Here is a 144,179-nt window from a genome sequence, read left to right as displayed (position 1 = left end):
CCTTTAATCTGATGCGGGCTCCGTTATAGGTGACTTGATGCTTTTTTCTTGCTGCTTTTAAGATTCTCTCTTTGTCTTTTAGCTTTGCCAGTTTAACTATAATGTCAAAGAGGAGCATTTTGGGTTGAATCTGTTTGGGGATCTTTGAGCCTCCTGTATCTTAAAGTCTTTCCCTTTTCCTGGGAAGTTTTCCTTTATTATTTTATTGAATAGGTTTTTTGATTCCTTTTCCTTTCTTCTTGCCTTCTGAAATGCCTGTGATTCAGATGTTTGCATGCTTAAGGTTGTCTGCTCTCTCTCTTAGATTTTCTTCATTTTTAAAAATTCTTTTTTCCTTTTTTTTTGTTCACCTGTATTATTTTGAAAAGACCATCTTTGAGATCAGACATTCTTTCTTTTGCTTGCTTTGTCCTACTGCTTTAGCTGTTGGTTGTATTTTTTATTTCATTAAATGAATCCTTCCAGGAGTTCTGTTACATTTCTTTTTAAGGTATTAATCTCTTTCTAAATTTCCTCCTTTATATCCTGGATATTTTTTCTCATTTCATCGTGTCATCTAACTGAGTCTTCTCATATCTCATTGAGTTTCCTTAACATTGTTGCTCAGAATTCCTTTTCAATCATTTCAAGGGTTTACCTCTCCATGGGGTCTTGTAACTGAAAATCATGGTGCTCCTTGTATGGTGTCATATTTTCCTGTTTTTCATATTTCTAGTATCTCTATGTTGATGCCTGGTCATCAGGTAGAGCAGTTGCTCCCTCTATTATGCTGGAGTGGGCTTTGAAAAGAGAGACTTTCTCTCCTTTTTCCAGACTCCACTGGTGACTGTCCTTGTGTTAATGCAGTCAAAAGGATGGATGGCCACCTGCACAGTGGCTGTTGCTGTGGTGGTGGCTGTGGAGGCACCCATGAGGAAGTGATGTTTGCACCACTTCTGTCAGGCAGCAGAGCTGCCCATGGTTCTGCCTCAGTCCCCAGGCAGGCTCCTACTTTCTGTCAGGGGGTGGGGGAGAATGTGTATGCAGTTGCTGCCTGGGTTCCTGGGTCCCTGGGTGTGTTCCAGCCTTCTATTGGGTGGGGGATGCTGCCCACAGCTCCTGCCTAGGTCCAGAGGCATGCTCCTGCCCTCTATCCCACATTTTAAAACTAACAATAAAGAAAGCAACATGTTTTCTTCAGTTTGAAATTTAAAATAAAAACTGGGCTAGCCCCGTGGCTCACTCGAGAGAGTGTTGTGCTGATAGCACTAAGGCCGTGGGTTCGGATCCTAAATAGGAATGGCCAGTATGCTCACTAGCTGAGTGTGGTGCAGACAACACCGAGCCAAGGGTTATGATCCCCTTACTGGTCAAAAAGAAAAAAAAAGAAATTTAAAATAAAAACTAAAACATCAACCTCTAAAAGCTCTTAAAAAGTTATTTATAGAAAAAAAATCTGCCTAGGTGAATTTTCTTTGATTCATCTTGTTAACCATGCTTGACTTATGGTAACTATAACTACCACCATGTACTTTGGTGTCTGTGTGTTGTCAGAGCAGAATTATATCAGGGCCTGATGCTAAAGCACTCTGTAGTTACTATTATCAAATACAGAATCTTATTTCCACTGTGATAAAGGGCCCCTAGAATTAAAAGACTGGGTTTATAGATGATAGATGAAAAATGTATTTTTCAAACTATGGCCTTTGTGGTAGAACATGACTTGCTTACTATGGAAATATCTTCAGCTGCCTACAAATGTTGCCTAGCAACTCCTGGAAACACAGAGAACCTAATATCATCTCCGAGTTGCTTGTAGGTAAAGGGATTATTAAAAATATCAGTTAGAAAGAAAGGACTATGAAGTTTGTTCTTGGGCATGACAGCAACTAATACTTTCCAGCTTGGTAGTGCCTCTGTGCCCCCTTTCCCACAGAATTTCAAGTGCTTTGCATATGTTTCCCCATGAATTCTCTGGTTTCCAAGTCTCAACAATGCAGCAAAGAGGGTAACTTGAAAAGGTCACACCCTTGCTGTCAGAGAATTCAGCCCCTTCCCCCAGCCCTGGTTTCAAAGCTGCTCTTGGCTTTGGCAAGTGGCAGTCAGCTGGCAGCAGCAGCTTTGATAGCTCCCTGTTGTCACAGCTGTGACTTCCTTCAGATCCAGCAATTTCTGGGTGAACTGGGAGTGATTTGTAGTTGGCTGCTGCCCTGACACACAGCCAAGGCTGGAGGCAGCTTGTTCCTGGAAGAGCACCCTGAACTCCTGCCCTGTGGTCTGATGCCCTTGCTTCTGCCACACATTCCACTGAAGTACTGGAACAAAGCTCAGAAAGCCTCTTGCCTCTCACCAGGCAGTTATGTGTTCATGTTGTGAGCACAGCAAAATGGCTGCTGGCCTTAGGCTTGACTCTTTTAGTCCTTGCTATCTTTTTGTTCATGGGATTAGAAAATTGTTTAATTGAACAAATATATCTTGAGACTTAGTCAGTTTGGGCTACTGTGATGAAATAACATGAATTGGGTGGTTTATAAATAACAGAAACTTATTTCTCACAGATCCAGAGGTTGGGAAGTCCAGGATCAAGGTGCCGGCAGATTTGGTGTCTGGTAAGGGCTTGCTTACTGGTTCATAGATGGTTGTTGTTTGCTATAACCTTACATGGTACTTCTCGCTGTGTAACGGAGACGCAAAAAAGGTTACTCAAAGCAACATGAATGCAATGAGAAGCCCGAAGGGACTGCACCTCAACAACTCCTCTGTTAGAGGGAGAAACTGGGTACAGCCCCAGTTCAAAGTTAGCGTCTGTTTTTATTGTAAAGACAAGGAAGTTTCACAAGAAAAATCAGTTGATTCAATCATTTCAAAAAGACACGAAGACATGGGCAATGTGACAAAAGTTATCTATGACTAAGTATAGCTTAAACAATAGAAACTAGTAACATCATTTAAATTAACAACATGACATTCCAAAGTACAGTTTATGAAAAGCTAAGTTGATCAAACTGTGATCACTATCTAATCCAAAATATAAATTCTCCTTAAACGATTTGAGCAAAAGTTACATTCTTATGATTAAATCTAAGTATAATTGTCTCTAAAGTTTCTACCAAAAACAGCTTGCCCTTAGCAGGCATTTTTTCACATTTTTCCCCACAGCAATTCTTTCAACATCTTTTCACAACAATCAGTATGTTAAACAATCAAAGTACATAATCCCATCCTTAAACAGTGATTAGAATTGATTAGATGGGCCATTTCCCCCTAGCTGTAGATTGCTTTCTCTTAACCATGCATGAATTACCTAAAAACCCTATACCTGTCCCATACATGCATTACCTAAAAACCCTATACTAAAAATCAGATGAGAATCAAGATTTCTAACCCTCTACAAAGGGACAAATGAGCTTCTTTGGGACTCTTTTATAAGGGCATTAATCCCATTCACGAGGTAAGAGCCTCCCAAAAGCTCCATCTGCTAGTACCTCCTGGTACCATCACGTTATAGGTTAGATTTTCAACATATAAATTTTGAGGAGATAAAAACATTCAGACCATAGCAACATTTAAAAAAAATTTTGTATGACAGAAAATATATCTTCCTAAATTAGTTTGAACAAATGAGTTGTATTCAAGCTGAAACTGAGTATAGCTTTGAGTGTGAATATATTTTCCTGGTATATTTTTACTTCAAATATAAATATATTTGTAAAATATATTTTTTCAAATATATTTTTACTTCAAAAGCCCATCTTCACCAGAATTTGAAGTACTCTTATTACTTGTTACATCAATAGCGTTAAGTTAGCACCTTAAATTTCTAGTGTTACAGTCTATGGAAGACTTGGACATTTGTGCCCTCATTTGATCTGTACAACTGCTTGTGAGAAGGGTAGTGTTATTTCCATTTTACAGCAGTAGAAGCTGATGCTCAAAGAGGTAAAATGACTTGTGCAAGGTCATTAGCTATTGAGTGGGAGGGCAGTTCTTGAACTTGGGTTTTCTAGTTTCCAGCCCAGTGTGATTGTTAATAAGCATTTGGGGTGAGGCTCTTCTACAGGAGAAAGTGCAAAAGTCAACAGTGTAAAGATCCCTGAACCTGGTGGACTGAATTGGAATCCCCTGCATGATTTGGGAGAAATCACAAGCTCTGTGGACATAGATTTTCTCATCTGCTATGTTAGGAGTTAAGCCAATTCATCTCTAAGTTTAAAAATTCATTATAAAGAATAAAAGTGTTATGGTTAAATCCAAAAACAAGTCACCACTGCTGTGAAAATGTTAAGAAACAGTGGTGGCACACTGGTGGGTCAGTAAAGAGTTTCTGGTTTCAGAATCAGTCTTCATTTGATTTCTTCTCTTTTGAAGAACTATTTTTTTTTTTCAGTAAAGCCCAAAAGGGAGAAAATATCAGTCCTAGTTTCCTGCTCCTTCAACGTTAATAGATTGCTTAACTGCTTTCCTGCCCTGAATTAATAATTTTAATATTATATTTGCATTTCATCCTTTTACACTGTTAGTAGGAATGCAAACTGGTATAGTCAAAAAATCAGAAATAGAAATACAATATGACCCAGTAATCTCTCTTTGGGTATACACCCAAAGGAAGTGGAATCATCACCTCACGGAAGAATCTGCACTACCATGTTCACTGCAGCATTATTCACAACAGCCAAGATATGGACACGACCCAAGGGTCCATCAACAGATGAATGGATAAAGAAATTGCGGTATATATACACAACATTATTTAGCCTTAAATAAAGGAGATTCTGCCATTTGCAACAACATGGATGAAACTGGATGACATTATGCTAAGTGAAATAAGCCAGATTCAGAAAGAAAAATACTGCATGATCTCACTTATATGTGAAATCTAAAAAAGAAAAGAAAGTCAAATACACAGATACAGAGAATAGAACGGTGGTTGGGGTAGAGGACAAAATGAGAAGAGGTAGGTCAAAGGGTATGAAGTTGCAGTTAGGTAGGATGAATAAGTCTAGAGCTCTAATGTCCAGCATGAGGACTATAGTTACGCTATTGTATTGCAGTGAATTTTTATAGTTTTATGTCACCTCAGCTCTCATTTTTGAATATAAGTTGGACTTCCTCATACTAGAAGCAGGATTTAGTCACCCTTGACACAGATCCCAGTTCTCTGTCTCCTCCCAGTTCCTCAATGAAGTCAGCCCAGATACCTGCCTTACCCGCCACCTCTTGGGGAACCCCTCTCTGTGAGTCAGCTAGATGCACCCTACTTGACTAGCTTCACTTACCTCCACACTCTATATGTACTGTGCAGACTTGCCCCAGTGACCACCTCTCGGTCAAAGCATGACTCCATGCAGCTGGTGCCTGCTTGCTCTAAACCAAATTAGAACTCTGCAAAGCAACCTGAGAAACTGCTTGGATAATGTCCTGAGCCCCAATAAAGGCTTTGGCCTGCAGGTGTCTCCCTTTCTCCCTCTTTCTCTGCTCTCCTCCCTTTCTCTGCTGTCCTCTTCTCTCTGGGATCTGTGAGTCATACATTCCTTCTGTTATTTCATGTGTTTTTCTGTGCTGCCTCCTCTGCGTCTCACCTGACCAACACACTAACTTCTTTCCCGGTCAGGGCTCCTCTAGGAATAAACTGGACGCAGGTCAGACAAGAGCCACAAGGGAGTCTTACAGCATAAACGAGTTTCCTGTGAGAGGGACACCTGGGCATGTGTTGGGCACTTAGGCATTAGCCGTCCACCAGAGTAACAAAGTATCCCGTGAAAGGCACACTGTAAACATTCGCGACCACCTCCCCTGGAGCCCCATCACAGCAGGGCTAGAATCTATAGCCACTCTCTAGAGAGAGGCTTCAAGACCACATTAAAGGAAAGTATATAATTGTATACTGGAAATTTGCTGAGAGTAGACTTTCTAAAGGGCAACTATGTGAGATGATGAATATGTTAATTTGCTTCACTATAGTAACCACTTGGCTATGTATATCAAAACATTATGTGTGTGCTTTCAATATATGCAATAAAATAATGTAAAGAAATGTTCAAAAGAAACTAACAAATTCAGCATGAGAATGAAAATCACAGGCTAGCTGCTCTCACGACCACACATGCTCATGATTTACTCACTGTTCTCAGCCCCACATCTGCCCTCCATCCTGCATTCTGCACTGCTGGGCTTGAAGCCTGCACACTACGCGTCCCAGCTTCCGTGGCCAGCTGGCTTCCGTTTAGATTACACTGATGAGAATCTAAAGTGACTGCTGGAAAATCGGAAGAGGACAGAGAGAGAAGTTTTCTCCTTTTGGCTCCAACAGTGTGGCGGTTGCTGGTTGTTGCTGTGACAGCAAAAGTAGGAATTCCAAATTCTTGAAGGCTGGGCCAAGGCAACATCATTTCTATGGTTCCAACCCTGTCAAGACAGCACCTTTTTGATGGATCCAGAACCAACTGAGATAGTTTCTTCAATAGTATAGGATCAGGTGCTGCTTCTAATCTTTAGGAATCACTCCCTTTTCCTCTTTACTCCTTCAGTACTTCTCCATCTCTTTTTTCCTCCTTTGGCTCTTCCAAAATATGAATAGCCAATTCTCTGTATTATAACCCCTTTATTAAAAAAAATTGCAATATAAATAGTTGTGTGACCTGATTTGCCCAGAGCAGCACAGCAAAGAAGTTTCAGAACCAACCAGATTTGAAACCAGGCAGACTGACTGGCTTTTTAAGCTGTCCATGATGTTATGGGATACATATAGATAGTAAAATAGTTACTACAGTGAAGCAAGTTAATATATCAATTCTCTCACATAGCTACCCATTTTTTCACACCCGTTTGGATGGTTATTACCAAAAGTCAAAAGTTAAGGGAACTCTTATACACTCTTGGTGGGAATGTAGATTGGTACAGCCATTAGGGAAAGCAGTACGGAGGTTCCTAAAGAAATTAAAAATAGAATGACCATGCGATCCAGCAATCCCTGTGTGGGCATATATCCAAAGGAAATAAAATCACTACCCCATAAAGATATCTGTACTCCCTTGCTCATGCAGGGCTTTAACCACAGCGCTTCACTGCCTCCAGGACATGGCTGTGAGGGATCAGGTGTGGCTGACCCTTTAATAAAGAGACCTTCATTTTATGAGTTCATTTGAGCTTGATTTCTTTATAATTACAATGGCTTATGCATAAATTATCTTGTATTTAACCATATACCATCAAGACCTAGGTCATATAATATTCCTTCTTCTCTCTTCCAATACTTCTAGTTAAGGCAAGTTCGTTCCTCGCGTGCACACACATACACACACAGTAGGCTCTCCATATCCGTGAGTTCCAATTTATTAGTGGATTTAACCAACCAAGTACAGGCTTTTTTCCTTGTCATTATTCCCTAAACAATACAGTGTAATAACTATTTACATAACATTTACATTGTATCAGGTATTATAAGTAATCTGGAAATGATTGAAAGTATGCAGGAGGATGTGAGAGGTTATATGCAAACACTATGCCATTTCATTTAGGTACTTGAGCATCCCGGGATCTTGGCATCTGAGAAAGGTCCTTGAACCAATCTCCCATGGATACCAATCTCCCATGGATACCAATCTCCCATGGATACCTATATGTATATATATGTGTGTGTGTGTGTATATACATATATATACACATATGTATATATATGTGTGTATATATATATATAAGTATGTATGTATGTATGGCACTGATATGCAAGATTTTGACATAAACCCATGCATAGATGATGAAGAGATTATGCTTTATTCCTTTCCCAGTCACCTGAACTAGGAGCCATCTATTACCCTGCTCATCAGTTTTGGCTCACTCAAAGATAGACTCTTTATAGTTTCAGGAAATCCTCAGGCGAAATGACTTTTACTAGATTGTTATAGCCCAGAGTTTATAACAAGTTTATAACATGCAGGTGATGGACACCTGCATCATTATCATTTGAGGATCTTTTTATCCTTCAGATTTCTGAGTATTACACATCAACCTAATGAGCCCTAACCTTAGGGAAGGTAGAATCTTGGCCCTGAAATCTGTATTCTTAACATGCTGCCCAGGGGGCTCCTGAGCACACTGAAGCTTGAGGATTACTGAGGGGTATCTTATACCTTTTCAAAAACTTAATTGCATGCACTGGTGCATGCTTCTTTCCTTCTCCTCCACTTCACATCTTCCCTGTTTTTGGCTCTGCAGTGCCTGGAGAGGAAACCTTAAGGGATTTCTCGCCTTTTCTTCATTTATCTCTTGACTTTTGCTACTACCAGTTCTTGCTGCTTCCTCTCTTCCTCTCCTATTAGGAGGAACCACAGTTTTGCAGGCAAGAGTGATTTGCTTCTTGAATATTTGTAAAGTTTACGTGGCAGATATATATCTTTAAAGTTTGTAACTGTCCAATATGGTCGTTGAAGAGGTGCTGTGCATACCTCATGTGCCACTGAATTTCAATTCCACAGAAATCATCAGTCATTCCCCCTTCTGGGCTGAATGTTTGTATCTCTGTCAGCATGAGTCACCAGACCTTGAATGTGAACATTCAATGAAGGTGTTCCCATCAGTGTTGCTGGATGGAGCACAGGTCTGCAGCACTGTCATCCTCCATCAGACAGGCCTCTCAATCTTTCTCTACTCATTTCATGTCATTTTCCTCCCAACTCCCGTAGGCACTACCCCTACCCACCCATTAATAACTCCTTTCTTGCAAGCTTCCTCTAACTCTTCTGGTATCCATGGTAACTGGGCACAGCGCAGTCAGCACATGAGAGCGTTTGGAAAGACTTGACTTTCTGTATCCTTACAAACTCCATGTGGGCTGTTTAAATAGAAAATGACGGAGCCCAAAAGAGAAGTAGGTGTGTTATGGTGTGCAGGGCACTGCTCCTCTGCCACCACTTGGGCTCAATCGTTCATTTTTGATTTTACTTAAGATCCTCATGCCTTGTAGAGTTGAGCTGGCTATTCACAAACACCCGGTGTTAGCCTCTTTCTATCTGTACAACAACACAACAGCCTGTCCTAGGAGCAATTGCAGTTCCTCCAGCCTCTCCTGGTGCATGGGAGCAGCATGGGGAAGGGTACTGAGGTCAACTTTGGTCAAACTGCAAATTCTCTTTCATTTGGAATACCCCAGTGAAGAGTCATTTAGGAGAGAAACATGGTTAATTTAGCTTAATCCAAAGTTATTCCACTACGAAGCATTTATTAACATAAGGTTCTATGGAACACCATCCTGTAGAATTCCCTAGGAAATGCCGCTGCAGAACCAAGGGATTTTGTCATTTAACTGGCTGATTAACCATAATCTTTGCTTGTATTCTTCCCCCTTTGGATCTGCTATTGGGCATTGGAACTTCTGTTAGAGGAAGGATAGAAAAAGAAAAGGTTAAACTGACTTTGCTTAGAAAGGGCTAACATGATTTTTCAATTGCCTTCAAAATCCGGTGTTTATTCCTCATCTCATCCTGACACTGGAGGTCACCTATCATGCTGTACTAACTACTTTGCCAGCCATCACCTCTCCTGCGTCCCTGCACATTCTTTCTGCTTCAGCCACCAGCTGCTTTATGTTCTACCTGCTTTCTCACCTCTGTGACCTTCCTCGTTCTGTTTCCCATGCTTAGAATGCCTTCTCTTCTCATCTATCTTTTTTATGAAGACTTTCCTTGATGACACCTTCTCTTCCTCCAGTGAATTCATTCAACACATCCAATTTTGTGAAGGACTAGGTTGGTTTCTCAAGATATAGTAACATTGAAGACAGACCTGGGTTCTGTTGCCATGGAGACGGGATTCTGAACCCCACCTCGCTTTGCTCATGCTGCCCTAACAGGAAGTGCTTTTACTCATTGCCTCTTTTTATGATTTTAATTTTGATAGAATTTCAGATTTACAGAAAAGTTAAATAGTATAAATGACAAACATATATCCTTCATCTAGAGGCTCCATTTTAGTTTCCTTTATAGTGAGAGTATACAATCTCGGGCCGTACTTTACACCCAGTTGTCATGTTGCTCAAATCTCCACCCTGCAAAAATCCTTCAGTCTTTTTTGACTTTCTGTGACCATGGACTATTACAAAGATTACAGGCCAATTTGGGTTTGTTTGATATTACCCATGACAAGGCACAAAATTTCACAGAAGTGATGCCGTGTTCTTATTTCATTTTGTCTGATGGCAGTTGCTTGTCTGCTTGGCTCATTGCTGGGGGTGTTTACTTTGATCCCTTAGTTAAGACAATGTTGGCCAGGTTTCTCCTCTGTAAACTTACCTTTCTTCCTCTTTGTCATAATAGGTATTTTATGGAGAGACACCTGGAAACTATGTAAAATCTCCTCTTCCCACTTTTATCTACCAGTTTCAGCATCCATTGATGTTTCTTGCCTGAGTTAATTATTACAGTTATGGTTGCCAAATGGTGATTTTCTTACTCCAGTATTTATTAGCTGGCATTCTACAGTATGTAGGATATATGTATGTATTGATATCAGTGTGTACTCAGAGACTTGCGTTTTATACAAATCCATTATAATAATTATTTAATGAGCTATAATCCATTTTAATCATTATCTATTTTGATGCTCAAATTGTCCTGGATTTGGCCAGTGACAACTTCCTAAACCTGATCTGCCAAGAGGCTACAACCACATCTTTTTCCCTGCCCTACTCACCATGTAATCAGCCATTTGTCCAAGATATCTCCTCTGGCCCTGTTTTTTTTTTTTTTTTTTTTTTTTTTAATATAAATGGAGAAATGGCATTTAAAGGTCAAGATCTTTCAGAAGTGGTTTGTAGTTCTAATTGTAGAGATCTTTCACCTCCTTGGTTAAATTAATCCCTAGGTATTTTATTTTATTTTTTGACAATTGTAAATGGGCTTACTTTGTTTATTTCTCTTTCTGTTAGTTCATTATTTGGGTATATAAATGCAACTGATTTGGGGCATTTATTTTGTATCCTGCAATGTTACTGAAGTTATAAACCAGCTCTAGAAGTTTTTTTGATAGAGTCTAGGTTTTTCTATATGTAGGATCATGTCATCTGCAAATAGAGACAGTTTGACTTCATCTTTTCCAATTTGGATGGCATTTATTTCTTTCTCTTGCCTGATTGCTCTGGCTAGTACTTCCAGTACTATGTCAAATAGAAGTGGTGAGAGCTGGGATCCTTGTCTTGTTCCTGTTTTTAAGAGAAAGGCCCAAAAAGATGGAAAGATATTCCATGCTCTTGGATTAGAAGAATTAACATTGTGAAAATGTCTATACTCCCCAAAGTGAACTACAGATTCAATTCAATCCCCATGAATATACCAATGACATTCTTCACAGAAATAGAAAAGGCAATCTTAACTTTCATATGGAACAACAAAAGACCCCAAATGGCCAAAGCAATCCTGAGCAAAAAAATTAAAATAAAAAAATAAAGCCAGAGACATAACTCTACCTGACTTCAAATTATACTACAAAGCTATTGTAACCAAATCAGCATGGTACTGGCATAAAAATAGAAACTCAGACCAGTGGAGCAGAATTGAGAACCCAGAAATCACCCCTCAGGCTTACAGCCATCTGATATTGGACAAAGGCCACAAAAATCTACTTACCTTGGGGAAAAGACTGGCTCTTCAACAAGTGGTGCTGGGAAGATTGGATATCCATATGCAGAAGAATGAAACTAGATATGCACCTCTCACCATATACTAAAATCAACTCAAAATGGATTAAAGACTTAAGTATAAGACTTGAAACTAAAATTACTAAGGGAAAATGTAGGTGAAACACTTCAGGAACTAGGTTTGGGCACAGACTTCATGAACATGAGCCCAAAAGCACAAGCACCAAAAGAAAGAAAAAAAACAAATGGGACTATATCAAACTAAAAAGCTTCTGCACAGCAAAGGAAGCAATCAACAGAGTGAAATGACAACCTACAGAGTGGGAGAAAATTTTTGCTAACTATGCATCTGACAAGGGATTAATATCCATGATATACAAGGAACTCAAGCAATTACACAGTAAAAAAACAACCCAATTAAAAAATGGGCAAAGGAGCTGAATAGACATTTTCAAAGGAAGACATACAAATGGCCAATGGGTACATGAAAAAATGTTCAACATCACTTGTTATCAGGGAAATGCAAATTAAAACTACATTGAGATATCACCTCACCCCAGTTAGACTGGCTGTAATCAAAAAGATGGTGAATAATAAATGCTGGTGAGGGTGTGGAGAGAAGTGAACCCTCCTGCACTGTTGGTGGGACTGTAAATTAGTACAACCACTATGGAAAACAGTATGGAGGTTTCTCAAACAACTACAGATAGATCTTCCATATGATCCAACACTCCCACTTCTGGGTATATACCCAGAGGAATGGAAATCATCATGTGGAAGAGATACCTGCACTCCTATGTTCATCACAGCTCTGTTTACAATAGCCGAGATATGAAACCAGCCTAAATGTCCATTGATGGATGACTGGATAAGGAAACTGTGGTATATATACACCATGGAATACTGCTCTGCCATAAAAAAGAATGAAATTCTCTCATTTGAAACAACATGGATGAACCTGGAGAAACTTATGTTGAGTGAACTAAGCAAAGCACAGATGGATAAATACCGCATGTGCTCACTCATATGTGGGAGCTAAGAGAGAAAGAAGGAAGGAAAGACCACAGTAGTGTGTTGGACTTGCAGGGGGAGAGAACATACCTTGGGCTACAAAGTGTGGTGGGGGGATGGGGGGAGGGAGGATGGGGATAATTGGATGGGGGACATGGGGTACAAATGCAAGTTTTGGTAATGGGTATGCTGCCAGTATGAATCTGGCATTCACATCTTGGGCACAAGGGGCGGCAATCAGCTTTGTATCTCATGAATATTCATAACCAATAAAAATAAAAATAAAAACAAAACAAAAAAATAAATAAAGGTCAAGATCTGTGAAGTGGGTGTGCTTTACTGCTATTGAGATGTTGCTGCCCCAGACTCTCTCAGTGGTCAGAGCAAGGAAATCTACGCAAGTATATATATATATATATATATATATATATACATGCACACCTACCTAATACATATATATCTGCATATATATATGTACACATGTATGTATACACATTTACATCTCTCTGTATTTCTGAATCCATCTTTCTTGAAAATCATGAGTTCATGCTATCTTGAATTTCAGCCCAACACTTGCAGGAGTCATTCCTGCTTCCCCCTTTTCGTATCTGTACTTCCCTTCTCTGATGGTGAAAAGCCTGGCTCCCATTACCTTCTATATATTTACTCATTCACTTGATTCCCCAGTGAGTAGTCAATCTCCTGACCTTACTAGGCTCCACCCTGCTCTGATCCTCTCCTCCTGTGGTCCCTGGCTGTCATCACTGGGCTGCCTTCCCACCAGGGATAAGGGAGGGAAGGCAGCTCATCATGTGTGTGTGTGTGAGCGTGCGCACATGTGTGTGTAAAAAATATGGTGTTTTTTAAAAAAATTTACATCTTGACAAATTATAAAATGCCTCCCCATCTCTTTTTCTTATGCTTCTATATATGAACATATATTGGAAAGTAAACTTGTTACTTTCCTTTAAAATAAACCAAATGAACCAGTAAAGATGATAACTTTATTTGAGCAAACACTTTTCATCAACTTTCTGACCAAAAAAGGTTAATTTACCTTCTTGGCTTAACACCAAAGGGCGCCACTCATGGTCATTTGCACACATGTTTTGTTCCTACCCCAGGTCTCTAAGCACCTGTGGTCAGAGGCTGGCTTCTGTTTGTTCTTGAGTCAATGCAACACCTTGCACCAGCGTCTGGAGTGGAACGTGTGTGTCCAATTTGTTAAACTGATTGTTTTTCTCCTCACAGAACTGACTTGCTATTTTGCAGAATTGATTGAACTTACTCATTATTCTGACATTGCATCCAAGTCGCTCCAGTCTTCACAAACATCTCACTTGCACAGTCTTAGGAAGCTTGTGGGAAAAGCAGAAGTTTATGCACTAGAAAATCCTTTACATGCTGAATAACGTCCTTAAAGGGAAAAAGAAGAAAAAATGGTGTGAATGAAACAAAGGAGGCATTTAGAGATGCTTATTTCATATAATTGTTGGGGATCTAGCATGCACATGAAATACTATGCAGTCAATAGGTTCTGTTTGAAATGGTAATAGTCAATTAATTGGTAAGGGAGATGTGTACAAAACTTTTACATTGAAAATTATAAAATGTAATAAAAGACAATTTGTGAAAATAAGTTTTAAGCCCAATGATGGACTTGATTTAGGTATAATTTGGCTTGAGAATATGCTTTTTTACACTGCTGGCATTGTGCCTGGTGTGTGGCAGTCTTCACCAGGTTTTGAGTACATGTTTATACTATGTGCAAATTACAATGACTTCAATGCCCGGCAACAGGAATTCTTCTTTCCTGGTAGTTCTCATGACTATGTCTGTAAATCATTTGTCATTCTTATTGACACTGCCATCTTCTTAACATGCCTTCAGAACAGGTCTTCCTTGAAGTCTTTCTCCATAACCACTGGTTCTTTTTGCCCCTCTGCTGGCCTAATAAATTAGTTTTTGGACCAATTTAATTTATAGTCTAGTTCAGATAGATTAAAGAAATGATGACTGACATCTGACAGCACATCAGCCAGGGTTAAAAATGCAATTTTCTGTTCATTAAACTCCACAGAAAAGGTCAACCTTTAGTAATTACATAACCGACTAAGCTAGGTTCTCAAAAAGCTTCTGGTAGACTTGCTTATGACTGAGGTGCATGCATTTGAGAAAAGATGACTTTATTTTTCTTTTAAAACACACAAACACACACAGACACACCTAATCAATTTGAAATTTACTTGAAGAGATTCACTTGGAAACAATTTTGGTCTAAACAAGACATGAATCATTCTCTTCTTTTTACTGGTATTAGCAGGACCCCCTAGAATTGAAGATGGAGGCTGATCTGGCCTGTAGAATTATAAAAGATGAATTTATCTCATGGTTTTGATGATTACGGGAGTGCGCAACACATTTCAAATTCTGCTTACAGGAATATGCTTTCACAGAAAGTTGTGTGGTTAAAATATCTCTCCATAATATAACAACTGCTTCCCATTCTTTCTCAATTCAGCCTTCTCTGATTACTATGGAAACTCACATCTTATAATAAACAGTGGTGACCACTACGCTTAGAAGAGGAGAAGTAAGCTGTACGTTTGTCCTCAGTTGTTTCTTCTAGTGGTCCTGACTTCTCTCCTGCAATTCCCTACCTGGATTAGGATGCTAAGAATGATATATATCCACCCCAATGTCCAGCATTCATACGTCAGAGATATGGTGAAAACCAAGATTAAGTTAGTTGTGAAAAGCATGTTCTTTTAGAGTAAAAAAAAAAAAAAGATGTGGATTGAAAGTATTGGTTCTGTTGCTTCCTAGGCAAGTTTCTTCACCTCTCTGGGTCACAGTCTTCTTGTCAATGAATTAAGGGAAACCACACATAGTGGTTGTTAGGATCACATGAGATAATGTCTGCAAAGTGCTTCACACAGTGTCTGGTAGGGAGTAAGCATTCAGAAAAGATAACAGTTATTATAATTACATTACATATTTGTGGAAGAAGAATAATTCCAACTTTTATTATCTACTCATACCCGACTCTTCAAATGAGACTGTAGAATTTCTAAGTCAAAGGATAATAGAGGTTATTATGGGAGAAACAATAAGTTCATACGCAAAAGTAGAGGATGTTAGTGGTATCAACCAACCATCTTAAAAGAAAGGACCAGAAAGGGAGAAGGGTGTAGGCAAACAGTGAGGAGGGTTTAGGATATTCACTGCTTTCCTTTTTCCCTCACTCCAGATGGCTGATAGAGCTCTTTCCTTTCATTTGAATGTCACCTCTTTTGGGCCTGCCTTGGATCTTATATAAGAGATTCTTTAGGATTATCATTTTAAGGCTTAATTGACCCCATTGTTAAAAAGCAAAACAAAAGAAGCTCTACAGAGAGCTTCGGTGTGTTTTGCTGTGTCAACGTTTCCACAATCAGCTTACTCATTTGATTTTAAGTTTCTCTGAGTTTGAGTTCTGGGTTATCAAAGTGATAACAGGATAAAGCAAAACGAAAGTGATGTTCTCAACAAGCTTCTTATTGCCTTTAGGAAAAAATTTTCCTCTGCTGACCTGACTGCCCAAATAAAGGAGAAACCAATAGTAATTTTAATCATTAATAACACACTTGGTTAGAGTATGAAAATTTGGTCAAACTGATACCTAATAATTTAAAAAATGGTCAGAACGTTTCCTTATGGTTTCACAGTTTAAAACTTAAAAAACAAAAACAAAAATACCCTGCTGAGTAGAAATCTCAGATATTGCAGTTCATAATGTTAGAAACAGATAATTGAAGTTATTGAAAGAGGCTATGAATCAACATAGTTTACCCAAGGCCATACTTGTTAATAGGTCTGCTGGGGGCTCAGCAGGAATTTAGAATGTGTCCAATCAGTCTCAGGAGGCCAGACAGTACCTATGTCCAAGTCTCCATGTTTCCATTTCTGCAACCACACATCCAGCAACTCAGAATGTGGTGTGATTTACAGAGATCACACAAAGGTTTAATCAGCCGAAAAGTTAACTGTTGTTCCTTTTCCTGGGTATCCAACATCTCTTGTAATATCTCATTTTCTTGAACCAAAGAAAAAAGTACTTCATGTAGTCAATACTAGTGTACTTATTCACATAGTAGAAGTATATAGCGCTCAGACATAGAATATATGTCCCTAAAATTTTAAGAGGAGGAGGAAAATTAGAGAAATGCACTGCCCCAGAATCCAAGAGGAGAAAGCATTTTGAGAAGGAGATGGTAGTCAAAAATGTCATATAGAACAGACAGGCCTTGGAAAGTAAGGGTCAAGAAAAGGTTACTGCATTTGGTGAGGTCATTGGTGACCCTTGAGAGGTTTCAGAAGAAAAGTAGTTTGGGAAGGCTGATTAAAAAAAAAAAAAAAAAGATGTGGAGAGGTGGTGTCAGCTGGTTATGATGACAATTTTAAGGTGTGTGAGTGGGAGCATAGACATCTTCCACTGTATGTAGAATAGCCTTTAAGGAATTTTGTGAAAAGAAGTCTCCATTGAAGATGGTGGCTGGAAAGAACAGCTGTAGCACCAGAGAAACACAGACTCTAAGCCAGTAGTATCTGAGTACCTTTGAAGACATGGGGACTCAGACCTGTGCAAGAAGATGTTGAAGATTCTGAGAAAGGAATGGATAGATAAAACTACTGGATCTGATATCAGAGGAGAGGGGCTGGGAAGGCCTGGTAGCTAGCCTCAATCCATCCTGTCCTCTAACAGGTTCTTGACTCTGCCACAGGAAAGAATTCAAGAGCAGGTCACAGTACAAAGTGAAAACAGGTTTAATGTAATGGATAAGAGGTATAGGCTTCACAGAGAAAGTGCATCCTAGCTCCAGAGACTGAGCAGGGCCTGCACCCAAATTTAACATGAAAGTGAGAAAAACATACTTACAGATGAAGAGCAGGTTGGCCCCAGAGTGAATAGCAGACTGCTAAAGGAAAGTGTGATACAAAAAGAAAGAAAAACTTGCCTCAGGTGAAGTGCAGGCCTGCTCTAGAGAGAGTGACTAGCAGCAGCCCCACCTTCTACCTGGGATATGACTTTTATAGTTTTGCTATCTAATACATATTCATGTTACCTAATAAATATTTAACTAAGAGGATGGTTCCCAGTTATATAACATAGTCTTACAAATGCTCATTTGGTCTCTTTTAGAGCATATCATTGGTTAAATTCCAACATATTCACTGAAAAACACTTAAAAATATTCAGTGTTCTCCAATGCCTCTAGTGGAAAGTCATTCAAAGAAAGAATAAATTCCCCTCTACTGAGCATGCTCAGCCACTGGTGTTGTATATATTTTTTTTACTGAACATGCTCAGCCCTTGGAGTGATGTAAATCTCCCCCTTGTGGTCTCAATTTCTGCTTTTTGGTGCTGAAAATAGGTGCAATTAGCAACAGTAATTCTCCTCTAGGGGATGTTCTAGAGGAGGGGCCTGAGACCTTCGGAAATGGCTTGAATCTCAGAGGAGTGTCCAGAAACCTGAACCCAGGTAAACTCAGCACCTCCTATCTCAGATCTTCTAGGAGGATAAAATGAATCTTACTTTATACTTTTACTTCCTAAAATTCAAAATAGTGTCAGCATTTATTAGAATGGTGATATAGGCTTCATAAGATGTATCAAGTATTCAGAGGACTCATCCACAACTTTATGTCTGAAAATGAATGCTGACAGTCCTGAGCAGGACCTATCCTCCAAAGCTCTCCCTCCAGAAACACTTTTTAAGCAGAAGCTAAGCGAATAGAAAAAACTTATTAAAGTCCCAGGTTAGATTAGCTTTTGGAGGGTGGAGCTGGTTATGGATAGTCTTCATCAACCTGCCCAAATATATAAATGCTCCTACTGGAATTCAGAATTAAAAGTGGTGCCATATGTAATCCTAGGCTGTCAATGTGGATTATCACTGCTCCTACCATCCCAGTTCTACTCTTTTATTCTAAAGGCCAAATGAGTTCTCAGAGTATTTGTGTTCTATTTGGATTAATTAATTGAAATTTTGGCCTTTTCCTCTAGTTGCCTGTTCCTTTACTCAAAATTGACTTGTTACAAGTCACAGTGAGTTAATTAATATGATTAGCTCCCTCATCTCCATGCTTGTATTTTTAAGAGCTGTGAAGTCAAGGTACTGCTTACACAAATGATTATTTGCAGGCAGTTAATTCTTGAGTTACTGTCTTGGGACATTACCGTATTATTAGCATGTCTTTTATATTTCCTGATTTTTTTAGAACAAAATATCGTATCTTTAAATTCTATTTTAGAACTTTCATTGTCAGGAAATATTAACAAGCTTCCATTCTGTCAACATTTTGAGTTGTACACAATCAAAATATGATTTTTTAAATTCCAACAGAATTGATTTCCTGAATATATATTTATGGGAGTGGTGGTAGTAAGCTTTTCACTCATGAGGTTGTCATCATAATGAATAATCAATGAGTGTTCAACTTGTAACTGTTGAAAATTTTAAGAATAGAAGAGTGTACAACTAGGGGCTGGCTTGATCATAAAAATTAAATCAACTAGAGACAATTGCGACAATGGTAGTGATATCAATAGATTATTTATGGTAAAATGGAGGTTTGTGAATTTAATATCCCAAATTTGGGAAATCCAGTTTCAGTCTTGATGAGGATTTTTGTCCAAAAACGATTTTTTTCAGACACTATGAAAAATACTTTGTATTAGTTGACATTGCTAAATTGTTTATGAAACCAACAAGTTTGGAAATACTGCTAACTTTCATAAAGGAGAAAGGTGTGGGAGTCATCAATTTAGCACTGATATCAACTTTCACAACCACACTGAGAAAGCAATGTAACTATTCTATTCTGGCTTAATTACCCAAAAAGAGATAATGAGCTTATCTCTCTCTCAGGAGTGTTATAAGGAAGACTTGGTTCAAGTGTGAAAAGGGTCTTGATAACAGCAACTGTTAAGTGTTATTATGTGAAGCAATGTAATGATGGTAAAAATCAATGGAATGCATGAATGAAGGAGTTGCCTGGTGACCAAACTACAAACTCAAACCTCAGTCCTGTGTGGTAATTAAAAGTTGTCTCTCTATAGAGTATTTCCAAATAAAGAGGGCAGAGACAATTTTTCCTGAATTGTTGATATTTGGCTTTAAATATAGTCACAAGTTCACAAAAATCCACTTGATGATCACACTAATTTAACTGACCAAGGACTTGTGGTGGGAGAGCTGTCAGGGGGCTGTTTTCCACACCTAGAAGACGTTGCTGGGCAAAATCTATGAAACCCTTGAAATTCATTGTTAGCACATCATAAGGATGTACACATACATATATGCAGGTTCAGCAAATATACCTGTTTATAGCTTTCATAAGAATCTCAAAGAAACCCATAATCAAAACAAGGTTGTGTAAACTGTTCTAGGGTTTTTGATGGTGGCAATAGCTAGTAACACATCAAAGGGCCTGGGTGAAGGTAAAAATCAGTGAAAATGGATTTCTTGAACTTATCCAGCATGGTGACTATAGTTAATGAAGATATATTGTATTCTTGAAAAGTGCAAAGAAAACAAATGTCGTGTTCTCACCACAAACATAATAACTATTTGAGGCAATGCATTTAACTAGCTAGATTTAATCATTCTGCAATGTATATATACTTCAAAACATCATGTTGTGCACAATAAATACATACAATTTTATCTGTCAATTTAAAAATAAATAAATAAAAGAAAAAAATTTGTAAAAATGAACATCAAAAGCAACTTTCAGTGGATAAAAGGTGACAATAGATCAACCTGAGGTCTGAAGAGGAACTTTAATTGCCCTAGGAATTTCAACGTGTGACTTTTTATATACAAGAGAGCCAAGATTTTTATTTGTTTGGGTTTTTTAGCTCTAGTTTTAGAGTCACAACTTCTTTCAAGTGCTGCTTTTTCGTTCCTGCCCTTTTGCTCTCAGAATTGTGGTTCTTTTTTCTCTAGCTTTCCTGAAATCAGAGGCCTTTGTGTGACCTTTGACCCAAGTCACCCGACCTATTAAGGTAGTGATGTATTGTCCTATGATGGATAGACCATTGGGAGGCTACAGTTGCAGAATAATTTTTCTTGGACTCGAAAGGTCTTCAAGGAGAGTAAGTATAGAAGATGGGAATATTGAGGACTAGGCAGAATTCACGCACTCTTACAATGGAAAGACACTGCCTCCTGGAGGCCCATGTTGGGATGGCCACCGAGCAGTGTGAGGAAATGAATAGGCTACATTCCCAGCCTACAGGGAATCTAAGCTTCTCCAGTCATGGCTGAGATTGTGTCTGTAGATACATCGAAGAGAGAACGTATACGTTCTGATTGACTGACATTGAAAAATGAATGCTTTCCCACTATAGTAACTAAGAAATTTTGGGCAGTCGTCTCTATTCACATCTGAGTAAAATATTGATCCATGACTGGCTTCAGGTTGCTCAGTTGGTTATGGGACCCAAGCTGCTGCATCTGACTCTCTTCCACTCCACTGGCTAATTTCCTTTTGGTCATTTTTATTAGGTGACTCAGTGTTATTCACCTGGGCTTTTCTTCTGTTACATGCTCCAACATAGGATGGAATTATTGGATCTGTATGGTCCTTGGCATCTAGTTTTTTTCCTGTATAATCACAATTTAACTGTGGGTTTAATTTACTTAAATCTTATTATTACTTTTTTTTGATCAACCAAAGATTTAAAATGTTAATAACACCAGCATGTGATGATTGTACTTCAGATTATAATTCAAGGGAGACTTAGACTACTAAATAATTATTAACTCTAAGGAGAGGAAAACAGTAATAACAGCAACACATACTTAAATTGAGTTGTACTGTTCTTACGTATGTTTAATCACCACAACAGACCTATGAATTGTATACTGTAGAAGAATAGCATTTAGGTATAACCTAATCTTATTCTAAAAAAGAAAAGCAAATCCCTATATATATATATTTGGGAATGACACCTTTAGTTTAGGCTGTTTGTTTCCTGTTTAGAGTCTTGATTTAAAGCTGCCTGGGTTTGCATCTGTCAGCTGACAGCTGACAACTGTTTCACCTGGTATGTCAGTCAGATCCAGAAAATAACATAATTTGCACATAGTTTATTAAAAACTCAGGCTTTTAAGAAGCAAACTTCCACACCTTGAATAGCATTTATCTAAAGAGTAAAGAGAAAATGACTTGAGAGGCTTGACAAGAGAAGAATGAGTTAATTACAATTAGCTCTGAAATAGGAAACATGTACCTTGTAGTACGTAGCCTTGGCCATGTCTAACAAGGATCATAGGATAAATTATTTCAAAAGTGTGACATGTTCTGTGGCTCCTGAAAGGTTTGTATACACGTGTAGAGAGAGAACGGCATGTGGAGTGAAGAGGTTGGGGGTGTGGCTAGCAAAGGCTCAGACTCACTTATGAGGCTAACAGAATGTCAGGGAACTACCAGTGGAGCAGCTGTCCCTAGAGCAGGCCAACTGTGGGGGAGGGGGCTGGGGTACAATATTTGGATACAGTAACAGACCCCCGATGTTCAACAGCTGTGCTATTGGCCACTATATTAATTAGTCAGAATCTTTTTTTGAGCAGGGTGTCCATTTTATTTTACTACTTTTGAAAGATATGGAGAAATCAGAGAGCGAATTGAGACAAAAATGCAGGATTTATTCATTAATTCATTTGTTCAATCTACTTTTTGCCTCACATTGTGTTTGGCATTGGGGATATAGTGATAAACCCTACGGAGCTTATAGGTGGAGTTCTTGAATTTGCTTGAAACTGAGGTGGATAAACTGTGGGAGGAGATGGTTTGGTTTGGAGTGGAGAGAAGTTTAGGAGCTCGGTTTTGAAGATGCTTAGTTTGAGGTTTCAACTAGATGTCTAAGTGGAGATGTTGAGCAGAGAGCTGGATATATGAATTTAGAGTTTGGGGAAAGCAAAGGCAGAAGACATAAATTTGGGAGTTTGGGTAATCATTAGTGCCATTTACCAAGTATTGCCATTTCCTCTTCTAATATGGTTTCATGTTAGAATTGCACTTTTCTTCTCATAGGGGCCATATGACTTATTCTGTCCAATTAAAATAGGGTGGAAATTACGTGTGTTTGTTCTGGGTGGGAGCTTTGGTAATCAATGCACAATTTGTCACATCCTTTACCTCTGTCACAGTAACTGGCAATGCTCCAAACGGTAGCTGCTCTGTCAACCTGTGTCCCAGAGAAAGGACAATGTGGGGAAGAACCCCCAGGCAAACCATAACCGACCGGTAATGGGAGTGAGAAACTTTTATTAAGCTACTGAGATTTGGGGGTTTTGTGATCACAGCATGACCTCACCTATTCTGACTTGAATGGGAACGTGATAAATAGATAGATGAAGACAGAGATAGATGATAGGAGAGAGAAGTTCCAGGGCTCATAAGCCTGGGACACTACAACGTTAAGAGACTGGGGAATGAAGGAACCAGCCAATGAGAGTGAGAATAAACATTTGAGAAAGTTCAATGTCCTGGAAGTCAAGTGAAGAAAGTGCTTCAAGGAGGAAATACTGTTCAACCATGTCCGGAGTTGCTAAGTCAAGTAAGATGAGGAATGTGTATTTCCATTGTGGAGATCACTGGGCAGCTTGGCAAGAGCAATTCTGATGGAACGGTTAGGCCAAAGCATAATCTTCAGTGGGTTTAAGTGAGAACAGGAAGAGAGAAATAGGACACAGCAAGTATATCCATCTGTTTCAAGGTGTTCAAATGGGGCCATACCAGGACAGGGAATTAGGATCATAAGTGCTTTTAAAAAAAAGATGATAGAAATACTGCATGTCAAGTGCAGATGAGACCATTTATAATGTAGGACGGAGGAGGGATTGTGAGAGTGATATCCTTGAGCAGATGAGATGGAATTGGATCTAGGGTTTAAATGGAGAGGTCAGCCTTGTTAGGAAATTGGTAGTCATGGATTTAAAGTGAGATCAATCAGCAGAGTTACATGTTTTTCTGCAGCCAAATGTGTCTGTGTGGGTGCAGGTGTGGAGTAGATGAAGAGCTGGATTCAACCAGGCTTGAAAGTGATGATTTGATTACCATTGTCAAGTGTATCAGTTGTTCTCCGTGTTTTGGAGAAATCAAATAAGACGAGTGGGTTTTAATAAAAACAAATGAGCAAACAATCATGAGATATTTGAGAGAAGACATTCCTGGCCATTTAGGACCAAAAGAAACAACAAAAACAACAGAACAGGCCTGACGTTTTATTCCAGAAGAAGGTTGGGGAGCTTTCTTTCAGCTGATCTTCAACCGGGGAGTAGATTCTCTCTGCTTAGAAAGGTTTATAGTCCCTTAAGTAAAGAAAAGTAAATAATTAGACTTGCCAATCTAAATATCTGTTGATTCTCATTGTTTTAAAAGTAACTAATAAGTCTTACTTTGTGTATTAGTTACTTTTATCTTCCTCCCTCCTCCAGGATATCTAATCACTTTTTTTCAGTTGCCTTTTTGGAGAGCACTAAGTAAATGAGATAATAAACAAGGGGTTTTTGAGCCCAGTTTGGCTAGTTATTGCCATATGTGTAATATGACATCTGAAGGGGAACTCCATACTGAGTTCAAGCAAGGAAGTGAGAAAATGAAGAATTCATCCAGGAAGTGAATGTCCGTGGCTAAATTACCAGTGTTTATGTATATATAACTTAGAATCAATTTGTTGTAGTAGCTAACAGGCCTTGGCAAGGAATTTTAGGCTAAAAAAAATTGAGTCTATTATAAACTAGAGTGTTGTGATGTTTTGTCCAACTTGGGGTTTCACCTGGACCGCTGAGTGAGCTGCTGTGATGAGGGAAAGAGACGTGACTTAAAATAGGAAACCTGTGCCTATTGGCTATATCAGTAGAAGTCAGCTTCACCACACCTGTTCAGCATGACTGGCTGTTTACGTATGATAATACCAGGCAGAGAGTGCTGGGAGAACTTTACTGAAACCAAGCCAGGCCAGTATTTCAAATGTGTCTTTGAAAAGCACTGATTTTATAATGACAAAGAATATGCTTATGATAGGATGTTAAGTGAAATAATCCAGATAGAAATTTATGTATAGTATGTTCTTAACCATTTTTTAGAAGGCATAGGAAAGCAGGCTAGAAGGAAATGTACATTAACTGTGTCTTTTTGTGATTGATGCCTGGAGCGTTGAGCCTCAAGATGAAATATTGAGGCAAATCTTGCTTTGGCATTTAGGGGTTTGAAAGTGAAAATTATTTCTGGGTTTATTTCCTTTTTGATTGCCTTTTCTGTTGATGTTGTAATTTGTACATATGTATCCTGAAAATAGAAATTTAATGCAGGGTTATTGCCTTTTTTTTTATCATATTAATGCTGGCAGAATATACTTTTAGACATAAATACTATGAATTCTGTTTCAGAAAACTCAGAAATATATGTTTATATATACAACATATATTTATTGAACAACTGCTATGTGTCATACAGTCTATTAGCCACTGGACATATCAGACACAGCATCTAACCTCATGCAGCTTGCAGTAGTTGCATTAGTCTAATGGAGGGTGCATAAGTCTTCTATTGCTGTATGAGAAATTACAATACATTTAGCAGCTTAATGCTGCACACATTTATTACCTCATGGTTTCTGTGGTCAGGATACCGGGCAGGGCTTAGCTGGGTCCTGTGGTCAGGGTCCTCTGCTCATGGCTGCAATGAAGGTGTTGTCAGGCTGCATTCTCATCTAGCAGCTCAACAGGGGAATGGTCTGCTTTCAGGCTCACTTGTCTTGCTGATAGAACTCACTTCCCTGCGGCTGTAGGATTGAGGGCCCTGGTTTCTTGCTGGCTGTTGGCTGGAAGGCATGCTCAGTTCCTAGAGGCCACCCTCAGTGTCTTGCCTTGTGGGCCTCCCAACATGGCCACTTAATTCTTCAGAGCCAGCTGAGGAGAGAGATTCTCTAGAGCGAGTGTGTTAGCAAGAGAGAGTTGTTTATAATGTACCATTACCACAAGAGTGACATTCTATCACCTTTGCATATTCTGTTGGCTGGAAGAAAGCCATAGTTCCTTTATACAGCTAGTCACTGCTATTGGCAAATGGGGCTTATTCTGCTGGGAACACTCTGAGGGGTCTCAAAGAATGCATCTCAGAATTGACTGCTGGGGCTGGCCGGTTATCTTAATCGGTTAGAGTTCAGCCTTGTAACACTGAGGTCAAGGGTTCCGATCCCCACATTGGCCAGCCACCAAAAAAAAAAAAAAAAAAAAAAAAAAGGAATGTTCCCACAAATATGTATAATCAATATGTTTCAATAAAAAACAATAATAAAAAAAGAATTGACAGCAGCCATCATTTAGGATTGGCCAAGTATTGCTCCATGTGGAAAGAACTCTTACTTTAAGGGATGTAGATGTGTCAGAATGACTGAGCACGTTCCCAAAGCGTCTCTCATAGGGCAGCAGAGAAACCTGGTAGTAGCTACCTGGAGCAGCTGAGGTGAGGTATTGCTGGTTATAGATTGCAATGTTGGTGACCACAGTGATGGCTGGAGTAAGAAGGTGGGTGGAGAGTGTGTGAGATGGGGACAAGAAGTATTTGATGCATACAGCTAGTGAGAGGTACAGCTTGGAGGTTAAGTCCATCTGACTCCACTGCTGCCAGCTTCCATGTGACCATCTCCTGCACTTTAACAAATGTGCCTTTTTCGTAAGCCCTGTATTTCTTTGCACTGAAATTCTCCTTTAATTCTCATTGCTATGAGTAAAAATATTTACAGCAGTTCTCAAAATTTAATGTGCATACAAATCACCTGGGGATCTTGTTAAATTGCTGATTCTGATTCAGTACTTTGAGGTGTTGTGTTATAGTCTGCATTTCTAACAAGCTCCCTGGTGATGCCGGCTGCTGATCTGCAGACCATACTTTGAATAGTAAGACAGTAATGTAAAAATATAAAGGGAAAGGCATAACTAGGTTGTATATTTGAATGAACTGAATGAAAGACAGGTGCAGTGATGCACCCACCTTGAAGGTGCTCACTCAGCAGAGCCTTTGTTAAACTTACTTGCTTTCCCTGTGGCCTGAAGGTTTATAAGACCCTCTAAACGTATTCTAAATGGTGATTTGAATAACTCTGTTATATGAAAACTTCTCCCAGAGCAGTTCAAAATGCTTTTTATAATGTTAGCTATCTGGTCATTGCCTCATAGGAAAATATTAATAATATACTAGCCATGTGAAAAATCAAATACATACTCCGCATGGAACATCATTTTCTTGCTCTGCAAGTACATCCTCATTTCAAACTGCATTCCCTAAACCAAAATAACTGTGTTATTAGGGTGCACTGAACCTATTGGAGTTTTGTCTCTACTTCCTAAAGGGAAAAACATTGTTTCAAAGTCCTGCATCATCTGCTAAGAAGTTTCATTCTGGGGACATCGTATTTACCATTGACTGATTCAATTTGATTAGATTTTCATTCACAGTATCTATAATTCCGAAGAAGAAATAAATGAGGTAATCTCAGAGATCCTATCACATATTTATGTAGTTCTCTAAAAGACATGATTAACTTCTGCAATATGGTTTCTGAAGAAGCACTTTGAGAGAAAATATGTAAAAACACACCTCTAAGGTTTTCAGCTAAGTTGAAATTTGATGTAATGTGATACAGCAGATAAGGAACTGACTTGAAACATGGGGACTTAGCAAACCCAAGTTTCTATGATGGTTTAAAAAATTATTTTGATACTTTTTCTTCTCTTAGGCTTATTATTTATGCACTCAGTGTTCAACATCTTCTGAGCATCCACTGTAAGCACTGAAATAGTCCCAGGGACGCAGTAGGGAACAAAAAAGATTTCCTGACCTCATGGATGTTACAGCTGGGGGCAAGGCAGACTTTAAGCAAATAGGTACACAAATGCACATATGAATTACCTGCATGGTAAATGCTATAAAGGAAACTCCCTGTGCAGAGTCTGCGAGGAAGGAGCATGCCCATCACTCTAGAGGAATTAAAGAAGCTGAGTGTGCAGGAGCACGAGGCCAGTGAGGACGGTGTGGGTAGACACGGCACACACAACGTTCAGGTATAGTGCCGGTATAGCCCTTGCCACCACCTTGTGAGGTCAGTACTATTGTCATCCTCATTTTACAGGTCAGAGGCACAGAGCTAAGCAGATTGCCTAGTGCTTCCTGGGTAGTTGGTTTCAGTCCAGGCAGTCCGGTTTCGGGTTCTACCTCACCGTCCCACAGAGAGGTGCGGGGCCCAGCAGATCACACCAGTCAGCAGTGTGGGAGCTCAGAAAGTGATATCCCAAAATGAAGGCCTCAGAAGCAGTCTCAAAAGCAAACTTTTCCTCTGACCTTCTCCTGCTCTCCTGTTTCTCAGCCTCACTCTCCCCTAAGGCAAGCCATAGAAACTAGAATCCCTCTACCCCAAGTCGAGTCATATGTATATACTCCAATCTTCCCTCCTGCCTCTCTGTCTTGGAGTTAGCCACAAAGAAATTCTCTGACCTACTTAGTCTGCATAGGTCATAAGGGCCCCATTCCAGAGAGGGTCTTGCCCCATACCCTGGAAGAATGAATGCGACACAGAGAAGCCCAGAATAATCTCATCAGACAGACCTTGCTGGGTTTCCCCACTCAGTCTATTAACAGTAGATCATACTTTTCTTGTCCAATCACATTTCTACATGGCTGTGTCTGTTTCTAGAACCTAAGCATAAATATGGACAATTTTTCCTCTCTCTTTAGGTCTTCATTCTGAAGGCTCCTGTGCCATGTAAAACTATAATATAATAAAATTTGTTATGTCTTTTCCTCATTTTAATCTGTATTTATCAGATGATTTTTTCAGAGAACCTTCAAGAGGTTGAAGGGGACAACCTCCCTTGGTCCTTACAACAGCTGGATCTTTTGTCCTCTCTCTTAGGATAATAACACACAACTCCAAAGTTTTAATCACTGTGTGAAAGAACAGGAGGTAAATGGACTTAGATAAAAGTAACAGTAAGAGTTCACTATATCATAAAACAACTTGTAGTCTTGGTAAGTAAACTCTTAAAATGCATAGCTATGTTGTCACTGCAAAAGATTTCTCTGTGAGGGGTCTCATGTGGAAGAAAATAACTACAAACTGTATTCACGTCTCAGTATGGGTGATTGAGTTCTTCATTTGTTGACAGTGATATTAACATGCCCTTTCTGCAATTACTTGAGGATGTATAACAGGTACATCTCAACGAGGAGACCTATTTTCTTTGTATTTTGTAAAGCAGGAAAATGATGCAGCAAATGTCCAGATGTCATGGCAGGATTCTAAAAAATGGTATTTTATGTAATCTTTTTTCTGTCATTCAGAGTAGTTTAATTTTGGTATAGATTTATCTTAAGCTTTAAATAATGAACGACTAAAAACTTAAAACTATTAAAATTTTCATTTAATTTCCTATTTATGCCACATACATTTCCCAGTGTAGCAGCGGAGCCCTTGGGGTCTGTTACTGCTCAGAGACAATGCTCAGTGTAGGACAGAGCACAGCAGGTGCAGGCCCCTCCTTATCTCCCTGAGGAATCCAGAAGCCTCCAAGCAGGTGGAGCGTTGGATGGGAAACTCAGAAAAGAACAGATATGAAATTCTTACATTTCATGGCCTAGGCTTTTTAAGCCTTTGTCTTTTGTGACTGGGTTTTAATAAATGGCATGGTTAATAGTGGGCAGAAAAAGATAAGAAAAAGCATGAGTAAATCACAAGCTGGATAATAAGTCTTTGAGAAACTAAAAGTTGGCTGTTTGGAGTTTTGATTGTCATAGGAATGTTAGAAATACTGTCATATGACTTTTTCCCCTTTAAGGAGTGACATAAAGTGAATTTCTCAAAGTCATATATCAAGCTGGTAGCAGAGCAAGAGCTGGAGGCCCACACTACTAATTTTTAGGCAATGACCTTGGCATTGGGGTCAGGCGTGTGTGGGGGGAACACTGTAGTTAAGGTTTCCTCAGACAAAGGCCATAAAATTAGAAACACAATATCCAGTTCTTAAGGAAACACACATACCAAGAGCACACAGAAAATCTAAATCTTAGGGTGCACATGGTTTATGAAGCAAACATAAATCAATAAAAGAAATAATGTTGGATAATGTGTGAGCAATATCCTGCTTTTGATCTTAAAAATAAAAAAACATTTTGACACACAGTAAAGTGACAAACCATGGTCTTTTCTTTTCGACATAACCAGTCTTTTTAAAGACTAAAACACCTTACAAATAGATTCTACATTTGAAAAATATTAGGGTCATTTCATGAATTCATTATGCCTTTGTCTACTCTTGTCTGTCTGATCTCCCCTCTTCCCTACTCTGCAAGTATCAGGAATGACTTTCTACTGGTGCATTCCTGTGGGAAGCCTCTTGGGTCCTGGTAAAGCTGTGACATACCAGGGGACTGTGGTAGAAGAAGTCTGCCCAGGACATAGGGAGCAAGCACATCTGCTTCTAATTGCTGTGAATCTGTAATTTTAAACAGTGTCAGTGAAAAACTACTTCTCCCTGCTGGGGCTGACTGCACCCACCTCATTTTTGCCCTTCACTCCTCCAGGGAACTGTGCAGTCAAACCCAAGGGCAGGAAAGGGGGAAAGGGTAGGAAGCTTCTACTAGATGATATTTGCTTCTTGACTGATCTTCACATTGGCATCTAGAACATCCAAGAAAATAAGATTTTCTGTTGCAAGTTAAATGTTAATAAAAAGAATAAAGTCATAACTAAATAGCTTTCCTTTATACAATAGAAAACCAGGTATAAAATATAATGGAAAACAACCACTTTCACAGTAATAAAAAAACCTTTAAATATCTAGAAATAAATTTTACCCCAGATGTGTAAGATCTATGTAAAGAAAAACTATAAAACTTTACTGAATTACAAAAGAAGACTTGAATAAATGGTGGGACATGCCAATATTCTTGGTTGTAAAGATGTTACTTTCCCCTAAGTGACTCTATCTGTATAATACAAGTCTAATAAAAATCCAATAGAATTTATATGTGTGTGTGTGTGTGTATACATATATATATACATACATATACATATATATACATATATGCATATATATACATATACACTTTACTTTGACCTTGGATATGATACATAACCTCTTTGGACTTTGGTGAGAGAATAAACTGATCAATACTTCTTGAATACATTTTGGAAATACATATGAATAATGGCCTTAGAGTGCTCCTATCTCTTTACTCAGTAATGGCACTTCTAGGATTTTTACTAGATAAATAATTGGGTATGACCATAAAACTTCAAAGTTTTATAAAAAAACCAAAATGGCAAAAACAATGGGGTAGTTGGCTTAAATACATTTTGACATAAACGTAAGGTAGAGTATTATGTAGCTATTAGAGTCTCTATTTTTGAATACTAATCAATAATATAAAATTTAAATAAATGTAAAAAATTACATTAAATATCTCAATTAAAATATACATAAATGCATACATTTATATATAGGCAAAGAACAAATATAGGTGAAGAAACTTTATTGAAATATTCTCAGTATTATCTCAGGACGGCGAAATTGTAAAGTGGGTGTGAGTCCAACTCTCACTTTCTGTGAGATCCTGGGTTAATTGCTGTTGATACTCCAGGCCTTAATTCTCTCATATGAGAAATGAGGAAAATAACAATAAGGTTGTTGTGAGGGTTAAATTAAGTGACATATGCAAAGCATTTGGTGGAGTGGTTAGCATACACCAAGTATTCAATAAATGATATTTATTATCAACAATATTATATTTATATATTTTCTAAAGTACAGACACTGCAGGTTTATTAATTTCATAATCAGAAAAAGGTGATGAGTATTCTACATTAAAAAGAGGAGGTTAAGAAAGTGTACTTCAGAAAGTAAAAACCAAGTGCAAACTATTAGGGAAGTGAGCAGAGAACACAAAATATATATACCCATGAAGTAAATAAATTTGGCCTTTAGTAGTCCAATTTAGAAATGAAATCATGGCTATGACATGGCTAATCATGTGTTAGACTGTTATAAGTATCACGTACATATTATACATATCATTTAGTTCATTATATCACCCTGTGAGGAAGGTGCTATTATTATCACCATTTTACAAATGAGGAAACTGAGGTACAGAAAACGTTGTGCAGCTAGTAAGCAGCAGCGCTAGGCTATGAAGCAGTGTAGGTCAGTCTAGCCACTATGTGGACTACCTTCTCACATGATGAGCTCTACGTGATTCATGGAAAATAAAAGCAAGTGAATTGCTCAGGATAAGCACAGCAATTTTTGATGCTGATATTAGACATGCATTTCTCCCAAATGGCCTCATAAAGATGACATGGCTCAGTTTAATGATGGATATCCCCAATGTATCCTTACAGCAGAAACACTGACAGATTTCACAGGACTGTTTATTATAGTGTCCCTCAGTTCAGTCTATGGCCTTGCATTAAAGAGCAATTCATTAAAAGCCTTTATCTTGGAGAAAAGCCCATGAGTGGAGAGTGGTTGATGGGGAGAGACTGGCATACTGAAAAATCTTTAAAATAACTCTCTTTTGTACTGAAAAATCTTTAAAATAATTTTCAGGAATCGAAGAATGATTAGGGGCTTTGCCAAGAACTTGAAACTCAAACAAGGACTTCTAAAGGGGTAAGAAATCTCATAAAACACAGGGATAAAATCACCCATTAGCTTCTACTAGTCTTCAAACATTTTGATCTAAAAAAAATTAAAAATGTAAGATGTTGACTGGAATAACATAAAAAACTGCACACAGTTGTGACATTGGAAATGACTTTTTTGGTTTGCAATTGGGAAAAGGATATTCATTAATTTGGTGTATTATATTGAATAATTCAATTGTCATATATTGAGTTTAAGACTCTGTCATAGGCTGGACTTGTCAGAAGCAGATGCTGAGATGGAGTTTGGGTGCAAGATGTTTATTCAGGATCAACACTTGTGAAAGGAGTAGGGAGGAAGCAGAATTGTCTGTGCTGGGACAAAACGGCCTGGAATTTGTTCAGTCACTGGGTATAAGCTGCTCTGGGAAAGGTCTGATCTGGAGTGAAGCATCTCTGTCCGGCTGAGGCTGACCCTGAAGGAACTGACACCTGGTGCTGTCTGCTGACTACATTCCCCACAAATGGACAAGTCCTTCCCTCCTTTAAGGGTTCCTTTTAAACCCTTTACAGATATGTTGGGAGTGGGTCCTGTTCAAACTGATTGAAGAATCCTGCTAGTTATAGGTAACTAATAGTAGTGTATGATCAGTTTCTAGAGGGATTAGCAGGTAAGCACTGGAAGAACAATACTTAGGACAGAGATCAGCAAACTATAGCCCATGGGCCAAATCCAGTCAGTGGCCCATTTTTGTATGATCCATGAGCTAAGAATGATTGATCTTTCATTGATGGTTCAAGCTAAGAATGATCCATGAGCTAAGAACTGTGACAGAAATACCAAAAGAAACTCAAAGAATATGTGACAGAGGTGGTATGTGGCCCACAAAGCCTGAAATACTTACTATCTGGCGCTTTACAGGAAAGTTTACTAACCCCTGGCCTGGAATCAAGACCAGCCTTAGTTTCGGATAAATATTCTGGACCCAATTTCTGCAGCTTGAAAAACGAGAACTAGAAATTATTTTTATTGTATTCCTTGGATGGAAGGAATTTGCCTGCCGATCAGCTGTGGTAGGAGATAGGTCTTAAATGGGTAATCAGAGTATAAAGATCTACCCAGAAGAAGCCTCTTGAATTGGATCCCTTCACTTTGGGCTTTCTGTTCTCCTGCTCTGGAGAACGATGGCACATATACCTAGTCAACGATGGCAGTATGGTCTCAGTGTGCCCCCAAAATTCATGTGTTGAAACTTAATTGCCAATATGACAATATTAAGAAGTGAGACATTTAGGAAGCGATTAAGTCATGAGGGTTCTGAGATTATGAGATTAGTGACCTTATAAAAGAGCCAGAGGGAACAAGCTAGCCTCTTTTTGTACCTTTCTTCCTTCTGCCATGTGAGGACACACCATTTGTCCTCCCAGAGGATACAGAAACAAGGCACCATCTTGCAAGCAGAGTACAGGGCCTCACCAGACACTGAACCTGCTGACACCTTGGTCTTGGACTTTAGAACAGTGAGAAATAAATTTCGGTTCTTCATAAATTACCTGGTCTGTGGAATTCTATTATATAAAGCCCAAACAAACTAAGACAGATGGGTAAGTACCATGCAGCCTCTTGCAGAACGGTGATGGAGATGCCTTGGAAGAACTGATTAGGGAGAATGCCCAATCCAAGTTAGGTGCCTCCGAGACTGGTGCTACGAGTAACTGGGATGTCAAGGAATGGTGGCAGTTTAGATGGTACTAGAATAGACAGTCTCAATGGTAATCTAATAGGGTGACCATAAAGAAAAAGGTCATGGGGTGGGAAAACATTGTGCAGTGGTTGATAACTTTACAAACTCAGATACATATATCTGAGTGCTTTGGAATGGCCTATTTTGGCGAAATTTTTGCTTTGTTTCTTTGAGATAGAAGTATTGGAAAATTATGGGCCATTCATACCCAGGTGGGATGTCTAGTTTCTAACATCTTGCTATCTGAGTAGCAGTGAGTAAGTAAATACTTTAAGGCTGATTGGAAATTTCCAATGAAGAAAAAGAATAACAATCCAAGTCATGAGATAAGATGACCTATGACTGATGGTATATTTGCGGACAAGGTCACGAAATCAAGGATTAGTTCATCTACAAAATCAAGGCACAGTCAACAGTGTGTAACAAAGGCATGCTCTCAGGTCTAGTATTTATAAAACACACTTTAAAAATTTTCAGTTGTAACTTTTATTTCTCTTTATGTTGTTTTATTAAAACAACCAAGAGTTTGAGACCATGACTACAACTCAGCTGAGCAAGAACCTCAATTCTGTAAAAATGTTACTCACTTTATGGTAGAACATCACTGATATGGCTTTGATCTCATATCAGTTTCATTGAACTTCAACGTGTTTAAGCAAAAAGAATCCTGCTGAAATCCCTGTTGCTTGACAGCTCCATGAGTGCATGCTACGTGTTGACCATCACTTTAGAAAGAACTACTTAGCTGATCACTTGGTTCAGTGACCCGTGTTGTAATTCTTTTTTCTTTCTCACACCTTATTACCCATTTAAAATACTTTCATTAGACCAGAGAATTGAGCACATTTTGTTCTTGGTTTTTACTTAGCAAGATTGAGTATTTTCTTATTACAGTGTATTTCACATAGAGAAATATGACATAAACCTGGTAAATTTTACTTATAAATTGATATTTTCTGCCAGCTGTATTTCAAGGGCATTCACAAACATACACATTTATATATTGCCTATGTGAAACTGGAGGTGCTAGAAAAGAAGCCAGTATAAGCTTTCAAAATAGGAGAAAAATTACTGCATATTATAGGTCATCTGGCTGCCTGAACAGTTGTTTGGAAAGGGCAGCCTCTGTAAGAAGCAGAGTGTAGAGGTGCATGAAGTTGTCTAGATGTTTCAACTTTAAATCCTCTGCAAGATGAAGGCAAGAGACAAAATAATATATGATGCCTTGAATGTTTCACCAGAAGAATAAACTTCTTCCTGCTCGTTGTACATAAAAAGACGGGAAAGAAAGCTTGTTTTACTGAGCTATGGTCAACTATGGAGGGAGAGAATGATTCCAGTGCTCACAGTCAGTGCAAAGGGCTCTCAAGGTTTCTTGAAACAAAAATCAAGGGAATGGAAGGTTATGAGTTCTAAAACAAACAAAATCCCAGGGGATTAAGGGTTTATTGCTAGCAGAGATGTCTGGCTAAGGATTTTGTTTCTTAAAAAAAATTTGAGTGTGATTTAAAAATACAGTATTTGTGTTGGTTTGGAGAAATTTGTGGCTAATTTTCCTCTTTTACATAAGCAACTCTCAGTTGTCTGTGATAACAGGATCAGGGAAACCATGGGGAACAAATCCAAAGGCAGAGAATTATTAGTCTTTAATATATGCCATTAATCCAGTGTCTTCTGGCACCAACTTGTGACTCCCAGCTGCTGACAACCATTAAATGTATTGTTTCATTTCTTTTTACTTTTGTGTTCGTTCTCTACTAAAGGATATTGGTGAATAATAAAATGGCTAAAAGAATTGGGACAGAGGGCCTGGTTGATTAACCAACTAACTGGGCAAAGAGTCCTCAAAATTTGAGAATTCATTATGCAGTGACTTGTTAATTTTTAAAATACTGTCTTTTTTGTAAGTCATAACCTAAATTCAGATCCTAATCCTGTCTTTATCTTCCAGAGCAAGTTTGTACTTGAACAATACAAATTCAGTCTTAGCCAACGAGAATGCTATTGTCTCAAACCATATAATACATTTCATGAAAGTACAGATTAATTTTAGATTGCCCAGGGAAACAACTAGCACCATTATTATCCGCATTTAGTGCAGAATTCCATATATATTGAGGCGTTTCCTGTGTATAATGTCTACAAAAGAGTTAAAGTTTGAATGCCTGTCAACATGGACCTGCCAGCCCCTGCATGGGTTTTGTATGTGTTGTCATGCATTTAACAATAGTAAGAGAAGGAATGATTATTATGTCTAAATTTTTGTGGCATTTAAATATATTGCTTAATTAAAAAATGATCAAAAAAAGTATCTTGGGAGCATACTGGTTAAAAAATGTTAATTGATAGTAAAGATTAGCATCATTTAGTATTATTTTAAAGTTAGTTCCAGATTCTTTAGAATGACATTTAAGATCATACAATATCTCATCCTCACCTTCCAGATCATGAGTAAATGTCTGCTGCTAACTCCATATGAATTTTATCAACTTTAGTTGAGTCTCTGCTAAAAGGAAGTGACTTCTAGGGCTTCTGGTACTCAGTATATAGAATATGACATCAACTTAATGCTTGTGTGTTCTTGACATTGGTGATTTGAAATTCAAAATGTTGGGTGAAAAGAACTTCCCTGGACTCTGCCCTTCATCTCCTTAACTCAGCAAGGTTGCAGTGCTGTATCTGGGTTCTCCCTCTTTGTGTGGCCTGGTCACTTGAGAAGGAAGCTGGGGCAAGATTAGAGCTAGCTTCATTCACTCTCATGAATCACTGTTCTTTGCTACCTGATGTCTAACATCTAAAAATTACTGTTTTACATATTTTGTCTGGTTCTTTAGTTGTTATGATAGAATGACAAATCAAATCCTTTTTACTTCATCGTGGCTAGAAGCAGGATTCTATCATTGCTTCTTAATGCATTACCTGGAATGATTTTAAAAGAGAAACTTCCCTTCATCAACTCCTTGGTCGTCCTGAATACTGTTTATATAAGAAAGGCTTGATTCTTTCCCTTTATTTACTAGTTTTCAAAATAACATGTTTGTTTCCTAGCACTTGGAGAACCATATTTTTAAAGTGTTATTATGAACTCAAATAATGTTTTTGGTGTATTTTAATATACTGCAGTTGTTATTTTTATGGATGTTCAAATTATTTTATCTTTGGCCAGCGGTAGGCTCTTCAGTTTAGCTCTTGTATCCTTTTGACACAGCTTCAATAGTCTTTAAATATTTCCTTGCTTTCTGTTAGGACAAGATAGATGCTTCTCTTGCACTTTTCCTGTACAAAAAAATTTGGAATGAGGTTCTCTAGGAAACCTGGTTCTTTTTAGTGGAAACTTGTATTTAGAGACTTGATATAGATGTGAAGAGACTTCTGGATTCCTGAAATCATATTTCCATGGGTTTTATCCAATCTAGGAATGCCCGTGTGAGTACAATTTGAAGGTAGACCAAACTGCCATCATTATAGATAATTATTATAAATTTTCAGAAAGTAGCAGCAAATACTATCTATTAGGTTTTGGAAAATGGCTGCACAGATCAGAGGGCATCATTAGGTAATGAAATTGTACAAGTTTGACTGGATAATTCAGAAATGGATAATTTTTTGGACAAACAAAATCAGAAAGTTAGCACTCAGGATAAAAGTGAAATGGAGAGACAACTAGAGTAAAAAATCTGAAGGGGCTGAATGGAGTACAAAAAACCTAGTTTGAGGCAAGGAAATTAAATGAACAGATATCTGATAGAGTGCATTTAGAATGGCGAGTAGAAGGCAGAGCCTGAGTTTCCAAGGACCTGAAGCTCTCAGCAGGCGGGAGACATTAACCACACTTAGGAAGGCTCACTGTATTCATCATGAGACCATAGGAAGTGGAGTCAGGTCAATGAGGGTGATGACTAGTGACATGAAGCTACATTAATCTGATTCATGTTTTTGCATTATAGATCTACAGTTGACACAGAGACAGAGCACTCTTCTTTGATAATCACGGTGTCTTCTTCTTTGAATGGTACTGGAATTTTGTCCCTCTGATTTCTAATTTTATACTATACAGTCAGGTACTCTTATGACAGCACATTCTTTCTTCAGAGAGGACACTACATAATTATTAAGATTAAACTTAGCTAGAATCAGTTTTGTTATATGTCCCCACATTTGTACCCAGGTCACTGTGATTAAGCTTTTGGATACTCTTGAAACTCTTAACCTGAGATTGAGAGCCTCTTGGCTGGTGTTATTGATATAAATGGCATCTCATCATTCTAGTTTGATTCTTTCTAATTTCATTCCCTGATGGTAATTTAAACTTCTGTTTGGAGAGTAACACTTTCTGTCCCATATGTCTCCAATATATATATTTACATGGGTTCCTTAATTAAATATTTATACAATGAATACTGTTTTCAAGCCACTTACTCCTGATTTAACCTAAATAGGATCCATTATTATTGAATGTCAAATACATTTTGTTGATTTTATTTGATTATAGCACTTAGCTCTGTTCATAATATCCAAATTGTGTTTTGGTTGTTCAGGTAGCATCTTTGTCACATAGGTATACTTCACGTGACAATTCCGTTCTCTATAATCTTTTCCTCCATATTGGAAAATCAGTTGGAAAAAGAAAAAACAGACATTTTACATGGCCATTTTGTATTAGTTTTCTTTTTGGCTCTCATATTGTTTAAGATTTAAAGGACTTTCCCATAAATGGAGATTAGTTATAAAATAAGTCCATTAGTTAACATGATTTTCAAATTTTGAACCCAAAGGTTGGGTATCCCATTCTTAGCCCACCTTTTATCATTTTACGTAACTACATTTGCATTATTTGAACATATGGCTTTCTCTCCATTTGATTGTACTTTTCTTTGAGGATGGGACTTATTTTAATTTTAATAATTTATGTACATAGAATGCTTACTCAGTGCCCGTCACTGTGATGAGCATTTATAAAAATTATTTTATTCAATTCTTGCAGCAACTCTATGAGGGTAGGTATTTTTATGACACTTACTTGACATATATGAACATTTAGGGTTAAAACACTAATGTAATTTGCCCAAGCCTACATATCTAGTATCCAAATCTGGGCTGTCTTATATCAAAGTCCATAATGTTATCCACTATGCTAAATGAATGGGACTATTAATGAGAATAATAACACTTACACTTGTATTTAACCATTGGCAGGTTAAGTGTAGATAGATAGATATAGAGAGTGAGAATAAAAGAGAGAGAGAGACATTGTGATTATCATTATGCTTTAAAATTAGTCCTGGAAATTGATTTATTTTGTGGAACTACATATATCTCTGATTTATTAATTTCCTCTTTTATGTTTTTAAAAGTTTCGTTAAAAGGTTCTTGTAGTAGTTAGAAAAGCTCTGGTAGGCACAGATGCTGAAATTATCCACAATCACAGAGAGAGTATATTTAGAAAAATAAATATATTAATATATTTGTAAAAATTGAAATAATGTTTTTTCTCTTAAAATATGGCTATTTTAGAAAATTGTTATATAGTCATACCTTTAAATATTTAATCTATTATCTGTCTATCTTATTGACGCAAATGTACTTTTCACAAACAGAAAAAAGTCTGGAAAGATACACAACAAGCTATTAACAGTGGTTATTGCTGAGTGTTGGCATTAGGGGCTTTTTCATTTTTTTCATTTTTTTTTTTTGCTTATTCTTTTCTAAGTAAATACAATGGATATGCATTGAGATAGTTAAAGGAAGAAAAAAATAATAGAACTTATTTTTTAGTGTAAAGACCCACCAAAATTAAACATGATGGGTCTTTACATTAAACATTTCCTTCCCTCTGGCATAGACATTTAGGGTTAGCCCTGGGGAGGTCATGGTTAAGGCGGGCACTAGAAGGTGAGTGAGGTTCTCACTTATTGTACAAAAGTTAATAGCAGGCCAAAAATCTCAGTAACGAAGATAATAATATTTCAATGCAGTATTTTAAAAAATCAAAATTAATTAAAAAAACCATTATGAGCAAAATATCAAAATGAAATTCAGGAGACGTGAGGGAGGTGAGCTGTGCAGCTGCGGGGTTGGATCCTGTGTTTTTGACTCATATAAATGGCAGTGATTTCTGTAAGTTTTATTTCCCTGGGCCAAGAAAATTGTCAGCACGAAGAACCCTCCAGGAATAATTCTTTGGCTTGACATGGCTCTAGGATGTTAACTGATGCACCAAAAATAAAATTCACCAAGTTTCCTATAGCTCTGCCCTTGGATGATTGAAGGTGTTTCAGAAACTGACTGTGGAGTAACAGGCTTGGCTAGTCATTTCTTAGAATGTATAAAATACTTCCCTCAAACACTTTTAAAATGAGCAACTCACTGTATTAATAATAGCTTTGTGCAAAATAATTTCTTGTGAAAGGAAAGAACAAGAGGAATTTTAAAAATCGAAAAGCGTTTTGAAAGGGATACCTGTGACGGCATTAAATGTTGAAGTGGTCTTTGGGGAGTCAATGTTTAGTGTGTCTCTTCGTGCTTTTAAATGGAGAGGACAAAATAGACCTCAATCTCCGTGTTTCTCAGGTAAACATTTTTAATAGTTTCTGAGTAGCAGCAATTTCTAGTCTTCAGAGAGAAATCAATACAGTGCTCCTTTAGAAGCTTCTTTCTAATGCAAAGAATTTTTTCTAATAAAAGAAATGTTGACTGAAATCACCAACATTTTCATTTAGAAGGAAGGTGGGGAAAAAATCATGATAGAGGTGAAAATTCATGTTTCAAGTACAGTCTTTAAATTAATGTTTTGGGTCAGGACTGTATGAATTTTTTCCCCAGTCATATCAGCATTGAGGGGGTCTGTATTCTTAAACAGGTGTAGTTTGTTTGGGAGTAGTTGTTTTCTTTTCCTTTTCCTTTTCCTTTTCTTCTCTCTCTGCTCCAAAAAGGGTCTTCCAAAATTTCTTCTTTCTCATTCCCTAGTAGAGAATTTGCAAGGTAATCTATTTAATTGTGTCTCTTTTCTGAGCCGAACACATGCCAGAAATAATGGCTGTCTTGAGCTATGTTTACATGACACTAGAATAAGGAAAAAATGAAAAATACTACAATTACTTGCATGCCAAACAACAAAAAAAAATTCTCAATTAGGAAGCTGCTTAAATCCCTTTCTTATAAAAAAATGAAAATCTGGATTTATTTGAATGATAATTTTTCACAACTCACTATTCCCATATAATCTAATCAGCAATGTTGGACTGCCTGTTCAGTAATTTAAAGGTTGTTTCCATTAATTAGTTTTACAACCGGATGGCTTGAGTCTCTCACTGCCATATGAAAACTAGCAGAGATGAATATGTTGTGCTTAATAAAATAAATAACTCTGCTGAGTTTGAAAAATGGAGTCAATTTGTCTTCCTTCTTTCAGTGGCAGATGCAAGCTGACAGCTAAATGAGTGATCAGTCCATTTAAGGGGAAAATGTATATCAATATTGCCAACCACTGCCATTGAACACACATACATAATTTGATAGGCTGACATACTCCTGTAGGCAAGTCATACAAAAGTGACTAAAATATGGTAATCTTGAGCTGTGGTGAAGAACTTTGAGGCCTCGATCATTCATTTATCTAAGTACTAGAGGTGTTTACAAATTACTTCTGGGAAAAGTTTTGTTTGTACCCTAGGGCACTTTCTCACCCATCTTCTGGGTGGGATCATTTCCTTGGCAGGGTCCTCAACTTTCCTCTGGTCAGGTAACTGTCACAGCTGCAGAGAACAGCATTACTTCCAGGTCCTTTCAGCTATTATGAACAGAGCTCTCTCCTGCTCAACTTTCATTTACCCAGCATGTATTTATTGAAAGCTTATTGCCTTGGTCAGCTCAGGCTGCTATAACAAAATACCACAGACTGGGTGGATTAGATAGCAGACGTTTATTTCTCACAGTACTGGAAGCCGGTAAGTCCAAGACTGAGGTGCTCATAGATCAGGTGCCTTGGGAGGGCCCGATTCCTGGTTTGCAGACGTCTGTTTTCTCACTGTGTCCTCACATGGCTGAGAACAAAATCATCTGTTTTGTGTTTTTTCTTGTAAGGGCAGTGATCCCAATCGTGAGGGCTCTACCCTCATGACCTAATCACCTCCCAGAGGCCTCACCTCCTAATGCTATCATCTTGGGAGTTAGGATTTCAACATATGAGTTTTGGGGGACACAAACATTCAGCCCAGTACACCTACATTGGACCAGCATCTGTGCTGGGGACCAGGGCTACACAGGTGAGCAAATAACTGTCGACATCTTATCTGAGAGAAATAAAATTTATGGAGAATTTATGGGAAGACATACATGCTGTGTGTTCTTCCACATTATTAGTGTTTCCAAATCATTTTTTTTTTTTTTTTTTTTTTGGTCACAGACCTCTCTGAGAATCTGATAAATCTTCATAAGCAGTGTTCCCTGAAAAATTTAGACATGCACAAACATAACCAAACTTTGAGTTTAATTTTTTGTACATAATTTTTCTGTGTATGTGGGGGGGGGGGGGGTGGAAGGCTACAGACTCCATGTTGAGAAACCCTGTTCTAGCTGCTCTCATTTGCATCCACTTAAGAACAAACCACCTGGCCCTTAGGACACTTCTTTTTGTCTTTTAGTGGAATTGTTTATAACTGAACTGCTCTACAGTCTTTTGCTAGATATGAGATGTTATGACTTTGATGGACATTGATCGTTCACCCTATAAAACTGATGCCATATTTGTTGTAGGGATGTTTCTGAACACTGCTCATTGTAGTTAAACCATTGTTTTATGAGGAGCAGAGAATAAATTTTTCTTCAGAACTATTTAAGAAAACTTGCTATTTGGAAAACTGGATTGTTTTTAATTACGGACATGGTGAAATTGAGTTTTCCTTTTTGAATTGTTTGCTGAAAGCACGGAGATGAATTTGTGATGTATCTCTAACAATTGATCATTTTGTACTTTGTCTCCTAACTTCATACCTCATTCTTTCAAAGAAACAATTTAAATCAAAGTGCATTGACTTGGAAAGATGTTCATGATATAATGTTAAGTGGTAAAAAAAAAGAGTTAGAGTAATATGTAGACTAGGATATCATTTTTGTGAAATAAACACCCCCCATATATTTTAGTATAAGAATAGAGAGAAATTGTAAATACTGTTTATGAAGGGGAGGGGTTAGAATTAAAGGAGGATATGGGAAGACTATTAAATCTTTTCATTTATTTATTTTTAATATCAATATTATTAGCATAATCATTATTACAAATCATAATTATTCTTTATACCCCTTACCCAATCTCTCCCCAACCCTCCTGTCCCTCCCCACCTCCCACCTCTACTAACCACAGATTTGTTCTCTCCTTCTGGAAGATCAATGTATTATTGTGGGCTTTCCTTCCTTTATTCCTTCCATCCTTCCTTTCCTTCTTTCTTAGCACCCACTTATGAGTGAGGACATGCGGTATTTTTCCTTCTATGTCTGGCTTATTTCAGTTAACATAATTTTTTCCAAGCTTATCCATGTTGCTGCAAATGGTAGAATTTCATTTTTTATTTTTTATGGCTGACTAATATTCCATTGAGTATATATACCACATTTTCCTTATCCATTCTCCCGTCAGTGGGCATTTAGGCTGGTTCCATATTTTGGCCATTGTAAATAGAGCTGCAATGAACATGAGAGTGCAGGTATCCCTTCGATGTGATGATTTCCATTCCTTTGGGTATATACTCAGAAGTGGGATGGCTGGATCATTTGGTAGTTCTATCAGTAGTTGTTTCAGTTTTCCATAATGGCTGTACTATTTTACAGTGTACTTTTCTCCACATACTCACCAGCACTTGCTGTTCTCAGTCTTTTTAATACTGGCCAATCTAACTGGGGTGAGATGATAACCTCAATGTGGTTTTGATTTGCATTTCTCTGTTGATTAGTGATGTTGAGCATTTTTTTCATGTACCTGTTGGCCATTTGTATATCTTCCTTTGAAAAATGAGACTATTAACTCTTTATCACCTTGATATTTAATTTGTGACAACAAGCATGTATTATTTTGGTAATTTAAAGAAAGAGTACCCTTCCCAAACAATCCCCACTCCCCAATTAATTAGAGTTCCCGCCCCTCTAGTAAGGGACTCAAATGTGTAAACTAGCAATTACAGTGTAATGGGATAAGTAGAGAGGCAGAAATACTTGTCGATCGGTGTCCAGAAAAAAATACCCAGGAGAGAGTAATTAACTTAAAGGGATGTTAGAGAGAACGAGCTTTCGAAGAGTGAATAACAGGCTGCTGAGTGGAACAGGAAGCAGTATGACACGTGTGTCTGGAGGACTACGCTGGGATACGTGATACAGGGAGTGGCAAGAGACGAGGCTGGAGGCTGAGTCAGGCTCAGTGTTGTGAATTTGACATGCATGTGCTCTCACACTGTTATCTGCACGTATGTCAGAGGCACGTATGTTTGATGTTTCCTCTCTGAATGCTCAAACCTCTCCACCTGCTCGTTGCCCTGTCAAGAGAACTTCTAACTGCAATGGCTGAGACTATCAGCACACAGGGAGAAGGGGGCTGGGATGTAACAGGAGATAAGGACAGAGATCTTTTTTTCTCTGGACTTCCTGTTTGTGGATGCTCCGTGTAATTTCTGCTCTACCTGGTGTCTGTCAAGTTCCCATAGGCAGGACATCCGTGAGGATTACCTCAGAAGCAGCCAGTTGCAGACTTTCTCTGCCACCTGAAGCCGATAACCGACTCCATCAAGGCCCTCTTGTTTTGCTGTGGATTAAAGACATAGTTACGTCACAAGTGCAGAGTGGCCAATAAATAAGTGGCTGGTGCTGTTTTGAGTAAAAGCTTCTAGTGCTACAGAAACTACACAAATTATTAGTCAAAGAAAGTAACTAAATAACTGGGATTGGGGAAGACACATCTGTCTGTCATTTTCCTAAAAGAGCACTGGACTTTTATTTATTTATTATTATTATTTTGTAATGTTTTGTTTTGTTTTTATTGGTTATGAATATTCATGGAGTACAAAGCTGATTGTCACCACTCATGCCTGAGATGTGGTGGCCAGATCCATACTGGCAGCATGTCCATTACCACAAATTGTGATTATACCCCGTGTCCCCCACCCACTTATCCCCTCAATTATCCCCGATCTCCTTCCCAATCCTCCTTTCCCCACTCCACTTTGTATCCCTAGGTACGTTCTCTCCCTCTGCAAGTCCAGTGCACCACTGTGGTCTTTCTTTCATTTCTTCTTTATCTCTTAGCTCCCACTTCTGAGAGAATACATATGGTATTTATCCCTTTGTCTAAATGTTCTTTTTTTTTTTTTTTTTTTTCTTTGCAGCTGGCCAGTTCAGGGAGCTGAACCCTTGACTTTGGTGAGCTAAGCGGCCAGCTCTTTTCTCTTCTATTTTCTAACCAACCTGCCCCAGAGCATTGGACTTTCTCTTTCTGTCACAGAATTGGATCTCAGAGCCTACATGTTTATAGCAGTGAAGATGTCATGAGGGGTGTCCAGAGATTCTGCTGACCAGCAGTCAACATGACATGCAGCATTGCACTAGTGCCCCTATTCTCACAATAGTTTTGGTTAAATATAGTATGTTATCTTATTTAAGAGACATGGTTGGGATTGTTACTTTTGCTTTCAGGAAATGATGACAAAAGAAAGGCACAGAGTGGGTGTCTGTGTGTGTGAGAGGGGGAGGGGGAAACGGAGGGGGAGGGGGAGGGGAAGAGGGGGGAGAGAGAGAGAGAGAGAGAGAAAGATTGGGATCTAAAAATCCCTCATCCCAGGTCTCTCAACGTTGGCTGCACCTGGACAGAATCACCTAGGCAGCTTGTTAAACTTGTCGAGGCCTGGGTCCCATGTAAGGAAGATTCTGATGTACAGCTGGGGCTGAGAACCATTGTTGGGGTTCATTGAGGAAGCCTGTTCAAAAGCCACCCCAGGAGTATATTGATTTTTTGGAAAAGAGGATTCTTCCTTGATATCCCCCACATCTCTAATTGGTGATAATTCACTTAGAATGGAAAAACACTTAGAAAACATTTTAGGCTATGTATATAATACACTGTGAAGGGAGAGACTAGTATAGCCTGGGAGTGTTATAGGATTTGAACTTAGAAGACATCTAACTAGCTGTGTAAACTTGGACCACTCTGAAGTCAGTTATTTCTTCTATAAAATGAAAATATTAGCACTTAAATTGCAGAGTATGACCATCAGATGGGATGATGTATGTGGAACTGCTTTGTCAGCTGAAAAGCACTCTGCTAGAAGGAGGCAGAGACTGGAGTTACGTTGCCACAAGCCAAGGAACAGCAGGAGCCACCAGGAGCTGGAAGAGGCAAGCGAGGATTCTCACCTAGAGCCTCTGAGTGTCTTTGGAGGGAGTGTAGCCCTGGAATACTTTGATTTGGGACTTCTGGCTTCTAGAACTGTGAAAGAACAAATTCCTGTTGTTTTAAGCTACCCAGATGGTCATTATTTGTTATGACAATCCTAGGAAATGAATACAGATTATAGTAAGAGAGTCTTTAGGAAGGATGGCAGCCAGTGTAGGCTGTCCATCCCCGAAGGGAAGGTTGCCATGGGGTCTGACTCCTTACTTCTCTCAGCTCTATTTTTGAATTTCAAGTTTTCTACCTGATTTCTTTGGGAGCAAGAACTGGATCTCTGTGTTGCTGTTATGGTTGGGGGAGAGCACAGGATGAAGCGGGGTAGTCACAGATGTGTGTGGGGTTCATCTGTGAGTTAGGAGGAATTTAAAGAAACACAGGAATAAGAACTAACCAGTTGTGGTGAAGGTTGGCTCTTGCTTAATTGTAAAACTCAACAAGGCCCATTTGCCACTAGGGGTATCATTTGCACACAAAAAATTAGTATAACAAAGTCCTTAAAAAAGTGTCCTATAATCATGTTTGCACTGTTGATTTGCTTAGTAAATTATTTTGAAGATATGGCACAAATTTCAGTCTCGACTTGGTTAATTTATGGGAGTCTAATTAATTCTAAATGATTGACATTTTGTTGTACACAAATGCAAATTATATATTTGCCTTTATGCTTTCACTCAACTTTATTGTAGGTCATGTAAATAAATTAAAATAAAATACCTTGGGACAAATAATTATATACTTAGGTATGCTAGTATGTGGCTAGCCTAAATAGTTGTTTTTGCTTATCTGAAATTTTTTAGTTCTTCTCTATCTTTTGTGGAAATGTATACATCCAGTTACTAATTAATATTCCCTATAATTTTAAATCTTGAGTTATTCTATTTTAGATATGTTCCACATTGTCAGTGATCACATTCTTTTAAAAAGTAGATACAATCCTAAATAAATAAAAGTAATCAGAACATCCTTAGGAAACTGAAGCCTTCCTTCTTTCTATTTACTGTGGTACTCAGTGGACAGCTGTAAACATTTAGGGGTTATCTCTAAAATTCAAATCATTCTTTGATTTTATTTGGGACATCCGGTCCTTTCAACTGCAGGAAGAAAGAATTCTGAGGCTCTTTGAACTTTTAATGTCTCTTTGTAAGAGGCAAAGTCCAAATGAGTTTATAATTATAATGTCTTTATTATTATTATTTCCTTGAAAACATATTATGACAATTCCTCTTTATCTCCTATAGTAACGTAATCTTTGTCATGTTGTTTTTTATTGCTTTTCTTCTCTTATTTTATTGCCCTGGGTATTCCATTTGCTTTTTTGACACATTACAACTTTTTAGTTTGGTCCTACTGGTACTACTGGCGAATTTAAAGCTGAGCTATGTGAAATTATACTATTGTTCATAGAGTGGGTAATAGGTAGATAATACATAGATAGCTTGATAGACAAAGATGCAGAGGAGTAGAGTTTCTTTTTTGAGGTTTTAAGGTCTTCGGATTTTTTTTTAAACTGATTTAGGTAGGATAGTCTTTCTATTACGAGGGCTGCTCATTAGCCACTTTGTCCACTTTATTGATTCTATTTATTTACTTGGTAAGACAAAGAAGATAAAGTGCAGTACTGCCTCACTGAATGTGCTTTATAAACCTGTGGCTCAGCTGTAGCATGTGGGTCGAGGTTCATTAATCAGTCTGAAAAATATTGATTAAGCCTCAGACTTCTCACTTTTTAAAATCAAGACAAAGCCTAGATATGCTGAGCAGGCCCATTGATGGTGAGAGATTGTGAGACAAATGTCTTGTATCGTTTGAAGTCAAGATCATCAGGGAACCAGAAAGTGTCTAGCAGAGTCAGGACTGGCATTAGGTGCAGGGGAATTAGCAACTTTTATTTCTATAGATCTCTGGAAACAAGATTTTAAGTAGTTGTGAAAGAAAGTTGTGCTCACTTTCTTACAAATGAAAGAGTTCTTGAAAGGTCTTATAAAGCAACGAGACACTTGCGTACTTTCAAGAAAATTTCTCTTTGCAGAGAGGCCTGTAGATTCAGTTGGTCTTAATAAGCAACTCTACAGAGGCAAACTGCAGGAAAAGGGGAGCTCCAGGAGTGACTCTTGCTGGGTACTTGCTTAAGTCTTCTGACTTGAGTGGATGATTGGCAGCTGTCTCTGGTTCTCCTGGATGTTGAGGTTGTGCTAGGTGTCAGTTGGATCAGAGTTAAGAGAATGTTCCAGGTTGCACTGAGGTAGATCACCTTCAAAGGAGCAAGTCAAGGTAGCTTATTGATATTTATATTCCAGACAGCCCAAACACCTTAGGTTGAGTACAAACAGTTGGTATTGCTCATTCTGCTTCTCCAATCTTCAGTGGTTCATACGAATGGTTCTCAAAATATGTTTGCTGGACCAGCAGCATAAGCATAATTTGGAAATTTTATAAAAATGCAAATTCTTGGGCCCTACCTTATATCTGCTGAACCAGAAACTCAAGGGTGGGCCTAGCAATTTGTGTTTTAACAAGCCCTCCAGGTGATTTTGATCCACACTAGAGTTTGAGAACCACGAATTTTTCCGTATTCTTCTTCCTGCCTAATTTACTTTCGAGGCCTGGGTAACTTTTTCCTTTTTCCTAGAAGCCTCCCAGATATATTATACAGAATCTATCAAAATACTTACTGCATAAGAAGAACTGGCTAAACAGTCATTCTATAAATCCTCAAAACTCCTGTAGAGCTTCTGAGAGAAAGTAGAATGTCTTGGTCCTACTCTAAGCACCCCCCCAGAGGTGCTGCTTCTGATGGTCTCTGCTCCCCACTGGAAGCGCTCTAGTGTTTTGTATCATATAAAATTACAGGTGTCTCACAAACAGCTGCAAAACATTGCATCTGTAGAACAGGGAGAACAGGAGGATTGCGTTAGTCACCTTAAGTCAACTACACTGCGGTGTACAAGTACTACGTTTGTGATGATCATTCTTCCCAGATTTTCTAGGATACTATCAATTATAACCATTTTACATCTTTTTCCTTATAAATACCCATGTTTCTCTCTGATCAGATGTTCTAAATTTTGGTTCAGAAAATACAGTGACTATAGCCATAATGAAGCCACTGAAATAAGAGCAGAGGCTCTGCGGAGAATGAAGGATTTTAATAGAATCAAATCCTTAAACTGAAGACAAGACACTCAAACCATTCATATCTTTTAGCTTGGGGGGGGAGGGCAGTAGACCTATAGTTTGGGGGGCTGTGGGATCCTTCCAATTTAATCACAACTATTTAAGATAAAGTGAGGTGTGGTGGGGTGGTGAAAGCATATGGATTGAAATCCCAACTCTACTGGTATTTGCTGTGTAAACTTGGACAAATTATTTAATTTCTCTGAGCCACCTATAAAATGAAAATATTAACATTCTTGTCACCTTTTATGAATCGGCAAATATTCAACCCTTTTGACCCACAAAAATGGAATGTTCACATGATTCAAACTAATAGCTACTTTGTAGAGCTGTTATAAGGATTTAGTGAAGTCAGTACACAGAATGCTTCTTGTACTGTGGATGCCCAATAAATATTAGATGTAGTCTCCTCACAGGAAAATGCCTGACACACAGTGCTCAATGGATGTTTTTGAATGAAATAATTACATAAGGTGATTATCTTCTATATATAAATATAAGGTCAGTCCTTGATATTTTCACTCTAACAGCTATTTCCATACCAAGTAACTTTCTCCATTTTTTCTCTTTTCCATTGATTCTCTCTTTTTTTAATTGGTTATGAATATTCATGGGGTACAAAGCTGATTGTCACCACTTGTGCCCAAGATGTGATGGCCAGATCCATACTGGCAGCATGCCCATTACCACAAATTGCAATTATACCCCATGTCCCACACCCAATTATCCCCTCAATTATCCCCGACCTCCTTCCACATCCCCTTTTCCCCACTCCATTTTGTATCCCTAGGTATGTTCTCTCCCTCTGCAAGTCCAATGTACCACTGCTGTGGTCTTTCTTTCCTTCCTCCTTTCTCTCTTAGCTTGCAGCCCTGTTCACAATAGCCAAGATATGGAACCAACCTAAATGTCCATCGATGGATGATTGGATAAGGAAAATATTGTACATATATGCCATGGAATACTACTCTGCCATAAAACAGAATGGAATTCTCGCATTTGCAACAACGTGGATGAGCTTGGAGAAACTTATGTTGAGTGAACTAAGCAAAGCACAGAGGGATAAATTCCACATGTACTTTCTCCATTTTGATGACTAAATTATTTTTCAGGGTATTCATAGTTTAGGAAGGGTCTGAGGTGGGTTTTTTTTTTGACCCTATATTTACTACTTTTGTAGGCATAAAAATATGAACATTTCATATGTATATTTTCATTATTTGAAGTATTCATAATTTATTTTTGGTGCTTGGCTTGAAATGGATTTTGAATTGCATATAACACTTACTTCTATTATGCTTTGGTTTAAGCAGGGAGAAAAACAACTTAAGGCAGTCAGTCTTTGGTATATTAAAAAGCATTATTCATGTTTTAGTTTAGATTTGCCTGCATATCACAAAGCCTGAGAAATGACTGTAGAATGACTTTAACCCCTCAGTAACAGTTATGCTTCTACTATGGAGCATCTCTGATAGGCAGGGGACTGTCAAATCTGTTTAAGTGACATACATTCCACATTGATTCAAATTTGGTTCCAAAATGCCAACAAAAATAAGAATAGTCAATTTTTGAGGAAGAAGCAAGAAGTAGTCATAACGTTATGTAGAAAACAATGTCAAAATCTATCATTAGTTGCATGTTTAGAAAAGAAAGCAAGAAGAATTGATGGGACACATTGCAGGGTTTTGTTCTCTCAGAAAATAGTCATTGTGGCATTATTACCCTTGAGTGTCAGCACTGAGCAGGGGTGCTGAAAAAGCTTGTTTCCATCTAGAATCTTTATCTTGGAGTCACAGCTGTATTAGATTTACCACAGCTCAGAGACAACATCCAGTTTCGGGTCAAAAGATCGTGTAACTTAAAATTGCCAGCAAAATCCATCTGGAGAGTGTCATGCTCACCATTTGCTCAGCCAGTGGTTCATTAATACTAGTTTTGTTTTCCCATTTCTTTCTTTCTTTTCTCAGCCAACCTAAAAAAGATGGTGTTGCCAAAGGAGGAAGATATATAGAGCCTCATGCCTATCTCTCTTCTGATTCATCTTTCTTCCCCAGAAAGAAGTTACAAAAAAACTCAGTGATTGGGAAGCACAACATTTTAGAATCTCATGCTCATTCTTCTAGAAAATTTTGTTTTACTTCTAACCAGAAGAAATAGAAGGTGCAGGTGTGGTGGAAAGAGCGTAAAGCCAGGTAGCTTCATTGATGCCTATTTATTTCGCCAGCAAAATAAGAGGGTTTGGGTTATATTATGAACATATAAATAAACATTTCATGAAGTCCTTGCTGGCTCCAACTATTCATCTCACAATCTAACTTCACTTTATCTTACAGGAAGGAGAAACATTGCTCTTCCCAAGGAGCTTTCTTGTTGTGAGTGTGAAGATATCACTATTTCTTTTAGCAGCGGAGGCTGCCCTCAGCATAAAGACATTTACGACTTGACTGTAATTAAGAACATGGAGTAGAAAGAACATTGGATTTTGTGTTTCTTTTTTATCTTCAGTACCTGACATAAAGAAATACCTGTTAAATTTTTGCTAAATAAGTTGGGTGAAAAGTCAGAAAATCTATCCAGCTTCTATCCCTGGAACAAACTTGTCCTGTAACCTCAGCAGGTCACCAGAACTCCCTGGAGCTCAGCTATATCACTTCCATGGTGAGGAAGCTGTCCGAGGTGACCACACAGATCTTTTCTAACTGGAAAATTCTGTGAAAGTGGATTCCAAAATAAACTTCTTTCTGAAAGCACTGTTTACACTTTTCATAGATAATCACATTTTGAGCAACATTCATGAAATGGAATACAGTCATGTTTCAGTATGACAGTTTAAAGTGGTTGGTTGCAATAAAAGCACCAATGTGGATTAATCAGATTAGCCAGTTCTCCCCTGGAATCCCGCAGGAAAGAGACATCAGTATGTTAGTTTACTTCCTCTTTTTGAAGAGCAGAGCTGGCGCGGGGTAGGGAGAAAGGAAGGTGGGAGGAAGGAGTAGAACGTGGTGGTGTCTGGCAGTGGGCAGCTAGAGAAGCCAAGAAGGGCGAAGGTAGACCCTGGGCCCAATGTGGGAGGAGAGTCCGAGAAAAGAGCAGTACACTTCTGTAAGAAAATAATCTAAGTGATTCATTTTCAGAAATAATTCAGGCCAAGCCCAAAAGTTGTCTGACTGGTCCAGCCCATTCCTGGGGGGTTGCTGAATAGATAAAGTTGTCCTTGAGATGGTAATGAGTTAATAGCCCTTTATCGTTCTCTTCATTTCCTAATGTTTCTCGTTTCACTGGGTTTTGGGTGGGCCTTTTTCCTGGGCTTGTCCTGAGCCCTCAGACAAAGAAATTTCCTACAAGGGGGTCATAAATTGGGGTACTTTTAGATGTCATCCGGGAAGATTGTGCGTCCCGTAGTACTCTCAGCCAATGAGGAGGTGGGAGAAGGGACTTGTGCACTAGGAAATAAATTGCTTGTTACAGCCCTTTTCCGTGTGCCTGCCTGTCAGACACCTGAACCTTGCAAGGCCGTAATTAAAGTCTTGCTTTGCTGTACCTTGTGTCTCCATGTCCATCCTTTGGCCTTAGACGGGTGAGGGTGTTTCTCACAACTTCCAATGGCTTTGGCCACATCACGATTCGTAAAAGACCTAGTTCTGTGTGCTCCATGGGCACATGGGCTGGTTACTCTGCCTGGTGGGTCTGTGGTTGCTAATTCTCAGCAGTTGTGATCTCATTGTTTACAGTTCCTGGATTTGAATTACAGCTGTTCGGGTGAAGAACCTCTTTGTGCCTCAACATCTTCATCTTTAAATTGGAAATAATAATGGGGATTAAATGACAATACATGTAAAATGCTTAGATAGTGTACAATAAATGTTAGCTATTAATAGCAATAAACATTCCAACGTTAGCTATTCTTTAGTACTACTACCACCACTCATCTCATTCATTAGTAGGTGTATGCCAACTCACTGCTTAAATATGAAAGCAGTGAAGTGTTGAGAAGATATTTCCTACTTTGTGATTATCAAAAACTCCCCCAAACAACTCCCCCACTAAGAATACGACTTTCCTCTCCCATAATTTTAATTCAAGTTATAGCAACTCATTCTCTTGGGCAAAGCATTGCCTTCTTGCTGTGGCCCTCTTTTAAAATGGAAATATTCACTGGGGGCAGCATAGTAAGTCCCTCAGATCTTATTATGAAATACTATCTAGAATCTCTTTTCTGTATGACAAGTGGGAGAGAGAGAGAGACAGAGAGAAAGACAGACAGAGAGGGAGAGAGAAAGAGAGAGAGAGAGAGAGAGAGAGAGAGAACATTTGATCTATAGTGAGAAAACTGTTTGGTCCTTAAAGGGCAAAAAGAAAGAGTAGGGAAACTAAAGGGAAAACAGGAGTCATGAAGGACACGTGTCCTGTATTTCAGTGTTCTGTCCAGCAAAAGGGTTGCAAAGAGTGGACTGTACTTTTCAATTGTGAAAATTTGGTATTATTTCTGGAACACACAGGGATAGCCCGGGGGTTTAGAATTTTTACATTCAAAATGGAATCTTCATCTATAATATCATTATATTTTCAAAATAAATTCTGCGAACCATCTTCCTTTGGATATTTTGGTGATATTTCTAGTGTTCCATCATTTCTTGGGCATATTTAAAAAGATACAATGGGGCTTGCTCAGTATGGATCTCAGAGTGGAATAAGCTATAAAAGATCAAAAGGAGGGGACCAACTTATCACCCAGGGAACTCTGCAGGAAGAGCATATGCTTATAGGAGCCTTCAGTGTTAGAGAACTCTTGAGAATGATTAGTTCTAGTCACAGGAATTATAGAAATGTGGATATCAGAAAGAAAGAGGCTATGCAGAATATCTAAGAAGGTGAGATCAGAATGCAAAGTCTTCATATGATAAATTGAATTAAAATCAGATTAATCAAAGTCAGGGCATTCTGGAGGTACATATAACCAAGAGTGATTTAAAAACTAACCTTTGGGGTAGAGGATGGTTCCCAGTCTCTCTCCTCTTTAGTGTCATATTTACATCCCAGAAGGCACATGTCATTCCTGGCATTGAACCCTTCATGATTCCCTCCCTCTTGTACAACTTTAAGTCTGTTTCTACCATGAGGTTTTTCTACAGACGTCTAAAAATGAGTATTCCTCTTGCTTTTGGTTCTCCTAAATCCCTTCTTATCTGGGCTACTCCATGGACACTCTATATATCTGTATCCATCATTCTTGTGTATGATTTATCTCTCCATCTAGATTACAAAGTCCTAGAGAGCAAGACTTACATTGTCATATTCTATGCAGTGTTCATTTCTGTGATGTGGGCATAAAAGATATTCAAGAAGTATTTGTGGTTAAGTAAATAATCCAGTTTTTATAGGGAAGAAAATCTGAGATTTTAAAATTTGTCTATCTGGAATTACTGATTTGAAAATAAGAAATGTCACTATATTAACCAAGAAATTGCTAGTGATTAACCAAAGTTTAAGTATGTCAGCCAAAAATTTCATTTTAAAGCAAAGTCAATGACAGTATTTGAATCCAATGGTTTATGCATCATGATTATACTTATACTGCTTATTACATTTTCTTTCAACTAAAAAAATTCTGCTGATGTCAAAGTACTGGGATTACAAGTGTAAAAGAATGAGTTCATTCACCAATACACATGGCTATTTATTTTTTAAGGGATCTTTTTATAAGATTTATTTGTAAAAATTTTTGGAATGCTTAGCAAATGCCTTTAGATTTAAAACATAGTGTATGCCTCTTTCTCTTAAAACCTTATTTCCTTTCACAAAATCTAGTGATTTTTCTGATTATCTGGTTATTGTAGGTTAGCATCTAATTTTTCCTTAAGTGTTATTGAATTTGAGGGTTGAGTTTAAACAATTATCCTAAGTGCCAAGTAAGCCATCGCAGCCAGGAGAAAGTCCATCACAGGACCGGAACTGAGATATGTCCAGGGCCTGGGGCACTCTGCATGGACTTTGGCTGCCCATGGAGTCTGCTTGGTAGTGGAAATTCCCTAACCCAGCTGGTCAGGGTAAAGCTGGGCTGCAGAGCTGCCTACTCAAGCTGTGGCTGGAGGCTCTCAATATAGGCCCTATTTGCCTCATTTCTAAGTGAAATTTAATGAAGTACAAGAGTATCTGAGGTCTTTTGCTAGGAGTTTTACCCCATGTGGGTGGGCATTCTGACCTGGAGTCGAGGGGAGAACATGAGGCTCACCCTCTCCCCAGGAGCACAGCTGGGAGAGCACATTCGGCCTTAAACAAGTAATTGCCCCATTGAGTGGGGCAACGTGGACATTTTCTCCTCTGACTGCACTATTTTTCCTTTTCCCCAAAGACCTACAAAATACAAAATTCTTGGGTAGCAAAATTGTAAGAGTAAAAAAGTTTAATGGGGAAGCAACAAAGAATAGAATATATAAATTTGTAGTGTTTTTTTTTTTTTTCCTTCTTCTTGTTTTTCTACTTTGATGGAGATTTTGCACTGGACTATGTAGAATAGATTATGTGGGGGTTGATGTTTTGCAATTTATAAAACTTACGTTATACACCTTTGAAAGTCTTGTCATGATTTCAACAACTTTATTTTCCTGTGATGACATCTCTATTGAATCCAGGTCTAAACTGATTGTGACCTTGGATTAACCACACTACCTCCTCTGCCCCCACACATGTATTTATGCCACCAGTGTCCCTTCCATTGTGACAGCATCTATCTCAACTTTTCAAAACACCTGAATCATGGTAGTGGAAGGAATGTTGTCTCCTACAGTTACTCAGTCAGCGTCTGGTGCTTTCTGTCCTCCCAGAAGTGCAAAGTATTGTCCTTCACGCCCCTCTGCCTTCCCTACCTCAGTGTCTCGGGATAGACACCCATACAGCCTTGAGCATGCTTTGCTTCCACCTCCTTAATATGGCAGAACAATGTTCTTTCTACACTTTTAAAAACTTTTGATTTATATCTGATACTTAGTATTTTTCTATTGGTTGAAATTCAGATAATCTTTAAATAATGTGAGAGAATATAGTTGAAACAGACATATGAGAAGTTTGGAACTGTACCGTAATGTTGAATTTTGTTTTAGATTTCTTATTTACTTAGGTGCCATGTTGATCATTTAAGAAATATAAGAAAAATTGTTACAAATAAGGCAATATGTAGAAAATCACTTCAAATCCTTCAGAACAGTGGGACATCACATAAATCCAAGATGCATTAGTAGTAAGCTGGCAGTCGCCCATGGAGTTTGCTACCCAGGAGTGTTGTTTTTTGTAGGAATTGCCTATTTGATGCATTTAAAAGACCAGATTAATCAAAATCACCATCTAAAATGTGGCACAAATTAGTCTAAAGCATGTACTATTTTAGCAAACATTTATTGAATATCTACTATGTGCTGGGTGCTGGGTATTGTGTTAGGAACTAGGGATATTTAAAGAATAGTTACACATAGACTCTGCTCTCAAGAGTTCACAGTCTAGCCAGGGACATCAGCATTTTAGGGTAACAGAATAGGAATTCTAAGGAGCCTCTTTCTTACTAAGCTCTGGGAATGCTTTATATTGAAAACCCTCTTTACGAAATCAAGATGTTTAACATGGGCAGGGGTGAGCTGGATTAAATAAGAAATCACAGCATTTGGATATTTCTTGCTTTTTGTGCTGGGGCTACAGGGAACTGAAATCCCTAATAATCCATTGAGATTAAACTTGCTCATTTTTATATCAGACTGGAAGGTCAAGGCCATTCCATGTTGCAGGTGAGGTCCTGCAGCCTATAAATGAGTTGAAGTTCAAATTTAAGTGGGTGTCCTGTATTTTATTTGGCAACCCTATTCCTGGGGAACCTGATATGTAGCAGATGCTGGTACAAGCTGTGGAGAAAAATGAAGCAGGGAAAGAGGGTAAGAGCATGGAAAAGATGGAGAGAAGGGTCTGCCATTTAAAACAGGGTGGACCAGGAAGGCCTCACTGAGGCAATGCTTGAGCAAAGGCCTGCAGACTTCATCAGGAAGTGAGCCATGTGGGAAGAGCGTTCCCGGCAGAGGGAACAGCAAGTGCAAAGGATGCTGAAGCAGGAGTGTGTCTGCACCTCTCGGGGACAACAAGGAGGCTAGTAAGGCTGAAGTGGAATGAGTGAAGGGAGATTAGCAGCATTATGAGGTCAGAGAAGTAACAGGAGCCATACAGTATAGAACTTTGTAGGCCATTAGAAAGATCTTGTTCTCAACTCTGAGATGGGAAGCCAGATGAGGGCTTTGGCAAGAGTAGTGATATGATCTGAATTTATATTTTAAAAGTGTCACTTTGGCTGTTGTATTAAGAATAGATGAAGGAGGAAAAGTAGAAAGTGGGAGACTGGTCAAGCTACTGCAGTAATACAGGTAGATGCTGAAGGTGGCTTGGCAAATGGTGGCAGTGAAAGTAGGTGATAAGTGGTTTTATTTCCCATATTTAAAGAGATCTATATCTATGTATCTACGTATCTATGGATCTGTCATCTATGAAGATTTTAATCGTACAATCAGTAGGATTTACTGATAAGATTGGATGTGGGGTGTGAGGAATAAAGGACAACTTGAGGATTTTTATCTTGAAGAAATGGAATGATACAGTTGCATTTACTGAGATGGGAAACTTTTGGAAACATGATTTTGGGGGAAGCGAGAAGTTTGACTTCGGAAGACTATGTCTGAGATCCTGTTAGACATCCAATGGAGATGTTGAGTTGGGAGAAAGGCATATAACTGTGGAGTTCAGGCAAGAAGTCTTGCTGGAGAGGTAAATTTGGGAGACATTGCGTCTGTGGATGATGTGTGAAGCCATGAGCCTGTGTCAGATCACCAACAGAGTTAGTGAAGATAGAAAAAAGAAGTTTAAGAAGTCTAGGGCATCTGATTGTTCAGAAGTTGGGGATATTTGGAAGAAACAACAAAGAAGACGGAAAAGAAGTGTCCATGTTGGGAGAAAGTCAGGAGTGTGGGGTCCTGGGGTCAAGTGAAGGAATATTTCTAAGAGGAGAAAGTAGTCAACTGTGTCAAACTCTTCTGATAGTTCAGGTAAGATGAGAACTGAGAATGGCTGATAGTGTTTAGCACCATGGAGGTCATGAGTGAAAAGGTGGTGAGAACAGTGATTTGGAGTGGGTTCAAGAGAGAATGGACCTCTTCTATCTAAAGTCATTTTCATCCTCTGTGATCTGTAATTTACTCCTGTCATCTCCCTAAGGACCTACTGATGACTTGTGCTCTTCTGAATGAAAGTTTTTGTCTCTTGGGCCGAGCCCGTGGTGCACTCGGGAGAGTGTGGCGCTGGGAGCACGGCGACACTCCCGCCGCGGGTTTGGATCCTATATAGGAATGGCCGGTGCCCTCACTGGCTGAGTGCCGGTCATGAAAAAAGACAAAAAAAAAAAAAAAAAAAAAAGAAAAACAGAAAAAAGAAAGTTTCTGTCTCTAAAAAAATAACAATTTTTGATAACATTTTAATAAGTAATATTAAAGAAACACCACTATTTAGTTTATAAGCCTCTTAGCTATGATTCTGTTTGTTTTTTATTAGCAGTGTGAAAGCTGTGTACTTGCCTGTCATTTTTTTGATGTTATCCCATGTGAGAGCAAACTACTTTAGCCAGATAGTATTCTAGAGCTGCTACAGGACACCTTTCTATATATGAGGACAGAGAGAACATGATTTTACATACGAGGAAATAGTATTAGAGGAGTGTATTATTCTGTTTTTTGTTGCTGGTAACAGAATAGCTGTAACTGGGTAACTTATAAGAAAATATAATTTATTTCTTATAGTTTTGGAGGCTGAGAAGTCCAGAGTACAGGGGGTGCATCTGATGAGGGCCTTCTTGGTGAGAACTCTGCAGAGTCCCTAGGTAACAAAAATTTTCACATGGCAAGAATGGCAAGTTGCTCTCCTTGTAAAGTCACCAGTATTCCTAATAACCCTTTAAACTCTTCAACCATTAATCCATGAGAGGATTAATCCATTCACAAGGGTGTAGACCTCAAGATCCAAACACCTCTTGAGCGCGTTGGTGGTATAGTGGTGAGCATAGCTGCCTTCCAAACACCTCTTAAAGACCCCACCTTTCAAATACCATAGTCGGATTTCCCACCCTCTTAACACTACTATGATGGGGATCAAGCTCCAGTGAGTTTTGGGAGGACATTCACAGCACAGCAAGGAATAAAGCTATTTACAACCCTACATCCTGCCCTTTATAGGTAAATAAAAGTTTATGTCACACATTTTAGTTTTAAATTGTTTTGAAATTAATGGCTTTCTTTATTATTATTTTCTTGATTATTATTATTACAATCTTGATTATTATGATAATTTTTGGAATGTAATATTCCCCTGCATAGTTTTAGGGCATGAAAATCTAAACAAGAGGTTATTTGACAATGGGAAATTAGCTGTGACTAATATTATGTCTCCTCAATCCACTTTTGAGACCATAAAAACTAGTTCTTCACTTCTTTCCTGGTAGGGGAAGTGTTTCTCTCAATCCTAAATCGTTTTGCTGCTGTTGTTGAACTTTCATTTTATTCTCTTCTAGGCATGGGTAGAGGTGACACTAAAGTCCCCCTTTTTTTTGAACAAATGTGAAAAAGGTATGGATAAGCTCCCAACTCAAACATTCTTTGAAGGAGAAAATACATTTTTCCAACTAGAAGATGTATTAAGAGATTAAATAAATTCAAAAAGTGTATTTCTTTTAATAAAAAATTTTGTTTAGTTTCTAAAAAAAGCATATGCATTTGCATTATGTACTACAGAAAAATAGATGGTATAACTGGCTCTCAATGGATATTTCATCATTCTTTGCCAGCTACAAAAATCTCTGTAAATGAGTGACAAGCAGATGGTGTCTCATTATCTCCAATGGAGAGCCTGAATGCAGCTTGTAAGCCTTTCAGTAGTCTGGTTTTGCACCTAAGTGAATAACTTTTGATTTTGACTTTTTTTCTTCTCCTTCTTTTTGCACTAATGTATTAGTAGGCTGTATTAAGTCTTAAAAATCAAATTGATAACTATCTCTATACTTGGAAAAATGCTCACTTTAGCACAATAAGGACATATATTTCATAGTATGGATCTGAAGTCACAATAAATAGCATACAAGTGAGAATTTGAAAAGTAAAGTCAATAATGAATATGCCTATAATAGGCACGATGAAGTCCATTGAGGGTTTAATCATTACTTGATTTTTTACTGCCCACCCCCAACCTGCACACATAGCTCTTAGCACCATGCCTATCTATAAGGAATTTTATTAATTTTGTGGAAAGACTGAAAATAATTGTTTCAGTTAAATTGATTTTACATTTGAACTTTTGGTGCACTGGATGGTTAGTCTCCTAGTTCATCTTTAAACATGCTTATACTTTTATTTGTAATGACCACACAGCTTAACATTTCCAAGAGAATTCTGTTTTGAGGCAATATAGTCTTTTAATAAAAGTCTTAATCACAGGAATTTCTAAGTATAGGTTTTATAATTTTGTAGGCCTTTTTACATAAATAAGTGAGCAAATAATTCCTGACATGTTTCAGTGATAATGGAGGACCCAGAACACTGAAGATTTACAGTGATATCCAGATCAATAGCATTGAGTCTATTCCATGCTGGCTGTATCAACCTGTTTGCACTGCTGTAACAAAATACTACAGACTGAGTGGCTTAAACAATAGAAATTTACTTCTCACAATTTCTGGAGTCTGGGAAGTCCAAGATCAAGGTGCCAGCAGATTTGGTTCCTTGTGAGGGTTCTCTTACAGGCTTGCAGATGCCTACCTTGTCACCATGTGCTCACATGGCCTTTACTTGGTGGATGTGTGTAGAGGGTGGGGGTGGAGGGAAGGAGAAAGGAAAAGAGCTCTCTGGTTCCTTTTCTAATAATACTAATCCTGTTATGGAGGCCCCACCCTTATGACCTTATCTAATTCAAATTACCTCTAAGACCCCTTCTCCAAATATTGTCACAGTGGGGGTTAGGGCTTCAACATATGAACTGGGGGGGGGGGGCACAAACATTTAGTCCATGTCGTGCAGTTTCTTTTCATCACTGCTTCTCTGTAGCCACTATCCCAGCTCCTTTCTGTCAGCTTCTTTTGCCTCTGACATTCTGCTGACTCTAAGGATGAGCCAAGACAAACAAACAAAAAATTTGGTGAGTGAGGAGAATGAAATAAAAGCATAGCGGTGGAGCAAATTAAGTTAGACTACTGTTTGGGAGTATCAAGCAGTCAGAATGTTAATATTTTAACTGCTGAAAGAATTTAAAGTAAAATCCAAAATCATATAAGGTTTAGTCAGACAAAGAATGTCAACCAGTGTACTGAAGCGGATTTGGGTGCTTGCCAAGGAATTTCTTTTTTTTTTTTTTGACCCGTAAGGGGATTGCAATCCTTGGCACGGTGTGGTCGGCACCATGCTGAGCCACTCAGCACACCGGCCAATCTCTATAGAGGATCCGAACCTGCGGCCTTGGCGCTCCCAGAGCCGCACTCTCTCCAGTGAGCCACGGGGCCGGCCCTTGCCAAGGGATTTCTGCAGCAGCCCAGTTAGTGCCTTGGGGGCAAACTCCAGCCCCAGGGATGGATGGTCATGGGTACACAGGGCTCTTTGCTGGGAATATATCAGAGTCATGTGGGGTCTGGAAGCTAGGAAGTGTCTGCCCCTATTCCTAGGGTCGTCTGTCTTTATATGGTTATTCACTAGTTATGATAGCCACCATAGCCCAGAAACTTCTTCCTTTAAATAGTCCAGGCAGATGAATCCTTAGAAGCTTCTTTTTAAACTCCTCGGGCCACTCTGTTTGGGGTGGGAAGACAGCTGATTAGCTTAGGATTTTATCCTGGCTCTGTAGTGATGACATGGACATTGTGATGGTGGACTGTGGTTGTAGGCATACACAGTCTCATCCACTGGGAAAATAGTAAATGTTGCTTTAAAATGATAATAAAGGGCCAAGCCCGTGGCGCACTCGGGAGAGTGCGGCGCCGGGAGCGCGGCGACGCTCCCGCCGCGGGTTCGGATCCTATATAGGACTGGCCGGTGCACTCACTGGCTGAGTAACGGTCACGAAAAAGACCAAAATAAAATAAAATAAAATAAAATAAAATGATAATAAAAGTAGTGCAGTAACTTATCCACTATTTAAAATTCTCAGTATCTTTGTCAATTGTAATAGTCTCTGTAGACAAAATACGCAACCAGAATACCATTTTCTAATGTTATTTGTTTTCTTTCTAAAATATCATCATTTATGCAGATTATAGCACTGGGGAATGGCCAATAATAGGACAAGGATCAAAGAATTAAGTTAGCCGGTCCTACCCTTGGGATTTTTCCATCTAGTTCTCAGATTTTTTTTCTATTTTATCACTTTGCTTCTGGAATTTAAAGCCTGCAGTGGTGGCTAGAAAAACCAACTGATGATTTAGCTACTGTGCTATTATTCACACTAATAATTACCTCTTTTAATGAGAGTTTTTTTAGGTCAGGAATTACATATTATTCACCAGTGTATCTTAAGCACTTATTTTAATGAATGGAATAATTATGTGTGAACTGGATTTTTCTAAAAATAGAAGAAAGATTAGTATTAAGAAGAAAAGCTAGAGTATACGACCCTGAGACATGAAAAAACCCATCCTTTCAAAATTGAGATCAGCGACATGCCATGTTCAAATCAAAGATTCAATGAGAAGGTTATTTTTCCCTCTCATTTTCCTTCAGTTTTCTGTATGGGGTGATTCTAATAATAGTAACAGATATCATGTTTTATGCTTAATAAATAGAGCTTAAGAACTGTAATATGCACTTTAAATTACACTAAAGGTAATAATAAAAGCAATAGTTAATATTTATTGAAGATTTGCTACATGTCAGGCACTGTTCTAAGTGCTTTATATGGTATAATTACCTAAGCCATATTAGCCCCATACTGTAGATGAGAAAACTAAAGTAGAGAGTGGAGGAAATGAGCCTGATATCACTCAGTTAATAGGTATGGAGTCAGATATTAAGCTTAAGTGTTGGCTCTTAACTCCTTTACAGTGCTGTCTCCTTTGTGCGATACTATGTCCAAGGCTGCTACTGGCATTTTTGGTGCCTTTGTGCAAATTTGAAAAAGAGGATCACCTTCTTCAATTGAAAAGAATAGTTAAGAATCACATATTACAAATATAAGGCCATTATGTAGGAATTATGCAAATTGAACTGTTAAACATGAAATAATAAACATGTACTAAATCAGAGTTCTCCAGGGAAACAGAACTTATCACATATATATATCTCCATCCAACAGTATCATATTCCCTTACTATGGTCATCAGTCCATATAAATAGTTATTTTTCAAAGTTGCAGTAATAAACAGAACTTATTGCATATACACCCAATATATTGAATATATATAAAAAAATAGGGTGTTAATAGATCTGCAACATAACCAGCGCCACTTTAGACAAGCCCAAGTACAAAATGGCGCCACCCACCTCCTCCCCTCCCCATCCCCTTCCCTTTACAGAAGCCTCCTGACTTAAACAGAAACTCCTTTTGCTTCCACAAGGATGCAGTTCTCCACCCCGATCCACATTAGCATAATGATCCTCCTTGATGGTATCAGCCAGCCCTTGGTGCACAATATAAGCTCTACCACCCCCACACCTGGTGCTGTCCCCTTTTCAGGGCAGCCCTAGGCCCTGTGCTGTTCTGAGCACAGCCCAGCAGATTTCTTTCTTTAATAAAACTTGAACAGTACCTGGCATCTCACTTTCTTTCAGGTGTGTGTGGGGGGGGTGGGGTGGGGGGTGTGTGGATGTGTGTGCGTGTGTGTTTGCGTGTGTGTTTGCGTGTGTAATAATGAATTGGCTCATGTGATTATAAAGACCAATGAGTCCCAATATCTGCATTGTGAGTAGGCAAGCTGGAGACCCAGGAGAGCTGATGTAGTTCCAGTCCGAAGGCTTGTGGGCTCAAGACCTGGGAAGAATCAATGATTCAGTTTGAGCCTGAAGTCAGGAAAAAACCGATGTTCCAGTTAGAAAGTAGTCAAGCAGGAAGAATTCTCTCTCATTAGGGGAAGGGCCAAACTTTTTGTGCTATTGAGGCTTTTAACTGATTGGATAAGTTTCACTCACATTGGGGAGGGCAATCTGCTTTACTTATTCTACCTACTTAAATGTTAATCTCATCCAAAACAATCCTAACAGGAATACCCAGGATATTGTTTTACTGAATATCTGGGCACCTTGTGGCCCAGTCAAGTTGACATGTAAAGTTATTTATCATAAGATGCTTTGAGTTTTTAATCAAATTTGGGAAAAATGGCCACTGATAAATATAAATTTGTTTCAAAACATGCATCTTGCTTTTATGGAAATTAAATTACTTATGACAGACTGAATGCTTACTTTCTTCAGTATCTCCTTTTCTATAGAAATGGTTCCTAGATTTGACAGTTTCTTTTATGAAATTTTAAGCCTTCAGGTGTTAGTAAATTGTAATTTCAAGAAGATGCTTTCTCCTCTGGTGATCAATAGTGACAAAGTTAAATACATCTAAGAGAGATAAAAGTATTCTCAGATGTATCTGTTGAATTAAGGCCAAGAGTATGTTGTAATATTTTAATGGGAGATATAACTAATTTTTAGAAGGGACTAAAAGTTATTGATATTGCAGTAATATATTCTTTGCCATGGTCATCAGCCAATATATATTGCTCAGTTTAAATTACATATGTTATCTAGAAGAGTACTTCTCAAACTGTAGTGTGCATTAGAGTAAACTAGGGATCTTGTTAAAATGCATATTCTAATTCAGTAGGTCCCTTGGGACTGAGATTAAGCATATCTGATAATCTCCTAGGTGATAGTGATGTTGCCAGTTCATAGACTGCACTTTAAAAAATTTTTTCCAGCTTTATTGAGGCATAATTGACAAATAAAAATGGAATATATCTAAGGTATACAATGTGATGTTTTGATATGCCTATATATTATAAAATAATTACTATAATCAAGCTAATTAACATATCCATCACCTCATATAATTCCCTCTTCATAGTGAGAATACTTAAGATTTATTCTATTAACAAATTTCAAATATACAATACATTATTATTACCTACATGCACAATGGTATACATTAGGTTTCTAGAACTTACTTGTCTCATAAAAGTTTGTACACTTTGACCAACATCTCCCCATCTTCTCCACCCCTCAATTCCTGGTAACCACCCTTCTACTTTTTGTTTAAATGAGTTTGACTTTTTTAGATTCCACATGTAAGTGTGGTCATGCAGTATTTGTCTTTCTGTATCTAACTTATTTTGCTTAGCATGATGTCCTCCAGGTTCATTAATATTGTTGCAAATGACAAGATTTTTTTTTTGTAAAGTTGAATATAATTCATTGTGTATATATATCACATTTTCTTTATCCATTCATCCATCAACAGACACTTAGGTTGTTTCTATATCTTGGCTATTGAGAATAATGGTGCAATGAACATGGGAATGCAGGTGTCTCTTTGACATACTGATTTCCTTTCCTTTGGATGTATACCCAGAAGTAGGATTGGTAGTTTTATTTTTAAGTTTTTTAGAAACCTCCATACTATTTTCCATAATGGTTGTACCAATTTCCATTCCCACCAACAACATACAAATGTTCCCTTTTCTACACATCCTTGCCAACACTTGTCTGTTTACTTTTGGTAAATAGCAATTCTAACAGGTGTGAGGTGACATCTCATTGTGGTTTTGATTTGCATTTACCTGATGATTGGTGATGTTGAACACCTTTTCATATACCTGTTGGCCATTTGTATATCTTCTTTGGAAGAATGTCTATTCAGGTCTTTTGCCCATATTTTAATCGGGCTATTTTACTTTTTTAAAAATATTGAATTGTATGAGTTCTTTATATATTTTGGGTATTAACCCCTTATCAGATATATGGTTCGCAAATATTTTCTCTTATTCTGTAGATTACCTTTTCATTTTATTGACTGTTATGTTGGCTGTGCAGAAACTTTTTAGTGTGATATAGCCTCACTTGTATATTTTTGTTTTTGTTGCCTATCATGGACTACACTTTGAATAGCAAATATCTAGACCACTGGAAAGGTCATGACTTTTTTATTATTATCATAAGCCTTTATTTTAAAGAAAATATTGTATCTAATATGGGAAAAATATTGACTTTGAAATTTTGTTTTGGATCATAGCCAGACTAATAGATTTATAGGTGAATTAAATCTTCTTCCTCTTCTTCATGGTAATTAAGTATTGGAAAAGTTGATATCAGAGTCAAGAAACTTCAATTGGTTCAACATTAATAATATAATTTTAATAAGCAGCATTGCTTCATGTTTCTTCAAAGAATTTTTTATTTAATTTGATTCAAGGGCACTATTGATTGAATTTTGGTTTCCTTCACACTTTATATATAGCATTAAATAATATCTATGTAGCAGTAGGCTGCAATATTTTAATGTCAGTTAACGTTTGTACTGCCAGAATTTCTGTAACAAAAACAATCAATTGCCATATTGAGTGGATGATTACATAATAATCTCTAATTTATGTCCAGGTAATACTTACTTTGTGTATTATTAAAGGGAAATAAATATTTGTAGTTACATAGTAATTTATGTCATCATGAAAGTATTTATAGATCTAAATGAAGAACTCAGCAATACTATTCTGATACTTTAAACAAACAGCGAGTGACATAAACTGCATTCTACAGTGTCAGATTTAACCTGTGCGTTAACACCAATAAAGGACTTTTTTGCTCACATTTTCAATATACTTATCTATCAGTACAGTAGTCAGAAATGTAATTCCTCATGTAAAAACACAGGTTATTTTAGATGTTTGATCAACAAGACCTTTGATTTTCAAATTTGTTCATCCTTTGTCAGAGAATAGTTCTAATATACTGATTTTTACAACAAGATATAGTGTTGCTATCTTCTAGAAAATTGTCTTAATAAATACACAAATTGCCCATTTTTGGAGTCAATAAAGTTACAAGAGAAATTTGACAGTAGTTCAAAATAGTAAATGTGTCCACGATGTGTATGTTGCCTCTTGAATGTGGAGTCCTTGTGTAGTATGTGAATGAGTAACACTATGTGGCTGCCCTGGCTGCCTCCCTTAGCACGTTTCAGCCCGGGGCTGTTTTCTCACAGTGGCCCATATTGTGATTGCAGTTGTACTCGTTTAATCTCTCCTAGCATCTTCACTTTCCAGATTAATTCCAAAAAGTCAGCTGTAGAGAGCCATGACACTTGAAGTTTAATGCAGTTAAAGGTAAGATCCATTCAGGTTTCTATATGAATGACTTTTGGAGGGAAAGCTGATGTTTATAGGTCTTCCATCCACCGAGTCTGTTGGTCATCTCTTGAGCAAGAAGAAGACTGATCCATGAGGGTCTTTGCACGGTGGTCTTTGCATTAAAGAGCTGACTTGTAGGTAGCAGACAGGGGCCTGTGTCTCAGGCTCCACAGATTTATCCAGTCACAAGAGCAGATTCTACCATCACAGTGCTCGAAACAAAGGAAGTCAGACATTTGGGCCACATTCGGCCTTCATTTCTATGTTACCTTGCCTAGAAATGCAAGCGTATGATATGTATGTCATATTTGGAAGGGACCTGTGGAATAACCTAGCCCAGTCTCTTCTGCAATGCGGGAATCACCTTTCCAGCTTCGCTGATCTATCTGAGGGTTTCCGGTGATGAGATGCTCAGTAGCTCATTTCACTGCAGCCCATTTCAAGAGCCCAGGTCAAATAACTAGAAATATTCTTCATATATTAGGTCCTCTTAATTATCAGTTAATTATTAGTTTCTTTATAACTTCATTATTCCGTTATTCAAATTATTTTTTTTCTGAAACGGTACACACTTTGATCTTCTTTAGGCATATTTATCAAAGCTCACTTTAAAGTCTATATATATCTATAAATAAATTCATAGAGGCAGAATATAGAATTACAGAATTTTAGAATCCAAAGAAATTATGTAATAATTTATATTTGATTTTATTCATATAGCCCTTCCCCTACAGGTGCTGGATATTGTATTCCCCTTGCTTCTTTTAAATATCTCAAGAATCTCTTCTAGCATATGAGATAAGAGCTGAATTGCTATCAAAAATACCACTGAAAATAAATTTTCTATGGTATATAACTGATTGCATAGAAATGTTCAAGGTCACTTAGTCTAATTAGCAGTAAAGTTAATCAATATTCACTGAATGCAGTCGATGCCCACGGAAAAAATTAAGCTAATTGTCTTTAGGGAATTCATGCTGCAGATTTCTTTTCCAATTTGCCAGGCCCTGTATGAAGCTGCCTTTTCTCCTGCCTTTCTAGTTCATTTTATGTTTTCGTGTGAGATCAATAAAGATCTAGTCAGAATTTAAACTGGAAGATTCTTATGGGAATTCTGACTCTATCCTTCCTTCTTCCCTTTTAACCAGGCTCTCCCCATACCCCTTTTTTTCTTCATTAAAGATTTGGGCCTGGTTTGAATAAATCATCATTGTGGTTCTACCAGCATGCTAATGAGAGCAAAGTGAGGGCTTGAAGAACCTCATGCTTCTTCTTTTTCTTTGATACCTCCTGATCACTTCATCTATCTGTGCCTATATATTACAGCAAGTACTTTGGGAAGAAAAATCAACAAATGTTAAGTGAATAATCAAGCATCCTTGCAGGGGTATGATCAAGTCTAAGAGAAAGTCCTTACCTTCTAGTAATTTATAATCCAGGTGGGGAAGGAATGAAAAAACAGGTGATGGAGTTTGGATGTGTTGTCCGTCCAAAACTCATGTGGAAATTTGATCTCCAATGTGGCAGTGTTGGAAACTGATTGAGTCATGGGGGCGGATCCCTCATGAATGGATTAATGCTCTCCCTGGGGGAGTAGGGGTAGTGAGTGAGTTTTCGCTCTATTAGAGAGCTGATTGTTTAAAGGACCCCGGCACCTCCTCTCTCTCTGTCTCTCTCTTGCTTCCTGTCACCATGTGATCTGCTTGTACCCGCTGGCTGCTTGACGCTTTTCTGCCATGAGTAGAAGCAGCCTGAGGCCTGTGCCAGATGCAGTTGTCCCAGAATTGTAAGCCAAATAAATCTCTTTCCTTTATAAATTACCCAGTCTCAGGTATTTCTGTTATAGCAACACAAAATGGACTAATACAGAAAATTAGTACCAAGGAGTGGGGTGTTGCTATACAGATACTTGAAAACATGGATGCAGCTTTGGAGCTGGGTAATGGGCAAAAGTTGGAGGAGTTTGGAGGACTTAGAAGAAGAGAAAAAGATGAGGGAAAGTTTGGAAGATTTTAGAGACTGGCTGAACGGCTGTGACCAGAATGTTGATAGAAACGTGGACAGTAAAGACCATGTATATGGATGATGAGGTCTCGGATAGAAATGAGGAACTTATCAGGAATTGAGGCAAAGATCACCCTTGCTACGCCATAGCAGGTATTTGGCTGCATTGTGTCCATGCCCTTGGACTTTGTGGAAGGTAGGACTTAAGAGTTGTGAACCAGAGTATCTGGCAGAAGAAATTTCCAAGTGGCAAAGCATTAAGGACACTGCATGGTTATTTCTAACAGCCTAAGCTGAGTTATGGCAGAAAAGGCATGATGTAAAGCCAGAATTTAAAAAGGCAACAGAGCATAAAGATTTGGAAAATTTGCAGCATGGCCATATGGTAGAAAAGAAGAGAGCATGCAATGGTGCAGCCCAGTGACCATTAGCTAAGAAGATTAATACAAAGGAAAGGGATTATCAAGAGAAGGAGGAAAAGGCCCCAAAGGCATTGTAGAAGCCTCTGGGGCCAACCCTTCTGTTTCAGGCCTAAAGGCCTAGCGAGACAAAATTGTCTTGGGGAAGAGGCCCAAGGCATCCTCCATGGGTTTGCTGCCCAGGGCCATCTCGAGAAGCTGCTTCCAGCACCAGCACCCCAGGTGCTTTGGTTGCTTACAGCTGTGGCTAAATTGGCCCCAGATGTGGCTGGACCCGCAGCTTTGGAAAATATAAGCCAGAAGTCTTGGTGCTGTCCAGGTGGTGTTAGGTCTGCAGGCTCACAGAATGTTAGAGCTGGGAAGGCTTGGGAGTCTCCACCCAGATTTCAAAGTGTGTATGGAAAAGTCTGGGCGCCCAGAAAGATGCAGTTGTCCCAGAATCGTAAGCCAGATAAACCTCTTTCCTTTATAAATTACCCAGTCACAGGTATTTCTGTTATAGCAACACAAAATGGACTAATACAACAGTCATGTGTAAAAAACTATTCAGGCTCAATATATTTTCTTAAAAAGGCACAAAAAAAGTGGGGGGATGGTTTACACCCAAAAAAGTTTTATGTGCATTACAACAATATATTAAAATAATATCAGTTTTAAATATTGTGTTTCATTAACTCCACCCATTATACACATGTTCTTATAATATCTTCTCCTTTTTTTTTAACCTCCAAACTACATATTTCGGTTGTACATAATGGGTCTTTTTTTCCCTCTGGCTATTTTTAAGATTTTATCGATGGTGTTTAGCCATTTGGTTATGACATGCTTTGGCATTGTTTTCTTGGCATTATGTCTTCTGATTGGTGCTCATTAAGCTGGGATCTGTGGATTTATATGTATATTTGGGGCCATTGTTTACTCAAAATTATTTTGTGTTTGTTGACCCTGTTATACTTCAGTTATGTGTGTTAGAATGCCTGATATTGTTCCCCAGATCACTGATGCTCTGTTTGGTTTTTGTTTCTTTCTTTTTTAGCCTGTTTTCCTCTGTTTTCTTTATTTTGTATAGTTTCTATGGCCATGTCTTTAAATTACTGATCTTTTCTTTTACAGTATCTGTTAGGACATTGATTTCATCTAATGTATTTTATATTTCAGATATTATGTTTTTTCATCTCTAAAAATTTGATTTGGGTCTTTTTAAAAAATATATTCCATTTATTTTCTCAGAACTTTTACATTTTTCTTTCCCTTGAAACATTTTTATTACACTTGCCTTTTGTTTTATCATCTCTGTTTCTGAGCCTCTTTCTATTGATTGATATTTTCTCCTGGTGTAAGTCATAGTTTTCTGCTTTTTGCCTACATGGCAATTTTTGATTGGATGCTAGACTTTGTGAATTGTACATTGCTGGTACTGGATTTTGTTTTAATACTATTGAATTTTGTTTTGGCATGCAGTAGCTACTTTGTACCAATTAGAATGCTTCAAGGCTTGCTTTTAATTTTGTTAGGTCTTTAATCTATGGCTAATGTAGTTCCACCATTCAGGCAATATGCTCTTGAAGATTTTACTCAATACCTCATCTATGGTAAGATATTTTCACTCTGGCTGGTGAGATCGCAAACTATTCTCAGCTCCGTGTGCTCAGGAAATTGTTCTGACTACTCCTTCCCAAGGGCTTTCCTTTACTGTGTAGTTTCCTCAGCCACACACACAGAAGGATGCCTCTGTGGATTTCCAAAGCTCTCTTTGTGTAGCTCCCTTCTCTCCTGTACTCTGTCCTACAAACTCTAGCTGTTTTGGTATTTCTGCACTCTCATCTCTGTCTCCTCAACTCAGCAAGACTGCTCAGCTCTGTTGGGAGTCTTTCTTTCCCCTACCATGTTCTTGCCCTCACTACAGCATGGAAACTGCCTCCCAGGACATAAGCCTATATACAAAAGTTGGGCTCATCTTGCTTGTTTTCCTTCTTTGATGGATCATAGTCCTGTCTTGCTTTTTGTCCAATGTTTGAAAATTGTCATTTCATATATTTTGCCTGATTTTCCAGTTGCTTATGGTAAAATGATAAATCTAGTCTGTGGTACTCCATCTTGACTAGCAAAATCTCTACTGTTGTTTTTAGAAATATATAATTTCTGGTAAATTATATATATGTATATCTGATCTGGTACATTTTACCTTTCACTTGAAGCATTTTATCCAACTATATTAAATATTATTACTGATATCTAGCATCTTACATGATTTCTATTTTGTTCTGTATTCCGTTTTTCCTCCTTTTTGGATCTTATTTTTAAGTGCCAATTATTTTATTATTAAATCTGAAATAAAATAAAATTAACATGAATGCAAAGTACATCAATTAACATAAGTTTAAATAGCACCAAACAAGATATTAATATTTTTGAAAGAAAAAGTAAAAAAGAAAAATTTTTTCACTTTATATGAAATTATTTATCTTTTAAGTATATGTTGCATGAATTGTCACTAACTTCTTAGCTTTAAAACAATGATTTTAATTCCACTTAAGTATGCTATTAAGCATAAAATATTATTTAAAAAATTACAAATGCACTCAGATTTTAAAACTTAAGAATTAACAAATAGTCAGAAGTGATTACTAAAATCTTTCCATATTTAACAAACCAAAAAATCTAGGATATAAAATCTGTCTAAAAATGTTAACCAAACACTAATTTCTTAAGTAAAACTTCGCTTCTAAGATAGTATGAAAAGAATAAAAAGAATTTTAAATATATAGAAATTTTCATGCAAAAATGAATTTTGTCCATTTACTTTTAAAAACAAACAAGTTAAAATCCCTTGCATTCTTTTTTTTAACTTTATTCTTAATTGGCAAATGATAATTGTATATATATGTATAGGGTACATTGTGATGAATTTCTGTATGTATACATTGTGGAATGATCAAATCAAGCTAATGAACATATTTATCACCTCACATACTTATATTTTGTGTTGAAAACATTTAATATCTACTTTTAGTAATTTTAAAATATATAATAATTATCATTAACTATGATCATCATGTTACTGAATTAGTCTCTTGGGTCTCAAAGTCATGGAAATGAACAATGCACCCAGCCATAAAGCAAGTGATGCTTTATTAAAAGAGGAGATAGACTTATGCATAAGGGAGGTAGCTTCGGGGAAGCTAGTGCCCTCAGGGGAGCTGTTCAGTGTCCTTTATAGGGCAAGGGGGAAAGTGGGCAAGACAGCATCTTCATTCTGCACCTCTGGAGGTGGTCCATTCTATTCTACCCGGTTGTGTCATGGGTGCATGCTCAGTTAGGGCTTTGGTCCTTATGCCTGCTCAGTAGATCCAAGATGGTGGTGTTGCTCATTATCACCACCCCAAGAGGGTCATTGTAGTGGTCACCTTGAAGCTTTGTGCACATGCAGCCTAGCTGCCTGGAGGAAGCTGGGGAAGACTTTTTGTCTGTTTGTTTTTTAAAGGCAAGTAGTTCCTCAACTGCTTTGATGATTTTCATATTTTTACAGTGATTGCAGGGAAGGTCAGTTCCAGGAGCATCTGGCGTGTAACTCTTAAAGGGCCTTAAGGTTAATCTGTAACTTAACTTTTACAATTATGGGAAAAGAAAGAATGGGTAGATTATAATAATAAGTTTTAAACAAAGCTAACAGTTATATTTTAACAAGCCTTGGGGAAGGGATTTTGCAACTCGGTAAATATCTGTTCCCCTCTTATCTCAGTTTATTTTATCTGGGTGTTTACACACAACCAGTCACTTTCAGTTACTTTTGTCAGGGCCATGGGGTAATCATGCACCTGGGGAGAGGGGGTGTCTCATGACTGAGGAGTGGAAAAGTAACAAAATGTCCTCTGTGGGGAAAATGGAGTCAGTTTTGTTCACAGGCCTAGTCCTATCCTGTCTCAATCATGCTGTACGTGACGTCAAAAATTATTTCTCCTGTCTAACAGAAATTTTGTACCCTTTGACCAACATTTCTCCATTTCCTCCTTCCCCCCAGCCTCCAGTAACCACCATTCTACTTTTAACTTCTATGAGTTAGACTTTTTCAGATTCCACATATGAATGTATATGAGACCATGGAATATTTGTCTTTCTGTGCCTGTCTTATTTTACTTGGCATAATGTCCTCTATGTTTGTCCATGTTGTTGCAAATGACAGAATTTCCTTATTTTAAAGGATAAATAGTATTTCATTGTGTGTATATATTTACCACATTTTCTTTACCCACTCATCTGTTGTTGGACATTTAGGCTGATTTCATATCTTAGCTTTTGTGAATAATGCTTCAACGAACATGGGAGGCAAATATTTCTTTTATGTACTAATTTCAGTTTTTTTGGATATACACCCAGTAGTGAGATTGCTGGATCATATGATAATTCTATTTTTAGTTTTTTGAGGAAACTCTATACTATTTTCCATAATGGCTGGATTAAGTTTTTATGTCCATTATTTTATTATAAAATTTTATATAAAATAAACATAAATGCAAAGCAACTAAAATAAGTTTAAATAGTGCTGAACGAGATATTAATACTTTCAAAAGAAAAAGTAAAAAAGAAAATCCTTTTCATCTTATGTGAAATTATTTGTCTTTTAGACCAAAAGCATATGAGGGTTCCCTTTTCTCCACATCCCTGCCAACAACTTCTTCATTTCTCTTAGATACTAGCCACTCTAACAGGTGTAAGGTGATATCTTGTGGTTTTGATTTGCACTTACCTAGTGATTGTGATGTTGAACACACTTTTTTAATATACCTGTTGGCCATTTGTATGCTGTCTTGGAAAAATGTCTATTCAGAGCCTTTGCCCATATTTTAATCAGGTTATTTATTTTTCTGCTATTGAGTTGTTCAAGTTCCTTATATATTTTGGATATTAACACCTTATTAGATGTATGGACTTAAAATATTTCCTCCCAATTCAAGGGTTTTTTCCTCACTCTGTTGATTGTTTCCTTTGCTAAGCAGAAGTTTTTTTAGTGTGATATAATCCTATTTGTCTATTTTTTACTTTTGTTGCCTCTGCTTTTGGGGTCATATCCAAAACATCATTGCCCAGACCAATGTCATGGAGATTTCCTCCTGTGTTTTCTTCTGGTAGTTTCACAGTTTCAGGTATTATGTTTAAGTCTTTAATCAACTTTTAATTTGAGTTGATTTTTATATATACTGTGAGGCAAGGGTCCAATTTGATTCTTCTGCATGTGGATAGCCATTTTTTCCAATGACATTTGCTTAAAAAGATTACCTTTTCCTCATTGAATGTTCTTGGCATCATTGTCAAAAATCAGTTGACTGTAAATGCGTGGGTTTATTTCTGAGCTCTCTATCCTGTTTCATCGGTAGTTGTGTCTGTTTTTATGCTAGTACCATGCTGCTTTGATTACTATAGCTTTGTAGTGTATTTTGAAATCAGAGAGTGTGATGCCTCTAGCTTTGCTCTTTTTGTTCAAGACTGTTTTGGTGATTCAGGGTCTTTTGAGATTTCATGTGAGTTTTTGGATTGTTTTTTCAATTTGTGTGAAAAATGTCATTCAAATTTTCATAGGGATTGCATTGGATGTGTAGATTGCTTTATGTAATGCTGTATTTGTCCCCTTCAAAACTTACACTAAAATTTAATTGCCATAGTAACCGTATCAAGAGGTGGGACCTTTAAGTGGTAATTAGTCCATAAGGGCTTGGCCTTCATGAATGAATTAATGCTGTTATCATGGAAGTGGGTTTGTTATCTTGGGAGTGGTTCATTTTAAAATGGTGAGTTTGAAGGCCTCCTCTCTCTCCCATCCTCTCTTTGCCCTTTCTCCATGTGATGCCTTCTGCCATGTTATGACATAGCACGAAGGCCCTTGGCAGATGCCTGAAAATTGATATTGGCCTTCCCAGTCTCCAGAACTGTGAGAAGTAAATTTCTGTTCATTATAAATTACTCAGTCTGTGGTGTTTTTTATAGCAGTACAAATCAGACTAAGATAAGCAGTGTGGACATTTTGAAAATATTAATTCTTCCAATCCATAAACACAGAGTATCTTTACACTTATTTGTGTGTTCATCAATTTTTTTCATCAATGTTTGTAGTTTACAGTATACAAATCCTTCACCTCCTTGGTTAAATTTACTTCTAACTATTCTTTTTTTAATGTTATTATAAATAGGAGTGTTTTCTTAATCTCTTTTTGCATATTTTGTTGTTAGTGTATAGAAATGCTACTGATTTTTGTATGTTTATTTTATATCCTGCAGTTTTATTAGTTCTAATTTTTTGGCAGGGGTAGAGTCTTTAGGGTTTTCTATGCATATGATCATGTCATCTGCAAACAAGGAAAATTTAACTTCTTCATTTCCAATTTGTATTCCTTTTCTTTCTTTCTATGGCTTAATTGCTCTGTCTAGGACTTTAATACTCCATAGAAGTGGCGAGAGTGGGCATTCTTGTCTTGTTCCTGACTTTAGAGAAAAAGATTTCAACTTTTCACCATTGAGTATAATGTGAGCTGCGGGTTCATCATATGTTACCTTTCTTATGTTGAGGTATCTCCTTTCTATACCTAATTTGTTGAGAGTTTCTGTCATAAAAAATGTTGAACTTTGTCAAATACATTTTCTGCATCTACCTCAGATTCTTTTTAACGTGACTACTTATAAGGACTTTTAACAACTTCAAGGGCAAAAAGCAAAAGAAAAATACTTCTTTCCATGTTAAAATTACAAAAAATAGTTTTGGAATTTACAGAAATTTATGTTCCAAAGCTTCTAGAGAAGAGTCATTAATACTAATACATTTTTTAATTGGAATGTAAATAGTTATATCTGGGGATCACTGTTAACTGTTAAAAGAGAGTTTATATTTTTTTGGAAATTCCCAACAGAACTCAGGCTTTAATTTCTACAAATAAGCTGTTAAGACCTTTGTTCTGAAGAAAAACTTATCACTGCTAGGCTAGTGAACTCACTTTCCTTGATTATTTAAAGGGATTTTTTTTTTTTTTTTGACTGGTAAGGGGATTGCATTGGCGTGGCATGGTCTGCACCACGCTCAGCCACTGAGCACACTGGCCATCCCTATATAGGACCTGAACCCGCGGCCTTGGCACTCCCAGTGCCGCACTCTCCCGAGTGAGCCACAGGGCTGGCCCTAAAGGGATATTTTATAGTTACTCAGTGAAGAACGATTTTATCTGTGTCACATTTTCTAAACATATATAGATGTCAGGCAAAGGAGTAAATACCTGTTTATATCTGAATTTTTCAAGCTAGTGAAATAGAGTTTTATTTAGATAACTTGTCAAAGCTAATAGCTAACGTATACATTGATTTTTCCAAAATCGTGTCTAAATTTCACACATCTGTCACTTCATAAAAAGGACTTCACTTTGACTACCATGAGCTAAAACTATAACCAAACCTAACAAGGAGAATATTGTTTTGGAAATATTTTTTCTGAGAAATTAGCTACATTAAAAATAATTGTGTATATTTTTATATTTCTTGTCAAAGATCTTCCACTGTATTTCAATTGATAATCTGGAAAATGAAAAGAATAAGTATTTTATCATTTCTCAGTCACCTTTAGTTTCTTTTACTTTGTTTTCGGAACAAGAGGCAGTGAAATTTTAAAGGCCAACTCACATACAGTGCAAATAGAGCTGAAATTGCAGAATATTGACCTACACAAAACACAGACAACAGATTTCAAGGAGATTTCGATGACAGAAGCAAGTAGCCTGTAGTCAACATAAATTGATGGTGAAAGATTAATTGGGATCTTTGATCCTGATCATCAAGAAAAACCTAGAATAAATACTGCAGAATAGAAAGCATCTGAGGCAGCTTTTTGGAGTTCATTGTTTTGTAATATCACAAGCCTGTTCGAAGATGCTCAAATCAGAGCCTAAAGTACAGGTGTCGATAAAAGCAATCTGTTTCTACAAAGATCACATCTATGAAGTCTATGGATTTCAGTGTACAGTCTTCTGCAACCTTAATAACCAATATACTTGATTTTATTTGCTGGTTATCTTTAACTTCCTTAATACTTCTATGAATGTAACAAAGCATTTGGTGAAGAATCCTGCCACCAGACTTTATATTACCTCTTCATGTCAGTCTTTGCCATTAAATCTTTAATTTCTTCAGGAATAACCTAGTTTGCTTCTATTACTAGCTTTTATTTTTATCTTCCATTCCTGATGGATTAAAAAAAGGAGAATCATTGCAAGGGTCTCCTAAAAAGTCTCCATATTTATTTCTTTTTCAGGATATGAGAAATGACTATCTCGAGTGGTGATATGCTTATTGTAGTAAATCTGTTGAAATAATTCACAAATAACTGGGACATTCCCATTATCCTCATAGTACCTATGAGTTTCAGAGAGCCAAACAGGGATTCTTTGAGTGCCTGCTTTTTCCAGCAAATTGGTTTGATATCAATTATGACAGCTGGAGACCTTGGTGGCCCCAGATCCTCAATAGAGAACGTGTGGCAAGTATCCTCAAGTCCTGAGGACTCACAACTTCCAGCCTTCTTGATTTCTGATTTTTTTTAATCATTAATTTTTTCCTTTGTCTTTTAGTTGGAAGTGTTAAATTCTTCCCTTATTCTTTTAGTATTTATGCTAGAAACTACAAAATGCATCAACTCATCAAAATCTATTATTAATGGATAATTTTACTCTCCTCCAGGGTAATGCAAGGACTTTAGAATACTTGGCTCCATTTACATTTTTCCCAACCTACACATTGTTTTTTGTGCAATGTTTTTTGAAATTTATTCACATGTTTGCAACTTGCTTTGTTCTTTATTCTTTTTGTATTTTTTGACTTGATTTTCCCCAGTTATCATTTTCCTTTTCTCTGAAAAACATCATTTACAAATTTCTTTGCTTTCAGGTCTCTTAATGATGAACACTTTCCATTTTTCGTGTATCTAAAAATGTCTTCATCTTGCCTTTATTTTAGTTGGTTATGAATTATTGGTATTTCTAAATCTGAAGATTGATATTTTTCATCAGTTTTGGAAAATTCTAAGCCAAAATCTCTACAAACATTGCCTGGGTCCATTCTCTCTCTCTTCTCCTTCTAGATTTCACACTTATAATTTCTCATGGAATTCTGTCTTTTACATCTTTTCCCACTGTCTAGTCGCTGGTATACTGCATTCTGGAGAGTTTCTTCCGACCTATTTTCAGTTCACTATCTCTTCAACGACCCAGTATCTTGTTAAATTTTCTCATTGAATTCTTAATTTAGTTTACAAATTTTTCAGTTCTATGATTTCAATTTGTTTCTTTTTCAGATCTGATGTCATTTTATATAATTGTCAATTCCGTACTGAAATTTTATAGCCTACTTTTCTTCTGCTTGAAAATGGTAAGCATAGTTTGACTGTGTCTGACAATGCCTGTGGCTATTTTGGTTATTTTTATTACTCCTGGTCCTTGCTCATGGTATCTTTTCTCTTCATGTTTTGGTGTGTGCTGTACATTGTGTTTGAAAAAGTATTTGTTAGAGTAATTTCAGGCTTCGAATGATATTATTTTCCTCTAAAGAGGCTTACTAGCAATTTAGGTTGTCCTTACTCCGAGCTCACATCCTGAGATTTCATGGGCTACTGAGAAGTTTTTAAAAAGTGAGGCTTTTAAAAGTGTCCCAGACTGGACAAGGATTCTCCTGAACAATAGCAGGTAATTATGCTTATCTGTTAAGAAGTACCTTTTTTGAGTCTAGGGTATTATCCTTGAACCAGTGCAGGGCTTCCCAACGATGCTCTACTTGTGAGCTAACTCAAGAGTGGAAAGACCTTTACAGCTATTCTGAGTCAGCTGGCATGAGAAGGGAGGAAAGAACATCAGGCTGAGTCAAAGTTTGGCTTAGCCACGTTCTATATCATCTGTAAAATGGGATTAATAATATTAGTTCTGACTAAGTAAAAGATTGTGAACAATAAATAGGACTATGTATGTAAACCTAGTATGTAAAAATAAAATATTAATATTCTTACACACACTTGAGAATTTCTGGGATCCCACTTTGAGAAGGACAAGGAAAATGCCTTTTTGTCCTCTCTTCCACTGACATGTTATTGGGTATATTAGCCAGCTCAGGTTGCCATAACAAAATACCATAAACCGGGTGGTTTAAAAAACAAATCTCATAGTTCTGGGGGCCAGAAGTCCAAGATCAAGTTTCCAGCCAGTTCAGTTTCTGCCAAGGGCTCTCTTCCTGTCCTGCAAATGGCTGCCTTCTTGGTACATCCTCACATGGCCTTTCCTCAGCGTGTGTACATGAAAAAAGAGAGAGAGCAAGCTCTCTGGTGTATCTTCTTGTAAGGACACTAATTTTTATCAGATCAAGGCCCCAATCTTACTTAGCATTCATTACTTTCTTACTCCAATGACAGCCACATTGAGAGTTAGGGCTCCAATATATGAATTTTGGTGGGTTAAGGGTACACAAACATTTAGTCCATAACATTAGGGAAGATTATACTGGTCCAGCACCTACAGAGTCCTCAACTGTGGACTCACAAATAATGGTGCTTTAAATGAGGCATCAAAAGAGAAAAAGGACTATAAGATTTGTACTAAAGATTTGCTTTCCAGAACTTCCTTAGTAGATTTTTCATGAATTCTTTCATTCTTAGTATGTACTTGAAAAGAGAACAAATTTTGAGATGCCAGTACTGAATATTTTCATACAACTTTGTCTTTTTTTTTTTTTGTGACCGGTAAGGGGATCACAACCCTTGGTGTGGTGTCGCCTGCACCACGCTCAGCCAGTGAGCGCACCGGCCATTCCTATATAGGATCCGAACCCGCGGCAGCAGCGCTGCTGTGCTCCCAATCGCTGCTCTCTCCCGAGTGCGCCACGGGGCCGGCCCTTCATACAACTTTGGATGTTGTCAAAACCTTTTCAGAAATATTGGATTCAGGACATCTGCACTAGAGTCATAACACTTAATGTGTTTATTGATCTCCCAATGCAAATTTCTTAAAATAATATTAATTAGTTACTTTATGTTTATGGAACCTATGCTCTAAGGACAGAGAGGGAAATGATGCAATTTTAATTTTAATCAAAACAGAGCAGTAACTATTTCAGCCATGTGAAACACTGGAGAAAAATTATTCTTTAAAACTAAGAGGGTAAATGAGGAAACGCTGTAAACAACACATTTCGTAAACAGTGCATTTTTCCCAGTTAGCACCATTTGGCATTTACGACTATACTTTGTGTACTGTAGGATCCTTGGGCAGGGTAGGCACTGTGATGCAGTGACAGTGGACACTGATCCTGTCCTAGGGTGAGAGAACAGCAATCGACGAGTTCATCCTCGGTGGGGGAGTGTCCCTGCAGGCAGGAGAAGACAGTGATTCCAGAAGCACAATTATTCATAAATCAGGAGGTGCTCACTTTGGAGAAGTCTACAGAAAGGCATTGGGGTCCGTGGGCCTGGCTTAAATTTGGAGTGGGCCCTTCTTTTGGGGAGAAGAGTAGTCTCGGATGAGCTTGTCTCCTAGCTTGTCTCCTAGCCTAGAAACTGGGCAAAGACAACAACGTGGAAGCCCAGTGACCCAGACCTGGGGCACAAGGTCAGGCTAGCCATTGGAGTGACTTGCTTCTGAGATTGGGAAGGCTGGAGCTTTAAATTCCTCCAGGAGAGGTACAGCACAATGTTAGGAATCTAGGCTTATTTAAAGGCAATTCTCTTGCTGCTCTCTGGCTAATTTCTAGTCTTCTGTTCATGTTAGGGGCTAGAAAGACTGATGAATGAATAGCCACTCTGTCATGTGAACCTCACATGATAAAGCCGTATTTTCTTGGAGAGACTTTCAACAACCTTTAAATAACTTTACAGTTTTTTTATAATTTTAGGTGAAAACTCTGAAGGGTAACAATTTACTCAGGTTCACAAAACATTTCTAGGGGCAGAGTAAGAATTAGAAGTCAAATCCATTTTCCCTAATGGAAGATATTAGAAAATGATTATAAAGAGACAATTTTTGCTGCGTGATGCATTATTCATTCTCCTGAGCATCCTTCTCTTTGTTTCTGAAACAGAATGTTAAATGGGATACTGTCTTGGTTTTGGCTGAAGCCTCAAAGGCTGAGAACAAAACAGTATTTGCCAAGCATATCCCTATTCCAAAGTGAGATGCTAGGCATGCCAAGGACATGGTCATCCAGTGTGTGAAAACACTGAGATAGAAGATGAGTTGCTGGGGTTCTGAGATATTCCACTCCCCTTCCCCATCATGAAGGAGCCGAGTGTTTTCTCTTCAGCTGAAGCCTGTGTGAAGCAGAGCTTGACACAGAAAATTGGGGGACCCAATGGATGGGTGTCTTCCTCAGGCCCAAGGGCTCTAAAGGTGAGAAGCCACTGGGCTGTGTTGGGGAAAACTGCACTTCTACCAGTGGCAGGGACGATGGTGTTTCCTCCGAGGGCCAAGCAGAAGAGAGAAAGCCTTCAAAGGGGTTGCAGATGGTGGTGGTGGTGGAGGTGGGCTAATGGTAAGATCCCAACCATCTGTGTGGGGTGTTCCCCCAGTTTGTCATGACTGAGGGTGATGTTGGAAGAGGCCAGCTATATGACAGGCTTCCCTTCTGTTCTGGGACATACAACCAAAGATTTCCAGTGGGAGTTTGAATCTCTGGGAATCTCACAGAAGTATCTTGTGAGTGTAAACACCCACCAAGCCCTGCCCACCAACAATAGCCCTACTGCCGTTGCCCCAAGGGGTCAGAAAACATGGAGGGGGAGGGGAGGAGCAGAGGAGCAAGGTGGGAGTTGAAGCAGCTGCCAGCAGCCTCATTTGCCTCCCTCACCCCAGACATCCTGGACTGGAGCAGGCTTGCCCTGGGAGAAGAATTTACTTTGAAGATGTGTGGGGTTTGATTATTACACTGCGTCATGCATTTCCATTACCGAAAGAGCAACTTCTTTTGGCTAAAAGCAACCTGAAGACTTTGCAGTATTGAGAGTAGCCAGAAAAAAATTATGGAATCTTTTTGAAAGTCTATCCTTGGACAGAGGCAGAAGTAGCCCAAACAGTGAGTTTAAGGAGTGCACGTGTGTGTGTGAATGGAGTGTGCAAAAGGCAGTAGTGTTTTTGTTTGTCTGTACCCCATGAGAAGATGCTTAATCAAGTAAATAGTTATATTTCTGTAGCACCCTGGAAAAATTCCATCTAATACTTATCAAGCTATCTGGTACTTAAAGATAAACAGCAAGTTATTCTCTTACCTTGAGCCCCTGTTCAGTACCTTGCTCTCTGACATGTAATACAATATTTGCCACAGAACAGGTGTGCAATAAATACTTGTTGGATGAGCAGCTACTTGGAGGTAGCATTGCTTAGTCTTTAATATCTTAGATTCTGGATTTAGATAAACCTGGGTTCATATCCTAGTTCTACTACTTGCTAGCTCTGTGATTTTAGACAATTTTTAAAAGTTTCTCTGTGCCTAAGAGTCCTGTCTTTAATATAGATATAATAGTAGTGCTACCTTACTGAGTTCTTGTTACATTATCACGAATTAATGTATCAAGATAGGAGCACATGGCTTGACTCATTTAGTGCTCAATTTGTAGTAGTTATAACTTGTCATATTTGTAAACTGTTCTACATTTTATCCCTCTATCTTAAAGAGCTTACACTCCACATAAATACTGTTGACTTGAGTTGTATTTTAGTAAAAAGAAGCGTGCTACTTGTAAAAGCAAATTAAAGTCCTTCCTTCCTTCCTTCCTTCCTTCCTTCCTTCCTTCCTTCCTTCCTTCCTTCCTTCCTTCCTTCCTTCCTTCCTTCCTTCCTTCCTTCCTTCCTTCCTACCTACCTACCTACGTACCTACCTACCTATCTACCTACCTACATGTTTCAACCATGTTACCTTGGGTGAGGTATGGTCAGGTCAGAGCAGATTAAGAGAGAGAAAGCGATTTAAGTTTTGTTTTATTAACGGTTCCCTGGGGAAAGCACAGCACACCACACAGGGGCACTCAGGGAAGCACAGGGGTCAGTCACAGGCAGGAGGAGAGAGAGCAACTCTGGGTAAAAGCTGTTACTGTGGCCTCTGAAGAAATGAAAGAGTGAGGCAGGGTAATTGGGTTTAGAATTAGCTAGTCTGAATAATTTCAGCAGGCTTTGGGGCCTAGGGCCTGGCCGGGGTTGTCCGGTACCTGGCCTTGGAGTGATAGGGTTGGTGAGGAAGTGGCTGGGGTGTAGATTTAAGTATCTGTTCAAGAAGGGAAACTGACTGGTCTGTAGCAGGGGCCTCCAAACTGGATCACGACAGAACTGAAAAAACTATATTACACTACGTAGAGTCAAATGTTGGTGGGAACTGAGGCTGAGGTATTTACTAGGTAAAAGAATCTGTCATGTGCACGTTGTAAGTACTGACTGCAGCAAATGTGCTCTGCTAGGTCAAGGCTTGAGTAGTCTTAATGCCATTGTCCTCAATACTATTTTAATGTGTGAAAATTTCCACCTGGGGGAGAGCAAAAAAGCTCATTTTTACTTAAAGTGCTTAGGAGAACACATTTGGGAAATGTTTCAGAATACCTTATGAATGAATCCTGAAGTGCCTAGGAGTTGTAAATATGCTTATTTATAAATGTTTATTGAGCAAAACATTGTTTTTGGGTGAGCCACAGACTGGCTCATAAATATGGAGCTCTCAGTTTCTCAAGTCAGAGTCTTTCCACTGCCCTGTTAGAATATAAGTCACCAGAGCATTGAGGAAACAGGGAGAGACTATTCTATGCTGTTTTGCTTTTGTTTGCTTCTTTGTTTTGTTTTCTGGGAAAAGGGGAGACAAAAGGAGGTGTAGATGAGGAGTAAAAAATTCAGTACAAGTGTGTAGATTTGTAGTGTTTACTGATTGCAGTAGGAAAGTTAAGTCCTCTTGATTATTATTTAAAAATAGAGCTCTGAATGTCTCTCCCACATTTCTATAATGAATAAAAGCCCACGTTAGCATTCCAAAGAAAATCCTGGCTCCTAGATTTCTATAGTGAAGAATTGTTTCAATAGACCTTACTTTGCTTATTAATACTATTTGCAATTTTGATAAATTTTCATATCACTGGCACGAAATTATTTTTAGTTCGACTGTCCACAGCTGGGAAAAACCTAGGTTCTATTTTGAATATACATATTATATATACATCTAGTTATATAGCCAATGCAAAGATATGGTCTATGGTTTTTCACACAAACTGTGGTAGAAAGGAAATTTAAATATCACGAGAACTATCTTATATGCTTCCTGTTACCAGACAGATATATCAAGCTTATTCATAGTAAAAAATGTATTTCATTTCATAGCTTAAGGTCACTAAGTAAATACTGTTACAGTATGTAAGTAATTCAGATAAGATTTATGTATTTACAAATACGCTTACATACCAAATGAAAATTTAGAATGAGGCTGGCCAGTTAGCTCCGTTGATTAGAGCGTGGTGCTGGTATTACCAAGGTCCAGGATTTGATCCCTGTACCGGCCATCCACCAAAACAAACAAACAAACAAAAACTTAGAATAAGCTGCAGGAATAGCTGTAATAACATACAAGTATGCTTATCTGCATTATATTTTAATTCTATTTTTCCACAAACTTTTTGAAATACCCTTGAATAGTATGTGTTCACAGACATTTTATTCATAAGGTTTGAAACACTCAAATAATCATGGAGTATAAGATGACTGATGAAAGTCCTTTTCTACTTGTTACTAACAGTGGACCTCTGGGGTTCAATTTCCTCATCTGAAAAAAAAAGTGCAGAAATATTAGATAATTGCTAAGGTGTCTTTTACTACAAATTACCATAATTTATTTTCTTAAAATTATTCACATTTAGGAAAAAGCAAGTAAAATGTGAATTTTATCATATAACAGAAAATCATGAACTTTGCCTTAGAGTGATCTTTTTTCAAATAGCTTAATTGAAGTATAATTGATATGCAATAAACTGTACATATTTAAAGCGTGTAATTGGAAAAGTTTTGACTTTTGTATACATCTATGAAATCATCACCCAAATTAGGATAATGAACCCAGCCATTCCTTTAAAGTTTCTCCATGCCCTTTGTATAATCCTTCCTCCTCTCCTTGTCCTTCTCCTGCCTCATGCCAAGGCAGCCATTGATCTGCTTTCTGTTGCTATACTTTAGTTAGTATTTTATAGAATTTTATGTAAATGCAATCATACAGTATATACACTTTAGGGGAGGGGGTCTGGCTGCTGTCACTCAGCATAATTATTTTGAGATACACCTCTGTTGCGTGTATCAGTAGTTGAATCATTTATGCTGCTGAATATTATTCCACTGTAAGAATATACCACAGATAATCCATTCAACTGGATAGGCATTTGCTTGTTTCCAGTTTTTAACTACTACAAATAAAACTGCTATAAATATTCCTTTGAAAGTCTTTGTATGTATATAACCTTTCTCTTGGGTAAATACTTTGAAGGGAACTGGTAGATGTCTGGATCATATAGCTGCTGTCTGTTTAGCTTTTATTTAATTAATTGATTATTACATGTTTTTATTTTCTTTTGACTTATGGCTCTTTCTCCCCTAAATATTCTACAATCAGTTGCATTTCTTTTATGCAAAAACAAACTAAACAAAACACCTACTTCAAAATTTACCTGTGTCCTATCATCGATGCATATCTCAGAACCTGAAAGCCCCCACTTGATTCTCACTCATTGTCAGTCCTATAAACTACTCAGATGACTTAATACCTTCCCAAGTAGCTTTCTTGACCACATACTTTGATCACCAAGATTCTTTCATGTGGATCTGTAGAAAATGTCTTTTCTTACCCCCTACCTTTAACTTTTAAGAAACCATAAAAAATTTTCTCAAAGTGCTAGTGCCATTTTACATTCCCACCAGTAGTGTGAGAGTTTCAGTTCTTCCACATCCTCACCAGCAACTGGTATGTCCAGTCTTTTAATTTTAGCTGTTCTGGAAGATGTGAAGTAGTATCTCATTGTAGTTTTAATTATTTGCATTTTCTTAATGACATATGAGGTTGAGCATCTTTTCATGTGCTTATTTGACCTCTGTATATCTTCTTTGTTGAAGTGTCTGTTTAATTGGGTTTTTGTTTTCTTACTGAGTTTTGAGTTCTTTATGTGTTGAAGATATTCTTACTTTTAAGATTTGTTGGATGGGACCAGCATTACCAAGCAAGGGCTCACTGCTCAATGTACATAGAAGCAAATACTATGGCACTGGTTTTAAAGAAAAGGAAGGCTTTATTATGAGGTCAACCAGCAAGGAGACAAGAGGTGAGGCTCAAATCTGTCTCCCCAACTGAAAAGCAAGGCAAAGTTTTAAACAGTTGGGAGTCAAGGAGCAGAGTCACAAAATGCAGAGTTGACAAATTCAGGTTGGTCAAACTTGGGGAATTTCTGGTCTCTCTCCCTTTTGGGTCCATCCTGCAACCATTTAGGGCAACCTTCACTTCCGGTTGTGGTCCACGTTTTCTAGTCCCTTTCTTTTGGTTCCACTTGTAGGAGACTTTTTGTTCTATTACCAGGACAAAGGTCCTCAGGAGGTCATGAGGCAGACATGGAGGCAGTGATAGATGTGCTCTGTAAAACAGCTTACTCGGAAAAATTGGAACAAAGAAATGTACCAATACATAAAGGTTTAGGCCAGTTTCACCAGGGCAATGCTCACTCTAGGGCTAATTATCCCCCAGTACTGTGATAAGACCTTTCTGTGTTTTCTACCCAAAGCCCTGTGAATCATGAGATTGCTCAGTCTGGCTGGTGGGAACAGGCAATATTCTTGGATCTATGTGAAAACCAGGCACCCTTACTTTTAATTCTTTGGAGTGGTTCTTTCCCTGCCCTTGGGTAATTTTGTTTGTTTTCTTCTTTTATTTTTTTATTTTTTGAATTTATTTTATTTATTGAATCAAAATCGATTATACATATGTTTGGGGTTGAAAATTGAGGTATGTTGATTAAGTCAATATTACTAGCATATATATTGTTACAAATCATAATTATTCTTTATGCCCCTTGTCCAATCTCTCCCCTTCCCCCATTCCCTTCCCCTCCCCCCTCTAATTGCCCTAGATTTCTTCTCTCCTTCTGAAAGAATAATGGTTACTCTATTAATTCGTTGCCTAGATGATCTGTCCAATGCTGAGAGAGGTGATCAGGTCCCCCAATATTATCATAGAGCAGATACTTCTTCCATCACTCTGAAATGGGTTTTGTGGAGAGAGACATCCTCTTCTTTTCTTTGTCTCTGCTGGTGACTCTTCTTATGTGAATGCACTCCAGTGGTTGGCAGACCATCTGCGTAGTAGTTGTGGCGTGTAGCCGCTTTTGCGGCAGCCATGGTTATTGTGGTGGCTGTGGTGGGCCACCCATGTGGAGGTGCTGTTTTTGGTATGCTCCTTGGCACTGGCGGTATGCCTGGTTGTGGGGTGTGTTTGGTCCCCTTCTCCATGCCTCTGGTCCCTGGGCAGGCCCCAAGGCACTGGCACTCTGTGCCTGGTTGTGTGAGGGGTGTCTGGTCCTCTTCTCCATGCTTCAGGTCACAGGGGAAGGCCCAAGGAGCTGGCTTGGTGTGCCTGGTTGTGGGAGAGGGGTCTGGCCCCCTTCTCCATACCCTGGGTCCCTGGGTGGGCTCCAAGGCGCTGGCATGGTGTGCCTGGTTGTGGGAGGGTGGTCTGGTCCCCTTCTCCATGCCTCAGGTCCCCATGCGGGCCTCAAGGTGTGGGCATGGTGTGCCTGGTTGTGGGAGGAGGGTCCGGTTCCTGGCTCCATGCCTCAGGTCATTGAGCGGGACCCAACCCACTGGCTTGTTGTGCCTGGTTGTGGGAGAGAGGTCCAGTCCCCCACTTCATACCCTGGGTCCCTGGGTGGGCCCCAAGGCACTAGCTCAGCATGCCTGGTTGTGGGAGAGAGGTCCAGTCGCCCACTCCATACCCTAGGTCCCTGGGTGGGCCCCAAGGCACTAGCTCAGCATGCCTGGTTGTGGGAGAGAGGTCCAGTCGCCCACTCCATACCCTAGGTCTCTGGGTGGGCCCCAAGGCACTAGCTCAGCATGCCTGGTTGTGGGAGAGAGGTCCAGTCGCCCACTCCATACCCTAGGTCTCTGGGTGGGCCCCAAGGCACTAGCTCAGCATGCTTGGTTGTGGGAGAGAGGTCCGGTCCCCTTCTCCATGCCTTGGGTCCCAGGCGGGTCTTGAAGTGCTGGCATGGTGTGCTTGGTTGTGGGAAAGAGATCTGGTCTGCTTCTCTATGCCCCGGGTCCCTGGGTGGGCTCCAAGGTGCTGGCATGTTGTGCCTGGTTGTGGGAGAGAGGTCCAATCCCCCACTCTATACCCCGGGTCCCTGGGTGGGCCCCAAGGCACTAGCTCAGCACGCCTGGTTGTGGGAGAGAGGTCTGGTCCCCTTCTCCATACCTTGGGTCCCTGGGCAGGCCTTGAAGTGCTGGCATGTTGTACCTGGTTGTGGGAGAGAAGTCCGTTCCCCTTCTCCTTGCCTTGGGTCCCCAGGAAGGCCCCAAGGTACTGGCTTGGTGTGCCTGGAAGTGGGAATGGGGTTCAGTCCCCAGATCCAAGCCTCCGGTTCCCAGGCAGGCCCCAAGGTGCCGGTGGTATGCCTGGGCCAGAACTAATTTTTTATCCTTTGCTTCTAACATGGGGGAACTTCCTGTGGGAACCAGTATGTGAGCTGTGTGGTTGTTTAAACTTCTGCTTTGCTGCTGTTTCCCTAGGGAAGGCTTTTTGTGCAGCTCAGGGTTTAATGGTTGACCTTATAGGTACTTTTGGCTCTCCAGAGACCCAGTGGATCTGTGTTCTGTAGAAACTCTGATCTGGGCCTGAGTTTTTTCATCAAACTGGACCCCATGCAATTCTGCATTTCTGACCATTCTCCTGTGACTGGTCCTGTTCTGATTGGGGGGCAGGTCAGCTGTCCTTGCTGTGTCCCAGTGTTTTCCTGGTGTTCCCATCTTGCCCACCACCCATGCTCCAAATGCTTCCCATGGGATGGGCCCTGTGCTGGTCCCTTGTGATGACTCACCGGCCTCTGAATGGCTCCCTTTTTTCAGCTGTTCTGGCTCCTCGCTCCTGCGTGGGTCCATGGGAACCCTATTAGTGGTCTTGCTGTCCTGGGGGCCACTAAGGCCCTCTTCTCTCCTGCTGTCTCCAAGTAACTCCATCTGAAGGGCACAGCTGCGGCTTCTGCCGGCTCCTTCTCCATGTGTTCATCAGCTCGAGCCTTAAAGCAGCCGTGGCCCAAAATGCTCAGAGCAGCTTTTTCTTTCTCTCATAGTGGTTTCTCCCACCTTCATGAACTCCGTAGGTCTCTCCTCCTCTTCCTCTGAGCTCCAGCAGCTCCAGCTTGGCTGATGTTACATTTTTATAGTTGTAAATTTGGTTGATTTGTGGGAGAGAGTGATGCTGCGAATGGTCTATTCCACCATCTTGACCAGAACTCCCTTGGGTAATTTTTTCAAGAACATATGTTTATCAGTAATCAGCTGAAAACATGAGGAGAACATTCCTTTCTCCTCTCTGGTGTGCTGTCCTGAGCATTCTAGCTGACTTGGTCTCCTCAACTCAGGGAGTCTGCTGGGCACTTCCTGGTTTTTCCTGCACTGCAGCATGGCTTAGAAATTCAAGATAATAAGATGAGGTGAGTTTTGGTGTACTTATTTGCTTCCTGTCACTCAAGGGTCACTGTTCTTTTGTTATGTGATACCCAGCATCTTGAAAATGGGTTTTTTTTATTACTTCAGGAAAGAGAGTAAATAAATCTGGTGCGTTTTATTCCAGTTTTGACCAGAACTGGAGTGATTTTTAATTGTTTTTCCTTCAAGTTTGCATAAAGTGGTAATGTGAGCCACTAGCTATTTGGGGCTGAATTTTCTCACTCACAATCTCACTATTATTAACATTTTGGTGTACATTCTTCTAATTCTCTCTTTCTTTCTCTCTGTCTTTTTCTTAAACAGTTTTTTCGAGGTATAATTCACATACCATAAAACTCATGCAATTAAAGTATATAATTCATGTGTGTAACCATTACTATAGTGAATTTTAAAATATTTTTTATTACCAAAAAGAGAAACTCTGTATCCTTTAGTTATCACTCCCCCTACTGTACCCCCCTTCCCACTCCAGCTCTAAGCAACCACTAATCCACTAACCACTAATGTGTAAGAGGTGTATGGTATGAATTTAACTTCATATTAGCTTATAAGACTGTTCTTCTAGAAGTTTTCTCACATCTTCTCTTTCGTCTTCCCCTCCTCCGCATTATCTCTAAAGAATCTCTTGCTAACCCACCACCTCATTCATGCTTCTCATAGAACAATTATCTTTGTTTTGATCATATCAATTTTCTTCTTAGAATCCATGGTGACTATCAATCACTTAATTCAATCAATTAGAACTTTACTCTGACGTCAAACATTTCTTCAATTGTCTTCTGGGCTCTCTTTCCCATTTTCATCCCCCACCCTAAGCCCACATACTGTATGCCACTGCCAAATTTGTTTTTATATCCTACTACCTACTCATCTGTAATTTCTACCTAATAGCAGAAATTATATAGTAGAAATAAACAAAACTATATTTCTTTACTTCAGCAAAGCAGAATTCACTGCCTTATATAATTCATTAGTGTTTACTTGCAGATGATCATACATATACACTGTTTTGTAATATTTATTACTTATCCCCTTCCATAGAAAAGTGTATTTTCTCCATCTAAACTCCTGCTCAAAATACATTTCAGACAGAAAGTTTGTCCTTTTTAATACTACTCCAATCATTCCAGTAACTTTTTATGACTATATCTATCGAGTTGTAATTGATTGTACAAGAGATGCCTTATTTAAGAAAGTACAATATACGAGCACGTATAACATACATAAATGCTTGCCTTTGTAAATTTGATTCCCTGCTGGATTTGTTTAAATGTTAGCTTATATTTTCTGTGAGCTATAAAAGTTTAAACTAGGAAATATTGTTTCCTAGGATGTGAAGTCTCTATCTACTTATAAGTCAATGATTATAAATAAATAAAATTAATTGCTTCAAAGACATACGGAAGAATATAAACCTTGGTGTAATTTAAAATATACAAAAAATAGTTTTTTAATCTTTTGGTATTATATCTTCTTTATAAAGCTATACTTGGATATTCAGATTTGCCAGACACTTACTGTGGGGATACATTTAAAAAATCCTTCAGTAAATTTAGTCCATTCAGGGATAATCTATTCAAGGATAATAGATTAAAATTATTGTATCATTAGGGGATTTTTTGGCCTGAATTCACCAAGTGTGTGCATTAATGTAGTACAGAAAACATTAAGAACAGAGAAGATATGCTTCAACCTATGGGAGTCACTGAAGACTTCTAGTAGATGACAGTTACTACTGAGGAGGAGAGAGAGAAATTAGCAAAACAGTGAGATGAGAGAAGTGAGCATTCCAAAAACAGTAAGCAGGGTATGTGCAGAGACCTGAAAGTGGCAAATGTGAGAAATTGCTAGTGTTCGGTACTGCTGGAGCAAAAGATGCACGTGGGATCATGGAGGGGATATGGCCAGAAAGCTAGGCTATGGCCTGGTCATGAAGAGCTTCATAAGCTACAAGAAGTCTGGCCTTTATTCTACAGGCAAGGAGAACTTGCTTTCAGTGTAGTTCTTATAGGGATATTATGGGAAAAAAAAAAATTCCAAATCCTGCCTCTTATGTATGCAACATTTTTTTTAAAAAGGAAAAAAAAAAAAAAAGCCCCAACCTCCTTTTATGAGAAGAGTGTCACCAGATCAGGTTCATAACTGACAATTTTTTGAGTTCCTTAAATTTTGTTCCTTTGGAAAGTACTTTTATCTTGTTTTCAAAGATCCAAAGTGTAGAATTGTTTACTTGTTTCTAGCAGCTATTTTCCCCTTCACAGATTGTCCCTGTCTTTGAATGTGCCTTTGGAAATGGTGTTTTCCAATTTGATTCTCAGGAGAAAGGCCCCGAGCATGAAAACATGCATTTTCTTCTTACAGGAAAGTGAGCTTTCCTCTTTCCTAATGCACACAGGCAGTTTCAGGATGTATCAACACTGAGCCATTTACAGTTAAAAGTTTTTTTGATCTTTGGCAAGCCCTAGAGGGAAGAGGAGATTAATGTCGCATGTCATTACCAGCATCAGATTGGAGGAAGTATTTGTAACTATGATGAATGTTTTAGTCTCAAATTTAAGAGAAACTTGGACCTTTGGCTACATCTGTGTAGTGTGACAGGGACTCAGAAACCAGGAGGGACCTGGAGGAGGGACGGGAAAGCACACTGTTTTCTGGTGCAATGAGATGCCAGGAGTGTGTGTTCACCAATTTTTAATATCCATGAAATTTTTAAAAGTTACTTTGCATAATTGTATAATTATTTTCTAATTGTGTGTGTGTGTGTGTGTGTGTGTGTGTGTGTGTGTGCGCGCGCGCGCGCGCGCGTGCACAAAGTCAAGGAGACTAATAATGAAGTTGTGAAGAAATAGCTCCAACTGTTGGGGAATGGGGAGCAGAAACTTAAGCTCCTGCATCTTCATGGTTGGTGGTGAGCTCTTAGTAGGATATGAAAGTTGCACTACACATCAAATCTGCCGACATTCGTTTCCTTGGGAAGTCTGGGTAGCTAACACTCCTAGCCCACACTATGGCTAGAAGAGAAAGAAGGGGCTAGAGAGAGGAGGAGAGCTTAATAGTTTGAAGGGTGATTTTGTGCTTTAAACAGTTATAGAATAGAGTAGGCACTGGTGATGACTAATTGAATCAATTAGCTTTTTCAGGAGAGGAAATGACACTTTGTAAAGGGGTTTTTTGACTTTCGGTTTTTTCCTTTTGATTGTTTCTTTTAATTTTTACATAAAGGTCTTTTCAAAATAGCAGCTTAATGTATCCTAAAGAAGACAAGGAAAAGAAATTTTGTTTGAATTGAAATCTGGGCCAGAATTTAAGAAGGGGAAGAATGGTGTAATCTTGGGGTACTAACATGGAAAATGATAATGGAAACCACGGTGAGAAAGTTCTGAAGAGGTGGTGAAGTTTCAGAAGCAAGTCAAGATCTGGGAGTAAAGATTCACCCAGATATTCTCCTCCCGAGCTCTTCTCTGCTCAGAACTTGAAGGGATATATATTAATATGGGAGGCTATTTCCCTGGAAAAGCCTCTTAGACCTCAAGTAACTTGCAAGAGACTGTTTTGACAAGTTCATGAAAATGGTGCCAGGAAAAGGAAATTACTTGCTTTAATAACTCTGCCATTATTGGTGTTCAGTGTTTTGCATTCTGTTTGATGATTTGCATACAGATGGGCCATATGGACTCAGAACTATGTTCCTTTGTGTTTCTTCCCATTTCTACCACTTCAAGAAAATGAGTCAGATATGCAGATCAAGTGGTCCTAAAAGAGCCAGTGATTTTAGTTAGTTTTGAGAGAGAAGTTAACCTAAATACAGCATTGGGATTAGAGCTGGAAAGATATTGTTCTGCTTAAATGTTTTTTTATCGAGGCCTAGCAGAGCATTGATATTGCCATAGGATTTTCGAGCCGAAGAAGTTAGAAATCGTATCATCCAGGTGGAGCTGACTTCCAGTGCTGACTGTGAGTCAGTGTTTCTCACTATGTAGTGCCTTCTTTCTTGACAAAATGTAAAACACAGTGGCTACAAGGTTAGCTTAGGGAACTTTAAAAGTAGATGCCCAAGGCAAGATAAACAATTTAGAAAATTCTAGTTCTTCTGTGGATGCTGCAATCAATTTATGTGTTACCACGTGAATGCAGAAATTGTTGCACTGAACATCTCCAAACCTCTCATTATAGACCTGAGGACCCTTGAATCTTTGAAGGCTTTTAGGAACACATCTTGATATTTTCAAACATATATATCTATAGATCTAGAACCATACCAATATTACTGGAGGATTAAAAATTGTCATTTTCTTTTTAAGATTCTGAGATTTTTGTTTACCATTCCTTCTGTCTGCAATGTTCTCTGTTTATTTTCCTCATCTTTTCTTCCTTGAAGACCGAGCTCAAATCCCAATTCCTCTACAAAGTGCGTCGATCCCCTCAGCTGCCTTTATACTACTATTCGATTTTTATATTACTATTCGATTGCTTTGGCAAGTAATGTCACTATATGGTAACTTTGTACACTATGGTTATTCATTGTTATGTAATTTTTAACTTTTTGATTCTTTATTTTAGGATCTAGATTGCAAGCTTTTAGAGTGTAGAAACCATGACTTCTCTAACTTTGCATTTAATAGAATGCATCTCACAGTGCTTAGCACATGTGACATGTTTAGTAAATGATTACAATTTGGATTTTATGTTGCCCGGAGTATTTTAGAACTGTGGAGCTTAGAAATCATAGTCCAGATGGATCTGGACTTCCACCAGTCTGTGAACTTTGAATCATTGCTTTTCCCACTATATTGTGCTTTCTCTTTTTATAAAAACACTTTTACAAAAGCTCAGCAAATGGCCACTTACAATAAGACGTTTATTTTAAAAATGCAGTTCATTATTTTTTAACTGGACGTCTTTTATTTCTTAGTTTGAAAGTAAGTCTATATTACATCTGTAAAATCAGATATCTACAGTATGAATTTACCTTACGTTTTAAATAAACCTCTGGCATTATAAAAACTGAATTAATTACTGTTTGGGGTGACAGTTTCCAAGCTCAATATTTAAAGACATCTTAAATCTGTGTGCAAATATGACAGTATTGATAATCATTTTAAAATTCTGCTGATAATAAAATATCAACTTGTATTTAAATCAGAAAGAAGGTAAATATATTTTTACTGAGGAGACTCTGAAAAATAAGTTGCTTAGAGATTAAAATAGTAGAACACTTTGTTCTATACCCACTAGATAAAATAATAAGTTCTACAATTACTACAAAGGTAGTAGGGCTTAGGATCATGTGAAACTTTACTGAGATGATGGGTCCTGAACTTTTATGGGATTTGTCCTCCAACCTCTGATTCACATATGTTTCATTAAGGCATGTATACTTGTTACTTCATCAGTGTAATGAACTAGTATACTCTTCTATTGCTGCTGTAACAAATCACTACAAACTTAGTGTCGTTTTTATTGTAGTTAAATATATATAACATAAAATTTGCCATTCTAACCATTTTTAAACATACAATTCTGTGGAATTAATTACATTCACAATGTTGTGTGATCATCACCTCTGTCTATTTCAAAAACTTCTTCATCATCCCAAAAAACTGTACCCATGACACAATAATTTCCCGTTATTCCTTCCTCCCAGTTTCTGGTCACTTCTAATCTATTTCTGTCTCTAATTTTTTTTGTTTGTTTGTTTAATTAATTTTTTTTCTTAACTCACCCATGATAATTGTATATATTTATGGAGTACAATGTGATATTTGGGTACATTTATATACAGTGTGGAATGATCATATTGATAATGAACAAGTTCCATGGGATTCTCCTCAGGGGAATCCCTGACCCTTGTGGGTCTGAGTGCTTGCCCTTATGAGATTGCCAATCACACCTGCCAGACAGAACTTATAGGAAAGTCTTTTTATTTCAGAAGACATTGGCCAGGAGACTGAGGTTAAAGACCTAACTGCCCCCTGCCCCCCATTGACTGAAGGCTGGGATTTATATAGGTAAATGTATGGGGGAGACAGGATGTCTTTAAGTGTGATAGACAGCTGCTTCCTGCTTTGAGAGATGTATTTGGTGAGGCAGGATGTCTGCTTTCCATGCAATCTTAATCATTAAGGGTTAGCTATAAAGGGAAAACAAAGTTAGTTCTATAGTGTATACACGAGTGTGGGGTTTTTTTCTACATTTACAATATCAGGGCAATTAGCATATCCATCACTTCAGACTGTTGTCACATCTATGTTGGGAACACCCAGTATCCTCTCTACTCACTGCTTGAAGTTATACAATAATTTATGGTTGACTGTGGTTTCCCTACTGTGCTATAGAACACTAGATCTTATTCTTCCTATCTAGCTACAGTTTTGTATCCACTGACCACCCTCTCCCTAGCTCTCACCTCCCTCCCTTACTTGTCTCTGGTAACCATGATCCTGCTCTCTATTTCTATGGGATCAACTTTTTTTTAGCTTCCACATATGAGTGGGGACATGTGGTATTTCTCTTTCCGTGCCTGGCTTATTTCACTTAATTTTTCCCAAGCTCATCCACGTTGCTGCAAATGGCAGAAACTTATTCTTTTTATGGCTGAGTAGTAGTGAGTTGTGTATATATACCATATTTTCTTTATCCAAATTATCTGTTAATGGATATTTAGGTTGGTTCCATATCTTGGCTCGTATGAATAGAGCCATGATAAACATGGTAGTGCAGGTATCCCTTCAACATGTTGATTTCCTTACCCTTGGATATATACTCAGTAGTGGGATTGCTAGGTCATATGGTAGTTCTATTTGTAGTTTTTTGAGAAACTTCCATACTGTTTTCCATAACGGCTGTAGTAATTTACATTCCCACCAACAGTATATGAGAGATCCCCTTATTCCATATCCTCACTGACATTTGTTATTTTCTGTCTTTTTGATAATAGCTATTCTAACTGGGATGAGATGGTAACTCATCGTGGTTTTAATTTGCATTTTTCTGACAATTAGTGATGTGAGTATTTTTTTTTCATATACCTCTTGGCCATTTGCATGTCTTCTTTTGAGAAATGTCTATTCAGCTCATTGGCCCATTTTTAAAATCAGATTATTATTACTATTTTACTATAGAGTTGTTTGAGTTCCTTGTATATTCTGGATATTAATTCCTTGTCAGAAGCATAGTTTGCAAATATTTTCTCTCATTCTGTAGATTGTCTTTTTGTTCTGTTGATTGTTTCCTTTGCTGTGCAAAGGATTTTTAGTTTGACCTAATCCCATTTGTTTATTTTTTTCTTTTGTGGCTTGTGTTTTTGGGGTCTTATTCATAAAATCTTTGCCCAGTCTTATACACTGAAGCATCTCTCTTGTGTTTTCTTCTAGTAATTTTATAATTTTAGGTCTTACAGTTTAGTCTTTAATCCATTTTGTGTTGTTTTTACATATGGTGAGAAACAGGGGTCTAGTTTTATTCTTCTGCATATGGATCTCCTATTTTCCCAGCACCATTTATTGAAGAGACTGTCCTTTCCCCAATGTATGTTCTTGGCTCCTTTGTCAAAAATCAGTTGGTTGGAGGTAAATGAATTTGTTTCTGGATTCTCTATTCTATACCATCAGTCTATGTATTTATTTTTGTGCCAGTATTATGCTGTTTTGATGACTATAGCTTTGTAGTACATTTTGAGGTCAGGGAGTGTGATACCTCCCACTTTGTTCTTTTTGCTCAGGATTGACTTGGCTATTTGGGGTCTTTTGTTCCATATGAATTAATTTAGTTTTTATTCTCATGAAGTATGTCATTGTTAGTTTGATGAGGATTGCATTGAATCTGTAGATTGCTTTGGGTAGTATGCTCATTTTGACAAAATTGATTCTTCCAACTATGAACATTGGATGTCTTTCATTTTTTGATGTCTTCTTTAATCTCTTTAATCAATGTTTTATAATTTTCCTTGTATGCATCTTTCATATTCTTGGTTAAACTCATTCCTAGGTATTTTATTTTACTTTTTAATTTCTATTGTAAATGGTATTTCTTTCTTGATTTATTTTTCTGCTATTTCATATTTGTTGTATAAAAATGATTTTTGTATGTTGATTTTGTGTATGAACATACAAATTTGTTTATCAGGTCTAGGAGTCTTTTTGTGGAACCTTTACGTTTCTCTCTATATGAAATCATGTCATCTGCAGACAGGGACAATTTAACTTCCTCCTTTCCAATTTGGATGTCCTTTATTTCTTTCTCTTGCCTAATTTCTCTGGCTAGAACTTCCAGTATTAGGTTGAATAAAAGCAGTGAATGTGAGCATTCTTGTCTTGTTCCATGTCAGTATGATGTTAGCTGTGGGTTTGTCATCTATAGCCTTTACTGTGTAAAGATACTTTCCTTCTTTACCAAATTTGTTGAGAGTTTTTTTTATCATGAAGTGATGTTGAATTTTATCAAATGCTCTTTCTGCATCTATCAAGGTGATCATATGTTTTTTTCCTTTCATTCTGTGGATGTGATGTATCTTTTTTATTGATTTGTGTATGTTGAACCATCCTTGCATCCCTAAGATAAATCCCACTTGATCATGGCATATAATCTTTTTGATGTGCTGTTGGATTCAGTTTGCTAGTACTTTATTGAGAATTTTTGCATCTGTGTTGATCAAGGGTATTGGCCTGTACTTTTCTTTTTTTGTTGTGTCCTTGCCTGATATTTTTAGTTTTTTTTTTTTTAATTAGAGTAATGCTGGCCTCATAGAAGAGTTTGGAAGAATTCTGTCCACTTCAATTTTTTGTAATATTTTGAGAAGTATTGGTATTAGTTCTTCTTTAAAAGTTTGGTAGAATTTAGCAGTAAAACCATCCAGTCCTGGGCTTTTCCAAACTTAGTGTTTTAAAACATCACAAACCTATTTTCTTAGTTTTAGAGGTCAGAAGTCCTAAAATCAAGCTGTGTTCCTTCTGGAGGCTTTAAGGAAAACCTACTTCCATGCTTTTTTCCAGCTTCTCTCAGCTACCTGCATTCTTTAGCTCTTGGTCCCTTCCTCCATCTTTAAAACTAAAAAGATAACATCTTCAAACCTCCTTCTCACCCTTATTTTCAACCTCTCTCACTGACTTCTGATTGCATTATCACATTTCATTCCCTCTCTCTCTGACCCTGTTATAAGGACTCTTGTGATTACATTGAGCCCACCTGGTTAATTCATCTTTTCATCTCAATTTGATCACATCTGCAGTTTTTGATGTGTAAAATAACATATTTACAGGTTTGGGGTATTAGGATGTAGTATCTTTGTGGGACCACTATTCTGACTACCACAACCAGCATGATGCTGCCTGAAATGTCAAGATGACCAGACCCCTGTAGACCATATTATGGCTGTGAACAGAGAGAGTTGATGTAGTTCTAAGGTGTACCAATAGTTCTTACAAGTAAAAACAAACTTTTTTTTTTCTATGATCATTACAAATTTGTATGGAGGGATAAGTATTTGTTATGTCAATAGCTGTATACTGGATACCAGTCTGTGTAATTTGCTCCAGTATAAATACTATTTTTGGAAGAACTGCAATGGAGTTAACACTTGATTAAGTTTATGATAATCCATGCTAATTCCCCAAGATTAATTCACTGTCTGCCACAGCCAAACAGACTAATTAAATTAGGATGACCCCTTCCTGTAGTATGCACAGATTTAACTCTAGTTATGGGTCTAGCTACAGTTAGGGATTGTGGGGATAATGGACAACCTCTTTGAGGGATAAGCATTGAGGATTTGGGGCATCCTTCCTGGGCAATTGATCTAGGTGAGGTTATTATAGTTTTTAAACAAGGGAAAGAAACTCTCCCAAGACAAAGAACAGCAAGCTTCTTTCACTGGCAAAGAGATTCAGAGTGACTTTGATACCAGATGGCTTAACTAGGTTCTCCTTACTTGGGACCAATTTAAGTCCATGGTCCAGTGAGTTCACTCTATGAGAACAAAAGGAAAGAGATAGATGAATATACAGATAATAGGGCTTTATTGTGCAGAGAGAATATGTGCCAACATGTGCACATAGGCAGCCTTGGAAAGAAAGTGAGAACTGTTACTTGTGTTCCCAAGGGGAGGGTTTGTATACTGTCCTGAGATGGTGGCGTCTCTCTGTCCTAACTAAGGGGTGGAATATTCCTCTGTGGAGGAGGATCTTAGGTAATTAAGGCCTAATGAGGTACTGTCAGCTTCTGGTCATGAGCAGGAATTAATTCCCTTAACCTCGTCCTTGTCCATTATAGGTGAAATGTCATAATGGTGGTTGTTCTGGAATTTCTGGTTATGCACAGGAGTTACTTCTCTTAACCTTGTCTCCTCATTACAGGTGAAATGTAATGGTGCTCGTCTGCACCTTTGTTCCTCCTTGTATGCAGGTGTGACAGTGTAGCATCCTGATTGGTTGTGTGGTTTAGCTGTTTTCAGTTCATTATGAGTCCATTAACTGCCAGATAAGGAGGTGGTTGTGGCAATCCAGCCCGAATATTTATTTATATATTAATATTATTATTTTTATACATTCTAAAATGTTGTTGCAGAGCAATTGAGGGGAAGGGGGAGAAGGGAAGGGGAAGGGAAATAGGGTGGGAGAGGGAGGAAGGATGGGGGTGTGGTCAAGGCCCCAGGAACCCCCTCATTCTGGCAGGGGAGACCAGGGGGCTCCCAGTGGTGGCTCAGTTGTTGGGCTGATGTCAGGGGTCATGGCTGAAGCCTTTTCGCCTCCCACTGCCCCAGCTTGGGAGCCTGGGGTGTTTCTGGTGGCAGCTCGGTGGTTGTCTCTGGGCTAGTTGTAGATGTCCGGGGGTCATGGCTGAGGTCTTTGGCCACCCATTGCCCCAACTCGGGAGCCCAGGGTGCTTCCTGCAGTGGCTCAGCCTGAATATTTGTGAGTAGCTTCCCTGGAGTGTGTCCTTGTACTGTTTCTGCCTCTATTCTCCCCGACAGAGTTTTGTTCCCCAAAATGGTTTTGGGGTGCTGAAGGGTGTAGGTCCTGTCAGTCTTCTGTAGCTACTTCCTGCTAAGTCAGGGCAGTTGTCCCTGCCTGTCCCCGGGAGTGCAACTCTCTACTTAGACTGTCAAGTGGCCCCAGGGAAAGCTTAGGTGTGGAGGCACAAGGGTTCATATCCTTGAAGGACCATGATGGCTTTTGGATGACAGTCAATCAGTTAGAACTTGAAGCAGGAGAACTAATGCCGTCCTCAGAGACTGAGTCTGAACTGCTCCATTCTGGTGCAGAGTCACACCAAGACTCTGTTTGGTCCCTGTCCATCCTTGTTGTCACCTCAAGGTCCTGCTGGACGGGTGGATTCAGTATAGCTTTATTGATGTCTTCCTTGGCTTCTCAGGGTCTGCAAGTCTGCAGCCTCAGGCTGGCTGGAAAACAACTCCAAATTCGTGTGAATAATGTCATCTTGCCATAGGAAAGAGGGAACTGAGAGAAATGAATGCTAAGAAGACAGAGAGAGAAAAACAAAACAAAAACTGTATTCTTTTTAAAAATTCCTACAGCCCACGTGGTTTTGGGTCCTAACATCACTTTGGTTCTCGTCACACTACCAATTTCCTCTTGTCAATACTTAGAGTTAACAAGCTATGCATTAATTGTACACCAGCAATCTCAAGAACTCACAACAATCCTTTTTCTTAGGAACAAGATGTCTCATCCAAGTTTTGAGCTTCGCCCCCCACCCCCCGCCAAGGCTGTGATTACTTTTGGAGAACTGCTTGTGTAGAGAAGACATCATTCTCCCCTTTTTGATCAACATGTCTCTCCAGAAAGCATCGATGATCGATTTTCTGATTGACAAGGTCCTACTTTTCTCCATACTGGTCCCTCAGTGCTGAGAAGGCTCTTTCCCAGGTACATTGATCCCTCAGAGCTGGGAAAGCTTATTCCCAGGAAGTTATGTTTCATGTCGGGGCTGGGGCGGGGGAGGGAAAGATGAACCAGCAGTTAAGCCAAATTAGAGCAACATGAAGTGGGATCAGGAACTTAAAAGAGACGTGCTATTTTATAACCAGTGTTTCCAACTATATCCTGTTATAAAGAGACAGCAAATTCCCATTGATCCTATGCAAAGAACTATATTGCCATAAAAATCGTAAATATACTCATAAAAAATTTTCAAATTTTGGAGGACTCAAATAGGGAAAAAACAAATGCTTCCATCTCTGTTCATAAATTATGTTTTACCAAATTGCTATAAGTTATAGATAGCTTAAGAAAGAGTTTCCTTAAATCTGGAAAACAAGACATTTACGTAAAGAACCAAAAATGAAAGTAACAAAATGTCATCTTTATTCATGGAATTAATTTTTTTTTTTTTGCTTTGCTTGATCTTGATTAGCAGTTTCACAAACCCATCAGATTTCTTTTTAGAGTTCTGAAAAAGATTTATTCTGTCCATTGATTTTATAGTTATTTGAAACCTGTGTTTAAGAGTTCTTTTCATTTTTACTAACTGTGGACAAGAGTTAAAATGACCATAACAAGAAAATTTGGTTATTTCTGTGGGATACAACCATTTCAAATTAAAATTATGACTGATAGCATTTATACCCAGACACACCAGTTTTCTAGGAACCTTATACAATTTTGAAGTACATATTAACAACATCTCAGTAAAACACAAAGAAGGTCAAACATTATTTCTTGTTTTGACAATGCTTCCCATGTAGTTTAATCCATCAAATAAGCAGGTTGGTTTTAATACCTCTCTTTTATACATATCCTTTGAGAAGTTCCAGGGCCCTTGGAACCTTTAAAGTTAGTTCAAGTCAAAAGACTGAATTTCCAATATTTGGTTTTGGGAAGTTTATCAAATGACAAAGGTTTGAAACACTTAATTACATAGGATCACAAACCACTGTGAAATAAAACCAAAGTGACAAAAGATTTCAAAGGTACAGAACACAAGAACTTGTCATGATTAAACACGGAATATGTTTCCTATGCTGGTTACCTAAAAGATTTAAAAAAAAAAATCTTTCACAATTTTCTAGTAAGTGCAGCTTAGTGCTTCAAGAAAACCTGGTTGGTTCAATACAGTACAGCAAACTCTTGCCTTGCATCAGAGTACTTTTGATGTAATGTCCAATTTCTAGAAAAACATATACATAAGTTGTACTTAATTTTAGCCAATTTTTCTAATTTCTTTTATTAATTTACACTTTGCAAATCATTATTATGACTTACTCAAATTTTCTGTTTTTGTCCTATACTTCCTACTTCCTAAATAGTCAGTCATTTCACTCTAGGACAAAAATTCACTACACAAGATGTTTTCTCACACAAAAGTTTTTTTTTTTTTAATTTTTTTTTTTAGCCTTCTTAACCATAACCACATCTTCACATTCATAGCTTTCTTTTTTTTTTTTTTTTTTTTTTTTTGATAAAAAAAAATTGGTATTTTATTATCCGTTTAATATGCATTTCTTTGAAAAGTGGTCAAGTTTTATATGCAGGTTTATTAAGTTTGTATTTATTCTCGTGAGAGTTTAAATTTTATATCTTTAACTATCTTTTTTTAAATTTTTTTTATTTTATTTTATTTTTTTTTTATTTATTTTTTTTTTGCTATTTATAAATTTTATTTTGTCGATATACATTGTAGCTGATTAATGCTCCCCATCACCAAAACCTCCCTCCCTTCTCCCTCCCCCCTCCCCCCCAACAATGTCCTTTCTGTTTGCTTGTTGTATCAACTTCAAATAATTGTTGTTGTTATATCTTCTTCCCCCCCCCCCCGGTTTGTGTGTGTGTGTGTGTATGTGTGTGTGTGTGAATTTATATATTAATTTTTAGCTCCCTCCAATAAGTGAGAACATGTGGTATTTCTCTTTCTGTGCCTGACTTGTTTCACTTAATATAATTCTCTCAAGGTCCATCCATGTTGTTGCAAATGGCAGTATTTCATTCGTTTTTATAGCTGAGTAGTATTCCATTGTGTAGATGTACCACATTTTCCGTATCCACTCATCCGATGATGGGCATTTGGGCTGGTTCCAACTCTTGGCTATTGTAAAGAGTGCTGCGATGAACATTGAGGAACAGGTATACCTTCGACTTGATGATTTCCATTCCTCTGGGTATATTCCCAACAGTGGGATGGCTGGGTCGTATGGTAGATCTATTTGCAATTGTTTAAGGAACCTCCATACCATTTTCCATAGAGGCTGCACCATTTTGCAGTCCCACCAACAATGTATGAGAGTTCCTTTTTCTCCGCAGCCTCGCCAGCATTTATCGTTCATAGTCTTTTGGATTTTAGCCATCCTAACTGGGGTTAGATGGTATCTCAATGTGGTTTTGATTTGCATTTCCCGGATGCTGAGTGATGTTGAGCATTTTTTCATATGTCTGTTGGCCATTTGGATATCTTCCTTAGAGAAATGCCTACTTAGCTCTTTTGCCCATTTTTTAATTGGGTTGCTTGTTTTCTTCTTGTAAAGTTGTTTGAGTTCCTTATATATTCTGGATATTAATCCTTTGTCAGATGTATATTTTGCAAATATTTTCTCCCACTCTGTTGGTTGTCTTTTAACTCTTTTAATTGTTTCTTTTGCTGTGCAGAAGCTTTTTAGTTTGATATAATCCCATTTGTTTATTTTTCCTTTGGTTGCCCGTGCTTTTGGGGTCGTATTCATGAAGTCTGTGCCCAGTCCTATTTCCTGAAGTGTTTCCCCTATGTTTTCTTTAAGAAGTTTTATTGTCTCAGGGTGTATATTTAAATCCTTAATCCATTTTGAGTTGATTTTAGTATACGGTGAGAGGTATGGATCTAGTTTCATTCTCCTGCATATGGATATCCAGTTATCCCAGCACCATTTGCTGAAGAGGCAGTCCCTTCCCCAGTGAATAGGCTTGGTGCCTTTGTCAAAGATCAGATGGCAGTAAGTGTGGGGGTTGATTTCTGGATTCTCTATTCTATTCCATTGGTCAGTGTGTCTGTTTTTATGCCAGTACCATACTGTTTTGGTTATTATAGCTTTGTAGTATAGCTTAAAGTCAGGTAGTGTTATGCCTCCAGCTTTATTTTTTTTGCTGAGCATTGCTTTGGCTATTCGTGGTCTTTTATTGTTCCATATAAATGTCTGAATAGTTTTTTCCATTTCTGAGAAAAATGTCTTTGGAATTTTGATGGGGATTGCATTGAATTTGTATATCACTTTGGGTAGTATGGACATTTTCACTATGTTGATTCTTCCAATCCAAGAGCATGGAATATCTTTCCATCTTCTTGTATCCTCTCTAATTTCTCTCAGCAGTGGTTTGTAGTTCTCATTATAGAGATTTTTCACCTCCTTGGTTAACTCAATTCCTAAGTATTTTATTTTTTTGGTGGCTATTGTAAATGGGCAGGCTTTCTTGATTTCTCCTTCTGCATGTTCACTATTGGAGAAAATAAATGCTACTGATTTTTGTGTGTTGATTTTGTATCCTGCTACTGTGCTAAAATCATTTATCAATTCCAACAGTTTTTTTGTAGAGGTTTTAGGCTGTTCGATATATAGGATCATGTCATCTGCAAACAGGGACAGTTTGACTTCATCTTTTCCAATCTGGATGCCCTTTATTTCCTTCTCTTCTCTGATTGCTCTGGCTAGTACTTCCAACACTATGTTGAATAGGAGTGGTGAGAGTGGGCATCCTTGTCTAGTGCCTGTTCTTAAAGGAAAAGCTTTCAGCTTTTCCCCATTCAGGATGATATTGGCAGTGGGTTTGGCATATATGGCTTTAATTATGTTGAGATACTTTCCCTCTATACCTAACTTATAGAGGGTCTTTGTCATGAATGAGTGCTGAACTTTATCAAATGCTTTTTCAGCGTCTATAGAGATGATCATATGGTCCTTGTGTTTGAGTTTATTAATATGGTGTATCACATTTATTGATTTGCGTATGTTGAACCAACCTTGCATCCCTGGGATGAATCCCACTTGATCGTGATGAATAATTTTTCGTATGTGTTGCTGTATTCTGTTTGCTAGTATTTTAGTGAGGATTTTTGCATCTATATTCATCAAGGACATCGGCCTGTAGTTTTCTTTTTTGGTTATATCTTTACCTGGTTTTGGTATCAGGATGATGTTTGCTTCATAGAATGAGTTTGGGAGATTTGCGTCCGTTTCAATCTTTTGGAATAGTTTGTAAAGAATCGGTGTCAATTCCTGTTTGAATGTTTGGTAAAATTCTGCTGTGAATCCATCTGGTCCTGGGCTTTTCTTTGTTGGGAGCCTTCTGATAACAGCTTCAATCTCCTTTATTGTTATTGGTCTGTTCAAATTTTCTACGTCTTCACGGTTCAGTTTTGGGAGCTTGTGTGTGTCCAGAAATTTATCCATCTCCTCCAGATTTTCAAATTTGTTGGCGTATAGTTGTTTATAGTAGTCTCGAATGATTCCTTGTATTTCAGATGAATCAGTTGTAATATTGCCTTTTTCATTTCTAATTTTTGTTATTTGAGTCTTCTCTCTTCTTTTTTTTGTTAGCCAAGCTAATGGTTTGTCAATTTTATTTATCTTTTCAAAAAACCAACTTTTTGATTCGTTGATCTTTTGAATTGTTTTTTGGTTTTCAATTTCATTCAGTTCTGCTCTGATCTTAATGATTTCTTTCCGTCTGCTAACTTTAGGATTGGATTGTTCTTGTTTTTCTAGTTCTTTAAGGTGAAGTGTTAGGTTGTTCACTTGCCATCTTTCCATTCTTCTGAAGTGAGCATTTAATGCAATAAATTTTCCCCTCAATACTGCTTTTGCAGTATCCCACAGGTTTTGGTATGATGTATCATTGTTTTCATTAGTTTCAATAAACTTTTTGATTTCCTGCTTGATTTCTTCTTGGACCCATATGTCATTAAGTAGAATGCTGTTTAATTTCCATGTGTTTGTATAGTTTCCAGAGGTTCGTTTGTTATTAATTTCTAGTTTTAATCCATTGTGGTCTGAGAAGATACATGGGATAATTCCAATTTTTTTGAATTTATTGAGACTTGATTTGTGACCTAATATGTGATCTATCATGGAGAATGATCCATGTGCTGATGAGAAGAATGAATATTCTGAGGTTGTTGGGTCGAATGTTCTGTAGATATCTGCCAATTCCAATTGGTCTAGAGTCTTGTTTAGATCTTGTGTTTCTCTACTGATTCTTTGCCTAGATGATCTGTCTAATATTGACAGTGGAGTGTTCAGGTCCCCTGCTATTATGGTATTAGTGTCTATTTCCTTCTTTAGGTCTAATAGAGTTTGTTTTATAAATCTGGCTGCTCCAACATTGGGTGCGTACATATTTATGATTGTTATGTCTTCTTGATGGATCAGTCCTTTTATCATTAAGTAGTGTCCCTCATTGTCTCTTTTTATGGTTTTTAGTTTAAAGTCTATTTTGTCAGATATAAGAATAGCCACTCCAGCTCGTTTTTCTTTTCTATTTGCATGGTAAATCTTTTTCCATCCTTTCACTCTTAGTCTGTGTGAATCTTTATGGGTGAGGTGGGTCTCTTGTAGGCAGCATATAGTTGGGTCCTGCTTTTTGATCCAGTCAGCCAGTCTGTGTCTTTTAATTGGGGAATTTAAGCCTTTAACATTAAGAGTTGTTATTGAAAGGTGTTGATTTATTCCTAGCATTTTATTGGTTGTTTGGTTGTCTTAGGTGTCTTTTGTTCCTTGCTTTCTGATTTACTGTTTGGTTTCTTTGTTTGTTGGTTCCTTAGGTTGTAGATAGTGTTTTTGTTAGCTTGTTTTCTCTTCATGAATGCCATTTTTATTGTACTAGCGGGTTTTGATTTTTCTTGGGTTTTTATGGCAGTGGTAGTTATTTTTCAGGAACCAAACCCAGTACTCCCTTGAGGATTTCTTGTAAGGGTGGTCTTGTGGTAGTGAACTCCCGCAGTTTTTGTTTGTCTGAGAAATATACTATTTGCCCCTCATTTCGGAAGGATAGCCTTGCAGGGTAGAGTATTCTTGGCTGGCAATCTTTGTCTTTTAGTATTTTGAAAATATCATCCCATTCCTTTCTAGCTTTTAGGGTTTGTGATGAAAAGTCTGATGTTAACCTGATTGGGGCTCCCTTATAGGTGATTTGACGCTTCTCTCTTGCAGCTTTTAAGATTCTCTCTTTGTCTCTGAGTTTTGCCAATTTGACTATGACATGTCTTGGAGAAGGCCTTTTTGGGTTGAATACGTTTGGAGATCGTTGAGCTTCCTGGATCTGAAGATCAGTGATTTTTCCTATACCTGGGAAGTTTTCTGCCACTATTTTGTTGAATATGTTTTCAATGGAATCTCCATTTTCCTCCCCTTCTGGAATACCCATGACTCGGATATTTGAGCGCTTGAGGTTGTCTGATATCTCTCTCAGATTTTCTTCCATGTCCTTGATTCTTTTTTCTTTCTTTTTGTCTGCTTGTGTTATTTCAAACAGCCCATCTTCAAGTTCAGAGGTTCTCTCTTCAACTTCGACAAGCCTGCTGGTTAAACTCTCCGTTGTGTTTTTTATTTCGCTGAATAACTTCTTCAGTTCAGCAAGTTCTGCTACATTTTTTTTCAGGAAATTGATTTCCTTGTATATTTCCTCTTTCAGATCCTGTATACTTTTCCTCATTTCATCATGATGTCTAGCTGAGTTTTCTTGTATCTCATTCAGTTTCCTTAGAATTATCACTCGAAATTCCTTGTCAGTTATTTCAAGGGCTTCTTGTTCTATAGGATCTAGAGTATGAGATTTATTAACTTTTGGTGGTGTACTTTCTTGATTTTTTGTATTTCTGGTGTCTTTTTTTTGGTGTTTATTCATTGTGGCAGGGGGTTTCACAGTCCACCGGTTTAAGACTAATGACTAACTAGGATGTTGCTGTGGTTGACAATTTGGTATGGCTCCCGCCGTGACTGCTCAGTTGGCCTCTAGTGTCTTGTGTGTGTGGTTGCCTCGGGTCTTGGGCTTCTCCGGGGAGCCACCTTTCTGGTCAGCTTGTACTCTGCTGGGCTGGTGGATCACGTACCACGGGGTGTGTGATCTCTGTTGAGCTTTCACTTTCTGTACAGGACTTCTCCCCGTTCCGTGTGCTCTGGCCCAGGCTGTTAGATCGTGCAGTGGCGACCCCACCGGGTGTGTGGTTCCTGTCGAGTCTCCGCCTCCCTGGCCGCACGTCTCCCCCCTCTGTGCACACTGTGCTGGGCTGGGGCGTGTCTTCTGCACCCCTCGTCTATCAGCTGGGCCTTCAAGACCCTGCTCAGCACCGCCTCGCCCAGGAAGTCTACCAGGTTTCTGCTAGGCACAGACGACCGGTCTCTCTGGGTGCCTTTGTAGCACTGTGTAGATCTTTCTCGGGTCTTGTTCACCTTTGTATCCCCCCGGTATAAACCGAGTCTAGTGCCCGCCTGCAGCCTGCTCTCCGGCAGGTTCAAGCGGACCTGGGAACTCTCCTACCACACTATTCCCAACCAGAAATTCGTTAGGCTTTTTTCCAAACTGGTGGTCGCAGAGATGGTATCTGCCTCCCAGTAACAGGAAGTTTACCGGGGCGGAGTCCAGGGTGTGGTGGAGTGACAGTCGGCCCGCCCGTACTTCCTAGCCCTCCCAAGACTGGTCGGGACGCCCCACACCCCCAGCCCTGCCAGAGAACCGGGGAGGGAGTGGGAGAGGAGGTCGGCCCGCAGGGTCCGGAAAGCCCCGCGCCAGGCCAAGCAAATGGGCTCAGTGATGGCCGAGCAGGGCGGAGCTGCCCGCACCTGGGAAAATGGAGGCAGCACCGTGGCAGTGAGTGGCCTGGTGGTGCAGGCGGAAGCCGCGTGGGCATCCACCCCCCCGAACAGAGCTGTGCCAGGGATCACTCACAGTGCTGTGCCAGGTCGGGCGCTCGCTCTGTCTCTGGTTTGTTGCCTTCCGTGTTCTCGGCGCTGCCGCCTCGGGCTGTTCAGTCGCGGCGCCGCTCGGGCGCTCCCAGGAATCTTCTTTAATGCCGGCCTGAAACCTCGAATCCTGAATAGGGCAGCTGGCCGCCTTCTTCAGCGTGGCCCCGGTCTCCGGGATCCTGGCTGCATCCACAGCAGCCCTGGCGCCGTGTTCCCTGTTTCAAGACTCGCTTTTGCAGCTAAGAATCAGTTCTTTTCCTGCTCCACACTTCAAAGCTGTTGCCTGTAAATGAGGCAGCCTCTCCTGCCGGGGGCAAAGTGGCGTTGAGCCCCCACGACCGGCCAGCAGCAGCAGTCCTCCCTTAAGAGATGGCCAGAGGAAGGTCCACAAATTTCCCGGCTGCCTGAGGCCCAGTGGCCACCTTTTCCACCTCAGCTACTCCGCGCCAGCCGCCGCAGCCGCCGCCATCTTGAAAACTATCTTTTTTTTTAAAATTCCATAGCTTTCTTCATATCTTCTCTTCTACATACTTGTTTCTTTTTTAAATCAATACTAAATTGGTCTCATTTGCCTAAGAATTGCATACAGAATGATCTTTTTGTTTTTGGCTGAGTTCACAACTTTAACCTTAAAAATCCTGTAGCAGAAATAAATATAATTCTGTTTGAATAGTAAACTCAGGCAAAGATATGTGCTAATAACTTTGAAAGCATTTCTCATGGCGGTCTGATTTTAAAACTTTTACCCCTCCTCTCCTTTTTTTTTTTTTTTTTTTTCTTCCTATCAGGCTTCTGCTTTAACATTTGCAGAACTCTGTGCACAGACAGACACATTTCGTCCAGGAGGTAGCCAATTGTAACCTTGTGGATCAGTTTGTTTTGTTTCTCAAGCTTGCCTAGAGAAACTCAGGGAGAGAGGGCCAAAAAATTTTTTTTGGTCATGAGGTTTTTAGTGACCAAAAGGCACAAACTTAACTCCTCAAACCCAAGCCTGTGGAGCTTTCCTAAACATACAAAATGCTGGCTTTTTTCATCCCTAGGTTGTTTTTCATACCCAAATAGTACTTTTTAACAACAAACAGCATAGAAAGTGTCACAGAAAAGATACCTGAAAGGGGGTACAACCGAAAAAGTGAGGAAGTCTGCAAAGCACATGAAATCCAGTGCACTAGGAGTTAAAGCATACAGCAAGCTAACAGAAAGGAAAGGCCGTCCTTCATATCTACAGACTTTGGCTGCTGTGTTACTCTTTTTCAAACCATTAGGCTGTGTCTGAGTACCATGGCGGGCTATAAATTGTACTGTTTCAATCACTGTAGGAAATATTCCACCTTTCATCTTTAGCTCAGAATGTTACGTTTCTCAGTGAGTCTTGTGGGTCTATTTAGGAGGGGGGGTCATCAAGAATGTAAGTTTTAGGGGGAGGAGAAGGCTTCACTTGGAATCCCACATAGCAAATCAGACAATTTCCTTTTAGTTTTGGATCCTGATATAAAGCCATAAAGGCCTGGACATATGCGACCTAACTCCACTTATGGGCACTGCGACGTAAGAGATCCAATTGTAAGATGGCGTTGTGATTTGCAGAGCCATTTTGTGGCCATTGTTCTCCATCATCTAACTTACATTGGGCCAAGCCACACTGTAGAAAAATATGAGGTTTTTTTTCTTTTTATACCATCTAGTTTAAAGTAGCTCCGGTTCTTTAATATGCATCCCAAAGGTGACTACTCAGGGATAGAAAGAGTATTTCCCATTTTGTCCCCTACCTGCTGGGGAAGGGGGTGAAAGAGAGAAGAAGAAAAGAAAGAGGTATGCACCTGGGAGCAGGCGTCCCTCCCCCTCTGTCCTCTCCGCCTTGGTAAATAGGTGGACGTCCCCTCCTATTTATGAATAAGGGCTCCCCAGAAGTTAGCCCTTCCAGTTGATCCCCTTTGGCCTTGGATGTCTCCAAGAAGTCTTGAACTTCACCCTGTCATCCCTACAGTACCAGTAGGGGTATCACCTTTAACAAACTTCTGTTTCTTATGGTAGGGCATTGACGGAGTTTGGATGTGTTGTCCCCTCGAAAACTCATATGGAAATTTGATCTCCAGTGTGGCAGTGTTGGAAACTGATTGAGTCATGGGGGTGGATCCCTCATGAATGGATTAATGCTCTCCCTGGGGGCGGGGAGAGTAATGAGTGAGTTCTTGCTCTATTAGTTCCCACAAGAGCTGGTTGTTTAAAAGACCTTGGAGCCTCCTCTTTCTCTCTTGCTTCCTCTCGCCAAGTGATCTGCTTGTACTCACTGGCTCCCTGCCACTTTTCACCATGAGTAGAAGCAGCCTGAGGCCCATGCCAGATGCAACTGTCCCAGAATCGTAAGCCAAATAAACCTCTTTTCCTTATAAATTACCCAGTCTCAGGTATTTCTGTTATAGCAACACAAAACGGACTAATACAGGCACGGAACTTGATGCAGGTCCCTATCACCTGGCATCTGCATAGAAGGAAAAATGAGCTAATTGCTAGTTGGCCCTCCATAGCAAAGACGTTAGGAGAAACTTGAAAGTGAGGGCCTCAAGTGGCAGAGGGTCCCTGGGGAAATGGTGTGTCCCGGTCCAGGACCACCAATGGAGGTAGTCATCAATGTGGCAGTGCTGGAGGGAGTTAAGTGCATAAGGTGGTAGGCAACATTTGGGAACCTCAGGATCTAGTAAATGGGGAGTCCATTTGTCAAAGCAGATCACATAAGGTTTAGCCTGAGGCTGAGACACTCCCACTGAAAAATATGTACGATCTCCTGGCCAAAACCTCATGTATTTCATAGTTCCAAAGGTCTGTCACAAAAGTTGAAGTCATGAGGCAGCAATCCTTCTCAGTGGGAGGTTCAGGAACTGCCCCATCCCGCCACCCCTAGGTCCCAGGCCTAGCATGAGGAAGGGGAAGGAGGAGGATGTCCAAGAGGCCCCCCCCAATTCCCTGGGAGTCCAGGCCTAGCAGGCGGAGCATGGCCTCAGCCATGGCAGGGCCTCCATGGATCAGCAGGGGCCAGGGGCACAGGTCGTGCGGGGCCAGTACTTGGGACTCCTCTCAAGGAGGAGTCAGGCAGGGCCGTGCTGAACACTTGGCCTGCACGCAGACTGCCCTGTAGCTCCTGCAGCTCAGCTGGCGAGTGAGAGGAAGGGAGGGGAAAATATTCCTTGCAGCTGTAGAATGCAGCAGGTGTGGTGTCCTGCAGCAGCCGTGGCAGGCTCCAAGGTGGTGGAGAGAGCTGGGAGCAAGTCCTGGAACAACCTGGGTGGCAAAGGAACAGGACTAGAGCTCATCCCCGACCTGGGGCATGATCCTGATGTAGTGGGAAGGGGATACTCACCGGATGGCGGGTCTCCAACTTATCTCATCTCCTGGCTGGCATGCCAAAACTGATACCGGACAGCTTAACTAGGTTCTTGATCAAACCAAATAAGGAGAACCTTACTTGGGACCAGTTTAAGTCCACAGTCCAGTGAGCTCACTCAACAAGAACAAAAGGAAAGAGGACAGATGAACATACAAACAATAGGACTTTATGGTGCAGAAAGAGTATGTGCCAATGTATACAAGTAGGTAGTGTTGGAAAGAAAATGAGAACTGTCCCGTGTGTTCCCAAGGGGAGGGTTTATATATTGTTCTGGGATGGGGGTGTTTCTCTGTCCTTACTAACGGGAGGAATATTCCTTTGTGGAGGAGGATCTAAGGTAGTTAAGGCCTAAGGAGGTACTGTCAGTTTCTGGTCATGCACAGGAATTACTTCCCTTAAACTTGTCCTTGTCCATTACAGGTGTAATGGTGCTCGTCTGCACCTTTGTTCCTCCTTGTATGCAGGTGTGACAGTGTACCATGCTGGCTGGTCATGTGGTTTAGCTGTTGCCAGTGCCTTATGAGTCCAACTATCAGTCAAAGAGGTGGTAGTGCTGGTCCAGCCTGAATATTTAGGAGTAGCTCCCGTGGGCTTGTCCTTATACTATTCCAGCCTCAACTCGGCCTTCCAAAATTCTGCTTCATCCCAGTCCAACTAGATGTCCCTATTCCTCCCCCAAGCCCCAGCCAACATGATAAATTTCAAGAGAGACTTTGAGTGACTGTGAACCCTGCAAATCACAAAATTATACTTAGTATTTCTTTACAGCAGTATTGGTCTTGTGGCTAAAAGGAATGAGATTCTTCTAGGGCTACCATGGAAGCTTTTTAGTTCTCTGACATGACTTGAAATGAGTATAGAGACCCAAGATTCTCATTTTTCTTAAGCAAGTCAGTGCACTCAGAAGAATTTATCCCACAGCATTGTCCTTGCAATTCTCTATTGCTGCAATGGTGAAAGGCAGCAGCAACTTGGACCACCAGGGAACTCCATCACAATCATCCAGAGGTGATAATTTGATTAACTGCAATGCCACTGCATGTCATGAACTATTCAAATCCTACTTCCTTTTGGCTAGGAACTCAGTACTACATTCAAGTCTAAAGACACAATCCACACTGAACCCAAGACCAGCAGCCTCTGCATCTCTTGGGAACTCATTAGAGGGGAGAAATCAAGCCCTGCCCCAGACATACTGAATCAGAATCTCTGGGAGTGGGGCCCGGGGATCTGGAATTCACAAGTCCTCTAGGGGATTCTGAGGCATGATAAAGTTTGAGGAGCAGGAACCACCCCTAGGGCTGAGTGAGCAAAGGGAAGAGGCAGGAATTATTAAAACTTAGAAACTGAGAGGATGAGACCTTGCAGAGCTGAAATTGAGACCTCTGAGGAGGTTTGGCTTGGGATTCAGACTCTGGATGGTTCTGGTATCTCTGGGGAAAGGGAGATAATGAGGCTGGTTCTACAAGTGTTGGCAGAATTGAAAACTGGTTCCACCACTGCTACAGGAAGTCGCTCCTCCTGCTGGGCTGAAGAAGCCAGGCTGGGGTGATGCTCACGGGAACTGCAAGCCAACAAGTCTCTCTCCTCCTCTTCTAGACTTGAATTGTCTCTCTAGTGCCCTAAATTAGAAGAGCCTAATGTGCACCTGACCTGCAATGCAGAAATGTGGTTTGCAGAGTCTCAGCCCAGCACCACAAAACAGATTATAGAAAGGTGGGTTTGAAACTGAGAGACAATAGCTTAATAACTGGCACAGTTAATTGATGATGCTTCCTATCTAGTTTATTTACACGAAGAAATATAAGAAGGTTTCACATACTAATAGAAAATCAATTTCAAAAAGGTAATTTTCTACTAGTATTTTTTCAACCAATGAATTAGTATAACAGGTGAATCAATCATTGTTTTTTGAGACTACATGTTAGGCCCTACGCTGTGGACCCTGCCCTCACAGAGAATATATTTTACTGGAGAGGCATTTTAGTCAAGTGTATCATGATATTGCACCTTAAACTCATGTCATCTATACCATTCGTATGTGTGAACTGCGATTTCTATAAAACATTATATAGTTAAATAAAATGCAAAAATAACTTGGAAGCAGGAGCTGATAAAATACTGTAACTGCTATCTTGATTTCTATTGCTTGTGACAATCAAAAGGATATCATTGTTCTTATTGATTTTTATAAGTGAATGGCATACATTTATACAGGTGAGTAATTCAGTAGTAAAATATTAAGAATACAGCAGGTGGTTGGCCTGTAGAGCACATCTAGCTATGTGATTTCTCTGGTAATTGCCTGATACACATACCATTTAAATTCTTGTACAAAATCTTTAGTGAAGAACCAAAACCAGACTTGAAAATAAAGAGTTCAGTGCTCACAATTTCTTCATAAAGGAGTGGGGGAAATAATAACATTGTTTTATTTTTCTGGCTGATTCCCCAGTGAGGAAACCAGGATTGCTGAGGCTTCATTGGGTCCAGGAGGTTATTTCTTAGTCCAGGAGGTTATTTCTAAGTGTCTTCCCAAGGTTTGGCTTGAATTTACAATATGTGTTTGTTTGAAGCACCCAAAGACAGATGTATATGAATGTTTATCTGTCATCTGGTAATCAAGGGGGAAATGAGCTATAGATTTTCTGATTTCTTTGCCAGAGGCAGTAACTTTACACTAGCAACATCAACACAGATGCAAGGAACCATTCCATCTAAACCTCTTCAAAAGTTCGTGGATATTTTCCCTTGAGATGACTAGTTCTGGTGCTTGGTTTAGGTTTAAAATAATTTTTTTAAAAAATATTTATCTCAATACAGAGGACTTTCTTCAATAATAAAGCCATCGTGGGTAATAAAAAATGATCCTTAACCTTCAGCTGTGATAAACTATAGTGTTATTATCTTAAAATGATAAAGCACTGTGATGTTCAAAGCACATTTTCATGTATTATCTCTTTTGATTACTAAAACAGTTCTATACAGTAGAAAGGGCAGCCGTTATCACCATCATTTCACAGATGAGGAAAACGAGTCTCCAACAGGTTAAGTGACCGCCTAAGGACATAAGCTGATATGGTAGATTTAAAACTGGGACTCAGAGCTAACTTTTTGAATACAATTTATGATTCATAAGCATTTTGTAATATATTTCTAATAAAAAATAAGAAAAACTGAGTATGTTCTTTCCTCAAAATAGGATAGAATCAAGAAAAGAACATTGACCCAGATACCTGGATCCAATCCTAGTTTTGTCACTGGCTGACTTTGGACAAACTGTTGTTCTTTTAGGGCCTCAGTTTGACCACTTAGTCAAAGAGAGCATTCAACTAAATTATCTTAAATTTCTCTTTTAGATCTAAAATTATATAAAATATTTGCTGTTCAACTCTCTAAGTTCTAGATTTTCCTGAGGGATTAATTTCCCTCCACCATCCCCTCTCTGCTTATACCTACGACCTCCATACGCACCTCACTAACTGAGGAGATAATTTTATACATGTGAATTGTGCAAGTCTCAGAAACCCATCTACCAAACCAAACATAGCTCCCCCATGAGCTTGCCACTGGGCTCCTTCTTATCTAATTTCACCTGAGTTTTCCCAAAATAGAGCCTCATTTTAGGGTTCAAGAGAAAGTTGTCAGATATTATGTATTACTTTACTAGAGCTGCCATAACAAAATACCACAGGCTGAGTGACTTAAACAACAGAAATTTATCTTCTAGGACATTGTTGGGGGGGAGGGGTGGAGGGAGGAGGGAGGGAGGTTTTGGTGATGGGGAGCAATAATCAGCCACAATGTATATCGACAAAATAAAATTAAAAAAATAAAATAAAATAAAATAAAAAAAAAAGAAAAGAAATTTATCTTCTCACAGGTCTGGAGGCTCGAAGTCCAAGATCTAGGTGTTGGCAGGTTTAGTTTCTCCTGAAGCCTCCCTCTTTGGCTTGCAGGTGGTTGTTTTCTCACTGTGTCCTAACATGGTCTGGACATTTTTTGTATCCTAATCTCCTGTTCTTAAAAGGATATCAGTTATATTGGATTAAGACCCTCTCATATGACTGTATTTTACCTTAATTACCTCTTTAAAGGCCTTTCTCCAAATACAGTCACATTCTGGAGGTACTGGGGCTTATGATTTCAACATATAAATTTGTGGGGGTCGGTTCACAACTTAGCCTATAACATACTGATTTGAGAAAACCTCCCTTAAAACATTCTCTAGGAATGAAGGAAGAAAGCCATTGAACAGGCCACCAAAGTGGGAAGTGGATATAATTGGGGATAAGGTATGAAATATGGAATGATGAGTTCCTGATGAAGTGGATTAGGACTCAGAAGACGCATTTAGCTGAAAGTGGGCGTTGCCTAGTATTGTCCTTATAGAGGTGATGACTTAGATAAAAAGAAATGAATTTGTCTTATAGATGTATCTCAAGAATAATTATTACCTTGTGTCAATGCTTTGGAGGATCCCTTTTGGTAAAATGTGGCAATATTTTCTCTTTATTCCTGTAATTCACTGTTTTCCCTCATCTAAAAGACATGTGCTTTAACCATGCTTTAGTTCAGGACCGCAACAACATTTTAGCTGAAGATTTCCGACTGGCATAGAGACAATCTAAAAACTACTAAGATATTTGGCTGCTTTTTGCAGTTCCTGAGGTTATTGGATTATTGCTGTGTAGTTTTTCCTATGTTCAGGCTGAATAAAAGATTTAGTTGACTCAAGTAGGTTTGTGCAAGTTTTCAGTTTCTCATCCAAAACGCAGACATGACAGACGTGTCATGACTCAAAAAATGTCTAGATTTGGCTGTCCAATCAGGTAACTGTTAACTACATGTGGCAATTTTTTTTAAATTTAAAATTGAAGTAATTAAAATGAAATAAGATAAGAATCTAGTTCCTCAGCATTTCAAGTGCTCAGTAGTCATGTGTGGCTGACGTAAGAGACAGTGCAGATTTAAAGCATTTCCATTATCATGGAAAGCCTATTAGACAGCACAGATCTAGACTGCTTTTCAGGTAGATGCTTATTGCTAAAACTCCATCTCATTTCAAGGAGCCAAAACTTTTACTGTAAAATATGTTGTTTCTGTGTCAGTTCACAATGAATCATTCAGTTGTAAGTAACAAAAAGCCAACTACAGTGCCTTAAAGAAAGAAGGGTTTATTATTTCTGTCATAGGTTCAGCTGTTCAAAGTGTCAGCTGTTCAAAGTGTCAGCCTTTGTGATTTTCTTGGCTTTTCCCTCAGGGTTGAAAGATGGCTGCTTTGGCTCTAGCCATTACATCCATAGTTAATGTAAGAAGGAGGAAAAGGAAATGTGTGGCAATTGTATCAGGAAAGCAAAAGCTTTTCCAGAAATATGTTTGCCAACCTTGTCATATATCTTGGCCACAGGGTTTCCTGTGCCCACTCATGGAAGATTGCTAGGAATAGTGGGTTGGAAATCACAGGTGGAGCCACCAACCAACCAGCAGTGTCTGCCACAGATTCCTAATAGGATTTATGAAAAATATTTCCTGACATCACAGGGTTGTTAGCAAGAAGCAAGAGATTATATCCCATCATCACTATAAAGAGGAGAAGCATTTAAGGTCTCTTCCCCCCCCCCTTTTAACAATGTACATTCCTAATATTAACAAACTAAGAAGGAGTGGTTACTTTTTAAAAATTTTTTTATTGAATCATAATTGATTATACATATTTTTGTTGTTCAATGCTGACATATGTTGATCAAATCAATATTACTAGCACACATATTGTTACAAATTGTACTTATTCTTTATGCTCCTTATCCAATCTCTCCCCACCCCTTTTTTTCCCCCTCCCCCTGACATCTAGTGATGTCAGACTTACCATAGTGTGTTCTTTTATTTCCCTGGAGTTAAAATAGCAAAGAAGGATTAAAGACTTATTTTTTCCTGTAAATTTCTTTTATCCAGTTGACTTGTAGATCTGGACATAATTTACAATAGATTCGACCTCTGCTCAGTGAGCTTCAGAGAGGAAGCACAAGAGGAAGGGAAGTGATCGAATGTGCACAATGATGGCAGCTGGCTCTTCTGCCTCCCGAGCAAATTTAGGAAAGAAAGATGGCTGTCAGAAGAAACTAACTGGGCCCCAGAAGAAGCCATTCAGGAGAGAGTGGAAGGGGCTGATGAAGATTTACAAAAGAATAAAACCTTCCCTAATATTAATGGGGACAGCCTTGGGGCCACACAACTATCTTCAGGTAAGTAGAGAAGAGAGAAAAGTGCATGGTTAGAGCAATCATTTTGAACTGCTACTGGGTTTTTTCTTTGAACATAGTGGCCAAATGGGGCTGCAATTAGCTTAATTATACCTACATTAAAAGGGGTAGCACAAGGGAATACATATACCAGAGGAAAAATCTACTGTAAATAGTTATCCTGATGGAGAGGAATCTGAGAATCCTAGGTTTCCCCTGTGAAATTAAATGGCTTACAAATTATGCAAGCTCTTGCAATGTAGCAAGGATTTTGAAGGTGGACAGAGGAGTTCTGTCTTCTTTGTTGCTATTATTTAAACGGAAGTCTTTTGCGGCACCCTGCTTCTCTGATGAGACTCATTACTTGAAACCCCTGGTACATGTAGACAGCAAGAGGGAATTGACAGAAGGGTAATTAGGATGACTGAATGAGATGAGATTAAGAGGGGTGATGGGTAACTTTGCCTACACAGTGAGGAAGAAAATGGCAAGCATTTTGTCCCATATTTGGAAGGCAATAAACAGCAAGGGCCAAAGGGAATTATTTGCTGTGTTACTTGAGGCATAATGAAGCATAACAAGGTAAGATGAAACTAGGAGAATTGAATGAGTATTTGAAATGTCTCCTGCCAGGAGCAAGTACAGGTTAGCCTTCTTAGAACAGGCCTCATTTAGCACAATGGACTTTTTCTGTGATTAAATGCCATTACACTGTAGAATCCTTTCTTCCAGAGAGGCAATGTGAGCACTTTACTGGAGATTTAGGATTAATTTAGGCTGCCGCTAGCAATAGTGCTGCAAAAAGAAATTCTCTATTGTTCTGCATACTCGGCAGTTTGAAACTGCATGCTTTTTTTCTCTTTTTAACAAACACTGTTTGGGTTTGGGTACCCGCAAAACAGGAGCTAGAAACAAGGATTTGGGTACATATAATTTATTTGGGAAGTGACCCCAGGAAGTAGGAAGAAGAGAGAGAAGTGATTGAAATAGGGACAAGGAAAAGCTAACAAAGACTGCATTATAAAAGTTCTTTACTCCGTAGGCAATGGGGCTCAACTCCCAGAATGCCTCCCAGAATTCTCTTTTAAGTATGGGAGGAGGCTGGAGTATTTATCCACTGGTTCTGCTGCCATTGCTTGAGGGTTGTCCTTAGATATTAACTTCCAGCGCTTTCAGGGGCTGATTTCCACAGATTCGGCAAAAACCTCTAAGCTGAAAAGCAAAGCTTTCATAGTTGTATGAACAGAACTGTCATCCAGCATAGTTGTGGCCAAAATCAGAGGTGACCCAAGGAGTTGGGACTCAAGGCTCCAGCAACATCTGTCACAAACCCAATAAGTAAGGAGGACAAAGCACTTTATATGACAACTTTGACTCTGCAATGTCAGAGATGGTGGTTTTCTTCAAAGCCTACGTTTTTCCGTCCTTGCAGCATCTGCATACTTTTTCTTACTAAGTCTTCTTCGGACTTCATTAACTGCCAGACCATTTTTCCAGTTTTATGCAGAAGTTATAAAACTTGGTGCTGTCATTAACTTTTTCAAACTTGTTTCATCCAGTGCATTACCAAACAAGCAGCTGCTCCATGATTTTCTGTGCAACTGTGTACCAGTACAGTGATTTGCACTCAGTATATATTCAGTAAATATAGGTTACTTTGTTTTTCATTTCTACTCATTTTTAATTGAAAAGGCAATATATGCACATGATAAAAATTCATGCAGTGCAAAAGTTTATACAATGAAAAGTCACCCTTTCTCTTCCTCTTGAATTCTAATACAGCCATAGTTAATATTTATTTATTGTTCCAGAATTTGTCTGTGGATATATAAGCATACTTTTGTATCCATTAAAAATGCAAATGGGATCATGTGTACATGACCTGTACCTTATTTTTCAATGAACAAATATGTCAAATATTGTTCAATAACGGCAAACACATTTCTACCTCATTCATTTTATTTTATTTTTCCCCCTGCTTTAATGAGTTATAATTGACAAATAAAAATTGTATATATTAGGGTGTACAACATGATGTTTTGATATATGAATACATTGTAGAGTGATTACCGTAATCAATCAAGCTAACTGACATATCCATTACCTCATGTAGTTAGCATTTTGTGTGTGTGTGTGTGTTGAAAACACTTAAAATCTACTTTCTTAGCAAATTTTAAGTATACAATACAGTATTATTAACTATAGTCACCATGCTGTATATTAGCTCTCCAAAATTTATTCATCTGATAACTGAAAGTTTCTACCCTTTGACCAAAATATTCCCATTTCCCTCACCCCCCAGACCCTGGCAACCACCTTTTCCACTGTCTTGTTTGTATGAGTTCAACTTCTGTAGATTGCATGTATATGTGGAATCATGCAGTCTTTCTGTGTCTAGTTTACTTCACTTAGCACGATGTCCTCCAGGTTCATCCATGTTGCTGTGAACGGAGGAATTTCCTTCTTTTTAAAGGATGAATAATTTTCCATTGTGTTAAATATACATATATAACTTAGACACTTAGATTGATTTCATATTTTGACTATTGTGAATAATGCTGCAATGAACAATGAACATGGGAGTGCAGGTATCTCTTTGAGATACCAATTTTAATTCCTTTGGATATATACTCAGAAAGGGATTTATGGATTAAATGGTAGTTCTATTTTTAGTTTTTTAAATATCTTATTAATTTTAATACCTCTCTGGTTATTCCATAGTTACAGATGTATTATTTATTACTCTGATTTTCTTCCTTCCAAAGTATTTCTAGAATTGTAAAAATGACAACATGATAATTAATTTGCCCATTTTGTCAGTCAGGATCGTCTTGGTTATACTATGGTGTACTCATTTTCTATTGTGATAAATTACCACAAAGTAAGCAGCTTAAAACAAGAAAATGTATCTTTCAGTTTCTGTGTGTGAGACTTCTGGGGACAGGTTTACTGGGTCCTCTGCTCACGTTCTCACCAAGCTGAAAATCAAGGTGCCAGCATGGCTGCCATCTCATCTGAGGCTCCGGGATCTCTTGTAAGCTCTTTGGTTGTTGGCAGATGTGGTTACCTTGCAGCTGTATGACCGAGGTCCCTGTTTGCTTGCTAGTTGTCACTGAGGACCACTCTCAGCTCCTAGAAGCTTCCCTTCTCTATAGGTAATTAATAACATTTTTTTGCTTCTTCTAGGCCTGCAGAAGTGTCTGCTTCCCCTCCTTGTCTTTTTTCAGGGCTCACTTGACTAGGTCAAGGCCACCTAGGATAATCCGTCTTTTGATGAACTCAAAGTCAAGTGATTAGGGATTTAATCACATCTGCAACACTTCTTTCGCCATCTCATGGGAGTGCTATTCCACCATATTCTCAGGTCTTGTCTATGCTTAAGGGGAGTGGATCATAGGGCCTATTTAATAATTCTGCCTATCACATGTAGTGACAAGTACCTCCAAAATATCAGCATTTTAAAACAATAAAGGCTTATTTTCACTCAAGCTGTAAGTTCATCATGGGTTCAGAGAGGGGCTTTGCTCATTGTTATCGCACAGAGACCTATGCAGATGAAACACCTGCCTTTTGAACATGGCTGATGGCCAGGCTAGTGGGAAAAAAGAGATCCGCAGGGTCTTGCTGTGACACATAAATGCTTTACTCCCAATTCGTTGGCCAGAATTACCCCACCCAACCACTCTACTCCCAGTAAGTGCTATATTGTCATGTGCCTAAGAAACTGAAATATCTGGCAAACCACTTTCATCTATTTATATGTTTAGGTTGCTGCAGGTGGGCTAACGTGGTACTCACCAGCTTTCTCAGGAGGATCCCTCAAGTACTCACAGTTGAAAGCACTTGTGCTCCCTTTCAAGACCTCTCATGATTAATTGACTGGTGGTAGACTTCCTAGAGTATCTATAAGGAAGGTAAAATATTTTGATTCTGTGTTCAGAGAATGATCTGTTTTTATAGGGGAAAGTTTTATGTTTGAGAAAGTTGTCAGGCTTTTTGACAGCTATTGGTTTCTTAGCCACAGGGCTGACTATGTAAATTTCTGTTGTGCAATAATTGACCTTGACAGCATCCAAATCCCCAGAGAGGGAATAGGTGATCCAGAGAGAAAAGAAAGTAGCAAGTAGGAGATATGATAAGCTGGCAGCAGAAATAAGTCAGAAATGAAAGGGGCTGGGTAGAGGTTATCTCCTCTAAATTACTTTATATGGTTTTTTTTTAACTTCCTTTCCAGAGCAGAATTTAGAAAGACCCATGAAGTCCAACATTCTGTACACTATGCAATAATATTCTTTTCAAACAGACATACGGTCTCTGTGTGAACATATCTAAAAACAGGAACCTCACTACCCCCCGAGACAATGCATTTCTTTTAAGTAAAACTTTCAGTTACATAGGAATTGTATAAGGAATCCCTGAGTACTCATTTAACTTAAGCAAGTATTGATGAGTTGGTATTCTTATTTTATTATCTCCCATCTATACTTTCTTTGCTGTACTACTTTAAAGCAAATCCTACACATCAACTTATTTAACTCATATATAGTCCAGTTTGTGTATCTAATACATAAAGACTTCTTTTGCCCATTACTTATCATCCACTTAATTCTTAGATAACTCTTGCTGATGAGAAATTTCTTCCTTGAATCTTGTGGTGAAAGTTGGCTTCCTGTATATCTGGCTCATTGATTTCTGGTTTGTCTTTGCAAAAAGGCATAGTAACCTCTTTATCTTTCATAAAATATCTTGAAATCAACAAATACTTAAATTCTGTTTGTATGACTTATGATAGCTACCTTTCTTCCGTGCCCATTCCAAAACATTTTGAGATCACACCTAATGTATTTTATTTAACCATCAGGCCTCTGATGAGATTTCTTTCTGTCTTAGCCAGGCTTCTCTAAACACTATCCAAATGTTCAAGGTCTGTCTTAAAATGAGACATCAGAACACAATTCAGTCCTCTGGAGATGGTCTGACCACTGAAAAGTGCAGTGTTGTTTTCCTTGGTCTGGATACACACACAGAGTAAGTTTTTTAATAGGAAACAGAGCTTGTTGGCTCACATTGAGCTTTAGTCAACTGAAACAGCTCAGTATTTTTTATCAAAATTGTTACAAAAGCACTTCTCTTTGTATCTATGAAATTGATTTTGCTGAATCTAAATGCAGGCTTAACATTTTTATGCCTGTTGAATTTTATCTTATAAGTTTTTTCTTGTCTTGGTTGTGCTATCTAACAAATTAGCCAGTTCTCTTAGTTTTATGCCATATGTAACTTTAACAAGCCTGACTTCTAGATCTACATGTAATTGGTAAAGAGGCAGGACAGCCAAATGGAAATGAGCCTGGGCTCTGGAGTCAGGCAGCAGGGGAAACTCCTGGCTCTGTATCCACCAGCTGTGTATCTCAGGTGGGTGCCTCTACCTTTCTCACCCTCGATTTCTCATCTTTACAATGGGGAATATGTTAGTAGCTACTTTGTAGGGCTTTTATGCAGAATAAATCAATTAGCATGGGAAGTGCTTAAAATTCCTAGCACTAGTCCAGAGTAAGTACATGTTAGTTATTATTAATCAATAAGCATGTTGAAAAGAGAAGGGTCAAGAGCAGAACCCTGGAGGTCATGAACCAACTTTATTTGAGAAGAGTCATTCAAACAGCCAAGAATCCACCCAATATTTTATTATCCAAACCAAATATTTTCTGTCTTAGCCAGGCTTCTCTTGTTGATATCAAGATACATTATTTTTGGTTCCAGTCAAGAAGGCAGAGTAGTCAGTTCCTGGTGTCACTCTCTCCCACAGAGTGACCAGTTTGCAGCTTTTGAGGTGCAGTGACAGAGGACCTGAAATCTGTGCTGGAGCAGACAGGAGCCACCCACCACAGGACCCCAGTTCAGGTTGCTCCCTATTCCGTAGAGAGAATTTAGAGCTTCTGGGACCACATGCCTGGAGCCTGCCAGCTGGAGAAGGCACGCGGGGCTGGGACTTCTGGTTAAGGCTATTTTCTGCTGTCCAGAAGCAGCAGTCTCTTCAGGATCCAAGCCAGACATCAGGGTGAAACGAGTGGACTGTGAAATCCTCGGCCACAATGACCAAACACCAAAGGAAAGAAACCAGAAATATGAAAAATCAAGAAAGTACATTGCCACCAAAGGAAATTAAGAACTTTCAAGCACTAGATCCTATAGAACAGGAAGTCATTGAAATGACAGAAAAGGAATTTAGAGTAACTATTCTAAGGAAATTAAATGAGATACAAGAAAACTCAGTGAAACAATACAATGAAATGAGAAAAAATATACAGGATCTGAAAGAAGAAATGTACAAAGAAATCAATGCTTTGAAAAAGAATGTAGCTGAGCTTGTGGAGCTGAAGGATTCATTCAATGAAATAAAAAAACACAATAGAGAGTTTAACCAGCAGACTTGAACAAGCAGAAGAAAGAATTTTTGACCTCAAAGACAGGCTGTTTGAATTATCACAGGCAGACCAGAAAAAAGAAAAAAATATTGAAGAAAATTTAAGAGAGACAACTGATAACCTTCAGTGCTCAAATATCTGAATCATGGGTATTCCAGAAGGGGAGGAAAAAGGAAATGGCATTGAAAACATTCAATGAGATAATAGCAGAAACTTCCCAGATTTAGGGAAAGTCAGAGATCCCCAGATTCAGGAAGCCCAAAGATCACCAAACACATTCAACCCAAAAAGGTTCTCTCTAAGACATGTGATAATCAAACTGACAAAATTCAAAGACAAAGAGAGAATCTTAAAAGCTGCAAGAGAGAAGTGGCAAGTCACCTATAAGGGACCCACAATCAGAATAACTTCAGACTTTTCATCATAAACTCTAAAAGCCAGAAAAGAATGGTATGATATATTCAAAACACTAAAGGACAAAAATTGCCAGCCAAGAATACTTTACCCAGCAAGGCTATCCTTCTGAAATGAAGGACGAATAGTATATTTCTCAGACAAAAAAAAACTGCGAGAGTTTATTACCACACAACCAGCCCTACAAAAAATTCTCAAGGTAGTACTGAGTTTGATGCCACAAAAAACAACGATCACTGCCATGAATACACAAGAAAGAACAATACCTAACAGCAAAACAAAAATGCTAACAAAAGAGAAAAAGAATAGTTTATCTATCACCCCAAGAAACCAACAACAAATACAGAAGACAAACAAATTTTGTAAGAAAGGAACAAAAGATAATTAAGACAGCTAAACAAAAATCAATATAATGCTAGGAGTAAATCAACACCTTTCAATAATAACTCTGAATGTGAAGGGCCTAAATTCCCCATTCAAAAGACACTGACTGACTGACTGTATTAAAAAGATGGACCCAACAATATGCTGTCTTCAAGAGACTCACTTGACCTGTAAAGACACACATAGACTAAGAGTGAAAGGATGGAAGAAGATATATTATGCAAGTAGAAATGAAAAACAAGCTGAAGTAGCTATTCTTATATCAGATAACACAGACTTTTTTTTTTGTCTTTTCCATGACCGGCGCTCAGCCAGTGAGTGCACCGGCCATTCCTATATAGGATCCGAACCCGCAGCGGGAGCGTCGCTGCACTCCCAGCGCCGCACTCTCCCGAGTGTGCCACGGGCTCGGCCCTAAAACAGACTTTAAAGCAAAAACCATTAAAAGAGATAAAGATGGCCAATATATAATGATAAAAGGATCTATCCATCAAGAAGACATAACTATCATAAATATATATGCACCTAATGTTGGAGCAGCCAGATTTACAAAGCAAGCACTATTAGAACTAAAGAAAGAAATAGACACTAACACCATAATAGTGGGGGACCTGAACACCCCACTCTCATCATAGGACAGATCATCTAAGCAAAAAATCAACAGAGAAACACAAGATCTAAACAATACTTTAGACCAATTGGATTTGGCAGATATCTACAGAACATTCCACCGAACAACCTCAGAATATTCGTTTTTCTCATCAGCATATGGAACATTCTCCAGGAGAGACCACATGTTAGGTCACAAAGCAAGTCTTAAGAAACTCAGAAAAATTGGAATTTTTCCATGTATTTTTTCTGATCACAATGAATTAAAATTAGAAATCAATAATAAATGAAACTCTGAAAACTATAGAAACTCATGGAAATTAAACATTTTACTTAATGACATGTGAGTCCAAGAAGAAATTAAATGGGAAATAAAAAAATTTCTTGAAACTAATGAAAATAATGACACATCATACCAAAACCTGTGGGATACTGCAAAAGCAGTGTTAAGGGGGAAATTTATTGCACTAAATGCTTACTTCAGAAGAATGGAAAGATAGCAAAAAAACAACCTAACACTTCACCTTAAAGATCTAGAAAAACAAGAACAATCCAAACCTGAAGTTAGTAGATGGAAAGAAATAATTAAGATCAGAGCAGAACTAAATGAAATAGAAACATGAAAAACAATACAAAAAATCAATGAAACAAAAAGTTGGTTCTTTGAAAAGATTAATAAAATCAACAAACCTTTAGCAAGACTATGAAGAGAGAAGACCCAAATAACAAGAATTAGAAATGAAAAGGTGATATTACAACTGACATCTCAGAAATACAAGGAATCATTAGAGACTACTATAAACATCTATATGTCAACAAATTTGAAAATCTGGAGGAAATGGATAAATTTCTGGATGCATACAAATTACCAAAACTGAGCCAAGAAGATATAGAATATCTGAACAGACCAATAACAATAAAAGAGATTGAAGCTGTTATCAGAAGGCTCCCAAGAAAGAAAAGGCCATCACTGGATGGGTTCACTGCAGAGTTCTACCAAATCTTCAAAGAGGAACAGATACCAATTCTCAACAAACTGTTTCAAAAGATTGAAACAGAGGCCATTCTCCCAAACTCATTCTATGAGGCAAATATCACTCTGATACCCAAACCAGACAATAATGCATCAAAAATGTAAAACTACAGGCCAATATCCTTGATGAATATAGATGCAAAAATTTTCAGTAAAATACTAGCTAACAGAATACAGCAACACATACACAAAATTATACACCATGATCAAGTGGGATTCATCCCAGGGATGCAAGGTTGGTTCAGCATATGCAAATCAATAAATGTGGTACACCATGTTAATACAAACAAAGACAAAACCCACATGATCATCTCTATCAGTGTTGAAAAAGCATTTGGCAAAATTCAATATCCTTTGATAAAGACTCTCTACAAGTTAGGCATAGATGGAAAGTATCTCAACATAATTAAAGCCATATAAGATAAGCCCACTGCCAATATCATCCTGAATGGGGAAAAGCTGAAAGCTTTTCCCTTTAAAACAGGAACTAGACAAGGATGACTACTCTCACCACTCCTATTCAGCACAGTGTTGGAAGTAGTAGCCAGAGCATTCAGAGAAGAGAAGGAAATAAAGGGCATCCAGATCAGAAAGGATGAAGTCAAGCTGTCCCTTTTTGCAGATGTTATGATCCTATATATTGAGCAGCCTAAAGCTTCTATAAAAAAACCTCCTGGAGTTGATAAATGATTTCAGCAAAGTTGCAGGATACAAAATCACACAAAAATCAGTAGCATTTCTATACTCCACCAGTGAACATGCAGAAAAAGAAATCAAGAAAGCTAGCCCATTTAAAACAGCCACCAAAAAAATAAAATATTTAGGAATAAAGCTGACCACGGATGTGAATAATCTCTGTGAAGAGAACTGCAAACCACTGTTGAGAGAAATTAAAGAAGATGTTAAGATATCCCATGCTGTTGGACTCTAAGAATTAACATTGTGAAAATGTCCATATTACCCAAAGTGATTTACAGATTCAATGTAATCCCCATCAAAATTCCAATGACATTTTTCTCTGAGATGGAAAAAGCTATCCAGTCATTTATATGGAACAACAAAAGACCATGCATAGCCAAAGCAATCCTGAGCAAAAAAAATAAAGCTGGAGGCATAACACTACCTGACTTTAGACAATATTACAAAGCTATAATAACCAAAACAGCATGGTACTGGCATAAAAATAGACATACAGACCAATAGAATAGAATAGAGAACCCAGAAATCAATCCACACACCTACAGCCATCTGATCTTTGACAAAGGCAGCAAAGCTACATACTGGGGAAGAGACTGCCTTTTCTTCATGTGATGCTGGGAAAACTGGATAATCATATGTAGGAGAATGAAACTAGACTTGTATCTCTCACCATATACCAAAATCAACTCAAAATGGATTAAAGAATTAAATATACATCTTGATACAATAAAACTCCTTAAAGAAAACATAGGGAAAACACTCCAGGAAGTACGAGTGGGTACAGAATACATGAATAGGACCCAAAAAACAAACACAGGCAACTAAAGGTAAAATAAACAAATGGGATTATATTGAACTAAAAAGCTTCTGCACAGCAAAAGAAACAATCAACAGAGTAAAGAAACAACCAACAGAATGGGAGAAAATATTTGCAAAATATACATCTGACAAAAGATTAATATCCAGAATATACAAGGAACTCAAACAACTTCACAACAAAAAAACAAATAACCCAATTTAAAAAATGGGCAAAGGAGCTGAAAAGGCATTTCTTTTTTTTTTTTTTAATTTAAATTTTAATTTATTTTTTAATTTATTTTTTATTTTTTATTTTATTTTATTTTTTTTTAATTTTATTTTGTCGATATACATTGTGGCTGATTATTGCTCCCCATCACCAAAACCTCCCTCCCTTCTCCCTCCCCCCTTCCCCCCAACAATGTCCTTTCTGTTTGCTTGTCGTATCAACTTCAAATAATTGTGGTTGTTATATCTTCTTCCCCTCCCCCGGTTTTTATTTTCTGTGTGTGTGTGTGTGTGTGTGTGTGTGTGTGTGTGTGTGTGTGTGAATTTATATATTAATTTTTAGCTCCCACCAATAAGTGAGAACATGTAGTATTTCTCTTTCTGTGCCAGAGTTGTTTCACTTAATATAATTCTCTCAAGGTCCATCCATGTTGTTGCAAATGGCAGTATTTCATTCGTTTTTACAGCTGAGTAGTATTCCATTGTGTAGATGTACCACATTTTCCGTATCCACTCATCTGATGATGGACATTTGGGCTGGTTCCAACTCTTGGCTATTGTAAAGAGTGCTGCGATAAACATTGGGGAACAGGTATACCTTCGACTTGATGATTTCCATTCCTCTGGGTATATGCCCAACAGTGGGATAGCTGGGTCGTATGGTAGATCTATCTGCAATTGTTTGAGGAACCTCCATACCATTTTCCATAGAGGCTGCACCATTTTGCAGTCCCACCAACAATGTATGAGAGTTCCTTTTTCTCCGCAGCCTCGCCAGCATTTATCATTCATAGTCTTTTGGATTTTAGCCATCCTAACTGGGGTTAGATGGTATCTCAATGTGGTTTTGATTTGCATTTCCCGGATGCTGAGTGATGTTGAGCATTTTTTCATATGTCTGTTGGCCATTTGTATATCTTTCTTAGAGAAATGCCTACTTAGCTCTTTTGCCCATTTTTTAATTGGGTTGCTTGTTTTCTTCTTGTAAAGTTGTTTGAGTTCCTTATATATTCTGGATATTAATCCTTTGTCAGATGTATATTTTGCAAATATTTTCTCCCACTCTGTTGGTTGTCTTTTAACTCTGTTAATTGTTTCTTTTGCTGTGCAGAAGCTTTTTAGTTTGATATAAGCCCATTTGTTTACTTTTCCTTTGGTTGCCCGTTCTTTTGGGGTCATATTCATGAAGTCTGTGCCCAGTCCTATTTCCTGAAGTGTTTCTCCTATGTTTTCTTTAAGAAGTTTTATTGTTTCAGGGTGTATATTTAAATCCTTAATCCATTTTGAGTTGATTTTAGTATACGGTGAGAGGTATGGATCTAGTTTCATTCTCCTGCATGTGGATATCCAGTTATCCCAGCACCATTTGCTGAAGAGGCAGTCCCTTCACCAGTGAATAGGCTTGGTGCCTTTGTCAAAGATCAGATGGAAGTAAGTGTGTGGGTTGATTTCTGGATTCTCTATTCTATTCCATTGGTCAGTGTGTCTGTTTTTATGGCAGTACCATACTGTTTTGGTTATTATAGCTTTGTAGTATAGCTTAAAGTCAGGTAGTGTTATGCCTCCAGCTTTATTTTTTTTGCTCAGCATTGCTTTGGCTATTCGTGGTCTTTTATTGTTCCATATAAATGTCTGGATAGTTTTTTCCATTTCTGAGAAAAATGTCTTTGGAATTTTGATGGGGATTGCATTGAATTTGTATATCACTTTGGGTAGTATGGACATTTTCACTATGTTGATTCTTCCAATCCAAGAGCATGGAATATCTTTCCATCTTCTTGTATCCTCTCTAATTTCTCTCAGCAGTGGTTTGTAGTTCTCATTATAGAGATTTTTCACCTCCTTGGTTAACTCAATTCCTAAGTATTTTATTTTTTTGGTGGCTATTGTAAATGGGCAGGCTTTCTTGATTTCTCTTTCTGCATGTTCACTATTGGAGAATAGAAATGCTACTGATTTTTGTGTGTTGATTTTGTATCCTGCTACTGTGCTGAAATCATTTATCAATTCCAACAGTTTTTTTGTAGAGGTTTTAGGCTGTTCGATATATAGGATCATGTCATCTGCAAACAGGGACAGTTTGACTTCATCTTTTCCAATCTGGATGCCCTTTATTTCCTTCTCTTCTCTGATTGCTCTGGCTAGTACTTCCAACACTATGTTGAATAGGAGTGGTGAGAGTGGGCATCCTTGTCTAGTTCCTGTTCTTAAAGGAAAAGCTTTCAGCTTTTCCTCATTTAGGATGATATTGGCAGTGGGTTTGGCATATATGGCTTTATTTATGTTGAGATACTTTCCCTCTATACCTAACTTATAGAGGGTCTTTGTCATGAATGAGTGCTGAACTTTATCAAATGCTTTTTCAGCATCTATAGAGATGATCATATGGTCCTTGTGTTTGAGTTTATTAATATGGTGTATCACATTTATTGATTTGCGTATGTTGAACCAACCTTGCATCCCTGGGATGAATCCCACTTGATCGTGATGAATAATTTTTCGTATGTGTTGCTGTATTCTGTTTGCTAGTATTTTAGTGAGGATTTTTGCATCTATATTCATCAAGGATATCGGCCTGTAGTTTTCTTTTTTGGTTATATCTTTACCTGGTTTTGGAATCCATCTGGTCCTGGGCTTTTCTTTGTTGGGAGCCTTCTGATAACAGCTTCAATCTCCTTTATTGTTATTGGTCTGTTCAAATTTTCTACGTCTTCACGGTTCAGTTTTGGGAGCTTGTGTGTGTCCAGAAATTTATCCATTTCCTCCAGATTTTCAAATTTGTTGGCGTATGGTTGTTTATAGTAGTCGCGAAATATTCCTTGTATTTCAGATGAATCAGTTGTAATATCGCCTTTTTCATTTCTAATTTTTGTTATTTGAGTCTTCTCTCTTCTTTTTTTTGTTAGCCATGCTAATGGTTTGTCAATTTTATTTATCTTCTCAAAAAACCAACTTTTTGATTCGTTGATCTTTTGAATTGTTTTTTGGTTTTCAATTTCATTCAGTTCTGCTCTGATCTTAATGATTTCTTTCCGTCTGCTAACTTTAGGTTTGGATTGTTCTTGTTTTTCTAGTTCTTTAAGGTGAAGTGTTAGTTTGTTCACTTGCCATCTTTTTATTCTTCTGAAGTGAGCGTTTAATGCAATAAATTTTCCCCTCAATACTGCTTTTGCAGTATCCCACAGGTTTTGGTATGATGTATCATTGTTTTCATTAGTTTCAATAAATTTTTTGATTTCCTGCTTGATTTCTTCTTGGACCCATATGTCATTAAGTAGAATGCTGTTTAATTTCCATGTGTTTGTATAGTTTCCAGATGTTCGTTTGTTATTAATTTCTAGTTTTAATCCATTGTGGTCTGAGAAGATACATGGGATAATTGCAATTTTTTTGAATTTATTGAGACTTGATTTGTGACCTAATATGTGATCTATCCTGGAGAATGATCCATGTGCTGATGAGAAAAATGAATATTCTGAGGTTGTTGGGTGGAATGTTCTTTAGATATCTGCCAATTCCAATTGGTCTAGAGTCTTGTTTAGAGCTTGTGTTTCTCTACTGATTCTTTGCCTAGATGATCTGTCTAATATTGACAGTGGGGTGTTCAGGTCCCCTGCTATTATGGTATTAGTGTCTATTTCCTTCTTTAGGTCTAATAGAGTTTGTTTTATAAATCTGGCTGCTCCAACATTGGGTGCATACATATTTATGATTGTTATGTCTTCTTGATGGATCAGTCCTTTTATCATTAAGTAGTGTCCCTCATTGTCTCTTTTTATGGTTTTTAGTTTAAAGTCTATTTTGTCAGATATAAGAATAGCTACTCCAGCTCGTTTTACTTTTCTGTTTGCATGGTAAATCTTTTTCCATCCTTTCACTCTTAGTCTGTGTGAATCTTTATGGGTGAGGTGGGTCTCTTGTAGGCAGCATATAGTTGGGTCCTGCTTTTTGATCCAGTCAGCCAGTCTGTGTCTTTTAATTGGGGAATTTAAGCCTTTTACATTAAGAGTTGTTATTGAAAGGTGTTGATTTATTCCTAGCATTTTATTGGTTGTTTGGTTTTCTTAGGTGTCTTTTGTTCCTTGCTTTCTGATTTACTGTTTGTTTTCTGTGTTTGTTGGTTCCTTAGGTTGTAGATAGTGTTTTTGTTAGCTTGTTTTCTCTTCATGAATGCCATTTTTATTATACTAGCGGGTTTAGATTTTTCTTGGGTTTTTATGGCAGTGGTAGTTATTTTTCAGGAACCAAACCCAGTACTCCCTTGAGGATTTCTTGTAAGGGTGGTCGTGTGGTAGTGAACTCCCGCAGTTTTTGTTTGTCTGTGAAATATACTATTTGCCCCTCATTTCGGAAGGATAGCCTTGCAGGGTAGAGTATTCTTGGCTGGCAATCTTTGTCTTTTAGTATTTTGAAAATATCATCCCATTCCTTTCTAGCTTTTAGGGTTTGTGATGAAAAGTCTGATGTTAACCTGATTGGGGCTCCCTTATAGGTGATTTGACGCTTCTCTCTTGCAGCTTTTAAGATTCTCTCTTTGTCTCTGAGTTTTGCCAATTTGACTATGACATGTCTTGGAGAAGGTCTTTTTGGGTTGAATACATTTGGAGATCGTTGAGCTTCCTGGATCTGAAGATCTGTGATTTTTCCTATACCTGGGAAGTTTTCTGCCACTATTTTGTTGAATATGTTTTCAATGGAATCTCCATTTTCCTCCCCTTCTGGAATACCCATGACTCGGATATTTGAGCGCTTGAGGTTGTCTGATATCTCTCTCAGATTTTCTTCAATGTCCTTGATTCTTTTTTCTTTCTTTTTGTATGCTTGTGTTATTTCAAACAGCCCATCTTCAAGTTCAGAGGTTCTCTCTTCAACTTCGACAAGCCTGCTGGTTAAACTCTCCGTTGTGTTTTTTATTTCGCTGAATAACTTCTTCAGTTCAGCAAGTTCTGCTACATTTTTTTTCAGGACATTGATTTCCTTGTACATTTCCTCTTTCAGATCCTGTATACTTTTCCTCATTTCATCATGATGTCTAGCTGAGTTTTCTTGTATCTCATTCAGTTTCCTTCGAATTATCACTCGAAATTCCTTGTCAGTCATTTCAAGGGCTTCTTGTTCTATAGGATCTAGAGTTTGAGATTTATTAACTTTTGGTGGTGTACTTTCTTGATTTTTTGTATTTCTGGTGTTTTTTTTTTGGTGTTTATTCATTGTGGCAGGGGGTTTCACAGTCCACCGGTTTGAGACTAATGACTAACTAGGATGTTGCTGTGGTTGCCAATTTCGTATTGCTCCCTCCGTGACTACTCAGTTGGCCTCTAGTGCCTTGTGTGTGTGGTTGCCTCAGGTCTTGGGCTTCTCTGGGGAGCCACCTTTCTGGTCAGCTTGGACTCTGCTGGGCTGGTGGATCACATACCACAGGGTGTGTGATCTCTGTTGAGCTTTCACTTCCTGTGCAGGACATCTCCCCGTTCCGTGTGCTCTGGCCCAGGCTGTTAGATCGTGCAGTGGCGACCCCACCGGGTGTGTGGTTTCTGTCGAGTCTCCGCCTCCCTGGCCTCACGTCTCCCCACTCTGTTAGCACTGTGCTGTGCTAGGGCGTGTCTTCTGCACCCCTTGTCTATCAGCTGGGCCTTCAAGCCCCTGCTCGGCACTGCCTCGCCCAGGAAGTCTACCAGGTTTCTGCTAGGTACAGACGACCGGTCTCTCTGGGTGTCTTTGTAGCACTATGTAGATCTTTCTCGGGTCTTGTTCACCTTTGTATCCCCCCAGTATAAACCGAGTCTGGCGCCCGCCTGCAGTCTGCTCTCCGGCAGGTTCAAGCGGACCTGGGAACTCTCCTACCACACTATTCCCAACCAGAAATTCGTTAGGCTTTTTTCCGAACTGGTGGCTGCAGAGATGGTATCTGCCTCCCAGTAAAAGGAAGTTTACCGGGGGCCGGAGTCCAGGGTGTGGTGGAGTTATAGTCGGCCCGCCCGTACTTCCTTGCCCTCCCGACACTGGCCGGGGACACCCCACGCCACCAACCTGCCAGAAAACCGCGGAGGGAGTGGGAGGGGAGGCCGGCCCGCAGGCTCCGGGAAGCCCCGCGCTGGGCCAAGCAAGGGAGAAGGCTCAGTGATGGCCGAGCCGGGCGGAGCTGCTCGCACCTGGGAAAATGGAGGCAGCACCGGGGCGGTGAGTGGCCTGGTGGTGCAGGTGGGAGCCGGGTGGGCATCCGCCCCCCCCCGAACAGAACTGGGCCAAGGGTCACTCACAGGGTTGTGCCAGGTCGGGCGCTCACTCTCTGTCTCTGGTTTGTTGCCTTCCCCGTTCGCGGCCGCTACCGCCTCGGGCTGTTCAGTCGCGGCGCGGCTCGGGCGCTCCCAGGAGTCTTCTTTAATGCCGGCCTGAAACCTCGAATCCTGAATAGGGCAGCTGGCTGCCTTCAGCGCGGCCCTGGCCTCCGGGATCCTGTCTGCATCCACAGCTGCCCTGGCGCCGTTTTCCCTGTTTCGAGACTCACTTTTGCAGCTAAGAAACAGTTCTTTTCCTGCTCCACACTTCAAAGCTGTTGACTGTAAGTGAGGCAGCCTCTCCTGCTGGGGGCAAAGTGGCGGTCACCCCCCACGACCGGCCAGCAGCAGCGGTCCTTCCTTAAGAAATGGCGAGAGGAATGTCCACAAGTTTCCCGGCTGCCTGAGGCCCAGTGGCCGCCTTTTCCACCTCAGCTACTCCGTGTCAGAGTCGTAACCAGCCCAAATGTCCATCATCTGATGAGTAGATAAGGAAACTGTGGTCTATCTACACAATGGAATACTACTCTGCTATAAAAAAGAACGAAATACTACCATTTGCGACAACATGGATGGACTTAGAGAAGATTATATTAACTGAAACAAGTCAGGCACAGAAAGAGAAATACCACATGTTCTCACTTATTTGTGGGAGCTAAAAATTAATAAATAACCACACAAACAAATAAGGGGTGGGGGGAAAAGGACAGAATAACCACAAAAATTCCTTGAACTATTTAAGTCAAGTGCACAGATACAATTTGGGGGAGGGGAGGGGAGGGGGTGGAGAGGAATTGGTAAAGGGGCATGAAAATCATGTACAATGTATTTAAGTAAAATTAAATTTAATTTAATTTAAAAAAGGATAGATAGAAACCTAAAAAAAAGATACATTATTTTTTCAGCCTTTTAATTAATTAAGTTGATTAATTAGAGCCTGAAAACTAATTAAACCAATTAAATTAATTAATTGATTCATAGTTAACTAATACAGTAGCCATATCAAGAATAGTCAGTTTAGTATGCCTCATTCTTAGTGAACCCACAAGTACTCATAAGGTTCTTTCCTCAGAGCTTCGAAACCTAGTGGATATGTTCTAGAATTTTACTAGAAGTTTTCGTCAAACTTGCTGCTTCTTATCAATGCCCTTTTCCTTTTGAAAATCAGATTGTAACAATCATATTGAGTGTGAAATAAACACAAATATCTCTTCAACCACTGCCTGAGGCCCGAGCAGCAGCATGTGGGGTGTGGAGTAGAGGAGAGGGTGTTTGCTGTAGAAGTTTACACAGAAATGTCTTGAAATCAGCTGATGAAAATTAGTTGGTAAAACAGTTGCTTAGACAAATTTGTCTAAGCTAAAATTGGTGAGTTTCTTCAAAAAATCACCCCAAACTAAGGAAGTGATATCCCAGCACAGATGGTTTAAAAAAGAGCAGCATAAGACACCCGGAAGAAAATCTGTAAAGCATGTTCAGTAAAATGTAAAATCCAGATTAACCCAGAGAAGTCAGATTGTAAAGGGTTATTTGCTCCTTTTTGAAGGAAGAATTGTACATTTATGCCAAAACTCCAAATGCTTTGCAGTTTGCAATAAAATTAGGTGTCTGTTGTCTGTTACCACATAATATCAACAAAGCTGGATGGTTTTTTCCAAACACGGAGGACAACCAGACAATAACCACTGTAAACATTGCAACTGTTTGACTTAAAAGAGAGGCCAGTGTGCCAGAATTCACTTTTGGGAGAAATGGAGGGTGGTGTGTATGGGGGCTACGAGAAGTTTGTAACTGACAAGTAGGAGAGGCATTATTTTTTCTTTTTTATAGACAAATTTAATAAAGTCCAGCTAGAGGGATGTTTAGCTGCCAGTTAAGAAAGACACTGTATCTACTAAAAGCTACTGACCAAGAGAACAAATGGTGAGCCCTACATTGATTATGCTACTGTTTCTGGACATTTTCCTCATTGATGAGGTTTAAAATGTAAAGCTGGACTTTAATTGTACATACGGTCTCAATGAGAAAATCACATTGGAAACAATAACAGATCAAATAAATCATTATTAAGGATGTAACAGCTGGAATTCAGACAATTTAAAAAAATGTTATAACATTTCAATCAGTTTCGGTGAAGGCTCACAGAATATCAATTTCACTAAATCTCTTTTCTTTCAAATATCTGTAGATCCTGAAGAGCTTCTACTTTACTATGACTATCAGGAAGCCAAAAAGGAAGACAGTGACACTGAATGACCCCTTACAGTGGCAACTCTTTGTAGCATGTCCAGGATGAAGTAGCAACGCGGGTCTATTCATTTGTACCCTGGACACAGAATCACAAATGTGATAACCAAATAATTTATTACAAAATTGAAAAATATTTCAACCCTATGTTAATTATTACAATTATAGGAAATTAATGAAATGCTAACATTAATTTTTAATTATTTCTGTTAAACTTTCTTTGAAAGTGGTTATTCTTTTTAATCATGGCAGTTAATACAGCTAGTGTATATATAATGAGATGCATAAAATTCTTCAATTTTTTAGTAAAATTTTTAATTAGCTTTTATAGCATCTTAAATTTAAGGAGCTCTCCAGTTACTGACATATAGCTATTTCAGTTGTGAACTCTCCTTGATGCTTAAGACAACCCTCTGATACAGAGTGAGCAAACCAATAAGCAGTACTATGTAGTTGAAGGACAACTCCTATCTTCCAATACATTTCTCATTTCTTATGATTTCAGAAATTACCACCACACATTCTATATCTTGTGTAAGTCGATTCATTGGAACCCAGGGACTTGAGCTTCATTATTATCCCTCAAATGTAATAGGTGGAAAGAGCGCTAGGCCAGGAGCCAGGAGACCAGAGTTCGATCCAAATATTGCCATTGACTTCCTTGTGACTTTGAGCAAAATACTAAACCCTGTTGATTCCTTACCTGTAAACCAAACATATTGAATTGTATGATTTTTTTTGAGGCTCCTTCCAATATCAAAATCCTATCTTAGTTTTTGGTTTTTCCCTTAACTGTATTTATTCTCTCCTTTCCAGTTTGACAATCATACTTTGTGATGATATGAAAGGGAGCAAAATAGTTGAATATTCTTATTTCATAACTATCATCAGTTAATGTTATACCATCTGCTCTAAGATTTAGACCAACCTCTACTTATTTTTTTTTCTCTTTTCTCTAAGCCTAGCTTTAAAAAACAAACCAACAAAAAAAGGGGGGGGGGGTGGCTGTATGATTTTTTGCTGAGCCTTGCTCATAGGATTTACGAGTTCTGATAAAATACGGCTTGAATCCCAGCTCTGCCTTATGGAAGCTGTGTAAAGTCTGTAAGTCTACCAAATTCTCTAAAATTCAGCTTCCTCATTTATTAAACTGTGATAATATCAGTGTCTACTTCATGTGATTATTGTGGGGATTACATGAAAAATAGCATGAAAAATGCTTTGCTGCTATCATCGTCATCATTGTCGTCATCATCTTCATTGTCAGTATTACTTTAAACTTTATTTTTGAAATACTGTTACTGGGTTTTCATTACTTTCTATTAAAAAACAATAACTATGTCCCCTCATACATGTAGATAATTTCACAGTTTACAAGGTATTTTTGATTGTTGATAATACTGAGTTGAGAAGGATTTGTATCTCCACATTACAGATCAGAGAGTCTCAGAGAGGTTTAGTAACTTGTCCAAAGAACTTACTACACAGAAGGCTCCTGCCTGCTTGTCTGCTTTCCTCACCCCGTCGTGCCTAGCCTGGGAAGGGAGGCAGGACAGTGATAAACAGCGTCGGGTGGCTTTGCAACGAGTTGTCTGTGATGAACATCAGCACTGGAAAACTTGATGTTGACTTGAGAGAACACTGGTATTTTATTATAGAGCGTACTACATTTCTTGCAATAGAAACCTATAAGGTGTTTTTCTCCCCTTCTAAACACTGGCTCAGCAGTAGGGGTTTTGTCTCAAAATTTATTTCCAATTTTAAATAACAGAAATATGATACTTAATAAAAACACAGTGTCCAGTGTCGGATTCTAGGGGGTTCGGAAGAGTTGGGGGTGGTTGGGAGGTAGCGAGTGGTCACAGGACGTAGAAAAGGCCTTTAATCGCACCCGGTGCATTTGCTGGGGAAGGACACAGATGGTATAAAAAGTCACACTCTGCTTCATCTGTTACACTTCCCGCCTGTTTGTCTTCCTGCAGTCAACAGGAAAATAGTTGCTCTTGTCCTCTAGGGCACTTTTCCATGAGAAAGTTTCCACCAATTTGAAGAAAAATAGAAAAAGGACAACGCAGTTTTTCGTTTAGCTAATTTTACGCTTCGATCTAAGAGAAATCCTTAAGCTTCCTGTTTTTTTATTTTAAAAGGTCCTTTTCTGAAATGATGGCAATAGTAGATGGCAGCTGACTTTCTTTAATTCGCTAAGGAGACCAAATAAAAAGTTGATAAATGTGCATTGGCTTCCAACCTTCTTTTACAGATTGTGTTGGTTCGTGCAATCCAGAAGCCTGGTACCGTGGAGACGTCCACAGTTGAGAGGCAGCCGAGGCCGGGATTCTCCGTGCGGGGCGGGAGGCGCCGGGCACCGCTGAGCAGGAGCCCTGGGCCCTCCGAGCTCCCGGCTGCTGCGCCTGCCTTGAAGCCGCATCCGTCCGAGTGAGTGGCCTGCGGTTTGGTTGAGTTTCTCCCCAGAGACTGTGCAGTCTAAGTAGGTTGGGTAACGCTTCCATTTTTTCTCTACCCCAAAATAAACCAGACTGGCAGGATTCAAGAGACATAAAATTAGTTATTATTGGCTGATTCAGCAATAAAGCCAAGAAGCAAAATCTGCTAAGGGGAAAATATTCTAAGAGTGGGAATGAGAGAGCATAAAGCGAGCCTTAACTAGCTGAGGAAGATCCTCTCTGTCTGCAGCTGATAAACTGCTTTTGTAACTGGATGAAATGTCGTCCCCAGTCAGGAATCCACTGCCGCAGACACTTCCAGACCGACAGCAACGTGGGTGAGCAGATAGCATTCAGTCGGGACTTGTGCACGCACCCTTAGGGCAGGATTTTGCAAATATAGGCATCAGCCATTAGGGAATAATTCAGTGATAATTTATCCTTAAGGTCACAATTACCACTTGCATTACATATTCATTTCAGACTTAAAAACAAAAATCGAGTGAGCTGAAATTGTCTGAAAAGAATTTTCTGGGTCCATTTCTTCCATTTCCTTATATGACTGCTGCTTTGGCAGCCTAAACCTCTAATCACACCAGTTCTACTCCAAAGTTCTACAGAGTGAAGAACTGGATGTTTTCTTTGTATTAACATCTTGAAATAATTTTTAGATTCTGGAATTGATTTGGGGGACTGTGTCCTAATTTTTTCTGCTGTGCTTGGGCCCTGTTTCATTAATGTGGGTGGAACTTAGACCTGCTTTCCCCCTTAATAACTGGAACTGAGATGGATGAGTTGAAGGATAGGTTTCAGGCATCCCAAAGGAAGTGACTTGACGTTTAGTCTATCTCACTCCATTCCAAATGGTAGGCACATACCCTCCCACCCCATCACCTAATAATAAAGCCAGGCAGTACATCAAGGCCTCAGACAAAAGGCCCATTAGGCATGTCTGTGATTAAAGTTGCTTAGCTAGAAGTCATTGAGAATTTTCAGTCCAGGATCAGTAGTGAATCAGATCCAATTTGCATAAACTACGAGGCACTTCATTAAGGCTAATCATTTCCCTCTATCCTTTGGTAATAAATCATCCTTCCATGGGGTTCATTTAGAATGAGCTTGAGAATTTGCCTTCAGAATACTTCAACACTGTTAAGATCACTTTAGCTATGCTCTTTGGCCTCATTTGCTAAGGTAGTAGCTGTTGGCAGCCCCACCTTAGAAAAAGTTTCCTAGAAATCTAAACTGTGATTAGGATCTACGTGCTGATGGCCAAGACCTGTAAGATAATGAAGTGTGCATCTTTTAAAGCACTAGTAGAGCAAGTCATACGTGTTTAAACTGTTAAAGTAGTCAGGCTACATAGAGCATTGTGTTGAGCCAACTGATCATTAAATAATTTTACATACCCTTCTTGGGAATGAGTGTATTTAAACCCAGGAAAATCGACTGGGTTTAAGCTTCTAGAGTTCTCACGTGGATCATTCATTCTTTGCAATCACTTGAGAGTGTGATGAGATGCTGCTTGTTTGCCCCAAAGGATTATTCTTTCTTATTTCCTCTCATTTGCACGCTCTGCCCTGGTGCCTGGAACATTCTGCCCACCCTCCCTATAGTCCCTTTGCTTGTGCCTGTTGAAACATTTATCACACTGCAATGTAACTTCCTTTTCACTTGTTTGTCTCTTTCATTCCTTGAACATAGGGATTCCATGCCTAACACATAGCAGATAATAAATATACATTGAATAAAACATTGTGAGTTATGAGACGGTGGCTATAATGGGCTACACAACTTATTAAAAGGAGGATGTTGACCTCTATATATTAGTGTATAAAGATGTCCATGTATTTTGTAATATAGCTACTGGAAAAAAAAGCAAGATGAGAACTTTTTTATGTTTTTAACTGTATTTCCTTTTT

At 38.6% G+C, this 144,179-nt stretch overlaps 1 pseudogene; it reads right to left on the bottom strand.

The window, feature by feature from the left end:
- Positions 1-78,048: 78,048 nt before the first annotated feature.
- Positions 78,049-142,241, bottom strand: LOC134372738 (general transcription factor IIH subunit 3-like; annotated as a pseudogene).
- Between the last annotated feature and the right edge of the window lie 1,938 nt (positions 142,242-144,179).

Source organism: Cynocephalus volans, chromosome 3, assembly GCF_027409185.1.
Source record: "Cynocephalus volans isolate mCynVol1 chromosome 3, mCynVol1.pri, whole genome shotgun sequence".
NCBI classification, from domain to species: domain Eukaryota; kingdom Metazoa; phylum Chordata; class Mammalia; order Dermoptera; family Cynocephalidae; genus Cynocephalus; species Cynocephalus volans.
This window is presented reverse-complemented; position numbering and strand designations above follow the sequence as displayed.